The following is a 144,179-nucleotide window of genomic DNA, read 5'->3' on the forward strand; positions in this document are numbered from 1 at the left end:
CTCAGAAACCACCTGGCCGAATCATACCAATTCCACGAGCCGAAACGCCTTTCCAGCGTGTTGGACTTGACCCCCCGGACGATTTCCAATGTCTGCTAGTGGCAATAGATGGACTATTGTCTGCACTGATTTTCTCACACACTATGCCATTACAAAAGCAGTGAAAAAAGCTGAAGTATCTGAGGTAGCCAAATTCATCGTGAAAGACATTGTATTAAAACACGATCACCCAAGGTCGTTAATTACGAATCGAGGCAAAGTTTTTCAGTCGAATCTTGCGACATAGATAAACCGTCGGTGCAACATTACTCATCACATGACGACTGCCTACCATTCACAAACTAACGGGCTTCCCGAACGCCTCAATAAGATCTTGGCCGACATGCTATCAATGTATGTAAATGTTGAACAGAGCAATTTGGATGAGGTGTTGCCTTCCGTGACGATTGCCTACAATACCGCCAAACAACACACCATCGGATTTACGGCAATTTTTCTGGTGCATGGGCGTGAGGCGACTACGACGATGGACACTGTGTTTCCGTTACATGCTGATGACGTGGACGACGACCACATCGGTCAGGTGTCAACCAGAGCTGAGGAAGCTCGGCAGTTAGCTTAACATCGCATGCTGCAGGCTCAAAAAAACGATCGCCGAAGGTATGATGCGAGCCACCGCCATGTTGTCTATAAGCCTGCTGACCTCGTCTAGATCTGCACTCCTGTTCGGAAGGTTGGTCCCTCTGAGAAGCTCCTCAGGCGCTACTTTGGACCTTATAAGGAATGAAAGAGGAGAAAGACTAATTGAGTTCTGTAACAAGTTTCAGCTAGTAATAGCGAATACCCTGTTCAAGACTCACAAGAGGAGGAGGTATGCTCGGAAAAGGCCGGGAGATACGGGAAGATTTCAATTAGATTACATCATGGTTAGACAGAGATTCCGAAATCAGATACTGGATTGTAAGGCGTCCCCAGGAGCGGATATAGACTCAGATCACAATATAGTAGTGATGAAGAGTAGGCTGAAGTTCAAGACATTAGTCAGGAAGAATCAATACGCAAAGAAGTGGGATACGGAAGTACTAACGAATGACGAGATACGTTTGAAGTTCTCTAACGCTATAGATACAGCAATAAGGAATAGCGCAGTAGGCAGTACAGTTGAGGAGGAATGGACATCTCTAAAAAGGGCCATCACAGAAGTTGGGAAGGAAAACATAAGTACAAAGAAGGTAGCTGCGAAGAAACCATGGGTAACAGAAGAAATACTTCAGTTGACTGATGAAAGGAGGAAGTACAAACATGTTCCGGGAAAATCAGGAATACAGAAATACAAGTCGCTAAAGAATGAAATAAATAGGAAGTGCAGGGAAGCTAAGACGAAATGGCTGCTGGAAAAAAGTGAAGACATCGAAAAAGATATGATTGTCGGAAGGACAGACTCAGCATACAGGAAAGTCAAAACAACCTTTGGTGACATTAAAAGCAACGGTGGTAACATTAAGAGTGCAACGGGAATTCCACTGTTAAATGCAGAGGAGAGAGCAGATAGATGGACAGAATACATTGAAAGCCTCTATGTGGGTGAAGATTTGTCTGATGTGATAGAAGAAGAAACAGGAGTCGATTTAGAAGAGATAGGGGATCCAGTATTAGAAGCGGAATTTAAAAGAGCTTTGGAGGACTTACGGTCAAATAAGGCAGAAGGGATAGATAACATTCCATCAGAATTTCTAAAATCATTAGGGGAAGTGGCAACAAAACGACTATTCCCATTGGTGTGTAGAATATATGAGTCTGGCGACATACCATCTGACTTTCGGAAAAGCATCATCCACACAATTCCGAAGACGGCAAGAGCTGACAAGTGCGAGAATTATCGCACAATCAGCTTAACAGCTCATGCATCGAAGCTGCTTACAAGAATAATATACAGAAGAATGGAAAAGAAAATTGAGAATGCGCTAGGTGACGATCAGTTTGGCTTTAGGAAAAGTAAAGGGACGAGAGAGGCAATTCTGACGTTACGGCTAATAATGGAAGCAAGGCTAAAGAAAAATCAAGACACTTTCATAGGATTTGTCGACCTGGAAAAAGCGTTCGACAATATAAAATGGTGCAAGCTGTTCGACATTCTGAAAAAAGTAGGGGTAAGCTATAGGGAGAGACGGGTCATATACAATATGTACAACAACCAAGAGGGGATAATAAGAGTGGACGATCAAGAACGAAGTGCTCGTATTAAGAAGGGTGTAAGACAAGGCTGTAGCCTTTCGCCCCTACTCTTCAATCTGTACATCGAGGAAGCAATGATGGAAATATAAGAAATGTTCAGGAGTGGAATTAAAATACAAGGTGAAAGGATATCAATGATACGATTCGCTGATGACATTCCTATCCTGAGTGAAAGTGAAGAAGAATTAAATCATCTGCTGAACGGAATGAACAGTCTAATGAGTACACAGTATGGTTTGAGAGTAAATCGGAGAAAGAGGAAGGTAATGAGAAGTAGTAGATATGAGAACAGCGAGAAACTTAACATCAGGATTGATGGTCACGAAGTCAATGAAGTTAAGGAATTCTGCTACCTAGGCGGTAAAATAACCAATGACGGACGGAGCAAGGAGGACATCAAAAGCAGACTCGCTATGACAAAAAAGGCATTTCTGGCCAAGAGAAGTCTACTAATTCAAATACCGACCTTAATTTGAGGAAGAAATTTCTGAGGATGTACGTCTGGAGTACAGCATTGTATGGTAGTGAAACATGGACTGTGGGAAAACCGGAACAGAAGAGAATCGAAGCATTTGAGATGTGGTGCTATAGACAAATGTTGAAAATTAGGTGGACTGATAAGGTAAGGAATGAGGAGGTTCTACGCAGATTCGGAGAGGAAAGGAATATGTGGAAAACACTGATAAGGAGAAGGGACAGGATGATAGGACATCTGCTAAGACATGAGGGAATGACTTCCATGGTACTAGAGGGAGATCTAGAGGGCAAAAACTATAGAAGAAGACAGAGATTGGAATACGTCAAGCAAATAATTGAGGACGTAGGTTGCAAGTGCTACTCTAAGATGAAGAGGTTAGCACAGGAAAGGAATTCGTGGCGGGCCGCATCAAACCAGTCAGTAGACTGATGACCAAAAAAAAAAGGCTGTAAGATAGTTGTCCGATGTTACTTATGAAGTTGAAGATTTCGACCCCGACACAATACAACGAAAGATCTGAGATACGGTCCACGTCCTTCGAATGAAGCCTTATTAGGATCCTGCGACCCAGAGTAAATTCGAAGCTCCACCGACAGGCAACAAGCAAAAAGGTGACGAAGACCATAACGGCAAAAGAAGATCTAAGGTCAGCGCCAGGGTGAAAATCAGTCAGCGGGAGTCGGAGTATGCAGGACCGATGACTCGTTCCCGGGCTAGGACGACGAAACACAGAGACGCTGTTGTCTTAAGGAGGGAGCAATGTCGCAGAAGGAGCTGAGTAGCACATCAGTGTCGCCTTGCGCGTCGAACGAGCAGGTCGTAATTGACTTCTGCCTGTGCCACGGCGCCGCTTGTTGTCGAAGCTACTCAGTCTTGTTGGTGTATCGGCCGGAGTCATCTCGTAGTTGCGTAGCGGAGTTTGTTGTCGTTTCCCTCTTGGAGGCGGTGTTTTATGCCCGCGCCATGGTGTCTGTCGAGTCTCCTAAGTCTGTTCCTAGTCGAGCTACTGTTCGTTTCAGTTTTTACAAGAGTACTCGTCGTGTTCAACTTGGCTCCTTCGAAATTCACGAATGGTTGGCTGATGTTATCCGTGTTACACCTGATCAGGTAGATACTGCTTACTTTGATTCTGATTTGTATGCATTCTTTGTGAAGTTTTATGATCCCGTTCACGTAGAGTGGCTTCTCTCCCGAATTGGTTCTAAAGTCTTGTTTACACATCGAGATGGTTCCGTTACTCAGTCCTCCTTGAAAATGCGGCACTCAAGTATACTCCGGTTGGAATTTATAGCCTTCCTCCTGACGTGGAAGATTCAATTCTTAAAACAGCGTTGCTTCCGTTTGGAGTAATACGGCATATCCGATGGGAACGCTGGTCAGCACAATATGGCTTCCCGTGTTATAATGGTATCCAGACTATGGACATGTGCGATAAAAAGAATATTCCTTCCCACTTAATTGTTTGTGGTTACCGAATCCATATTAACGTACGCAGGGCAAGAAGAAACATGTTTTCTCTGTAACGAAAGCGGTCATGACAGATCTGATTGTCCGCGCCGTACTACTGTTCTGACGTCGTCCTATCAAAAACGTCTTCCTTCATAGTTAGCAGACTTAGTGTCATCGCAGTCAGCTGCCAGTCAATCTCCGGCCTTAAGCGATGTAGGGGCAACGCCTCCTCGCGAACTTCCACCGTTACCGGCGCGTCCCAGTGCGGCCTCTGTCAGCATCTCCTAAATAAAGAAAGCCTGCTCACGTTGTTAGTGACGTCACAACATGGCGGCATCAGTAGTCTGTGAAGCTTGTAAACATCGCGCTGCACGTTATTGTATCTTAATTTAGCTCGTTCGTGAGTGGAGTTACCGTGTGTTAAACCTGAATTTTTTTTGTTTCCTTGGTGTGCACTAGACTGGACAATTTGTGTGTGTTCTGTGATGCCTCACTATTAATATAATGCCGTTTCGTTTTGTGTGTCGAACTGAAGAGGCAACTACGATGGAGGCCCTTTAAGTTTCTGTATTTAAATTTCCGGAGGCTGAAGCAACGAGGAAGAAATGGTTATCAAGGAATAACTCTTCTCCTTCTGCAAGTTCAAGGGTGAGTGTTTGTTTTTAAAAGAATTCAGTTCTAACGAGGAAGGGTACTGTTTATTGTGATTCACTTTCTTGAAATGACGGCCCTCTCCGATACTAGGTTCCTTACATTGTGCAAGTTCTTTATTCAGTAAGTGTAAGCAGTAGAAATTTGTATAAATCTGATAACTGAGTCCTGCAGAGGCTTCTTCAAGAACATTAGATTTCTTGTACTGCATATACATGGCACTATATCCTCGTTAGTAATGTTGCTAGTGAAACAAATCTGTTTATTCAAATGGTTCAAATGGCTCTGAGCACTATGGGACTTAACATCTGAAGTCATCAGTCCACTAGAACTTAGAACTACTTAAACCCAACTAACCTAAGGACATCACACATATCCATGCCCAAGGCAGGATTCGAACCTACGACAGTAGCAGTCGCGCGATTCCGGACTGAAGCGCCTAGAACTGCTCGGCAACCGCGGCCGACAATTGGTTTATTATGAAGTTTGATATACATACATGTAAGTAACTTCTACATGGGCTAACAGTAGTATGCAGCTGTTTCCTGCTGTAAAAGCTTTCAGTAAGCTGCCAGTTAACAGAAAAAAATCGTAAAGATCGACACAGTAAATCAAAGCAAAATTAAATTAGGTCTAGCAACCTCATTTTCAAAATCCCTTTTAGTAATTTTGGGCGTAACACTGACTGAGAAATGTTTCTGATCTTACAGTGTACAAAAACTATTTTTCTTTAGAAATGTATATAGTGTTTGATAAAAGGGATAAATGCATGTGTAGTTTATAGCAAATGGAAAGACAGGAACTATTTTTGTGTTCAAGGTTTTATAGGCTCAGCAGAAAATCATTGAACACGAGCGTCGCTCCCTCCCACTTCTTCATAAGTTCCGGGTCATGGAAACGCATGTGTTAAGTAAAGCTTATTTTATTGTACAAATCTTTCCACTTCCTGCGATTATGTACCGCAAGTTGCAAAGTTTAATGGCAGGTTTATCTGGCGCAACTCTACAGGGTGGTCCACTGATCGTGACCGGGCCAAATCTTTCACGAAATAAGCGTCAAACGAAAAAAAACTACAAAGAACGAAACTTGTCTAGCTTGAAGGGGGAAACCAGATGGCGCTATGGTTGGCCCGCTAGATGGCGCTACCATAGGTCAAACGGATATCAACTGCGTTTTTTTTAAATAGGAACCCCCATTTTTATTACATATTCGTGTAGTACGTAAAGAAATATGAATGTTTTAGTTGGTCCACTTTTTTCGCTTTGTGACAGATGGCGCTGTAATAGTCACAAACATATGGGTCACAATTTTAGACGAACAGTTGGTAAGAGGTAAAATACAGAACGTAGGTACATTTGAACATTTTATTTCGGTTGTTCCAATGTGGTACATGTATCTTTGTGAACTTATCATTTCTGAGAACGCATGCTGTTACAGCGTGATTACCTGTAAATACCACATTAATGCAATAAATGCTCAAAATGATGTCCGTCAACCTCAATGCATTTGGCAAAACGTGCAACGACATTCCTCTCAACAGCGAGTAGTTCCCCTTCCGTAATGTTCGCACATGTATTGACAATGCGCTGACGCATGTTGTCAGGCGTTGTCGGTGGATCACGATAGCAAATATCCTTCAACTTTCCCCACAGAAAGAAATCCGGGGACGTCAGATCCGGTGAACGTGCGGGCCATGGTATGGTGCTTCGACGACCAATCCACCTGTCATGAAATATGCTATTCAATACCGCTTCAACCGCACGCGAGCTATGTGCCGGACATCCATCATGTTGGAAGTACATCGCCATTCTGTCATGAAACATCTTGTAGTAACGTAGGTAGAACATTATGTAGGAAATCAGCATACATTGCACCATTTAGATTGCCATCGATAAAATGTGCCTTCCTCCCATAATGCCGCACCATACATTAACCCGCCAAGGTTGCTAATTTTCCACTTGTCGCTACCATCGTAGATTTTCCGTTGCACAATAGTGCATATTATGCCGATTTACGTTGCCTTTGTTGGTGAATGACGCTTCGTTGCTAAATAGAACACGTGAAGAAAATCTGTCATCGTCCCGTAATTTCTCTTGTGCCCAGTGGCAGAACTGTACACGACGTTCAAAGTTGTCGCCATGCAATTCCTGGTGCATAGAAATATGGTACGGGTGCAATCGATGTTGATGTAGCATTCTCAACACCGACGTTTTTGAGATTCCCGATTCTCGCGCAATTTGCCTGCTACTGATGTGCGGATTAGCCGCGACAGCAGCTAAAACATCTACTTGGGCATCATCATTTGTTGCAGGTCGTGGTTGACGTTTCACATGTGGCTGAACACTTTCTGTTTCCTTAAATAACATGACTATCCGGCCAACGGTCCGGACACTTGGATGATGTCGTCCAGGATACCGCGCAGCATACATAGCACACGCCCGTTGGGCATTTTGATCACAATATCCATACATCAACACGATATCGACCTTTTCCGCAATTGGTAAACGGTCCGTTGTAACACGGGTAATGTATCACGAAGCAAATACCGTCCGCACTGGTGGAATGTTACGTGATACCACGTACTTAAACGTTTGTGACTATTACAGCGCCATTTATCACTAAGCGAAAAATGTGGTCCAACTAAAACATTCATATTTCATTACGTACTACACGAATATGTAATTAAAATTGGGGTTCCTATTTTAAAAAACGCAGTTGATATCCGTTTGACCTATTGCAGTGCCATCTAGCGGGCCAACCATAGCGCCATCTGGTTTCCCCCTTCGTTCTTTGTAGTTTTTTCTTTTGGTGCTTATTCCATGAGCTATTTGGCCCGGTCACTATCAATGAACCACCCTGTATATTTCACGTGCGTTATGGGGTCATAGTGCGCCCCCGTCTGCTGGGAGGTTTGGGCCTGCTTGACTTTCGGGTTAAGGCTTCTGCCTTATCCATCCGTCGCACCGTTTTAACATGTCAACGCGCCCCCCAGTCGCTTAGAGCTCGCCTTCATGAATGTATCCGACCGGCGAGTTTAACACTTCCAGCAGATATTAGTGGGATTCGTTACAAATTACGGCACGTTAAGGAATTTTTTCTTGCCTCTCGATTTTCCCTATGGAAGTGGCGTCCTCGTGGTACCAAGTAGTTCATGATATTTTACCTACCAAAGTGCGAATTTTTCATATTGGTCTCAATGTGACGGAACGTTGCCATGAAACTGATGCATTATATCATTGGGTGATCTCCTGCGGTCACGGCCATTGAAGATGGCTTCGCTGACAACTGGCTTTTCTCCTCAGGACGTCGGAGGCCGCTGCCTCGGGGGAGATTCTCGTGCGTCCCGATTCAACCCTCTTTCCCTGATCGAAGAACAGTGCCATCATATGGTTTGTTGGACATTACGTCCACTATATGATGGTGAGTGGACATGACGCATAACCGTGTGTCTTTTCGAAATATATAGCCACTGCCCATTGGACGTGGCTCAGGATGCCCCGTTATCATGAGCTTTTTTCTAACTGCTGCATCTTGTTTTTCATCGACAAGGTGTTGGATGAGTTGACATCACCAGTTTTTTTTTGTGGGTCTTGTTTGGATTTAGATGTTCCTCTATGTAGAAATGAAGGTGGAGCGAAGTTGTGGGCACGTTAAAATTAACGCCATATTCCTTCACATACGTTATTCTGAAGTAATCCTTTTGTTTTTGTCGAAATGACTTCTTTTGTTTTATTTAAACTGATTGCCTTAAATTAGTGCTTAGGAGGGGAAAAAAATTGTCGTAAATTTGTCGCTGTTTCAAGTCTCGCCCGAGTCAATTTTTTTCTCGTTCAATTTGAAATTTAAAAAAATAATAAAAAACGGGTTAGAGCGCCTGCCTAGTAATCACGAAATAAAACAAAAGTAGCACCGTGGTGTAATGGTTATGATACTAGTTGCATTGAGGTCGTGAGTTCAAAACTCACCTCGACTGCACAATTTAAATTTCTATATTCGGTTCGAGTACATTCTAGAAATATCCACAAATGTCAAGAATCATTGTATTGGAATTTTCTGTAGCTGTATATATACTGCATGTGTTCTGGCCGGAGACAGTTCGCTCCGTGCTCTTGTATGTGCAAGTGCTGAATAAACTTTCGTTAAGTGAAGTTAGTGTTCGTCATTCATCTAATTACACCTTCTTCTACGTTACAATATTACAGCTTTTGTAATATAATGCTAATTCTTCAGATACAGGATATTTGGCGAATAGACTGCTATATGTTTCTCGAACTATTTGTATGTCATGTGGACAGTTAAGCCGTACTTCGTCGGTCGTGGAGCCTCATGCATCTTGAAACAGAAGACGGTCTTTTAACATGGAACATGTGATAGTTACATTTGAACTGAGTTTCTTTAATGTGTTAACAGTTTTACCTGTCTTGAAAATTTAAATTTGTTTTGCTGTCCAACAGCTTCAGTTTCAGATTGTATTTAACTTTTAACTTGTTGTCGATAATACTTCTGCTTAATTTCATCAGTTGCTGCTTATTGATTTATAGTGGAGTAATAATGTAACAAATAGGCTATTAAATACTCCACTGACAAGATTTTCTCGTCTACCACACTTTTAAGTTTCAATCGAATATTTGTACTTTATGACATGTTTTCACATTTGGTAAAGCCCTATGATTCCGGAGTAATTTTTATAATTTTAGAAAAACACTGTATCACATAAAAATAGAAACTGAGTAAGATAATATATTAAACTTACATTTGCAGTGGTGGGTAGAAGCAGAAGTGTCAAAAGTGTACCTAGGTACAGTACCATACCCCACTGCAACATCAGGCACTTACGTATGAAATCAGAAAGAAATGCAAGAGAGCTGAAGCACAATTGAAGCAGGAAAAATTTAAGTTTGTGAAAAAAGAAACTATGAAAAAAAGGTAGCGTTAACGTACAAAAAATCTTCGTAATAAAAATTGTACACCCTATTCCATTTTTTTTTTTTTCATCTGACATTCGCAAGAAGGAGTATTGTAGAACCTCCGACAACCTTGGCCGAACTGGAGGATTGATACAGTTTAAATTAATTCAGAGACAATGTCACCAACTGTGCCACACAAACATTTAGATTATAGCAGATGCATGTATATTTGTATAATCCTAACCATTAATTGCATGGTATGTGATTAGAGTAAATTTCATAACACTTTTCAGCTGATCCTTCTACTAATTGGTTTTCTTCCTCTCCCATAGCCCAGATGTGCAATGTAAATTATTATCAATGCCGGTCTTCCTTAATAAGGGTGAACGCCCTGCTAAATCCCCAGGACAGGACAGGTAGTTTAAGTTGTGGAAAGGGGCCAAAGAAGCGGCTGTCAGTTACATTCGAACATACAACCTTTCATTTGATCAAACCTTACAAGAGCCAAGAAATTAAAAAAAAGACACAGCTTTAGTTTCGGAACTTAATTAGCGGCTGAATGCGCCGTACAATCTCATGCCTTAAGGGCAAGACCACTTTATTATAAAAACGGCTGAAAGCCATTAACTGAAAGCTCAACCAAAATCAAAAACTTAAAAGGCAAAACCTTATCTTAAAACAGTTCCTTAATTAGGCTGAAGGCCCAAAGAATCTTAAGGCCCAAGAATTAAGACTCAATTACATTAATTTTAAAAATGCCAAAGGCTTTACGTAAAACAGTTCTTAAGTTTGGCTGAAGGCCCAAACCATCTGATGCCTTAAGGGCAAAACAACCTTAATCAAAAAATCGGCTAGAAACCATACAAGAACAAACAAGAAAAGGCAGTACATCCAAGGGCGCTCAGAAGTTCCTAGCATCGGCCTGGAATTCAAACACTAACGCTCACTTAGCTGAGACAAGCAGTTGGCCCACCCATTGTCGATCCGACGACAACCCATCCGACAGATAGCCAATGGACCCACCGACAAGATAACCTCCGCTTAACCGGACCACCACACAACAGGGAGTTCAATGGAACAACGTAGAAGGTATTGGCTCCCACAACCAATCATACATTGAGCTATCAAACTATACACATCATGATGAACAGCGACAACAGATGAGGAAATTACACTACCTGAATTTACGTCAACGTCCAGAGCAGGTAACCGGAACGTTAACGGCCACAAGGCAGAAGATTCCGCTGGTGCACTTCAATTCAAAGTAACCAAGTACAGTTAAACTCCATCGGAGGGTGGCTAAAATTTGCCACCTTGAAAACACACGTAGCTGCTCGCAGGAATATCGCAACAACCGACAACTAACTCCAAACGACACAATGTGAACAGTCGTGATTTGCTGGTAGATTAAGTCAAAACTCAACTTTCATGTCCAGGATCGGTGAGCCACGAACCTTGTGGCAATGGGAACAGCACCATGCACTCAGACACCGCATAGAGGCCGCCAGCGGGTCCAGTCAAACTTCGTGCTGCGGAGATTTCCTCGCTGCTCCACGCCAACCGATCAACTTCCCAGGCCCAGAAACAGTGAAAGGACCAAATATACGTCAGCGATGGGATGACCAACCGAACGACCAACCAAAGGTCATCCCGCTCCAATCTCTCTCTGCCGAACAGTTCATGTGTGTCGCCAGCAGTCGGCGAACACTGGCTGTCGGCGCTTCAAGCGGCGCTCCGTCCCCGACTTCACTGCTGCTGCGTCCTGACTGCACTGCTGGTCCGACCCGAACTGAGTGCCAGACACACGACGACCCGGAAATACTATCGGTCGCTCCAGCGATGGTACGACAGTACACTTATCGATACGCGCTGCTGCTGCCGTTCATGGACAAGTAAGGCAGGAAGTTAGTGACGCCAGTAAATGGAATAAGAAAACGAGGCGGCAGTACCGCAATAGCAGATGACAAACAATAAATGGGATAAACGCGAGCCATGCATGGCTCAAAGGGAACAGTCTGCCATTTGCCTTAACGATGTATCACACTGAATCGTGTTTCCACTGTCACCAAATTGACTCTGTTCAGGAAAATATTTCAAAACCCGTCTCTTCCATGACTCTAAATTCCAGTAAATCCAGATTAATGTTTACGCAATTAACAAGCACCAATTAACCCCCACGTGCGTACACCAGCACGGCTACTCACAGTGTCTTGTTTTAACAAAGTAATCTCCCGCTTTAGATAAATCCTACAGATGATATTAATGTACCTAACTGGGTCGTCGTATGCCACTGCATGCAGAATAGATCTTTTTAGAGTGTACTCTACACACAATTCTATCAGAATTCACAAGAAATGTGTAATGTAAATAATAAATGTTGACATCTGAGATCAACTGCAGTTCGACATGTAAAATATCTAACATAATAATATAAGAACAAATTTTATAACATTAATATGAATTTAATACATTGTGTAGATAGCGCATTAATAAAAAACCTATATACCACAAAATTTTTCGTTATCAGTTCATACCCCTGGTTTCATGTTACTGTACATAGCTCCATCTTCTCAACAACAATATTTCCCTACTTCGCAGTGTAAATCGCTGCAGCATTCAGGCACTAAGTCCCCGTCGCGTACGTTCTACCAATGTCAGTAATTCCGCTTTTGACGTCATTCCTTGAAATTAAGCTCGGATATTACATCTACATCTACATCTATCCTCCGCGAGCCACCTTACGGTGTGTGGCGGAGGGTACTTATTGTACCACTATCTGATCCCCCCTTCCCTGTTCCATTCACGAATTGTGCGTGGGAAGAACGACTGCTTGTAAGTCTCCGTATTTGCTCTAATTTCTCGGATCTTTTCGTTGTGATCATTACGCGAGATATATGTGGGCGGTAGTAATATGTTGCCCATCTCTTCCCGGAATGTGCTCTCTCGTAATTTCGATAATAAACCTCTCCGTATTGCGTAACGCCTTTCTTGAAGTGTCCGCCACTGGAGCTTGTTCAGCATCTCCGTAACGCTCTCGCGCTGACTAAATGTCCCCATGACGAATCGCGCTGCTTTTCGCTGGATCATGTCTATCTCTTCTATTAATCCAACCTGGTATGGGTCCCATACTGATGAGCAATACTCAAGAATCGGACGAACAAGCGTTTTGTAAGCTACTTCTTTCGTCGATGAGTCACATTTTCTTAGAATTCTTCCTATGAATCTCAACCTGGCGCCTGCTTTTCCCACTATTTGTTTTATGTGATCATTCCACTTCAGATCGCTCCGGATAGTAACTCCTAAGTATTTTACGGTCGTTACCGCTTCCAATGATTTACCACCTATGGCATAATCGTACTGGAATGGATTTCTGCCCCTATGTATGCGCATTATATTACATTTATCTACGTTTAGGGAAAGCTGCCAGCTGTCGCACCATGCATTAATCCTCTGCAGGTCCTCCTGGAGTACGTACGAGTCTTCTGATGTTGCTACTTTCTTGTAGACAACCGTGTCATCTGCAAATAGCCTCACGGAGCTACCGATGTTGTCAACTAAGTCATTTATGTATATTGTAAACAATAAAGGTCCTATCACGCTTCCCTGCGGTACTCCCGAAATTACCTCTACATCTGCAGATTTTGAACCGCTAAGAATGACATGTTGTGTTCTTTCTTCTAGGAAATCCTGAATCCAATCACAAACCTGGTCCGATATTCCGTAAGCTCGTATTTTTTTCACTAAACGTAAGTGCGGAACCGTATCAAATGCCTTCCTGAAGTCCAGGAATACGGCATCAATCTGCTCGCCAGTGTCTACGGCACTGTGAATTTCTTGGGCAAATAGGGCGAGCTGAGTTTCACATGATCTCTGTTTGCGGAATCCATGTTGGTTATGATGAAGGAGATTTGTATTATCTAAGAACGTCATAATACGAGAACACAAAACATGTTCCATTATTCTACAACAGATTGACGTAAGCGAAATAGGCCTATAATTATTCGCATCTGATTTATGACCCTTCTTGAAAATGGGAACGACCTGCGCTTTCTTCCAGTCGCTAGGTACTTTACGTTCTTCCAGCGATCTACGATAAATTGCTGATAGAAAGGGGGCAAGTTCTTTAGCATAATCACTGTAGAATCTTAAGGGTATCTCGTCTGGTCCGGATGCTTTTCCGCTACTAAGTGATAGCAGTTGTTTTTCAATTCCGATATCGTTTATTTCAATATTTTCCATTTTGGCGTCCGTGCGACGGCTGAAGTCAGTTTGTGACAACAAATTTCTTCGTACCACTGCGTCTCGTTTGCTACAATGAAGAGTCCCATAGAGTAGTACCTGCATCTAAGCTTCTTATCGCGGAAGGCTTGCCGCCGTCCTAATTCACACATTAATCTGTCATGTATCCCAAGCGTTAAAGGTTTACAGGGTTATCGTTATCGTCATTAAAGAATCATCAGCGACTACTTAGAGCCTGATACTGTTATCGACATAGTAGAATTGGTCCTATTTCTTCTACGGCAAATTTAAATGCTTTTACTTTTTTAATGACTTTCTAACCAACAGTTTTTCATAGAAGTAATAAACGTACACTGTATAATGCTGGCTCCCTGTCTAGGGTAACTAAATTCGATAGTACTGTGTTTGATAATATGTTGTGTAGATAGGGCATTAATAAAAAACCTATGTACCACAAAATTTTTCGTTATCAGTTCATACCCCTGGCTTCATGTTACTCTACATAGCTCCATCTTCTCAACAACAATATTCCCCTACTTCGCAGTGTAAATCGCTGCAGCATTCTGGCACTAAGTCCCCGTCGCGTACGTTCTACCAATGTCAGTAATTCCGCTTTTGACGTCATTCCTTGAAATTAAGCTCGGATATTAATTGTGACAACAAATTTCTTCGTACCACTGCGTCTCGTTTGCTACAATGAAGAGTCCCATAGAGTAGTACCTGCATCTAAGCTTCTTATCGCAAAAGGCTTGCCGCCGTCCTAATTCACACATTAATCTGCCATGTATCCCAAGCGTTAAAGGTTTACGGGGTTATCGTTATCGTCATTAAAGAATCATCAGCGACTACTTAGAGCCTGATACTGTTATCGACATAGTAGAACTGGTCCTATTTCTTCTGCAGCAAATTTAAATGCTTTTACTTTTTTAATGGCTTTCTAACCAACAGTTTTTCATAGAAGTAATTAACGTACACTGTATAATGCTGGCTCCCTGTCTAGGGTAACTAAATTCGATAGTACTGTGTTTGATAATACTGTAGTCAGCAATAAAGAGTTGACTGCAAGGGGATAATTAATGCCCGTGTGGTTAAATAATTTCGAATGATCTACTTTACCCATAAGAGCCGTATTTCTCTAGTCCAGGATAGAATTAATTGCATGGGACGCATTCATTGTCACGCACCTGCGTAGTTCAGTGTCATATATTATCGTTGGTAAGCGGGAAGCGTGGTGAAACAAAACTGCATTAGTGTCACGTTCCAATGCTATGAAGTGATTTGCACAATGATAGTAGTAATCGAACTTAGGAGAGACATTACATTGCAGGCTCGACTTTTAAATGTTTATGCGTATACACGATAGCACACTGATGGCACGGTATCGTTGCGTCACCTAAAGGAACACTTCTAACGTCTGTAACAGGCTGAAAAAATACATTAAAAACTTTTGGTTAGTGGAATCCATTAGTAATGATCTACGGTACCTACTAAATAAAACACAAATCATTTTGAACATATAATTATTATTTCAGTTTAACGTTACAACAAATTATGCAGTACCTTTTATTGTGACGGTCAGAGTAAGAAGGAGACCACGCACCGTACTTCACCTTGTACAAAAACAACGAGAATCAGAATTTACAATCACATATTAATCAAAATTTAAATGTAAGTATTGTATTCCCCAAAAAATTTCAGCCGCGCCGGGTAGCCTTGAGGTCTCAGGTGTCTTGTCACGGTTTGTCTTTTCACGGATCGCGCGACTCACCCCGTCGGAGGTTCGAGTCCTCCCTAGCTCATGGGTGTGTGTGTGTGTGTGTTGTCCTTAGCGTAAGTTAGTTAGATTAAGCAGCGAGTAAGCCTAGGGACCGATGACCTCAGTAGTTTGGTCCTAAAGTCCTTACCACAAAATTTCAAAAAAATTTACATCATCAACGTCAGCGAAATCTAATGATTCGCTAGAATACAGCCCATAGTACTGTACATGTCATCCGTCTTAAATCAATGTAAAGGTCATTTGATACACATCATTCGAGATTAGACATGAAGCAGACTGATCGTTGCTCAGAAAGAGAGTGTAACTTATTTTTGCTACTAACAGTTGTCATTGTCCTCCCATTTTCAATCAGTCAAAACTGAATTCAAAACACACGCATTCAATTCATAAAGATACACAACATCGGCGCCTGTAAAATTTTCATGATACGAAGCAGTGTCTGCTAATGAAATCGTGATATTACACACTGTTATTGAGAGAATTGTTGATTCCAAACATTTTATCTTTACCATATTGTCAGCTACAACGCTACAGGCAGTTTATAAATTACTAATTGTCACCATTCAACGCAACTACTTCAGTAGTAAATCTAATTGTGTGCCGGACAGAGGCTCGAACGTGCAACCTCTACGAAGCGCGGGCAACTGCTCCACCGATTGCGCTGTCCATCCATGACTTGTAAAGCGATGGATCCCCACGCACAGCTTGACTTCCCTTAATTCATTTCGCGCTACGTTTCAAACTTCAGAGACGTTGTACTGCACGCCTTGTGGAACTAGCATTTGCTGGTTGATTTTGGGGTTGGGACCAAACAGCGAGGTCATCGGTCCCATTGGATTAGGGAAGGATGGGGGAGGAAGTCGGCCGTGTGCTTTCAAAGGAACTATCCCGGCATTTGCCTGAAGCGATTTAGGGAAATCACGGAGAACCTAAATGAGGATGGCCGGACGCGGGTTTGAACCGTCGTAGTCCCGAATGCGAGTCCAGTGCGCTAACCACTGAGCCACCTCGCTCGGTGGGACTAGCATTACTGGCAGATAGGATACTGCTGAGAAACGGCTTAGTCAAAGCTTACGGGATTGTTTTCAGAGTGAATTTGCACATTCCAGCTATGTGTGCGCTGATTTGAAACTTCTGTGAAGTTTGGAATTTGTTCGATCTGTATCCTTATGCCACCTGGACAATGACTCAAACCCCTGGAACAATATGCCAGAATTAGAAGCACTAGCACTGTGTACGCGTTTTTCTTTACCAGAACCCTCCAGTAAACTAATCTTTCATTCGCTGTGTGTAATACTGCTTTGTAGTGTTCATCCCGTTTCATGTCGCTTCTTGATATTGTTCCTGAATTCTTACACGATGTGACGAGCGCAAGATAGTCACCACTAATCCTTTTTGTGATAAGTACTACCTTGCATTTATCCGCATTCAAAGTGAGCTTCCATTCATTGCATCAATCGTAAATGTTGTCCAAGTCTTTTCTGGATGCGACTATAGTTATATCTTCCTGATGAATACATAACTTTAAAACGTTAGAATACAACTCTGACAAACAAAATCGCGAAAAAATGAAATATTTCACTGTGAATTCCATTGCAAGGTAACTCTAGTGGGAATATTTAATTGACTGAGAATGTTGGCAAAATTTAGTGTACCAACAACATTTATTTTTTCAGACCAGACGTGAATTATGCTAAACAAGTTACAGATTGAATACCCTAAACAAGTAACAGGTGATTTAATTCTTCACTGGGTGGATCCTGGTTGGCAAAGACAGATTAACTAGGTGATCAGTCAATCAAGTACTCTGGCCCTAAAAATGTGAGCAGACTTTGATTGATAAAATCTACAGAAGTTTCTCTACATAGGTGCAGCTGAGAGCAAGTGGCGATTGAGATGTGTATGCCCTGACAATGCCAGAGTGGCAGTACATTACCCTGTTTGCTTCGTGCGGCGATGTAACTTGCAGCTGGCCAGATGTGTGCGGAGGAGGTGAGACGTGGAGGCGGCACCTGTGATTCGATCGCGGCCACCAAAGAAATGCAAAAATCTCACGGCCTAGCGATCAGGCAGACGGATCGCAATTTACTCTCTACCAGAGCACTGAAATCATTGTAGATTTCAGTGTGTGACACACCTGTTCACTGGTCGACACTTATGTGACAGAGCGCACAAGGATACCAAACGTCAAGACTAGTAAACCAAAAACCAATAAGTATGCCCTCGACAGATAAGTAGTCCGAGATGTTTGAAGTCACACTATCGATAGAGTAAGAACTTCACCACAGACTGCCCAGTCTAAACTACTCGCTAGTGAAGTCAGTCTCAGGACAGGTTCCAAGTACCAACCACACACGCCACAGCCTCAACCAGCAGAGCTTACCAGACCAAAGTCCCGCACCCAAGTGTTTCGCACCATTCCAGAAAAAATTCCCTTTTCCCGCAAAGTGCATGAATGACACCACTTCCACACCATCTTGAGCCAATCACATGGCTCTAGAGGCGCTAAATCTCTCCTCCCACACGTCAGCACAAACTCATGTCGAACCAGCGCAAGAGTTAAGAAACCTGCGTCTCTAAAAAAAAAAAAAAAAAAAAAAAAAAAAAAAAAAAAAAAAAAATGCCAATTACTGGCTTTCGTAAGTATTCGCAGAGGGGAGGGGGGGGGGAGGGATGATTATTCCGAATTCGTGTCTCTTCCCACAGAAACAAGCGAACAGATACAAAGATCTTTATCTAAATCGTCTGTGCCTTGGAGCTTGTTAATCCTTGCTACGAGGTTAATAAAGATTCTATCTCTAAACATTTCTCAGACACTACAGTTTCCTCATACAACTGAGGCGGCCAGGGGAAGTGGTTCACTGGCCTACTTGCATTATCGCCGAACATAAAAATTTGTGAATTTTTATTGTGCATGGCTTTGCACACAATGCCCAGTTTATGACTCCACTGTGTAAACACGTTCCTTTAGACCGTCACCACCAGCCCAGGCTTCTGCTGGAAGGTATCGCGACATTGTTCTGCTGGAGACCTGTCTCAACAAGGTGCTCCCCTGTCTGCCCTGTATGGCTGTGGGCCTGTCCAGTAATATTTACTGAGGGATGGGCTCGCCGTCAATTGCTTTCAATTCCAAACAAGTCGTTTCTACGAGATAAGAATCATAAAAAATACCTCATCCTTTTAGCGCGTTATCAGGCCCCCTCAATGTCTGCTCAGGCCATTAACTTTCTGGAGTGTCGCTCAAGGTGCGTCAGGTTGTAATGAAAACTTTAATAATTTTCCGCATGCGAAAAATATGTGAGAGAGTAACTTGACCTCCCTCAAAATAAACGAGAAATCACCGAGTACTGTTTTAGCTCTATTCTTAATTAATTTAAAATGGTATATGCATATATTATATTTTCAGTTTTTATCATTTTTGCATGTATGCAGAATGTATTACTCAACAGTCATGCACTCATGAATTCAGTCAATTTACACACTTCATTTTATGCTCTTATGTGAAGACCAATTTCAGGAATTACTCAAGGGCTCTTTATAGGGTTTTAACCTATAGGCAGACTGATGCATGGGGAAGGTTTGCGTATCTATTTTGTATCACTTGAAAAAAATGATATATGTGTAACATACACGCTGTTATCTGTTCCATATTTATTATTTTATTTACGTCTGTTCTTTTTTCAGCAATTGTAGACACATCAAAAAATGTTTTGCTTCAACTCGGTTCCGAGAGTTCCGGAACCTGTACAGAAAATTGGAATAGAGATCAACATAAACTTCACTTCCACCCTTTTCATTGCTCAGGAAAACCACACATTGCATGTTGTACCACCATACACCGAGAACTTCAGTGTTGGCGGTCCTGATTACTGTACACACCGGTATCTCTAATACCCAGTAGCACGTCCTCTTGCATTGATGCTTGCCTGTATTCATCATGGTATACTATCCACAAGTTCGTCAAGGCACAGTTGGTCCAGATTGTCCCTCTCCTCTACGGCGATGCTGCGTAGATCCCTCAGAGTGGTTGGTGGGTCACGTCGACCATAAACAGCCTTTTCAATCTATCCCAGGCATGTCTGATAGTGTTCATGTCTGGAGAACATGCTGGCTACTCTAGTCGAGCTATGTCGTTATGCTGAAGGAAGTCATTCACAAGATGTGCACAATGGGGGGCGCGAATTGTCGTCCATGGAGACGAATGTCTCGCCAATATGCTGCCGATAAGGTTACACTAGCGGTCTGAGGATGGCATTCATGTATCGCACAGCCGTTATGGCTCCTCCCATGACCACCAGCGGCGTACGTCGGCCCCTCGTAATGCCACCGCAAAAGTGCAGGGAACCTCCACCTTGCTGCACTCGCTGGACAGTGTATGTAAAGCGTTCAGCCTGACCGGGTTGCCTCCAAACACGTTTACGATGATTTCTGGTTGAAGGCATGTGTGGCACTCATCGGTGAATGCCGCAGTCCATTCGGCATGTTGTTGGGCCCATCTGTACCACGCTGCATGGTGTCGTGGTTTCAAAGATGGACTTCGCCATGGATGTCGCGAGTGAAGCTGTGCACCATGCAACCTATTGCGCACAGTTTGAGTCGTAACACGACGTCCTGTGGCTGCATGAAAAGCTTTATTGAACATGGTGGCGTTGCTGTCAGGCTTTCCCTGAGCTATAATCCGTAGGTAGCGGTCTACCACTGCAGTAGTAGCCCTTGCGCGGCCTGAGAGAGAGACATGTTATCGACAGTTGCTGTATCTTCTCCATGTCCGAACAACATCGCTTTTGTTCACTCCGAGACGCCTGGACACTTCCCTTGTTGAGAGCCCTTCCTGGCCCAAAGTAATAATGCGGACGCGATCGAACCCGATGTATTGACCGTATAGGCATAGTTGAACTACAGACAACACGAGCCGTGTACCTCATTCCTGGTGGAATGACTTGAACTGATCGGCTGTCGGACCCCCTCCGTCTAATAGGCGCTGCTCATGCACGGTTGTTTACATCTTTGGGCGGATTTAGTGATATCTCTGAACAGTAAAAGGGACTGTGTCTGTGATACCACAGTCAACGTCTATATTCAGGAGTTCTGGGAACAGGGGTGATGCAAAACTTTTTTGATATGTGTAGTATATACGGGTGTGTTGCGTGTAAGTGCAGTTACTTCTTTTGGTGACTAAGTACGGTGTACTGTACAACATTGCATCAGTATTTACGGTATTTCCAGACAAATGATTATAGATATCATAAGTCATGTGTTTTTAGGCTGGGTATTATCTCCGAGTACATGTGGCAAGAGCAAGCCATTAATGCTTATTTCTTCCTGGGCAGCACGTCAGCTGTTGAAGTCTGGACGCAAAATGGGTAATCTAAACTGGCAGGCTTAGTCCACTTAGTGGTGCAGTTACGACTGTGCAGGAAACATCAGGTTGTAAAGTTTGTGACACGTTTGAGGGAAGACTGTTAGACGCAAAGAAAAAGCAACCAACACACTGATGCGTGCACATCTTAAGGTAAGACTTATAAAAATATCTGCAGCTGTACCCGTTACACCTATTTCAGAATAAAATTCAGTCGTCAGCTGCACAAATATTTTTTTCGCTTGAATATTTGTCCCGCTGAAGATGGAATATTTTCCTCAATGTTCCGTATTGAATTGGTATTTGGGCTGACATATCGTAGAAATGATGGGAGCTACGAAGATGGGAGCCACGGAGGAGGCGGTATCTGATGGGGAAAGCAGTACTGTAAAAAAGCAGCCATAGCTCCATAGATTAGCGGACGTGACTAGAATCTATACGTACAAATCACTAAATGTCTCTACATACAGATTAAAGTGTCCCACTGCCTTTCTCTGTCCTTATGTGGAAGCTAGTATCAGAATATACCGTAGGGTTATTGATACCGGTTTCACCTAAAAATAGACTGATTCACAAGGATGGTTTGAGAGTATACGAGAGTTGCCCAGAGAGTGATGCACCGCATTTTTTTCTCAGCCGAAAAAAATGCTAAGAATGCGAAACGTTACTTATGTATTATTTGAAGTGTGCTGAGTAAGCGTGCCAAGTTTCCGTCACTTCCGACTGATAGAGTAGCTGCAGGACAGTTTCAAAATGGCGTCTGTAGGTGACGTATGTTACAAGCAACATGCGGTCCTTGAATTTCTCACTGCATGGAGAGAAACTGTGGGGAATATTCACTAACGCTTGTGCAAAGTCTTTGGAGCATCTGAAGTCGACAGAAGTACAGTTAGTAACTGTCATTTGAAGGCGGTTCGGCGGAGCTCCATGATTTGTAGCGGTCGGGGAGACTATCCACGTTTGTTACACCTGATAGCCCTGACCTGGCCCCCTCCAGACTTCCACTTGCTTTCACCACTAAGGGATGCCATTTGTGGAAGAAATTTTGAGGGCGATGAGGAGGTGATTCACGCAGTGAAGAACTGGCTCCACCACCAGGACAATGATTTGTACCGACAGGGAATAAACGTCCTAGTTTCACGCTGGAAGATGGAAATAGAATCGTATAGAGATTACGTGGAAAAATCGGGTGTGTAGAAAAAACACTGTTTGTCGTGTTTATAATTCTCATTATGTTCAATAAAGAATTACTGAAGAAAAAAATGTGGTGCAATGCTTTCTGGGCAGCCCTCGTAGTTTACTATCGTTACTCCAAACACCCGTCCGGCGGTAGATACTTAGCGCTACCCTTGTGGAGATAGAGCGGGGGGTAAAATAGAAGTGCGGTACTTATTAAATGCTTTAGATTTGGAAGAAAGCCTAACACCCAAACATAAGAAAAAGAGACGAACGGCGCTGGCAGGCATCTTTAGTACAAATCCATGAAGCCAAATGTGATTGGCGTAGTTGTATGATATGCTCGTGTTATAACAACGGTAATGGCACAACTTTTTTTCAATAAACCAGTTGTTCTGTGTATTTGTCCATTTTTTACAACCTACAGGTAGGTAACTATTAGTAGCTATTTACACAAGCGCTTTTACAACACGAAATTCTTGTGCCACCTGCTGACGTATCGCTACGTACTGGAAGCGCCGGTGCAGGTGTTACGGTGTGAAGGAGAGGCAACTTTTCCCCAATACGTCGTTCTGCGAAGGAACGTCCGGACGTCTTCCGAGTAGCAGGCGGAGAGGGGAATGAAAATCGGAAGGAAGCCAGAAAAGTCCTTCGTTATCCGAGCGGTGTTGCGCAGCTCGTATCCTTTTATTGTTTCCGCGACCCACGCTGGGAAGGGCAATTTTCGGCTACTGCCGCCCCCGTATCTGGCCGGCCGGCCGGCTCCCCAGCCACTCGCCTGGAACTGTTGGGCCCAACCACGTCTCCTCACCCCAGAGCCGTCATCTCCAAAGCGCACTGACCAGAGTTATTGGCTTACTGCACTACGGTAAGGCTGCACGTATCCCGCTGAAACCATTTTCGCTGTGACACTGAAAGTTAACCCAGTATCGGTATTGACACTGCTGAGGTGATACAAATCATGCCATAGTGCTTTGTACATATACATTTGACGGTAGTATCACGTACACGAGGTATAAAAGCGCAGTGCGTTGGCGGAGCTGTCATCTCAGATGATTCATGTGAAAAGATTTACGACGTGATTTATGGTCGGACGACGGGAATTGACAGAGTATGAACGCGGAATGGTAGTTCGAGCTAGACGCATGAGACATTTCATTTCGGAAATCGTAGAAAGTGCAACAGTGGCAACAGTGTCCCAACAATACCAACCTCTCACCACGGACGACGTAGTGGCTGACGGCCTTGACTTAGCTACTGGGAGCAGTGGCATTTACGTAGAGTCGTCAGTGGTAACAGATGAGCAACACTGCTGGAACTAACCACAGAAATCAGTATCTGACGAACGACAAACATATCCGCTAGGCCAGTGCGGCAAATTTTGAAGTTTGTGTGCTATGGCAGCAGACGATCGAGGGAGTTCCTTTGCTGACATCTTGACATCGCCTGCAGAGTCTCTCTTGGGCTCCTGACCATACCGATTGAATTATTCGACGACGGGAAAACCTGGTCTCGTCAGATGAGTATCCATTTCAGTTGGTAACAGCTGATGGCAGGATTCGAGTGTGACGCAGACCCCACGAAGCCATGCAAACAGGTTGATAACAAGGCACAGTACAAGTTTTTGTTGGCTTAATAATGGTGTGGGCTGTGTAGGAGCGGACTTGGTCTTATCATTCAACTGAACCGATCATTGTCCGTAAATGGTTATGTTCGGCTACTTGGGGAGCATTTGCAGCTGTTCATTGACTTCTCAAAACAATTATGGAATTTTTATGGTTGAAAAAGTGCCATGTCGCCGGGCCACAGTAGTTTGCGATTGATTTGAAGAACATTCTGAAGAGTTTGTGCTAATGATTTGGCTACCCAAATAGCCCGACGTGTCTCCCGTCTGACATTTATGGGACGTAAAAGAGAGATGAGTTCATGAACAAAACCTGCACCGGCATGACTTCCGCATTTATGGGCGCAATAGAAGCAACATGGCTCAGTATTTCTGCAGGAGACTTCCAACGAGTCCATACTACGTCGGGTTGCTGTACTACGCCGCACAAAATGAGGTCCAATACAATATTGGGAGATATCTCATGACCTTTGCCGCCTCATTGTACGTTAGGTACCTGTCTTCTTCCCACCATTTACATAAACCTATAAAAAGCTAACTGAGTTATTACGCGCTACTTAAGTCACATGTTCTTGTTGCAGTCTTCAGGCCAAAGACTGGTTTGTCACTGCTCTCCATGCTAGTCTATTCTCTACAAGCTTCTTCGTGTTTGCATAGCTACTGCTGCCTACATCCTCATGAACCTGCTTACAGTATTTATCACTTGATATCCCTATGAAATTTTTACGTCTGAGGACTTCCCTCCGTTCACAATGACATGCTGTGTTCTGTTAGCCACGAACTCTTCGATTTAGTCACACAGTTGGTACGGTATTCCATTCGCTCAAATCTTGTTCATAAGGCAGCAGTACGAAACTATATCGAATGCTTTCCGACGTCTACTTGGGCCTGTGTATCTGCTGCTTTCTGTTTGTAGTGGACGAACACAGCGAGCTAGGTTTCACAATACCGTGTTTTTCGGAATCCATGTTGGTTCCCACAGTGGATGGTTTCGTCCTCCAGACATACTATAATGCGCGAGCATAAAACATGTTCCAAAATTCTACAAATGACCGACGTAGGAGATACAGGTCTTGAAACGGGAATTAATCGTGCATTCCTCTAGTCACCAGGAACACTTCTAGGAGAAGAGGACAAGTATTACAGCATACTCTATGTAAAATCGTAATGATAACCCGTCAGGTCCAGTCTGTTGAATCATTTCAGTTGCTTTTCTATCCCGTGGTCATTTAGATCGATATCGGCTGTTTTGTCGTTGGTGCGACGATTTAAAGGAGACAAAACACCGCGATATTTCTCTGTAAAACAGTTTTGGAAAAAGGTGTTTAGTATCCCGGCCTTCTCTTTCTCGCCCACGTTTCAGTGTCATTATGGTCACAGACTCTACGGACTGGTAAGTTCGATCTTTTTACTGATTTGACATAAGACTAAAACTTCTTAGGATCATATGACAAGTCGGTAATCAATTTGTGCCGCGAATTTCTTTTCTCCCCAATTTGTTCACATTAGTTACTCAGTCTACCCATCTAATACTTAGCATCTTCTGCAGCAGCACATTTCAAATGATTCTCTTCTCTTTCGTTTCAGGCAAATGCCGGGATGGTTCCTTTGAAAGGGCACGGCCGATTTCCTTCCCAATCCTTCCCTAACCCGAGCTTGCGCTCCGTCTCTAATGACCTCGTTGTCGACGGGACGTTAAACACTAACCACCACCACCACCACCATCTTCTCTTCTTGTCTGAGCTGCTTATAGTCCACGTTTCACTTTCGTATAAGGCTACACTCCAGATCAATGTCTTCGGAAAAGACTTCCTAAAATTTAAATTTATATCTCATGTTAGCAAATTTCTCTTCTTCAGAAACGCCTTTCTTGACATTGACATTCTATGTTTTGTATCCTCTCTATTTCGGCCGTCATAAATTATTTCACTGTCTCAATAGCAAAACTCATCTACTAGATTTAGTGTTTCCTTTCCTAACCTAATTCCCTCAGCACCACCTGATTTATTTCGACTGCATTTCATTGCCCTTGGTTTATACCAAGGAAATGGTGTGTATGTGCCAGTCGGATGCATCGAATCATAGAAATGAGGTATCGTATTTGGACGTGCCCATGACGGTGAATGAAATTTCCTAATTCGTTGGTGTACCAGTGCGGACTTTCCAACATGTCTACAAAGAATGATCTATCACTCGGGCCTTGTAACGCAGCGCGAGAACAGAACTCGTAAAAAGATACTAATAGACATTTACAGGGAGAACACTGTGCACGCAATGTCAATACAATCATTTTCAAATCCGTCGGAAACTGTCATCATTAAATACAAGTCTACCTCAATCAGTTTCCGAGCGACTATTGGGATGGAAAGTGCACGTAGTCAATATTTCAAATAGGAAAAACACTATTGGCCTCGGCGGCCCAGCAAGTTGCACATATTCGGTGGGTAAATCAACACAGTAAGTGGAAAGTAGCTGACTCGGTGCGTGCATTCTGGGTATAATTCTGACATGAGATGCTTCTTCGAGGAACGGCTATAAAATAACGGGACTCATGCTCTCACAGAGTAAGTACGTTGGCGTCGAAGGTGAACGACCAATAGCCGTGAAGTATGAAGCCCTCTCAGTCGAATGCGGCACCTCTGGTATCTGTAGATAAATCAGTGTGGCCGTCGCCTTCGTTTGTGTAAGAACCGTTATTCTGTTTTGCCGGAAAAATAAGTGTAATAATAGATCGACGAATTGTCTTGAAGTTCCACATCGAATTTGAAAAACCTGCAATAAGCGTATGGCGAGATTGTTTACCACTTACGCGAGTTTTTGAGTAGTAGAAGAATTTCCAAGGTTGCACAGAAGTCGTTGAAGATAACTCACGCATGTACGCTCTTCAAGATCAAAACCGATGAAAATATCGAGAAAATAGGTAATATGTTTCGATATGACCGTCGGTTGAGTATTCGATCGATTGCGGAAGCTGTAGGAATTGAGAAAGAATGCGTAAGGTAAACTTCACATAACCAATTTAACATGAGAAAAGTGTGTACAAAACTGGTGCCGAAAATTCTCACAATCGAACAAAAGGAAGCTCCAGAAAACGTTCTTACTGACATTTTAATATCATTGAAAATGACTCTAATTAGCTGAAAACAGTGATAGCATGTGACGAATTTTGCTCTTTGACTTGTGATGAAGAAATTAAGCACCAATCTATGCACTGGAAAGACCTAACTTCAGCGTGAGAGAAAAAAAACCTCGAATGAGCAAATCAAGTTTCAAAGCGATGATGATTTTTTCCCATGGAATTGTGGATCTGGGTTCTTGAAGACCAAACTATAATCAGCACTACTGCCTTGAGGTTCTTCCTGAACTCTGTGAGAAAATAAAAATAAACTACCTGAATAGTGGAAGAATAAGTAATTGGATTTACATCAAGACAACGCACCGGCACATACCTGTGTGTCTGTTAAGAAGTTTCTAGCGAGGTATAGCATCTGTTGTTACACCACCCGCCTTACTCGCCTGATCTGCCATCATGTGTCTCTTATCTATTAGCCAAGGTCAAATCTTCGTTAAAAGGAGCAAGATTTCAGTTCGTTGAACCAGCGAAAAAAATAAGCGGCACGCGTCATCAAGGAACTCACAGAGAAGACTTCCATGAACGGGAAACTCACACGCAGTGTTCTAGGGATAGAGGACGGAAGTATGTTGAGCGTGACAATAAATATGTATATTTTTTAAATAAAATATTTTACAGCAATAGTCCAGTTATTTTATAGCCACACGACGTATATTCTTTTGGGGGCGTTTCTCGTGCCATTGCCTTGGCCCACCCAGTCAGTTTACCTTCAACATGAATCAAGGTGTTTATTTCAATATTCTCGATTAATAACCGTATCCTTTTCTTGTAAATCTTTATTATGAGTAAGCTGTGTCGTTCTGGTCTACCAAGATGCAGACTGCCTTCATAACAGTGCTGCACGCATAATTCCTCACTTTTACGAACACTACGACTGTCCCGCTAAATGCCCCGCTCGCAATCTCCTAGGAAATGTCTCGGATTAAATGGGACAGCTTGTGAAATGTAATGATCAACATCTCGGCGATATGGTATCTCTATAGGATCTAATAATCAACGAGTGGTATCATTTTGATATTGCGTCCATGAAGAAACTTTTGACTGTCTTCCCCGCAACATTGAGCCCAATACCAAGGCTACTTGACGTTACTAAATGGCACTAGTAGTAGTAGTAGTAGTAGCAGTAGCAGTAGTAGTAGTGGTAGTCTCATTTATCCAGAGATGACTTTTACAAGGATATTCGGCATGTGATCTTATTACAGTAGTTTAAGAATAACGAAATATCCTAATTCATGGAGACATACATTTACATACTTAAATCTCCAGTTTAACATGGATGGGACAGGAACCATTTCTGGATTTTTCTGAAGTTGGTAACCAAACCACGAAAACCTAAATCATGATGGAACCTGCAGCTTCCTGATTACAAAGCCAGTAGGTTTAAAATAGCGCTATCTCATTCAGCTTATCCCTAGTGTACAATACTGTTGTTTTCAGAGGTTATTTAATCACGTAAAAGGCTAGTGCTATACTGTTCATTCATTTCTCGCTCCCAGTCAGTGTGCACACAACATACACCACACACACTACACACATTATTCCACAATTTTCCACCACACACTCCATCTCCTGACATCAGGACCCTAGCGACAACGTTTCATTTCTATTTGCTAGTCTGAAAAACTGAGTCAGCATCCCTCTACAATCATTGAAATCTTGAGTTCATAAAGAGAATAAGTTTTAGTATTAAGCATTGTATACATTTGAGTGTTTTATTCCTTGTTTCTGGGTTGTATGTTTATTCCTTCTCGGTAAACTTTAGTTCAGTCAAGGTCTTGGACAGATGTTGTACAGTAAGTATCTAGCACATCTGACTGGCAAATGTGCTCAAATTGTGTATTGAAAATCCCCATTGTTTTGAATGTCTTCAAACTGAAACTCATAACATTTGTTTCCTTTACGTCCCGTGTCACTTTATTGCATAAACTTTCTTGAGGGTTTCATTTCCCTTCCTTGCAAGGTGTTCTCTTCTTTGTTCAGTGGCTATAATATTGCTGTCATCAGCAAAGATAATTCCCTCCCCCCATGACTAATACCACTGGAAAAGTCACTGGTGTATATGGAGAACGGTATTATTCCTGATATGATACCCTGAGGAACTCCTATATCAATGTATTTTTGTTGCGATATATGTTTCACAAAAAGTTTAACATTATTCAAGATTTGTGTTTTCCCTACTCTTTCTACACCATTGTTAGGTGTGAATGGAATACAGGTCTCACATTCCAAATGATTCTGGTTTATTTGATGGAATCTTGTGGTTAACAGTATCAAAAGCCATAGAAAGATCTAAGAATTGTCCTTTAATACAGCCAACCTTGTCAGGACCATTAAGTACCTCTTTTTTTTAAAAAGTTCTAAATGGCGGATTCTGTATTTCTACCACTTCATAACCCTAAGTGTGATTCATGTAGAAGGTTGTATGTGTCAAAGTGAATGATTAATTCGTCTTTCACTATTTGTTGTACTATTTCATTTTTGAGAATGATGACAGCAGTAAATGGTCTAGCATTAGCACTTTTCTGTAGCAGAAGAACGATTCATGCCTGTTTTAAATGCTGTGGAACTTTACTTGATGTGAATGAGTTGTTTATTATATTTAAGAGACTCTGTATATTCTGAAACATATTGGTACTTCATCCAAGTCTACTAACATTTTAGGTTTTACATTTGTTACACTTTTACTGACTTATACTCTAAGATTGGTAGCAACATCATTGTATTTAGTGCATAAATATCAACAGCAGTAAATTTCTTTTTGTGAATTTTTCTTGTAATTTCTCTGCAATACTTGGAAAAATGCTTATTCACATAAATTGCTACGCGATATGAATCATTTACTACTTCGTCCCCTCTCCCTAATTTGTACATTATTTTGCTTTTCTTTGACTCTCCCTGTTTCACTTAATGGCATCCCAAACTGCTTTAATGTTTTTTCTCTGCAATGTATATTATTTTATCGGTAAATGACGTTTTGTTGATCCTGCACCATCCCATAATTTATTTTTGTAACTGTGATAGAAATTTAAGAACTCTGGCTCATTATGACGCTTTTACATGACCCTGAGGTCCTAAGGAGTTTGGGAAGATTTTCTAAAACCTGTTTTTATCCATTTTTTATATATTGCTTCTGATATGCTTAATTTTGGAAATGTTTTCGAAAGTTCAGTTTAAACAACTTTGAGAATTTATTGAATTTCGCATTTATATTTGTATCTCTATACTCTTGCTTCCAACTTTGGTTTACTAGTTCTTTTGCAAAATTTTGTGTTATGAATACTGATAAATTTCTTTTTAAGGCTGCTATTTAGGAATTTTATTGATACCTGATTTTACTATTATTGTTTGTTAGAAACAGACTGAGAGTCCAAAATCTTTTATAGCTACATCAAACTTTTCCCTCTCCATATTTGTGACATGGTAGATTACTGATACAGCTATTGTAGCTACCCATTTGCACTTTTCAATGACTGGGAATGTCAAAACTGAAAATTCTGTAAGAGTGTGCTGCTAGTTTCGTTTGCGATATTTGTGCTTATGTCTCCACACAAAATTATATTGACTTTTGTAACTGAGACTTTATCTAGAACTTCTGTTAATTCATTCGAAAAAGTGTTCACAATATGAATGAATTATAAATACACATGCAAAATGATTAATTTCTTGTTTATATCAAGCCATATTAGTTCAGTGGCTGACATTCCAAAGGCTTCTCTTCACTTACTGCACTAAGATCATATCTTGATTTAAAATGTGATCTGTTAGTATTATAAATGATCCTCCACCCTTGAAAGTAGTCTTACACTAAGAGTTCGCCCTCTCAGACCACGATAACCGATAACATTTCATTTTTGGCTTCTATGTTTCGATACCAATGCACAGTGACACAAACTACTGTGCAATTCAAATACTGGAACTCAAAATTCCAATCGCTGCATTTCATTTTCTTATTGTTTGCTTGTTTTATGTCTGGTTTTTAAGTCTGAAAGTCCCATGTTAGTTTTTACAATGGCTCATTTTTTTTATATACCACTTCTGTTTTGTAGCGGCATCACCATTCAGGACAGGGAAAGTTAGTTTTGTGTGATATTCGGAGCACAAGTTACTTACAGGTGCGTGCTGGATTGCAGTAAGTTACGCATACCAGCAGTTGTGAAGGCAAATAGAGGCCATAAGTGCGTAGAACTGCCGGAGAAGGCGCAACAGCAGTTTCCATGGTGCAAGTCACAGGTAGGAGGGAGCTACTGGCCAACCTAAGTGTTATGCGTACATGACATGAACCGTCGTGCTCGGCAAAACAGAGCCGCGCAGCCGAGTGTAAATAGGTGTTGTTTTCTAATGAGAGTCATTCAACTGCGACAGCTCTCCTGGATGGCGAGGCATGTCACACCACCAGGCTACTCGCAGTAACAGATGGGGCGACAGCATCCCAGGTCACACTGGGTCATTGGTTCTACCCTCTGAGGCTGACGCGGGGTCCCAGCCAGCCAGCAGTGGACCACTCTTCAGCTTGCTACGGCGGGCAGTCCTCTCAGCTCCCGACACATACCGGAGATTTCTGAGGCGAGGGCCGCAGATTCGGATGCCAGATCGTGAGCGCTTGCTCGTCACCGCATACAGCCACGCTGGTGAGAAGGAAGACAGAGCTAGCCGCCTGCAGCACACACTGAGCGGCGCTGAGTCGGCAGAGATGCATACCACCGGGTCAACTGTGGCATCCTGATGACGATGCACTCCGCTGGTGTACACAGTCCGCTTCACACAGTGTTGCATTCCACAGGCCGCTGGGATGCTACCTCAGCATTGCGGGGCCTGTGACGCAGACCAAGGTGAACAGAGCATTGTAGTGGAAACAAATAAATCATTTGGAAAGTTCTCACTGAGTTTTAATACAGCACCTCCTGGCACCCATCCACTACATTTGGTGTCAATACGCCACATTTGGCGTCTGATACTAAAACAGTTTCAAAATCTGTCTTTTTGCTGCTAATTGCAGGTGACTATACTCTTCAAGCAGAGGAACCTGTTGTCTGGTTTTATCCTAAAATAGACCTACCTTTCTAGTCCATGCAAAAGGTATCTCACCATGCAGGGCCTGACATCCATACCCTATACGTTAATGAGTCATCTGAACCAATCTTCCCTTCCTAGTCCTATTTAAGTGCAGGCCACTCCTGGTGAAACCCCATTTATCGACTGTCCCAACTGATGCCAGAGCAACATAAACAAAGACACGTGCCATTGGTGCCATTTCTAACGTCACATTAATGCTCCCCACAGTTCCATTAACGCGTGACCCACCCTGACATCCTTCTTCGAACTGTATCTACCCCCCCCCCCCCCAACCCACTGTAACTATATGGTCTTCTTTGGAAAACTCGAACTTCCCTACCATTTGTCTTGGCCTTACATTTGGTTGGAAACAGCTGGTGGCATGGCACAATCCCCTATCTTTCCTGAAACTACCTGCACCGCCTGCTGGCCACTACCCTGCCACAGCACTTTCGTCTTTGTAACATTTTAAACATTCTTTGGCTTCTTGGTCCCGGTTGTGGTGTGCTGTCCAGGTCCTGCTTCTAGTTCTACTTCAAAATTCTCTCTATTTTTGTAGCGCTGGTTGTTCCTTGTTTTTGTGTTTGTAGTGAAACAATCGGATTGCATTCTCTTTCTCCCTGTCTACTTAACAATTGCCAGTTCGGAACCATCCTCCTCTTCTCTGTTACCCTTGATTCTGAGGAATTCCTTCCTTGTTTCCTCAAACTGTGTTCGATGAACACAGATTTTCACTTCCTGCTTCTCAATGAAAACGTTCTTGCTGCATACTCTACGGTTTTAGTACAGAGCTTCTTCTCTTTTCCCCCCTCCTCTCTTTCTCTCCTCCCCCCTCGCCTCCCATGAAAATATATCCCTTAAGACTGGATATAAATCACTGCTCACTGCGCTGTAAGAGCTCCCACATTTCTCACTCATGGACAAAATAGTTTGGAAGTTTAACTCGAAAAACTGTATTAAGTTCGTCAAGGACGCAGTAATATGTGGCCAAAAACAAAATTGACATGCATTGTATTGTTACTGCTGTCTTCTTTTTACTATTTTAAGTATATAATGATGAATTAGTAGTCACCTTTTTAGAGTATTCGCATTACCAAAGCTGTTCGGTTAAGCTTTTAAGCATTTATAACTCAGAAAATTTAGGCCCACGTCTCGTCTGTCCAGCTAGTGACTAAAACGAAAAGTTTCCGGAAATACAGTTTACAAACGCTCAGTTGCACCTTGCATGGCGATGGAGGACATTATTGAAACACTGTTGCCTTGTTTCTAATAAATTTACATCCTCAAGAAAATTTTAATAGAATTTTCGATGTTTATGACACGTAAAACTTAGTCTACATCGTGGCTATTGGGATTTCAAACACAGTAACGCCAGATGTTTTAAGAACAACAACAGTGTCTCTGAGTTAAAAGAGGGACAGATTGTGGAAGTGACTATCATTTGGTGGAATGTAAAATTTATATTCCCTATACTCTCTACAATAGTGGCGAACAGAAAAGCACACAACATGCTAACTAGTCTGAGATCATGAAACGCCCCCTTTGAAAAATTTATACATGACTGTCCTTAAACTGACATACAATATTTTTAGCGCAACGCAATCTGACTTTCAAAAATCCCTACAAAAGAATGGCCCTGAGTAACATTAAACTATACCTTTCAGAAATCACTTACCTCACAAAAATCTTCATTACTCGAACTACTGCAGTACAGCGAGCGCCACTACTGCCAGCTAAATAAAAGATTCAAACTACAGAAGGCACTAACTACTGATAGGGATAGTTAGCAAATGAAAGATATTAATAGAGAACAAACAATGTATTTACCTTGATAGTCATAATATATATAGCAGTTCATGACAAATTACAAAACTCCGCCATCTCTCTCCCCACATCCACCACTGCTGGCGGCTCACCTCCAACTGCGCAACGCTACGCTCTGTTCGCAGCCAGCTGCCTAACACTACAATGGCAGACAACAATGCAAACTAGACACAGACTGCACACAGCACAGCCAGTGATTTTTATACAGAGGTGGCGTTACCAATAAGAAAACCTAAACAGCCTACTTACAATCATAAGGTATAACTTTGAGAGTTTATTAGAAGATAGTACTACTAAGTATTTGTACCAACAGCGACAAAGGAATAGGAGCATATAAAGAAAGCCATTTACGAAGCCGCGAAAGAAGGCCTTGGAGAACACGGGAAGAAGATGAAACCAGTTTGGTGGGATGCAGAGATGATCGAAAGGACAAAAGAAGCTTATTTGACGTTCCTGAAAATGAATGACAGAAAAATAGTAGGGAGGGATATAGGACACTAAATTGGGAAGTAACAAGAGAATTATTAAAAAGGAAAAGCAAGGCGTGGGAAGAAAGATGTGAATATGTAGAGAGGATGATGGGTGGAGCTCGTAGTGCTGAGGCATGGAGAGCAATCAGATCAATGCGAATTTCAACTAGTGACAAGCTACATCATGATAATATTAGTCACACTCATTAGACAATGCATTTTAAAGATTTATTCCAGGAAAATCGGTCTGAATTATCACGTAGTTGAGAGATGAGGATGCAATAGGAAGAGTTATAATATTTGGATATAAAAGTTCTTCAGCAGGCTGTGAGGAGCTATAGGATGAAAATCACCAGGATATGCATCAAGTTGATCCTTCGAGATGGTTGGAGATGCTAAGGAGACTGTTTGAAAGAGTCTTAAATGGAGAAGATCTTCCATCGGAATGGGAAGCGTGTTACATAAGAACGATGTGTAAGAAAAGGTCACGTAATGACTCAAATAATTATAGACTATTGGCAGTGCTCCCTTTCCTTGTTAGAGTACTCGAATGTAATGAAAGATCTAACTTTGGCTCAGAAGGGGGTAATTTATGCTGCAACGAAAGTCTTTGGTCACTTACCTAATAGCATCAAAAGTCTGACCGATAGCCATATAGCATTTAAAAGGAAATTAAAAGAATTTCTTAATGGCAACTGCTCCTACTAATTGGATGAATTTTTGGATATGGTGAGTAATTTCCCCAACACCCACAAAAAAATATTGAGTGTCATGTAATATTTTGTGTAATGTAATATCTTGTATAGACACCTTTTATTAACCTGACACATTCCACATCATTACGGTCGTATTCGTGGCCTATGGAACAAGTACTAATCTAATCGAATCTAATCTGGTAGAGAGAGAAACAACTCACAAGTGGCAAGAAAAGCAATCAGGATTCTGAGCAGGAAAATCGGTAATGGACAATATTTTCACAATGAAACTAATACATAAAAAACATACAAAGGTTGGACTGGAGACGCTTGTTGCATTGACTGATCTCGAGAAAGAATATGATAATGTACCCGCCAACAGAGTGTGGGAGAAGCTGAAAGATATAGAGCTGGATCAAAGATTCCTAAAGACGGTTATGAAATTATATGAAAATAACATAGCGAGAGTAAGGATTGAGAATAGTTGAACAGAAGAATTCGAGATGAATAAGGGTCTGTGGCAAGTATGTGGAGTGTGACCGACCCTCTTTAAGCTGTATCTAGAGACAATCCTGCAGACTTGGCACAGAAAATACCAGGTTATGTGGGTGGTAGTAGAGGACAGAAAGATATTTAGCCTGTATTTTGAAGATTATCAGATCGTACTAGCAGAAGATGAAGATGATCAGAGCCATATCATAAGAAAACTTGAAGAGGAATACATTACGGCTGGCCTGAAGACGATCATGAAGATGTGTAAGTATTTGAATTTTACAATGGAAAAAGTAATAATTTGGAGGTGGATGGAGAAGTAATTTTAGATGTGGAAAAGGTAAAGTTTGCTGTGGTATTACTTCATGAACAGGAAACAAGCAATGATGAAATCATTAGGAGGATTAATAAAAGGAAGAATTGTAACAATGGCATTCTACTCTGTTCTGTGGCACAAAGAGATGAGACGAACAACGTAGAAAAGAATGTGTTATATTATAATCCAGAGTGTAATTTTGTACGGAGCAGAAGCCTGGGACGTTAGCAAAATAAATAAGAATGAACCGCTTGCCACTGAGATGGATTACTTAAGACGAAGCCCAAGCTGTACTAAAGTGGACAGGATAAGAAATGACATAATCCGACAAAGGATAAAAATGGATAGGGATATCGGTTTCGATATCCAATAAACACAGCTGACATGGTTCGGTCATGTGAGTAGGATGAATGAAGACAGGATACCAAATAGAATATTATCATTGATATCATCCCAGCAGTAGAAAAGAGGTTGCCAACGACGCAGATGGTAAAATGATGCGGAGGAAGAAACGGTAGCAAGGAATATGTACGTCGAGGAAGCAAACACAGAAGATGATGGCGACCGGTGCAGAGAAGCGAATCCAGCCGTAGATGATCCGCAAGAAGACGAAGAAGGCTATTTAAACACTCAATATTCATTTATGTAACAAGAAGCGAAGGTATAACGAGTTTATAGAATAAAATAAATTGTAACTAAATACTTCTACTTTTAGCTTTTATGGACTAGATACAGGGTGTTTCAAAAATGACTGGTATATTTGAAACGGCAATAAAAACTAAACGAGCAGCGATAGAAATACACCGTTTGTTGCAATATGCTTGGGACAACAGTACATTTTCAGGCGGACAAACTTTCGAAATTACAGTAGTTACAATTTTCAACAACAGATGGCGCTGCAAGTGATGTGAAAGATATAGAAGACAACGCAGTCTGTGGGTGCGCCATTCTGCACGTCGTCTTTCTGCTGTAAGCGTGTGCTGTTCACAACGTGCAAGTGTGCTGTAGACAACATGGTTTATTCCTTAGAACAGAGGATTTTTCTGGTGTTGGAATTCCACCGCCTAGAACACAGTGTTGTTGCAACAAGACGAAGTTTTCAACAGAGGTTTAATATAACCAAAGGACCGAAAAGCGATACAATAAAGGATCTGTTTGAAAAATTTCAACGGACTGGGAACGTGACGGATGAACGTGCTGGAAAGGTAGGGCGACCGTGTACGGCAACCACAGAGGGCAACGCGCAGCTAGTGCAGCAGGTGATCCAACAGCGGCCTCGGGTTTCCGTTCGCCGTGTTGCAGCTGCGGTCCAAATGACGCCAACGTCCACGTATCGTCTCATGCGCCAGAGTTTACACCTCTATCCATACAAAATTCAAACGCGGCAACCCCTCAGCGCCGCTACCATTGCTGCACGAGAGACATTCGCTAACGATATAGTGCACAGGATTGATGACGGCGATATGCATGTGGGCAGCATTTGGTTTACTGACGAAGCTTATTTTTACCTGGACGGCATCATCAATAAACAGAACTGGCGCATATGGGGAACTGAAAAGCCCCATGTTGCAGTCCCATCGTCCCTGCATCCTCAAAAAGTACTGGTCTGGGCCGCCATTTCTTCCAAAGGAATCATTGGCCCATTTTTCAGATCCGAAACGATTACTGCATCACGCTATCTGGACATTCTTCGTGAATTTGTGGTGGTACAAACTGCCTTAGACGACACTGCGAACACCTCGTGGTTTATGCAAGATGGTTCCCGGCCACATCGCACGGCCGACGTCTTTAATTTCCTGAATGAATATTTCGATGATCGTGTGATTGCTTTGGGCTATCCGAAATATACAGGAGGCGGCGTGGATTGGCCTCCCTATTCGCCAGACATGAACCCCTGTGACTTCTTTCTGTGGGGACACTTGAAAGACCAGGTGTACTGCCATAATCCAGAAACAATTGAACAGCTGAAGCAGTACATCTCATCTGCATGTGAAGCCATTCCGCCAGACACGTTGTCAAAGGTTTCGGGTAATTTCATTCAGAGACTACGCCATATATTTTCTACGCATGGTGGATATGTGGAAAATATCGTACTATAGAGTTTCCCAGACCGCAGCGCCATCTGTTGTTGAAAATTGTAACTACTGTAATTTCGAAAGTTTGTCTGCCTGAAAATGTACTGTTGTCCCAAGCATATTGCAACAAACGGTGTATTTCTATCGCTGCTCGTTTAGTTTTTATTGCCGTTTCAAATATACCGGTCATTTTTGAAACACCCTGTGCATGTCACTTATCAACCATCTTCAACTCTTTAGTGTGACGTCCCATGAAAGCGGCTGAGAGTCTCTCTGGTGGGCTTAAATTTTCTGTGAATCGCATAAATGAGTGGTAAGGGATAGTCATTATTTATGTCACACATCTGTGGCAGATGAAGTATGTCAAAGTGGGCAGATCTCCAAATGAGCTCTGTGTGAAGAGGATATCTGTTACACTCTGAGACGGACGTGGAGGATAGTGACTGGCAGCTAGCTGTGCTCACTGATTTGAATATACGATAAGAATAGACCGATCGAACCTGCGAGAACTAAACGAGCGAGAGAAGTTCGTTTCCATTGACGCAGAACACAATGGCTGACGTTGTCGACGATATGAGGTTACAGCGGTGCATTTTAGCCTCAGTTAAAACTAAGAACTGTTTGAAATAATTGTAATCCACAGAAGGAGTGACAGAAGGAGAGCAAATTTTCGGTTGTGCCAGAGCTATGGGTCTCTTGGACTTTGGAGTAGTTTTAGCTGACTATATGTTGAACGTCCACCGCTCGTGGTCTCGCGGTAGAGTTCTCGCTTCCAGAACACGGGGTCCCGGGTTCAATTCCCGGCGGAATCAGGGATTTTCCACCTTCTCCGAAATAACTGGGTGTTACTTTGTCATCATCATCATTCATCCCCATTACGGTCAAAGGAAGGCAACGGCAAACCAGCTCCTCTAAGAGCTGGCCTAGTACGGCGGTGCGGGTCTCCCGCATCGTTCCCCTACGCTCTATCAAGAAGCATGGGACTTCATTTCCATATGTTGAAGTAATACACTGATATGAAATTAAAGGTATTCGATACATAGACTCTTAATAATATAAAGATACGTGTAAAACAGACTGATGTGAAGTGCTGTCGGTTTTTTGGTGGATCTATCGAGTTGTGCGAGTTAGACAAGTAAAACGTTCATTTAGAAAATATCAAAGAAACATTCAGGTAACTAAATAATTGATGATAAATATGAAGGTCTAGCACGCAAGTGCATTGTAAATTGCATAATGTGGGGTGGTGTTCAGAACAGAGATGACATTGTTGTAAATATGTCATTTATGTCCTTTAGGATGGGCTCAGTCATTTTTATTTGGTGTTTGTGTATTTGAAGTGTTTCGAGGATGCGTAGTTTTTGCCTTTGGGTTTGATGCGTAGTATTCCAATACTTACGGTGTTAGCATGGTGTTTTGTTCCCTGCAGGTGGGTGGCTGCTTCTGACGAGTGATATATTTTGGTTTTTAGTTGTGCCAAGTGTTCTCTCAGTCTAATTTCAAACCATCTACTTGATGCTCAGCTGTGAACTTTACATTTTCATGGGAGCCTGCTGAACAGTTGATGTAGCTCATTGGCATCCTCTAAGGTGCCACTGATGAAAATAATGGAACTATCTACGAATGCACAGCAGTAAACACCAGGTTTGAGGATGTGATGGTTGGAATTAAGATTTTTTATCCTACATTGTTAACAATCGTTTCAGCTAACAATGCAGAAAGATTTGATCCCATTGCTAGGCCATCGATTTGTATCTATAGCTTATTACTAACTCTGAAATACACTGACTGGAAAAAAATTGGAACACCAAGCAGGTAGCGCGACGTAAATGGAAGTCGATTGGCGTGATTCTGCATCTGAAAGATGATGTCTATTAAAACTTGGCGCCAGTTGCATAAGAGTGGCGCTAGTAACGCCACTATAAGGATGTAAATCAGATTCGCTTTAAATACACGCTATAATGGTGGTAAATGTTAGTTACCCTTGAGACTGGACATGGTGAACTGATGATTACCAAGAATACATTTAAGGTGACAAAGACGCCATTATCAGCACCTCACTGAGTTTGAACGACGTCGTGTAACAGGGCTATGAGAACCTAGATTTTCCTTCTGTATTAATGCAGAAAAACTTGGCAAGAATGTAACCACTGTACATGATTGCCGGTAGCGGTGGTCATGAGAATGTGCTGTCGCAAGAAGACATCGTGTTCGGCGTATGGATGTGGCGCATCACACTGGATGTGGCATATCACACTGCATTTGCAGCAACAATTTAGGCAGCAGTTGGCACTACAGTGACACAACGAACTCCTACAAATCGGTTACTTCAAATACGGCTCCGAGCCAGACGCCCTGTAACGTGCATTCCACTGACACGAAACCACTTCTATTTTTGAGTCCAGTGGTGTCAAGCGAGAACTGACTGGAGGGCAGGGTGAAGGGCTGTTGTGTTTTCTGATGAAAGCTGGTTGGGCCTCGGTGCCAGTGACGGTCGTGTGTTGGTGAGAAGGACGCCAGTTGAGGGCCTGAAACCGACCTGTCTTCTTGGTTGACACACTTGACCTATATTTGGAGTTACAGTCTGAGGTGCGATTTCGTACGACGCGAGGATCACCGTATGCTGACTGCAAATTTATACGTCAGTCTGGTGATTCGACTTGCCGAGCTGCCATTCATAAACTGCATTCCAGGTAATGTCTGCCAATAGGATAACACAAATCGCTGTTGTAACTCAACATGCTGTACAGAGTGTCGACATGTTGTCTTGGCCTGCTCGATCACCAGATCTGTCTCCAATCGAGCGCATATGGCACATCATCGGAAGACAACGACAACTCTAACATTATCCACAAACAACATTAACCGTCCCTGTATTGGGCAACCAAGTGCAAAATGCGTGGAACTCCATCCCACAGACTGACGTTCGGTACCAGCACAACAAAATGTATGAACTTTTCCACGCTTACGTTGAACGTTCTGGCGGTTACACCAGTTATTAATGTACCATCATTTCACTTTTTCAGTGGCTTATCTCGTGTTCACATTAATCTGTGACCCTGCAACGTTAATCACTTAGATATGTTACCTAGGCAAATGAATTCCCGAAATTTAATTACCCTACATTAACTATTTTTTTGTGCTGCGTTTTGTTACCAGTCAGTGTAGTTGTGTGAGAGTGTGAATTCTACCAGGTCCATTAGTTCAGTAACTTGAGTGGAGAGGACTTTTTGTGTGTTTTTGTAGACTGGTATTAATTATCTGAAGTATGGGATCTATTAGTACAGAGGAAATAGTTCAAATGACTCTGAGCACTATGGGACTTAACTTCTGAGGTCATCAGTCCCCTAGAACTTAGAACTACTTAAACCTAACTAACCTAAGGACATCACACATATCCATGCCCGAGGCAGGATTCGAACCTGCGACCGTAGCGGTCGCGCGGTTCCACACAGTAGCGCCTAGAACCGCTCGGCCACCCTGGTCGGCAGTACAGAGGAATAAAGGTTTTATGTCACATGAGGCAAGTGTGGTTTCATCAGGAACTTTTGTTGTTTTTGGCATGTGTAAATTCTGCTGTATTTCTAAGTGTTCTGATATTATTGACTGTGTGTGCTTACTACATCAGGTCCGCGCCAGGAGCCGGTTGGCTGGAGATTATCGACTAAGGAGAGGTCATATAGCATAAATGCTTCGCCGAGCATCATCAGGAACGCCTGACGATGGCAATAAGTCTGCTTGCCGAAATATCGCGCCTCCTGGCCGACGCCACCAGGGTGAAATTCGAGAAGCATTCGTAATTCTCGTATGCCGCGGAGACCTAAAATCCAATACGACACACATTAACCACTACCACCCCACCCACCCCCCACCCCCCGCTTATTGACCCGCACTTAGTAAGTAGCTTGTGGGCGTCCACGTGTGACGATACTCGGGAAAGGCCGGCGCGGAGAGAACTCGAGCCCCACCTGCCGTAGAGTGCGCCAGGTGCCGTGTCGCCGCGCGTCCCAAGGGCAATTAGGGGCCGCTAGCATGAGCGCAGGCCGTGTTTTCTGCCGCAAATGCCGCCGGGATTTCAGGTACGGACCGGGCCACGAGCTGCGTGTTCTCCGTAATTTTGCGGTTCTCTCCCTAAAATATTCACCTAGTGACATTTCCCAGCAGGATTTTCCTCTGCAACAACTGTAGAGCCTGCTGCACCCAGTTGTGATATTTTCACGGAGTACTCTTGAAACGTCCCCTTTGAACACTTTATACAGGACTGTGCTTAACCTGACACACAATATTTTGTTAGCGCAACGCAATCTGACTTTCAAAATTTCCTACTAAAGAATGGCCCTGACAAACATTAAACTATACCTTTCACAAATCACTTACCTCACAAAAATCTTCGCTGCTCAAGCTACTGCAATACAGCGAGTGCCACTACTGCCAGCTAAATAAAAGATTCAAACTACTGAAGGCACTAACTACTGATAGGGATAGTTAGCAAATGAAAGATATTAATAGAGAACAAACAATGTATTTACCTTGATATCATCATATGTAAATATATCAGTTCATGAAAAATTACAAAACTCCGCCATCTCTCTCCCCACATCCACCACTGCTGGCGGCTCACCTCCAACTGCGCAACGCTACGCGCTGTTCACACTACAATGGCAGACAACAATGCAAACTAGCCACAGACTGCACACAGCACAGCCAGTGATTTTCATATTGAGCGCTACGTAACGTTGCCAATAAGAAAACATAAACAGCCTACTTACACTCTTAGTAGGGAAGGACTTCTGCATTTATATTTCCAGGTTCCTACACATTGTTGTATTTCAGACTAAGTATTTCTGACGTTTGCAGGAACGAGGATAGAATCAGCATTTCATATTCACTATACGAGTACTGAGACTTTTTCACGACACCATTCGACCAAGAAGAAAATTTATCCTAAATAACAGTGTGCTGTAACCATCATTGATGTCTCCTGCATTATTTGAAAAGTATGCGTACTGGCTGAACTGGTGTTTCAACACATAAAAAATGCACGTACATCATCCAGAAAACAACTTTTTCACCCCATCAAAAACTGCCACGCTATACACTAGTGTGTAATCGGATCCTGTCATAGTGTCACAACTCAACCAGCTTCAGAATATGACAAGCACTGCATCGCACACGTAGATGTTAGTAGTATCTCCCAAAACAACGGCTAATTTAGAGGAAAACAGTAGGGAAATTTTTCAAACAGCAGTTGGTGCGTAGAAACTAAATTAACGACAACAGCATAAAAACAGATTCTGTGCTTCCAAAAGGAACATTATGACGTTCGAGAAACCCCAGTATCAGAATAAATGACTGAAAAGTGCCTGCTGTTTCAGTCACCTTTCCATTTAGTAGAACGACATCTAATTTTTGGCGTTGACCGGTAATCCTTGCTCCATGGTGATTAATATCGAATTTTCTCGTTTGTTAGGTTTGTCTTTATATGGCAGACGACGTCTTTGGCCTTTTTCCTCCAGCCAATTACCGCGAAGGGTAAGGGGTACCCATATGAGGGAAGGGTGTATGTCAACATTCTTATTCTTTCTTCCAAAACTTCTTTATATCTATGTAACAGATCCAATTAAAAAGCACAGTAATGCTGTAATTGATTCACTTTATTTCTGAGTGGAGTTTTTCTCCAGTGAAAAATCAGTCTGTTCAGTTCAAAGTGACTTTTTACATTAGGGTACCCCAACAATTCCTGTCACTTATCAGTGCTGTAACGCTTGTGGGTCTTGGCAGTTTATGTTGCAGTATTCTTAAGAAAAGGGGGTGGGTGGCGGGGAGGGGGGTTGGGGGGGGGGGGGGGGGATCACAACTAACTACACCCAGAATATTGTGACCGGCAGATGCGCCGACGACGGCAGGACATGCGTGGGGAAAGCAATAGTAGTGGGGGTTATGGGCAGGCACTGTAGGGGAAATGCCTAGTCCTGGAGGGGCAGTGCCATTCTAAACTGAATCCTCTGCTCACATTTCCTGTAAATAGAAAGTGAAGCCCCTCCACCCCCACTCTTGCATAGTGACCATTCAAAAAGATGGCACCTCTCCTTTGGTTAGTAACCAAAAAAAATCGCCAAAAATGCAGCGATTTATTTTCACCTGCATTATTAACCATTCGTAACTTTCAGAGAAGCGTTTTCAGTGGCGAATTTTGAGTAAATTTATATGGTTGCCATGTTAAAATCTGGTTATTTCGACAAAACACAGCGGAGTTTACAGTCTCAACTCACTAACGTGTTCAGCAGGGGTAGATGCAAAATAATTCTGAAAATGTCCTTTATTAAGTTTATTAAGTGAGGAACTGGGGAAAAGTAAGGTTAGTAGCATACAAAAAAACACATGCTTGGCACAAAATGAAGGTATAACGTCCTCACTTGTGTTGTTCCAAAACCCATAGCATTTCTCATTTCACCAGCTATGAATGGCCCTTAAAAATTGCATTCGTTCATCGAAAAAGTCTGTAGTTAGTGGAATAACCTACAGATAATGGAGTTTTGCACAATAACCATATGAAAAAATATTCTCCTCTTTGTGAGCTGTCATTTGCCACAATCTCATTTTGATTCATCTAACAGTTAATGAAATATGAGGAATGTTGTGGATATTTCACTCTGGCAATACCGCTGGTGCAGCGCAATCACAAATGAGTGTGCTGCATCAGGCCAATTTTCTCGAGATTGTTGATGGACAGAGACCTGCACCCAAGCCTAAAGGAAAATTCAATATGTTAGCTAAATTTCATACATTGCCACCTATTATGTGACATGCACCAAACACAAAATCATAGGGACCTATATTTTTCATTGCAAACGTTTTCGCAATTTAGCTCGTTTCTTACTTCCACGTAGATATCACAATAACAATAATCATTAAGGAAATGATGGACACGTCATTATGAGCCACACATATAAAGCTATAAGTAAAGAAAAAATGTGTTTTTTTTATCGAATAGTTTCTGTAAACTTGTATGAGAAAGATTTCAGGGCGTGTGCCTCGATTTTATCGTAGCAGCGCGTCGCTGACTGGCCGATAACGGCAATATCGGCCTACCCTTTCGTACAAACGAATGAACTCGCCGAGCGCTTTGGACGAAAATTGGTCACTGCACATTGGCCACCGTATCCTTCGCGAGCTGTACTCACATACCAGATAGTAGTCCACCTCACTCCTCTGCAAGAAAGTTTTCTGTCGTGCAGCGTGCACTATTTGAAACTGCCTACTTGATACCGAGGCACCCAGCGTAAGAGTGGTGTCAACTCAAGAAGGCAGGTGGTGAGGCGATGCTTAATAACAGTGACAGTGAGCTCCATGATACACAGCCAATTGCGTCGCTCTGCCACCCCTGTAATTAGGGTGTGCTTCAGATCCCACGTAACACATTTTCATATACTTACGTGGATATGGTGTCTGTTCTTTCGGACATGTCCGAAAGAACAGACACCATTGATGACCTGCAGCCGTCTAGAACGAAATTAGAATTATATTAATAACTTCAGCCGCTAACAGGCGTTGATGTATATCAACGGGGACAGGTGAAAATGTGTGCCCCGACCGGGAATCCAACCCGGGATCTCCTGCTTACGTGGCAGATGCTCTATCCATCGGAGCCACCGAGGGCACAGAAGGCAGCGCGCCTGCATGGGGTATCTCGCGCACGCCTCCCGCGAGACCCACATTCTCACCTTGTATGTCCACACACTACATTCGTAGTGTCCCACCCCAACACACTCATTACTCGTGGAAGACTTTCTTAGCAAGTCCCGTAAGAGTTCGGGGAATATGTGTGCATCCGCACAGAAGAAGAAGGTCATGGCCGGTATTGCCTTCTTCTTCTGTGCGGATGAACACCTACTCCCTGAACTCTTACGGGACTTGGTAAGAATGTCTTCCACGTAAGCGGGAGATCCCGGGTTCGATTCCAGGTCGGGGCACACATTTTCACCTGTCCCCGTTGATATATATCAACGCACTTTAGCAGCTGAAGGTATTCATATAATTCTAATAACACATTTTCATGTCAGTACAGGGAAGTTGAAAGTATTTTGCCGCACTGTGGGTAATGCAACACTAACACAGTAAACATCACCGTCAGAAATGACTTTGTGGTTTGCCGAGCAATAAATTTTTCGAAGGACAGTGAGAAGCAAAAATAGTGATCCAATAAGGTGCTTTCCCAAATAGTTAGTTAACTGGTCATTGAAAAGTTCTATTGATAATCTGAGTGATCTTTTAAGCGAAATGATTTGGAACAATTCACTTTATGCTATATGTATCCATGATTAGTTCGAACATTAACGGTCATATTATTTTTCAGTCCTTCTCTTGTAGCTACACTTAAAACTAAGCTTTTAGCAGGCTACCAGTTATTAAATAAAAACTCGTTTATAGACTAAAAGGAATTCCCCGAAAGAAAAGACTTTAGGTTAAATCTAAGGCTTGCTTTGCTACGGGTCAAACATTTTGTGTTATTGAGCAAATGACCAAACATTTTTGTCGATCCATATTGAACCACTGCCTGAGTCAATGGCAGTTTTAATAATCTATAATAAATGGTATATTTCTTCTAGTGTTGTAAGTATGATCATTATTCTTCTGAAATTTCAACGAATTTCAAATGTACTGTGAAGCCACAGTTAAGTTGCCTAAGAGGCACACGCAAGATGACTGCGGCTCAACACCATATAGTGTTCTTACTGTCTTCTTTTGTCCAATCAACCCTTTGTTTCTAAGTGATGAGGTACACTGGGAAATCTTTACCGAAGATATTATCGAGTTTAAATATGCAAAATATGTCTGAAAGCAGATTAATTTGTTTCCAAGACGGTCAGTTATACAAATAGCAAAAATAGTTTAACTTAATTTGTTTGAGTATCTCAGAATATGCTTCTTCCAGTTCAACTTCTCATTAGTGTCTAAAACGAAAAATGTGGAGCATTCCATTCTGTTTCCTGACCCCTGTTCACGTTCTACGTCAGTTGGTACTACGACGGTTTCGGTTGCCAAGTGGAAAACGTCTAGGAGCTTGTCACGTGCAACAGAGAAATATGTCTCAGTATGATATTTCTCTCTCTGCGTAGAATGCTTCATGAACCAGCCGTCCCACTTGTTCGCCACTCTGTTCGGAGCTGTGCAGTGAGTGAGGCTCGAAATGAGAGCAATGTACAAAGCACTGCACAGCCCTGGACTGTATATGGTCCTAATATGAAGGGCAAAAAATAAGAGTGTAGATATAGGTAGCACAAGACTACAGCATGCGACAGCTGGCATTTCCGTTTGTTCTGCGTGTCCCAGTTGTAGTGTTTCAATACAGCAGCTTTCATTCACCACGTGTAGGAGAAGAGTGAATAGTTCTATTGTAGCTTTTGAGTATACGTAGTTTAGCGGCCATCGGTAATAATCGTCAGCTCTGTATACGCTTTGAGCCAAACTTCACTAGGAAGCAAATGCTGTGTAGGCAGTTTAATGAAATATTTGAAATGAACATGATGAAGAGCGAAGGGTGAGCGAGAGGGGGAATCATCTCTTTAAAATGTCAATGGGCAAACACGCTGAGGAAAACCCGTCGCTTTACAGAACTCAGCAATGTAGTGCAGATATGTCAGTCTTGTGAATTACAGCGGACCGATGCATACAAGAACGAGAGAAGCTCAGTGCTCATCTTACGCTGATCTATGACACTGATCACCCACATACCGCTCAGCGGACCACCAATTTAATGTGGATCTTAGCTCGGAACTATTTGTCCGTTCACCCCACAGTAATTAAAATGTTAGAAAATGTCGCATTCATAAAGTAACAAGAGATGTCGATGAATACCGGCTGATCAGTACCTGGTGTTCATCGGCTGCCCGAAACCCGTAGTGAATAAAGCTTTATAAATATGACATCCTTCAAACATTTGCGAGCTTTGGAGCACCACCTGCACAAAGGAAACTGTAGTACTTACTTACCCCGTCAGTCCGAAATATTTCGCTATCGGATTAATAAAAAAAAGAGAGAAAAGTTAAAATTATGGTTTTGTTACCTCAGGTGTTCTATGTAGGCTCCGCCCTCTACAGTACAACCCGCAGGACGACCCTACAACTATGTAGAACTGTCAGAAAATTCCTCATTCTGGATGTTGTTGAACTCACGCGTCACATTGGCTTAAATAAAGGCTATGCCGTCAAAGCGTTGTCCCTTCATGTGAAGTCCTGCACGTTGTCTTTTTGTCGTAGGTTCGTATTGCAACACCATGTCTCGTCACCTGTCACGATTTTTTTCCAGAAAGAACTGTCCGATCTTTTCAGTCAATCAAGTAGCGGCAGCTTTCCTCCCGTTATTGTTCTTGTTCGGGAGCCAAGGTGTGCGGGACAAAGCTTGCACACAGATTCTTCTTCTTCAAAACATACTGATGGAAATGTTGCACACCTCATTTAGAGATGTTGCCCCATTACGAATTGTGACACAATAAAGTTGACACAGTATGGTCACACATCCGCTACTTAATAAAACTTGCTCATAACTGACTGCTCGAATGCACATCGGCTGTCGTTTACTGTTGTTAGTTCAAGCAACAACCGTAGTTAGTCATCTGACGCCGCTAGTACACCAGGAATAAAATCAGTCTCGCAACATTTTGGACGAATGATGTAGGTCCCAATGATTTCCACGTATTAATCGATTTTAGGAAACGTTCCTGGTCAACATTGTCACACTGACGGAAAGATTCAAAGGGTGCTGCATACGAAACGTCGGTAAGGGACAGACGTCTGTGACATAAGAAAGCGTAATTTGATGCCGTGATAATGACAAGCATCACTATTCCGATGGAGTCAACGTTGAAATACAGCTTGTAAGAGGTCCATGATTAAGGAACTTGTTGCTTGCGCACTCGAGCAGATGTAATTTCGATGGATTGCTCACACGCTGCCTGCGATATGTAAGCTATAAGAGAGTCTCAGACCAGAGAGCAGTGTTGTATGCAGTACGAACTGTAGCAGTAGGAGTCAGTAGTAGCGAGCGGTCGTCTGCATCGAGTTGCAGGGCCGGTCGTGGGGAGCGATGGCGGAGCCTGAGCGTTGTAGTATAAGGTAAAAGCAGCCTCGCGCATATATACTATTGTTATATCAAGTCCAACGTGAATTTAAAAAAAAATCTCTTAATAATAATCTTTCTTATAAAAATTAGCTTATGACAATCATTCATATCAATTTAAAGAATTTACTAATTTCTCCAATCCCTGGTCATCCCGATTATTTTAAAGAAAAATCAGTTGTTTCTTTTTATACATGACACATCTATCGGCCAGCATTGCACAGGGCTGTGCCAGAAAAATTTCTTATAGGAGCAGATATATACGCGGTATCCGGCGACCTTATTGAGGTAACAATTTTCAATTTATTCAGAATGCATTTTCAGGGCCATGACGCAGCGGTGCTGACGTTCAAAATTCACCAGTTTAAATTCACAGTCAATTATTTAAGGTTTATAAGTGAGCGACAATTTTATTGAGAAGTTAGTCACATTGTATTAATGGTAGGTTACGCTGAATGTGAATTATATACTTATTTTCTTTACTGTTGGGAGGTTATTATATAATTTATCTGTGGGGAGGTTACACTTGTCGACAACCGGCTAGGATCGTATTTTTGTGAATTTCTGAGATGTAGTCAATTATATATCTGCTCTTATTTACTTAATGTTAAATGTAGTTTGCATATGGCGCAACGCATTTACTAATTTGTCACTCTTTCTTTCACTGATCATCGGCAATTTATTGCTCTTTGTTGTTATTGTATTTGTTCCATTTTTGCTATGTCTTTGTTTGAGTTTGTGCTTAACCTTGACTTGTGAAAATGCCCGGAAAAACTGCTAACAGTACATCGCGATGTGCAATGAGTGAAAAGCCGACTCGAATAATTGGACCGATAATACCAGCGACACTCATTGTAATAGTGATAATCCTCTTATTACAGTGCGTACCGACTACTAGTAATGATTTTAATCCTAATGATGAGCAAACAAATTCAAATACATCCACAGTAAATTTAACAATAGGTGTCGTGGCACGTTCCGATTCAATGAACGCTGCCCAGTTTGACATACCTGACTTGCAAAATTTACACAGTGAACAGATAAATGTTTGTAACGAAAATGAACAATGTAGTCAAAATACGTCAGATTTATTTAATTCCGATGTCGTGACCAACAGTGCACATCCAATTAGCAAACCTTTTCGTGAATCAGACAATGACCTAATGATTACACAAAACGTGACACATGCAGATACACCATCACACAGCACAGAAAACAGGGTCGCTGATTTTGGCATGGATCAAGTTATGGCAGTATTACTACAACTTCATGAAAGTTTGAAACAGTCGAAGAAAGAAGAAGACAACAATTTCAAACAGTTGAATGAAAAACACGACAACCTTAATGAAAAACACGTCAACAATTATAAACAACTTAATGAATCGAACAAACAACTTAATGAAAATCTCAAACAGTTGAATGAAAAACACGACAACCTTAATGAACAGAACAAACAACTTAGTGAACAGATTACAGCCGTTGCCGTGCTATGTCATGAAACTAAAGAACAGTTACGAGAGGAAATTAAGGCTTGTGCTAGGAACAGTAGTGTAGAAATTAGATCTGTTGCACATGAATTAAGTAATACACATGTAGCGTCAACGAAATTACTTAGAGATGAAATTAGTGCAGTTGCTAAACAATGTTCTGAAAACGCAACACAGTTGCAACACAGTCATGGAAACTATTACTGCACAGAGACAGGAAGATAAGCGTAAGCTGTTTACGAAAGCAAAAACATACGTAGAAAACAACATTGCTACAGTATCAAACGAAATCAATACTATCAAACAGTTGAACGCCGAATTGCAAGATGAAATCTCTGATCTTAAAACAAAAACAGACACACACACATTAGACTTTCAGACAGTGACCAGCAGACTTGAACAATTGGAATTAATACAGGATCCCGATGCCGTTAAAGCAGACGTTAAGAAATTGAACACAACCACACGTAAAATCCAAAAACAAATTAATGTTTGTGACACTAAAAATAACGATCAGATAAAAGCACTGACTGAAAAATTTGATGAATTGGCCAGTCGTATTGACGTTATGGAAAATAACAATGAGACTAAATCAGACGATACGTCACCAGTTTCGTTCAATCAAACACCCAAATTCGAAAATTTACAGCAGACAATCAGTGGGATAGGTTCGTCTAACAATAAATTGCGTAGAAAATTGTCATCTTTACAGCAACAAGTGACAGAAATGAAAAATGTTTCAGCCTTTAAAACGACACAATAAACGCCACATTCCGAACATTTCTCACAGTCACACAGCCAGTATAATTTAGAGAGAGTACGTGACTTAGATTCCGAACAGTCACAGACAAGCATATTATCATACAATTATGAGCCTACTCAGACATTCAGAGACGATAATTTTAATTATAAGCACTTTCTATCCGTGAGAAAATTTAAGGCATTTAAGAATTACAGAACACAGATACACTCTTTGGACTGGATACAACAATTTGCTTTTGAATTTTCACCGGCATTGCCTGTAACGCAGAAACTCAAATTTATTTGCAGCACGTAAGAGACCTCAGGGGATTCAGTACACCTTAGCGTGCACAGGGCCCTGAGCTGTAGTAGTGCTATTTCATCTTTAGTTTTCTGCACTGCTGCCTACTCTTTTACTATCCTTTATATCTATCAAAACAGATCTTAAACTATCGATCTATCTAGAATTAAGAATGAGTAAAGAAAACCTGATATGACAAGTTTTATTTGAAAGTGACAGTTTTCATTAGACACTCCCGAAGTGACAAGAACCACGAGAACTTTTAATAACAGGCAAAATTTTAATTATCAGTTTCATCAAAATTATCAGCAACAGGAAACACATTTTGGAAACAATAGAGGTTTTTCCCCACAACAACAACAAAACCAGCCGGTTACCATACGTAACCAACAATGTAATGTGCAAGGTCAACCAAGCTTTAATGTTTCGCCGCCTACACGAATAGCGTCGGCTCCACAAAATAGTAACGCACCGCAACAAGGAAATCAGTACGTGCACAAAAAACATCATTCAACTCCTATCGCAACGCGTCGTATAGCAATGACTATCATGACAGACATAAAGGTAATGATCACAGATTTCAGGGTACATTTAATAACAGTAGGTCTTACCAGCAGCAGAATCATGCGCAACAACAGATTATCATGGATGAACCAGACAGTCTGTATCATCCCGAACCTAATACGTCAGGAAGAAGTAACAGAACAGTACAAATAGTTGAAATGCCACAGCATCCTCCCGCAAATAACAGCACGTCAGAAAGAATTTGACTAGATACAGTACAAATTGAATCTTCCAGCAACGTAAGCAATACTTTTGACACACACACTCTTGTTCACGAAAATGTTATTACTTTTGACGACATCCGAGACACTCTTTTGCATGAAAAAACAGTTATTCAAAAAACCATTTCCCACACTGTCATCGAAGTAAAGATTGGATCATCCAAATTTTCAGCACTAATCGATTCTGGATCACCTATGTCAGTTATAAATGAAGAAACCTTCAACTAATCTAACAAAGAGAATATTTATCCTACGTTACCATTAGGCAAAACTAAAGTAAAAGGAGCAGTATATATTAAAGAAGTAGATGTAAAATTACAGACACACTTATCATTTTGTATTGCAGGTCATACGTTCCACTCAAGTTTTTGGATTGTTCCCTTATTGACGTTATTTTAGGTACGAATTTTCTGGTACAACATGACGCAATTATTGACTTTCAAAATTCCTATTTAATGTTAAAGGATGAGAATGTACAACTGGCATTAGAATTTCACCACGCTTTATCTGCAGATGAACAGGCAATTAATCGAACAGAGGTCATTTCTACATCGCGTAATACGGACTGTCATTCCACGTTGTTCACAGATACGTACAGTCTCAGTCAATAAAGCTGACCGCCGGCCGGCCGCCACATAAGTCCGAGTCATTCACTTAAGGTGCCCAATAAAACTGACCGCCCCTGACAACTCTAAGTCCGGCCATATGCACAATCTGGCAACGCTGTAAGATGTGGAAGTGTTAGGAGGAAGTGTTGTCTACTTCCGAGACGTTGTCGGACGACGTGAGCCCGTGGTCTAGTGGCAAGCGTCGTGCGTTCTAAGCTTATAGTCGCATGTTCGCGTCTAACTGTAATTTTTTTTTTTTTTACCACGGTCGGTCTAAAGTTATGAGTCTGACTGAACATCGAAGATAATTCGCTTAACATTCTACCCACCAGCAATAACAAGTATTCCAGAAACAATTCCGCAGAACAGCTCGTGGCTGCGTCGCAACAGCTTACGCTCGAGCGTTTCCTCGCGCTGAAGCGGCTACCGGCCACCGGCCAGACGCCACCCGCCGCCTGAAATCCGGCGCCGCCAAGGTGAACGCGGCGCGACGCTGTCAGTGTGTGTATCAACTGTCATTTTCGAATTTGAAGTTCTAGTTATCATCTTGCAGTTAAGCATTGGATTTTGCATACTTGAAAATCATAAACTACAGTTAAGCATTGTAAAATTGAGTCGCAAGTGGAAATAGGTGTAACATCTGCAACACAACGTTTACTTTTGGTATAACAGAGGGGTGAATGCAGAGGAGGCAGCTAGGAAGATTTGAATTGTGTATGGAGCGAGTGCTTTTGGGAAAAATACGCCAGAAAAAGATATTCTTGTTTCAACAAAGATTGTTCTGGCATGAATGATTTTCCACATTAAGGAAGTCTCGACTACTGATATATGTGATAGATTACCATTTTACCATCATGCGACATTTGCATTCAACAGGCAAAGTTCAGAAGTCTGGTGTAGGAGTACTGCATGCTCTAATTCGAAACAACAAAAATCAACGGAGTGACTATTATTGAACGTCATCAGGTCGCTCATTGAGCATTCGTATGCAGTACTGTTACTGGTGACGTGTTATGATGCCTTTATCGTTAACTTCCTAAGAAGAAATGAAAGGCTGAGCCCCTCCAAAAGACATAAACTCGAGCAAAGAGTAGTGTGAACATAACATTTTATCGGGAGGACGACGGTTCAATCTCGTCTCCAACCATCCTGATTTAGGTTTTCCGTGGTTTCCCTAAATCGTTTCTGGCAAATGCCGGGATGGTTCCTTCGAAAGGGCACAGCCTCTTTCCTTCCCAATCCTTCCGTAACCCGGGCTTGCGCTCCGTCTCTAATGGCCTCGTTGCCGACGGGACGTTAAACATTAACCACCACCACCACCATAATATTTTACATCTGATAGCTCAAAAAGTGTGTTTTGGGCTACGAATTCTGCCCCAAGGGCAGTATGCAACACAGCTGGAAATTGTTGCCATCAACTGAGACACCTTTCGGTCTCAGCGTAAGAAAATCGAGCAACACAACTACATCACATGTGCTACTGCATGATAACGCACTTCTTGATTTGAGAAACAAAACTATCCAGGAGATTGTAATTAAAGTCGTCTCTCAGGCACTTGTAATGATAGAGAAGTCCTCTCTCAAGCACTTGTCCCACTCGTCATATATTCGTAAAGATTTACCTTTCCCGCTCTTGATAGATCATTTCTAGACGAAAATACTCTTAAAACTACTCTGGTATAATGATATCGTTGGAACCAGTAGGTGTCTACTGGCGTAGAATTTGTAAACAACTTTAGCATTGTCAGATCGTTTTAGATATCGTGAAAGAAAATTCTTTTGCTGATTAATTTCTCTTTGATGATTACTGTTGCGTTTAATAAACTAATGGAAAATTCAATTAAAATATTCACTGTACTAATACAAATTAAATTCAGCTTACTACAGAAACATCACGACGGCAGACTATCTTAATAAAGCATTAAGTATCTGTAAGACGATTGAGACTATTTTAATACGAATTAGTAGGACATTACCGACTTTTGACTTCGAAAAGATCCGTATTTACTTCAGTTCCTGTATCATCCGCAATTATTATGAAAAGTGGCATTTCATAGATATAATTATGTATTCACAACAACAAAAAATATGTCGTCATTATGAATTTGGCAGTACCGTAAGGTTTTCGCTCTGACACTAAGGGTTACTGAAAGTATCAAGGCGCGTTGTCTTACGATTCCCTTATTGCGTTTGTATCTGCCTGCTTGTAGCTCTGCTGCAAAAGAATTAAAAATCTGGCTTTCAGTGAGTCTCGAAAGGCGAACGAAAGCAGCTTGCTCCTGGTAGCCAACCATGTTTCTTGGGAACAGGCTACTTCCTAAAGTGTGAAGACATTCTTTTGTGATTGAATTGTTGGCAAATGTCAGTCAGACGTGTGCCGTTGGCCTAAACGTTTCGGTGTGTTGAATTTGTACCAATGATTTTTCTACAGGTTTTTTTCTGTCCCAAATAGAGAGTTGAAGTCTGCCATTAGTATTTTCACGTCATCTCGGTGAATTTTGCTCATAGTATTTTCGAGTGTGTTCCACAATTTTTCGACATTTTCGGTGTTTTCCTTATTTCCGATGTTGGTGGGGGCATGTGCATTTATGAGTGTATATTTTTTATAGGGGCTCTGAATGAGCATAGTCATAACTCGATTGTTGATGGGTGTGATTTCTTCGACAGAGTTGTTGATAGATCTGTGTTCGAGAAATGCAATGCCGAAGATTGGTACGAGTTTCGCTACCTTTTGTTGTATTTTGAAGATGCCGTGGTTTCGGTAATGTAAGTTTTAATTGCCATAAATCGTGGTTCTTGAAGAGCAAGGATGAGAATCTTTTGGCGGACGATTTCTTTTGTGAGATTATTTAGGTTTCTTGTTTGGATCAATGTATCGATGTTTAGTTTTCGAATGAATGTTTTCTGCTTGTAGCGAAATTTGCCAGAGATCTTCGATATTCTCTGCCGTGCTAACCTGGACTGCCCAGAGTGCGAAAATCCAACTGCCGCCTATCGGTGGCCAAGTTGTGTACCACCTGGGGTAAAGTTAGCTTTGCTTGCATAGTTCATGTTTTCTTGTGTTTCATTAGTTTGGCCTGGGTGATACCAGGACCGGACAGGACCAGAGCGTGTTGAAGCCTTTGGAAGCAAATATTTTCAGCCAAGCTCATTGAGCTAACAGACGGTGACCAGAGTAGCGGTGATTTTCACTCAGATGTGTCTGGATTATGGGTTCAACGGATTGAGTAGCCGTTCAGGACTGTGTTAGTATTTGGTTCACCACAAGTATTTGATTTCCTCAGTACCACCCATATGGGGGAGGGTTTCCCCTATCGGCCAAACGGGATTTTTATTATTATTATTATTGTCATTATGTCATCAGCAAATCCGATATGGTGTATCTTCCCTCCACTGAAATAGATGTGTATTGTTCGATTCAGTATTTCCATCACATAAATATGGGTTATAATCACGTTACATTGCCGCTAGTAGACATATATCTCAATTTTTTCTTAGACAGTTGCTAGCTGTTACTCCATCATAGGAATTTATGTGCGTAGCATTGTTGCAATACAGACGTTCAAATTATCCGATTCCTGTAATTTCATTTCGACACAAGATCGTCCTAATCGGATTCAGCCAGTCAGTCTTAATGTGGCTATCCGACTACGACTCTCATCATATGATAGACTGGGTGAAGCACATTCTTAATCGAACTGTTGAATCCAGATCACTTATCAATGACAGGGAATGAATTCTTAAACACTGTGGAAAATAATAATCCAATGTGCTTATTACTAATACGTTATTTAAATATAAATATATGAACTAACGACATAAAAATGTATTTACAGGAGCGGAGACCCATCCATCATAGTAGAGCAGTGCGAGATTGGTTTCAGGGCCAAGAGAGGATAAAGCTGTTGCCGTTTGTTCCACGATCACCGAACATCAACCAGATAGAGAATATGTGGGCAGAGGTAACAAGGTCATTGCCATGTGTCCCTACAAATGCAAACGACCTTTGGACGAACATAGAAAACGTATGGTGGGAAGTAAACCATCACGCTACACTGTCGACGACTTAATGAAATCAATTCCCCTACGCCCTCGAGAAATCTTACGTAATAATCGTGGGTGGGTTGGTTACTGAAAGTATACTCGTCCACAAAGCCCCTGTGGACAATTATCTGATAATCGGTCAAGCTTTGCTTTGTCGCAGCTCTTTAGCATACATCGAGTCCATTTACTTTCAGTCCCCTTGTTACAATTCTTGCAGTGCAAGGTAATTGAAAAATCTCATCCACTCGACGCCAACTGAAGAACTGACTGGTGCATATGTTGTTCAACACACAGTAGGTGTCACCCTCACTGGAATCAATGACTGTTTGTGTGGTGTGTGAGTGTGTGTGTTTTCGTGTTAACGCACGATGTGAATCAATACTATTAACATTAGAGAGACAACCAACAATAAATATTGCATCAAATATGACTGTAAAGTATTTTAATGCGATGGGAAGCTACAAACTGAATTTTTACCCATCCCACGTCCTGCGTATCACGTTAAGTAAGATGTATTAACTCCATATTATCGTTAGCAGAGACAGTGCGCTCTTGTTGTCGAGGCTCGCGACAAGTGCAGCGATTAGCAGTGCCCAATGCCGCCGCGATTTGTTTATGTTGGCTGAGCGTGGACACTGCAGCAGACGCTTCGCCCTGAACAGAAAGAAATCACCTTGGCTCTGACTGCAGTGAGCGGATATCACTGCCTGCGTGTTCATATAGTAACCAACGTGAGACTCTACTCACAGGTGCCATGGAGCAATTGCAACGCGTATCATGTCATTAGTCATCAGAATATTAACCAGTGATGAAACGTCTACTCTATTTGAATCCCAAGACAATAGGAACCTTCTCACAAAGGAATGTGAGGTGATATCAAAATTTATCCAACATACAAAAATTAACTGCAGGGCTTTCATGTATGCAGTAATAGCACACAAGGAAATATTATGTCTTGGAAGCGTATAATTCATTTCCTCTTCTCATATTATCGCCCTTGTTTTAATATGAAGTGAGAAAATAAACACGAAAAACTAAAGTTCCTGAGAAGCATATCAGTCATTTCCTCTTCTCATATCACAACTTTTGTTTTAGTATGAAGTAAAAAAAATAAACAGTTTAGAGTTCTGAAGCATAATATGACACCAGATTCTTATCGTAGGCGCTATCGGAAACGCCAAAAGCAGGGAGCTGTCCATTCTTTTGTCCAACAGTCTGTTTCCTTTCATGTATTTATTACTCCCGCTAGGAGATTCTTATTTAAGGACTTGTGGGCATCAAGTTCTTCAGCAGAACAAGCCTTATGTTATTGTGCTAATTACGGTATGGAAAAAATGCAACAAAGAAGAGTTCCGCTAGAGCAGTGAGGATATTTGCTCATGTGTGTATTCAGCAATGACTGCCAGCTGCCACAACACTTCACAGAATCCTTGCGGCAGGCAACACAACTGTGCGTGCACTTCAGACTTCATTCAGTGAGACGTCAGGAGATGGATGAAAACGTCAAATTAACGTCGCTTTCCGAGTCGTATTCAATCCAGAATGAGGTGTTATTAAGGTAGTTGAGCGTTCTAGCAATTCCACTTTTATGATTCCCATATGAGTATTTCGATAGCCAAAAGAACCCGTTAGTGTGAAACTATCGGGAACTGCATTATATCAAACTGCAAGAACTTGAGACAATACGTGGACTCTTCTCTTCGCTGGGTGACCTATTACTGTTATTTAGCATTCTCTCTGTCCTAGTGTGAATCGCGTCTGGTGAATACGCTTTCGAGGTTTCGATCCGATTAAGACAATAAAACACAAATAATTGTCGCAGTTATTAATATATGACATTTAGTTTGGATTCAGTGCATCGATGTATTACAGGTAATTGCACTCTAGCCTCTAAACCTGGTTACAGAAATGCGAGTAAGACTCATGGGCATATAATGAGGATCTTGCGGCCATTGCCACCCGCAACTTTGAGATGAAGCTATAGTCACTTCCGAAGTCACTCATAGAACATATCAGCTGGTATCCTTCCTGGCACTATAATTGAAACTTGGCAACAGCGCAGAATATGTTTGGCAACTCTGTGACCGACGAGTTACTACCATGATGGCACAGAACTATCCTGCTAAATTCACATGATATTATCGTGTCATTTCAATTGAATACCGTAAGTGATTTTCTCTTGAGACGTGACGTAAGGATATCAGTTAATGCTTTTGAGTCAACGAAAGTGGTTCCTCACGGGAAATACAACTACTCTCGTCTCTTATGTTGCGATTTATTTGCCATAGCATCTACTGAGCCAGTAAGTACGTCGAAGACCCCCACCTGTTTGCTAGCTCGTAGGTAACGTGCTTGCCTGTCAGGTGCACGCTGCCTTTGTTCGCCTTTCGAGACTCGCTGAATGCAAGATTTTTAATTCTTTTGTAGCAGTACTACAAGCAGGCAGATACAAATTCAATGAGCGAATGGTAAGACAACGCTCTAGCAAAATTCGTCTTGCTACTTTTAGTAACCCTTAGGGTCAAAGCGAAAAACCTTACGGTACTGCCAAATCCATAATGCCACTTTTATTTTCTGCCGACTTACTTTTTTGTTGTTGTGGATACGTAATTTTATCTATGAACTGCCACATTTTCATAATACTTACGAAGCAAATCATGTGAGGTAATACTTCACCAACTTGGGAAGGTGGAAAAAGCACTACCCTTTCTGGATGCTGTCTGTATCTTCCTGGATGTCGAGGGGGTTCTAGTAATACGACCTTCGAGTAAATGGTTAGAGATGAAGAACCTAGTGGTGAATGAACTCATAGATGAGCTGAATGCGAGAGACTACTCTTGAAAAGAATAAGTAGACGATTTATTCACAGTAAGACTTAGAAAATTTGATAGTATTGTTAAACCTATGTGCACTGAACATTGTGAAAAAGTATTTAAAGACAAGCCGCACGAAAATTGGTGTAGTATTATTTATGGGGAAGCATGTCCAGCACATATACTGAAAAATTATGTTTCTCGATGAAACTTTAGAGATGGCTGTAGTGTATCTAGAGGTAGCACTGGATGGAAAACTATTATGAACACCTCACATAAAGAATATATTCCACTGCGAAAGATAATCTTATAAGCACTAGAAGCTGCTGTAGGGTAAACTGGGGTCTAAACCCAGTACGTACTGGATATACACCTCTGCAAAAATACCAATGATAATTTATTGTCATATAATATGAACAAAGTCGAACAGAAGGTGGCTGCTAGGAAGTCTGGCAAAGTGCAGAGACTGGCCTGCTTTCACAAACAGACGGAATTATCAGGACATCCACTCTTGGGATGGATATTAGGCTAGACATGTCCGCCTTACACCTGTGGCTTAAAATGGATGCCGCAGCAGGAACATAAAGGCTAAAAATTGTAAATAACTGTATATAGTTAGAATATACGGAATCCCAAATCAGTATGGCGATGGCTGGGGAAACGCCGACTAACTATACAATAACCTCTAGCTGTTTCAATAAACCTTGCCATGTAACAGTTGGAAGCAGGGAGCAGTGAAAGAACGAAACACTACACCGTTCAGGAGACATAATATAGTGGTTTACTGACAGGTCGAAAACAGATGAAAGTACCGGGTCTGGTGTACTACCTAGAATCTCTTTAGGGAAGATGGCCACAGTATTACATGACATCTTTTATCAGCATGTGCACGGAGGAGAATTAGAGTAGACCCTACAAAAATCGTAGCATCTACTTTTATTCAGACAGCCAAGCAGCTCTGAAATCTCTATCAGCCCCTGCGGCCGAAGGTCGTTGCAGAATGCCATGAAGCATTTTCTTTCGGACATGGCCGAAAGAACAGACACCACACATATATCCATATACAGAGTGTTTCAGGAGGAATATTAGATATTTTAGCAGGTGGGAGTACAGACGAATTGCATAAAAAAATTCCATATAAATGCGTCCACTTTTTATTGTGTACAGAGATACAGCTGTTAGTACGTAACCCTAACAGACTCAAAGCAAAGGCAACGAGGACATTCAAAGTTGATTTTCAAAAATTCCCTCACCAACTTTAATGCACATTTACTTCTCTTGATAACACCACGTGTAGGTCGTCTTTGCGTTCTTTTATCAGGGCTGCACTATTCATAATCCGAAAGATCAGATTGGTTCTTGGGTTTACTTTGTATTTGTATACTTCGCCTTTAACCATCCCCGCAGGCAAAAATTGAAAGAGAGAAGGTCTGGGGACCATGAAGGACAAGAAAAGTGCCCATATCTAATGATCCATCTTCCAGGAAATGTTAGGTTTGGATAATGTGTCACCTGACGACTGGAATGTGCAGGAGCCCCGTCATGCTGGAGGAACATACGCATTCTTGTAGCCAAATGAACCTCTTCCAGTGACGCTGGAAGCTCATTTTCAAGGAAGTGTAGACAACTGGGTCCTGTAAGGACCAACATACGAAACGAAAATGCATTGAACCCAGCTATCTGTATGTTCAATAAAAATTGGACGCATGTTATATGTTATTATTTCAACAATTTGTCTACACTACCGTCTCCTAGAATATTTACTACTCCTCCTGCAACATCCTGTATCATTATTTGGGTCTCCACGGGTCATCGAAAATTTTCAGTGCTAGACGTACGACATCGTCCGACCTTCGCGGGAATACAGTGTGGACGCAAGCTAGTGGAACAATGACCGGGGGGTACCGCGAATGTGGTATGCGTCAAAAATGGAAATTCGCGTCTGACGAGGAGCGTGTGTAGATAGGTGCTGCAGAGACGTTGACTGCTGTCTCATCATAGTGTCCACCGTCGGAGGTTCGAATCCTTCCTAAGGCATGGGTGTGTGTGTTGTCCATAGTGTAAGTTAGTTTAAGTTAGATTAAGTAATGTGTAAGCTTAGGGACCGATGACTTAAGCAGCTTGGTCTCATAGGTTCTTACCACAAATTTACAAAATTTTAATACCAAAATACTGCATCTCGGTTCTTACAATAGTGCAATAGATGCGCACTAGTTAGATGTAACTGAAGAGAGTCTCCAACTCCGACTGAGGTTAAGGGCGAATCCCAAGCGCATGGCCACTAACAACTGGGAGCGGAATGTCATACGAACCTTGTTGAAGGACCATGACAGGACCGGATCTTCGACCCCTGCCCTCTTTGCCTCCGCCTACCTGGTGCTGAAAGTCTTCTCAAACATTAAAAAAAAAAAAAATAGTCCAGTGATCAGAACGTCTGTCTAGAAAGCAGGAGGTCTGGGTTCGAAGCCCAGTCGATCACAAATTTTCATCTGCCGTCGTTGCTGTATTTCAACGCGCTGTGACAGTGTGGTCGTCGGTCCTTCGATATTTAAGATGCAATTGTTTTTTGAGGCAATTGTCTTGCCATTAATGTAACAGGACTTCAACGGCATCCAACCCTTAGTCATACCTTTGTGCCAGCGTTAACCCATGACATATACATGCGAATTAGATTGTAGTTCATATTTAGTCAAATAACGAATGATCAGTATACAAGTATGCAGGCCGGGGTGACCGAGCGGTTCCAGGCGCTACAGTCTGGAACCGCGGGACCGCTACGGTCGCAGGTTCGAATCCTGTCTCGGGCATGGATGTGTCTGCTGTCCTTAGGTTAGTTAGGTTTAAGAAGTTCTAAGTTCTAGCGGACTGATAACCTCAGAAGTTAAGTCCCATAGCGCTCAGAGCCATTTGAACCATTTCTGAAGTATACGAGTATTTACGCACAGTACAAGCAGGATTGCAGCGAACTGATCACTTAACCAGCGCAACATGGAGTACCTGTGTAATGAGTCATTCCAGTTGCATAGCTGAGGGTAAGATTTGTTAAGCATTTCATTGCAGAATTAGTGTAATACCCGGACGATAATCTCTGCAGTCATACTGTATTAGAAGCATGCGATTGGAGTACTATGTTCGTTGAATGGGATTACTCAAGCTGAGGCCAAATAAAGACAACCGATGACGCCACAACACTATCTTTACTTAAGTAGGTAGTCAGTGCTAAATTATGTGCGCCACCATTAACGTTACTGTAAGCAGTTTGACAGCATAACACAACCACAACTACTGACAACCTGAACCATTATCATCACGCGGTTGTGACTCTCAGTGATTGCAGGTTACTGATGTTTGTCAAGAATAGCGGAAAGCGCCTCTGAAGTTCCATTTGCATTACGACTAGGACGGAGAGAATGATAAACAACAGTAATAGGTCACCCAGCGAAGAGAAGAGTCCACGTATTGTCTCAAGTTCAAGAACGCTCACTACCTTAATAACACATCATTCTGGATTGAATACGACTGGGAAAGCGACGTTAATTTGACGTTTTCATACATTTCCTGACGTCTCACTGAATGAAGTCTGAAGTGCACGCACAGTTGTGTTGCCTGCCGCAAGGATTCTGTGAAGTGTTGTGGCAGCTGGCAGTCATTGCTGAATACACACATGAGCAAATATCCTCACTGCTCTAGCGGAACTCGTCTTTGTTGCATTTTTTCCATACCATAATTAGCACAATAACATAAGGCTTGTTCTGCTGAAGAACTTGATGCCCACAAGTCCTTAAATAAGAATCTCCTAGCGGGAGTAATAAATACATGAAAGGAAACAGACCGTTGGACAAAAGAATGGACAGCACCCTGCTTTTGGCGTTTCCGATAGCGCCTACGATAAGAATCTGGTGTCATATTATGCTTCAGAACTCTAAACTGTTTATTTTTTTTACTTCATACTAAAACAAAAGTTGTGATATGAGAAGAGGAAATGACTTATATGCTTCTCAGGAACTTTAGTTTTTCGTGTTTATTTTCTCACTTCATATTAAAACAAGGGCGTTAATATGAGAAGAGGAAATGAATTATACGCTTCCAAGACATAATATTTCCTTGTGTGCTATTACTGCATACATGAAAGCTCTGCAGTTAATTTTTGTATGTTGGATAAATTTTGATATCACCTCACATTCCTTTGTGAGAAGGTTCCTATTGTCTTGGGATTCAAATAGAGTAGACGTTTCATCACTGGTTAATATTCTGATGACTAATGACATGATACGCGTTGCAATTGCTCCATGGCACCTGTGAGTAGAGTCTCACGTTGGTTACTATATGAACACGCAGGCAGTGATATCCGCTCACTGCAGTCAGAGCCAAGGTGATTTCTTTCTGTTTAGGGCGAAGCGTCTGCTGCAGTGTCCACGCTCAGCCAACATAAACAAATCGCGGCGGCATTGGGCACTGCTAATCGCTGCACTTGTCGCGAGCCTCGACAACAAGAGCGCACTGTCTCTGCTAACGATACTATGGAGTTAATACATCTTACTTAACGTAATACGCAGGACGTGGGATAGGTAAAAATTCAGTTTGTAGCTTCCCATCGCATTAAAATACTTTACAGTCATATTTGATGCAATATTTATTGTTGGTTGTCTCTCTAATGTTAATAGTATTGATTCACATCGTGCGTTAACACGAAAACACACACACTCACACACCACACAAACAGTCATTGATTCCAGTGAGGGTGACACCTACTGTGTGTTGAACAACATATGCACCAGTCAGTTCTTCAGTTGGCGTCGAGTGGATGAGATTTTTCAATTACCTTGCACTGCAAGAATTGTAACAAGGGGACTGAAAGTAAATGGACTCGATGTATGCTAAAGAGCTGCGACAAAGCAAAGCTTGACCGATTATCAGATAATTGTCCACAGGGGCTTTGTGGACGAGTATACTTTCAGTAACCAACCCACCCACCATTATTACGTAAGATTTCTCGGGGGCGTAGGGGAATTGATTTCATTAAGTCGTCGACAGTGTAGCGTGATGGTTTACTTCCCACCATACGTTTTCTATATTCGTCCAAAGGTCGTTTGCATTTGTAGGGACACATGGCAATGACCTTGTTACCTCTGCCCACATATTCTCTATCTGGTTGATGTTCGGTGATCGTGGAACAAACAGCAACAGCTTTATCCTCTCTTGGTCCTGAAACCAATCTCGCACTGCTCTACTATGATGGATGGGTCTCCGCTCCTGTAAATACATTTTTATGTCGTTAGTTCATATATTTATATTTAAATAACGTATTTGTAATAAGCACATTGGATTATTATTTTCCACAGTGTTTAAGAATTCATTCCCTGTCATAGATAAGTGATGCGGATTCAACAGTCCGATTAAGAATGTGCTTCACCCAGTCTATCATATGATGAGAGTCGTAGTCGGATAGCCACATTAAGACTGACTGGCTGAATCCGATTAGGACGATCTTGTGTCGAAATGAAATTACAGAAGTCGGATAATTTGAACGTCTGTATTGCAACAATGCTACGCACATAAATTCCTATGATGGAGTAACAGCTAGCAACTGTCTAAGAAAAAGTGAGAAATATGTCTACTAGCAGCAATGTAACGTGATTATAACCCATATTTATGTGATGGAAATACTGAATCGAACAATACATATATATTTCAGTGGAGGGAAGATACACCATATCGGATTTGCTGATGACATAATGACAATAATAATAATAATAAAAATCCCGTTTGGCCGATAGGGGAAACCCTCCCCCATATGGGTGGTACTGAGGAAATCAAATACTTGTGGTGAACCAAATACTAACACAGTCCTGAACGGCTACTCAGTCCGTTGAAACCAAAATCCAGACACATCTGAGTGAAAATCACCGCTACTCTGGTCACCGTCTGTTAGCTCAATGAGCTTGGCTGAAAATATTTGCTTCCAAAGGCTTCAACACCCTCTGGTCCTGTCCGGTCCTGGTATCACCCAGGCCAAACCAATGAAACACAAGAAAACATGAACTATGCAAGCAAAGCTAACTTTACCCCAGGTGGTACACAACTTGGCCACCGATAGGAGGCAGTTGGATTTTCGCACTCTGGGCAGTCCAGGTTAGCACGGCAGAGAATATCGAAGAACTCTGGCAAATTTCCCTAGAAGCATAAAACATTCATTCGAAAACTAAACATCGATACATTCATCCAAACAAGAAACCTAAATAATCTAACAAAAGAAATCGTCCGCCAAAAGATTCTCATCCTTGCTCTTCAAGAACCACGATTAATTGGCCATTAAAACTTTCATTACGGAAACCACGGCATCTTCAAAATACAACAAAAGGTAGCGAAACTCGCACCAATCTTCGGCATTGCATTTCTCGAACACAGATCTATCAACAACTCCGTCGAAGAAAACACACCCATCAACAATCGAGTAATGACTATGCTCATTCAGAGCCCCTATAAAAAATATACACTCATAAATGCACATGCCCCCACCAACATCGAAAATAAGGAAAGCACCGAAAATGTCGAAAAATTGTGGAACACACTCGACAATACTATGAGCAAAATTCTCCGAGATGACGTGAAAATACTAATGGGAGACTTCAACTCTCTATTTGGGACAGAAAAAACCTGTAGAAAAATCATTGGTACAAATTCAACACACCGAAACGCTTAGACCAACGGCACACGTCTGACTGACATTTGCCAACAATTCAACCACAAAAGAATGTCTTCACACTTTAGGAAGTAGCCTGTTCCCAAGAAACATGGTTGGCTACCAGGAGCAAGTTGCTTTCGTTCGCCTTTCGAGAATCGCTGAAAGCCAGATTTTTAATTCTTTTGTAGCAGAGCTACAAGCAGGCAGATGCAAACGCAATAAGGGAGTCGTAAGACAACGCGCCTTGATACTTTCAGTAACCCTTAGTGTCAGAGCGAAAACCTTACGGTACTGCCAAATTCATAATGACGACATATTTTTTGTTGTTGTGAATACATAATTATATCTATGAAATGCCACTTTTCATAATTATTGCGGATGATACAGGAAATGAAGTAAATATGGACCTTTTCGAAGTCAAAAGTCGGTAATGTCCTACTAATTCGTATTAAAATAGTCTCAATCGTCTTACAGATACTTAATGCTTTATTAAGATAGTCTGCCGTCGTGATGTTTCTGTAGTAAGCTGAATTTAATTTGTATTAGTACAGTGAATATCTTAATTGAATTTTCCATTAGTTTATTAAACGCAACAGTAATCATCAAAGAGAAATTAATCAGCAAAAGAATTTTCTTTCACGATATCTAAAACGATCTGACAGTGCTAAAGTTGTTTACAAATTCTACGCCAGTAGACACCTACTGGTTCCAACGATATCATTATACCAGAGTAGTTTTAAGAGTATTTTCGTCTAGAAATGATCGATCACGAGCGGGAAAGGTAAATCTTTACGAATATATGACGAGAGGGACAAGTGCTTGAGAGAGGACTTCTCTATCATTACAAGTGCCTGAGAGACGACTTTAATCACAATCTCCCGGATAGTTTTGTTTCTCAAATCAAGAAGTGCGTTATCATGCAGTAGCACATGTGATGTAGTTGTGTTGCTCGATTTTCTTACGCTGAGACCGAAAGGTGTCTCAGTTGATGGCAACAATTTCCAGCTGTGTTGCATACTGCCCTTGGGGCAGAATTCGTAGCCCAAAACACACTTTTTGAGCTATCAGATGTAAAATATTATGGTGGTGGTGGTGGTGGTTAATGTTTAACGTCCCGTCGACAACGAGGCCATTAGAGACGGAGCGCAAGCCCGGGTTACGGAAGGATTGGGAAGGAAAGAGGCTGTGCCCTTTCGAAGGAACCATCCCGGCATTTGCCTGAAACGATTTAGGGAAACCACGGAAAACCTAAATCAGGATGGTTGGAGACGGGATTGAACCGTCGTCCTCCAGATAAAATATTATGTTCACACTACTCTTTGCTCGAGTTTATGTCTTTTGGAGGGGCTCAGCCTTTCATTTCTTCTTAGGAAGTTAACGATAAAGGCATCATAACACGTCACCAGTAACAGTACTGCGTACGAATGCTCAATGAGCGACCTGATGACGTTCAATAATAGTCACTCCGTTGATTTTTGTTGTTTCGAATTAGAGCATGCAGTACTCCTACACCAGACTTCTGAACTTTGCTTGTTGAATGCAAATGTCGCATGATGGTAAAATGGTAATCTATCACATATATCAGTAGTCGAGACTTCCTTAATGTGGAAAATCATTCATTCCAGAACAATCTTTGTTGAAACAAGAATATCTTTTTCTGGCGTATTTTCCCCAAAAGCACTCGCTCCATACCAATTCAAATCTTCCTAGCTGCCTCCTCTGCATTCACCCCTCTGTTATACCAAAAGTAAACGTTGTGTTGCAGATGTTACACCTATTTCCACTTGCGACTCAATTTTACAATGCTTAACTGTAGATCATGATTTTCAAGTATGCAAAATCCAATGCTTAACTGCAAGATGATGACTAGAACTTCAAATTCGAAAATGACAGTTGATACACACACTGACAGCGTCGCGCCGCGTTCACCTGGGCGGCGCCGGATTTCAGGCGGCGGGTGGCGTCTGGCCGGTGGCCGGTAGCCGCTTCAGCGCGAGGAAACGCTCGAGCGTAAGCTGTTGCGACGCAGCCACGAGCTGTCCTGCGGAATTGTTTCTGGAATACTTGTTATTGCTGGTGGGTAGAATGTTAAGCGAATTATCTTCGATGTTCAGACTCATAACTTTAGACCGACTGTGGTAAAAAAAAAATTACAGTTGGACGCGAACATGCGACAATAAGCTTAGAACGCACGACGCTTGCCACTAGACCACGGGCTCACGTACTCCGACAACGTCTCGGAAGTAGACAACACTTCCTCCTAACACTTCCACATCTTACAGTGTTGCCAGATTTTGCATATGGCCGGACTTAGAGTTGTCAGGGGCGGTCAGTTTTATTGGGCACCTTAAGTGAATGACTCGGACTTAGTCTCTGTGCCGTCGGCCGGCGGTCAGTTTTATTGTCTAAGACTGTACGTACACAACTATAATACACCAGACGAAGCAGACTATGACGTTATGCAAATGATTTCTGATAAAGTAAAACAAAGCAGCGCAAATATAGACGAAGAACGTACGCAACTACGCAAAATTCTTCTACAGCAAGTTCCAGTTTTTGACAACATCCCTGGTAGTATGTCTGGTTTTATGTACGAATTTCAAGTTAAACAGCATGACACATTTAAAGCCAAACATTATCCTATTCCGTATATCTACAGAGAACAAGTTAAGAAAGAATTACAAGGTAAGCTAGACCAAGGAATTATTGAACCGGCAGTTAGTCCGTACATAAACCCGCTCCATATTGTTAAGAAAAAGGATGGCTCACTTCGCCTCGTACTTGATTCGCGTCATGTCAACGACATTATTATTAATGAAACAGATCGCCCACAGACACTAGAAGAACTTCTACAGAAATTTCGTGGTACTGCTGTTTAATCCACATTAGATCTGAAATCGGGATTTTGGCAAATTCAGCTCCATCCGAACTGCAGAAAGTACACAGCATTTCTCTGTTTTGGTGATTGTTATCAATTTTGCAAATTATCGTTCGGTTTAACAATTTCTTCAGCAGAATTTATTTGCGGTTTAAATACTATACTTCCGACAGAACTCAAAGTCAGAATCACAACGTATGTAGACGACATCCTTATCGCAGAAGTTAACTGGTCTGAACACAGACTGATTCTTGAACAACTGTTGCAAACTTTTCGTGCACAAGGACTCACAGTTAATCTTAGCAAACCGCACTTTGGCAAAACTTCCATAAAATTTCTTGGACATGTAATTTCAGCGGAAGGCAAGTGCCCGGCAAGGTAAGGTTAGCACGTCGCTTTTCTTGTCGTTATATATCAGACCGTGCACATTTTCCATTTTTTGTGTATGTATGATTGTTTTCCTATTGAAAGTACAATTTTTGTCTGTATGTACTATAAAATCTATAAGATATAAAAAACACCAGTTGACTTTGACATTTTGCCTTACGATATCCCAATATCTTGACTAGTCCACATTTTTTGCCACTACATTATGATATTGTGTGTGCATTTTCGCACTTAAAAACTGTTTATGTTTTTGGCATAATACGTTTTCTATCATGTTATGCTGTATCCTTTGTTATCTCACTAGAAACAAGTTTTCATTTAATGGGTATATGATTGAAATGCAAGATATTAATCCTTATTCAACATTTTCAGAAAGCAAAACCATGTAAAAGAAATAAATTATACAACCACAGTGGTATACTATGAAATGGATATTTTACCATCAGAATGAAAGAAAGAAAATGCAGCCCCTTGTCATGAAGAGTAAATGGATCAGAATTAACAAGCATTAACAAGGATTACTATACACGCTGTATAATAGCAGTCTTAACTAATTATTTTTCTTTCAGAATACGAGGCAATTGATGCAAGCTGTCAGACAGAACTAAACATTTTAATTTTAGTGATAAAATATGCTAGAAGTAAGAAACTCTATACTATGAATAGCTGTATGAAGTAAATGGTAATACAAATAATGAATAATGAAGTGTCTATTTTTTGCAGATGATATTAAATGATGATGAATAGTTGTATGAAGAATATGGTAATATAAATAACGAAGTTTTTCTTTGCAGATGATGATAATCATGAAGTTTATATACTTTCTGTTAGTTAAGAAATGCTATGTAGTTATTTAAGTACTTGTTGCAGTTCCTTTTGACAGTATGTCTTATGTCACATAGTATAATGACTGAATGTTTTTGAGAAAGACAGCTAGAGTACGTACCTATTAAGTCCACGTTTCTTTACCTGTTAATTCGAAGTTAACTACTTTTCAGCATAATATGAATACATTTCTTCTTTCAGCTCAATAACCCATTTTGTATTTTTTCCAGGAGAAGCTTTTCAAGAGATTAATATGCTATCATCAGTTAGTTATTAAAACTGTTCTAATACTTGCATTTTTTTACCCAGTTGTGGCTACCATTCATGAATATGATCACATATACCCTACTTGTTTCATAACCTTGCTACAGCTGACTCATAACGAATGACGTTATTAATCCTCATTTCCAGCAATAAGTCAAAAGCAAATATTTTTATGCCACAGCAATTAATTATCGATCCCAACGCAATGCAATGCTAGCACAAAAAAAATTATTACCAGACCCAACTATTACCGGTATACAACTAAATAATGCTACCATTTAAGATATTTTTCTAGTCCCAAATATATGCAAATTTCTCTGATGTATTGAATCCATTATATCTATGTATTATTGGACTGCAGACTTTGACTAATAGTTACAATGTGTTACACTTTAAATATGTCTTATGCCACTTACATGATATCATATATAAACACTAACAGCTTGATGCCACATGGAGTAACTCTTGTTTTGAATGATGACTTCTGAGTAATACTGAATAATGTTTTGTAATAATGCATAAATGCTATGCCAATAATTACTGCAATGAGATGACCTATGAATAATGTTCTGTAATACTCCATACATACTACTTAAATGCTGTGTAAATAGCCAATGAATGCCAATAATTATTCAGATCGGTTGATACATTAGTGTAATCCTATGATGACTAGCATGAGACTTAATGTATCTTTCACCTTCTGACCTAATTACCAGCAATTACTGCAATATCCGTACGTCTTGTCCATCCTCATTATCATGGAGCACTATTTGGTTTTTGCACTAATTCTGCGTTGATGTAAGAGTATGGATTTTACAAGAATGTTGTGTTGACATATCAAGCTGTCCACCACCTTGAGCGATGGAGATGTTATTATGCTCCTACTGTTTGGTGTTCCTAATGTACTACCAAAATGATAAAATTGAAGATTAATACATTTCAGTGTCTGATAAATTCTTCAGGGAAGAGAACTTCAGATTGTCTCACTTGGTGTTGTGCTTCTATAGAAAGATATGGACTTTCAGCACAGCTACGTGCAACCCACTGTGCTATCCTTCCCATTCCTTTCCTAGTTCTTGTAAAATGCTAAAGACTTATACAGTGCGTTTAAATTCTTGTAAATTGATAAAGACATATACAGTGCGTGTGCACTTTATTTCACTCCTTCATCTGTCTAATTCATGTAAATATGCTAAGGACTTATAAGTGCATGTGCACTCTATTTCATTTCTCAATATGTTTAAATTCTTGTAAAATTTGAAAGAATTTTACAGTGCGTGTGTACTTCATTTCATTTCTTAAAAGATGCTAATGACTTACACAGTGCATGTGCACTTTATTTCACTCCTTAATATGTTTAATTCATGTAAAAATGCTAAAGACTTTAACAGTGCGTGTGCACTTTATGTCATTTGTGAATATATTTTGTACTCATTGCGTATACACTTTGTCATTTCTGAATATGTTATGTAGTCAGTGCGTGTTTCATTTCTTAATTTGTTCTGCACCTATCAATAATGTATATACTCTGTGACTGTAGACTTAGTAACCAAACAGATTATAAAAAAATTTGTTGCTCATGGCAAGTCCAATTGACTCACCATCGCTGCCAAATTTTTGCCCTCGCCCCCAGTGGAGGGTTATGTAAGAGAGCCATGATTAAGGAATTTGTTGCTTGCGCACTCGAGCATATGTAATAGCGATGGATTGCTCACCTGCTACCTGCGATATGTAAGCTATAAGAGAGTCTCACACCAGAGAGCAGTGTTGTATGCAGTACGAACTGTAGCAGTAGGAGTAAGTAGTAGTGGGCGGTCGTGTGCATCGAGTTGGCTGGGCCGGTCGTGGGGAGCGATGGCGGAGCCTGAGCGTTGTAGTATAAGGTAAAAGCAGCCTCGCGCATATATACTATTGTTATATCAAGTCCCATGTAAATTTAAAAAAAATCTCTTAATAATAATCTTTCTTATAAAAATTAGCTTTTGACAATCATTCATATCAATTTAAAGAATTTACTAATTTCTCCAATCCCTGGTCATCCCAATTACTGTAAAGAAAAATCAGTTGTTTCTTTTTATACATGACAAATCTATCGGGCAGCATTGCACTGGGCTCTGCCAGATAAATTTCTTATAGGAGCAGATATATATGCGTTATCCGGCGACCTTATTGAGGTAAGAAGTTTCAATTTATTCAGTATGATCTTTCAGGGCCATGACGCAGCACTGCTGTCATCCAAAATTTACCAGTTTAAATTCAGTTATTGAAAGGTTACAAGTGTAATATTGCTACATGAATTTGCTATGCTGAAATCGGGAGCTAATAGTAGAATAAAAGCGGGTTAAAAGCTGTGAGCTGTCTGGGGAGAAGTTAACCGTGCATTACTGCGCAACTGTTTCACCAGGTAACTAGTCTAGGTTTACCACATTACCAATCAGACTAACATTGATTATAATCTTTTACAGTCATACAACAACCAGTAATATATCTATATATAAAAAGGAGAATTTAAATAAAAAGAAAGAAATCAGTTTATATTTGGAAATTTATTTTAAGATTGTTCATTGAAATTTCAGCATATTATACATGAGTTATAACTGAGCTCGTGCCTTGTTTAAGGATTGTAAAAATGTGAGATTTTAATCTTACGGAACACATCAAATATGGAGCCAAGATTGGGAGACTGCGTACAACACTGCATTCACAAAACAACACCCAAAGAACGTTGAAACATAAGCAAGAAGAAATTAACCACAACCAACAGATTCAGTTTTCACCCAAAGAAATTACGTTCGTAACACAATCCTGTCCGTCATGTAATTACCACACACTGGTATACTAAATTCATATTAACTCTTTGTGAAATCTTCCCAAAAAGAATAGCTGAAGGCTACTTTGATGATTACACCACATGCTCCACGTGGTCAACTTGGTTTACAGAAAGCATATAACTCCACAGTAATTTTGATAATTAAAATAAATTCGATCGAAAAGCAATTGACAAAAGAAAAACCTTGAACTGGTTACTAACGTCTTACTATTAACCTAATGGGTCAAACAGTTATATAAGCACGTGGTACTGGTCTCGCAAAGTACACTCCACGTGGGTTGAACATAAAGAAAAGCATAAAGAAAAGTTGCTATATTGAAAATATTGTCAAGACGAGACGTTAAAATCACACAAGCATTCGCATTTAAGATTGATCTTAGTTAAAGTTACTGATCAACACGTGGTTCCACTTTACTCACAAAGTCGTAACAAAGCAACAACCGGAAAATAATATGAACTTCACACAAGAATTACACTACGCTGCAATTTAAGATAACCTTAGATATTTTAGAGCTAAACCCGAAATAAAGATGATTAAATTTTCAGTTAGGCTGAACTTAACAAATCCATTGTCCTATGGACTTAGCAGACACGCGCTTAGCCAGAGATCTTACCACTTCAGACGCTCGCCACCGCCTAACTGCAACTGCCTACTGCCCAGCGTGCTTCCTGAGGGTGGCTCACAAAGACAAACGGAAGTGGCCAGAGGGGCAGCTTCCTATACCAACATGACAACGGACGGACAGAACCATACTAAGGATAGAAACCTCTCTGCTTTAAGAAAGCGTAGCTACCTGTTCCGACGTTGGTCCTACTGTTCTCTAACAGACAGCCTTGTCTGCTACCCTCAAGCATGCAACTACAAACACATTTGATCATTCATCCTCTCACACAGAAGGGAAGGGGGATGACAGTATCTTATCATATACAGTATATAACAGAAAGCGGATGTAGGTTCCGTATGAGACTGTGTGACATGAATTACATATAAACTGTGTTTTAAAGTGTAGTAGTGTGACAGATCGTTCTTGTTTACGTGTAAAGGTAACACATTCCACTACTCAGTCCCCTCCCAGATAGTCAGAAACGCCACAGTAAATTTAGAAGAGGAATTTATTCCATAAATGACAACAGATTTAAGAAATCAAACATGAAAGGAATCCAACAGAGACCTTTCATAACCCCAAAGCTCCGGGAAAAGACTGTGCAGGGAATTTTCTGGCCATGCTAGGACATTCCCAAGCAGGATTCTCAGACCCTACTTAAACCAAAAGTGTAAAGAAAAGGCAAAAGGTCACCAGCTATTTGCTAAAACACAATAATTTCAACAAATCTTTAAAATCTACTAATTTCAAACAAAAAAAAAACACAATCTGTGACACCTATTTAAAAGATATTGTAGACCTAATTCGGTCAGCAAGTAAAAACAATGGTTCCTGTGTCATTAATATGAAAACAATTTCTGGTTGTTACCCTTATGGAGTTCACCAGTATTTGCTCATTGCAAGAGCCAACTGATCACAGGCAAATTTATGACTGTTTATTAACAAGCAAAATTTATGAAAATAGCAAAGGTGCCACAGCAATTAAAAAAGAACATGAAATAACATCAGTATTATAAAGCAGAACATTACAATGCACAATCCGCAAAAGCAAAAATTGATAAGAAAAAAACATGTTTTACAAAGTGGTTATCGCAAAAAAAATTCTATATCTTATAAAACTAATAATTTGTAGAATTAACATAACTATGTGGCATTAATTTAATCACTCTACTATATTTCAGTTAGTTAGCAAACAATGAGCACTGTGTCATTATACTGAAAATACAATTAATTATGTGATTGTTACCCTTAAGGGGTTCTTCACTATAAATATGCCCCATGCAAAGGCTAATCGATCACAGTCCAATGAGAATGAATAACAATCTGACTGATAAACGAAACAATGCCACATGAATGAATTTACGAAACAAAATGACACAAATCTAATACATCACACAAGAACAAACATTGATCAATAAAACAGTACAATAGTCAATATCTAATAAAAAAACACCAATAAATAGAACACCTGCAAAATACATGAGTCAAAGTCTAAAATAAACAATAAATAGAACACCTGCAAAATACGAGAGTCAAAGTCTAAAAAAAAATTAATAAATAGAACACCTGCAAAATACAAGAGTCAGTCTAATAAACACCAATAAATCGAATCCCTGCAAAACACACGAGTCAAAGTTTCTGTGACAGAAACACACGTATATGCATTGAACTAAGAACCGTATAATCACTGTTCACTGATACACTCACTAGTTCCACTGTTCCGAGGCACAATATAAGGGGAGGGGAAGGGGGTGCGTCGCCGCAGCTGTCAGTAGGGATTTTTGTCCATCTGTTGCGTGCAATCCCGCCGTCTCTGTCCTCTCATGAAGTTTCTCTTGGTGGTCTGTGTCACGTACATCTCGATTTGGTTCCATGTTTGTGTTGTCAAATTCGTGCGGTATCCTCGATTGACACGCCAGGTTGATATTCCTGGGCAAGGATGGCACTTAGTGGCTCTTCTTTTGTGCCACCCTTAGCGACCAGAGAACATCGAACCATGATTTACTGTCGCTTGACAGTAGGCATCGATCAGGAAATGTTGATAGGCGTCGTTGAAGTCTGCCAGTTTCTCTTGACAGTACCTGTCAAAAGGCTCCACGCCCCTTGTGTTGTTTCTCCGCGGCCGTCTCGTCACGGTCGCGTGCGTGTGGTGCGTTGCCAGCAGATGGATTTCCGTGCGGTGGACCGCTCGCCCATCTCAGGTCATCGCCTCGAGGAAGGGTCGCCCGGGGCGGCCGCCCATTAGCTCCAGGTGCAAGGGAAAGTGTTTGCCGCGTACCTTCTTTTGTTGTCGGCCGCGCACCCGAAGTGGCCTGGCTGACAGCGTGTCCTGCTGGGAAACCCGCCAGTTTACAACTAGTCCGGCTGCTCCCGCTGTCTCGAAAGAGTTTAGCCGGTTAGCTTTCACGTTCTCAACTGCATTCACAGAAAATTTGTTTTTATCATAGTTATGTGATTACACAATGTCATACATAATACCGCTTAGTATTGTCTTTCACAATTTTTAAGAACAAACGTGAGACTTAATTTTTTTTTTTAAATTAGATGAATCGACAATATAAAATAAAATTTAAATGACTTGACAATGTAAAAGAATAAAAATGAAATGACTTTACAATGTAAAAAAAATAAAAAATTAAATGAACTGACAATATAATATTTAAATCCACATCACTAATGTGGTTCACTTACGTTTTAATAAATCCAATGCTACTTATTAATTCACTAAAATGAATAGGATTATCCCTTGTGCAAGTAGAGGTCAGGACAGCATAGGGTTTACATGTTATTTACACACACATACATGCACACCTGTTGTCTATTCTACAAACTAACTACCCATAAACATGCATTACTCAATATTCTACTTCTATCCACTACTAGTTAACCCAATAAGCTACTTCAATGCTATTTCAACACCGTGTATATACCACTACAACATTGTTCTAATTCGTCCTCTTCTTGACGCTCGCGGCATACGTCTTGTCACATGATAAATATGGAGAAACTTTCCTTAAACATACACAGTAAAAAGAACAATGGTTATTTACACACCAAAACATTTATACCAGTTCGCACACCTGAAAAGAGACCCGCAATTATACATTTATCATACTCATGTATTCACACATAAAACAGTAAGAAAATTTCATCTAAAATTACGTTATCACAAGAATTAATCACACAGATGGCTCTGAGAACGGTAAAATGTCTGCACTATACAGGTTATACTACATTTTCTTACCCATTTTGCTGCGATTTCGTTCCTTCTTTAAGTTACCTCTCGCTTCCAAATCAGTCATTTCGCCTGTGGTGGTTATTCTGGATTCATTTCTCATGAATGGCAAAATTGTGGTCACCTCTATTCTGTAAAACAGTATCATCTTAACATATTGAACTTACAACAGACACAAAAGATCCGAATACTCCTGCAGTTTAAATGACAAATGTTTTGCTTCATCCTTATTACCTTAAACCAAGCTTTCCTTCGTTCCCATAATCAAAATTATTTAATCATCCTCTACCTTCAAGAGGGAAATTTCCTCAGTACAAATCATATAGGCTGCAGTGCATCCCGCACCAGCGAAAACGGTAAGCTGTAATGCTCACAGCATCAGCAAAAATACATAAACGTCGCTTTTCTAGGACAAGTATTAACGCAGAATAATTTTTTAGGCTCTGGCTCAACATCAGTGAAGACTACAAAAAGGATCCACATTTCCGTTCCCTTCTCCATTTGCTGGAAAACTGCTCGTATTTGACTGCCACAATAATATTTCAGGGCGACGTAAATTACACAAACCACAATTCTTCTTTCACCTTGAAGGGAATCAATCTACTTACGAAATCCACAGACAGCACTTTCCGTACTCAGCTATAAAGAACAAAAAAGACATATATCATCAATATTAACATATCATCGCATATTGGGAAGCCAGTGGTTAAACAATCGTATTATCGCGTCCTGTTTTCATGATTCCAGATTTACTCATTCCTTTCTCAGAGTTCTCCTGTCTTAAAATATTCATACAGCACGCATACTATAGCAAGAGATCCTCATTTATACTGACAGATATAGAATAGTAATAGATAGATAGTAGCACTGAAAGCAGAAAATCGGAAACAAGGCTACTAACAGCTGGGGACCTGGGTTTGCCAGACCCATAATACCCACAGATCGGATATTCCCCTGAGTTTTGCATTAATTCAACACAGATCTTGGTTCTCTCAGGAGCGACTCTTTTCAATTTACACAAAAAAAACATAAACAGCATTTCACTCGTTCACAAAGAAACCTTTTATCTTTACATTTGAACCAACCTAAATCCTAATTGCACAAGGAAAGAAAAAAAATTAAATACATCACTTCAATCAATCACATAGAAACATCTTTATCATTATTTTTACCAACATATTATTCAAAATTCATACGTCACAAATTTAAACTAATCAATTCTTTCTCCTCACCGTCCTCTCTACTTCTCACTGTCCTTTCTACTTATTTGCCATGTCGCTCATTTGTTCTGATTGGGCGCCTTCTGCGCTGATCATTTGTCATTGCCGGTTTTGTTCATTTCCATTTGCTGGATTATGTCTAGGATTGGCCGGCCGAATTTCAACATCATGAGGTGCTCCCCCTACAGTCCTATTCCCACCGTATTCATCGTAGTATCGATTCTGGTTGCCGTACCTGTAGCGTTCACGATCTTGTCCACGTCCTCGATCATTTCCGTTGTTCCACCTGTGTTCGCGACTGTTACCCCAGTTTCTATACGGCCGGTCCCGATTATTGTTTCGTTCGCGTCGCGACGACCAGTCACGCCGTTGATTAGTAATACGGCCACGACTGCGGTCGCGCTGCTGTGCCCCGTAATAACTTCGTGCCTTATTAGGCGAGCATTCTGCTGTATTATATTCCAACTCTTGGAGAAGTGTTTTAAACGTTTCCACGTCCTCTTTGCATCGTCCCGCAAGAATGACGTGCCGCAAGTGCATCGGCAATTTGGTGATGCATATCCTAATTGGTTCCGCAGGCCCGTATGGATCGTATAAAAATTGATTTGCCTGCAGCATGTGGTCGAATAGGCGTGCAGGGCTGTCGAAACCAGACTGGTTCAAATTTGGCAGCATAATTATGCCATGTTTGACCCTATCTTGTGCCGCTTCCGACCAATAGGCGGAGAGAAAGGCTTGTCGAAACTCCCGAGTGGAGTTGCAGTGACGCGCTGCCGACCTCATGCGAATCGCCGGTTCGCCTTCCAAATAGCCACACATATATTCTATCTTATGTGAACTTGCCCAGTCGGGAGGAAGACAGAACTCAAATTGCTCGAGCCATGCTCGTGGATGTATTCCTTTTTGCGAATTTCGGAATATCTCAAACTTTCTTACCGTAAGGAAATGTTTGAAATCAAATCCCCGCATTTCCTCCTGTCGAGGCCCTTGAATGTTTCTATTTTTCTCATGTCTGCCCCTCAAATTACATTCTTCCCTGTCGTCAAAATCTCCCTCATGGCCGGAGTCCCTCTCTGCACTGTTCGTACGGCTATTTTTAGTGCTATTGGCGAGTTCGGAATCACACGCCATGCGGTTTTCCAGATGCGCCACGCGTTCTTGTAATTCGCCTGTTACAGCCTTGTGTTGCCTGTTCACTTCGAATTGTCCCTTCTGAAATCTCAGAAGCGAACGCACTTCTTCGGTCTCTGCGGCCGCTACCGGTGTAGTATTGTTCTCGCTTTCCGTCAGCTTCATCGTGCCTACAATGTCCGCTAATGCCGCAATCTTATCATCTATTTGTCTCTTGTCCTCCGCCTCAGTCTGCTTCAATTGTTCTACTTGCTGTTCCAACGCGTGGATCGCTAAACTGTTGTCCGCTATTGTGTTGCTAACGGACGTGGGACAATGCGTTTCTGCCTCTTGGACCCTCGAGAGTACCTGCTGATGTTCCCTTTGGCATTCTTCCCTCAGCTCTTGGAAATTCCTAACTAGCCGTTTTTCGCTTTCTTTAGATTCGGCATCGCGACTCCGCTTGCTCTGTTCTAAGGCTTGCAGACGAACATCGATTTGTTCAAATGTACGGCCTAATTCTTTCATAATATCACTTTTTATTTCACTTGCCAGATTGTTTATTCTTTGTGAGATATCATCGGACACTCTCTGCATCGACTTGTCGACTTTATTTGTCTGCTGGATTAGTTTTTCGTCTATTTGTTCGCCTAGCTCGCGGATCGATTTTTCGGATGATTCTTTTTGTTCTCGGAACGATTTTTCTGATTTCTGCATCATTTGATCGCCTAGCTCTCGGATCGATTTTTCAGATTTCTGCGTCATTTGTTCGCCTAGCTCTCGGATCGATTTTTCAGATTTCTGCGTCATTTGTTCCCCTAGCTCGCGGATCGATTTTTCAGATTTCTGTCCGTTTTCTTTATTTTGTTGCAATAAGGCTTTCATGAGTTCTGCCAAATCATTTTGGTTAGTAGGAGGCAAATTAATTTGTGGCTCTGATGTGAGCCCGTTCGTGCTGTTCTGCATTTCGTCTGAAGTATTTCCCATTGCATTTTCGGAACCGCCCGACGCGTTAACATTCGAAATCCAATTATCCCCTTGGTCCATGTTGCTTAAGTTGTCGGACCGCTTACTTTTAGTTTGGTTACGTGTCTGCATTAGTTCAATTTATACCCAGTACGCAACACACTAATCACAGTAAATGTATCCCCCAAAAATTTCGACAGTTACACAAAAGGTACCCAACCTAGTACTCACTTTTTCACACGCAAAACAAATTTTTATCTTTGATCGAAACAGTGGAATTTACAAGCGAGAAAAAAAAAAACCACACACACATATAAAACACACAAATATAGAAAACAAAACAACAACACAAACAACACAACGCCGCTCAACAACGCAGAAGTTGTTTGAGCGCTGTAGGGAAAAAAAATTAAGATTATACAACACTTGCAATCTAACGTCTCAGAGTTGGTTCAAATGGCTCTGAGCTCTATGGGACTCAACTGCTGAGGTTATTAGTCCCCTAGAACTTAGAACTAGTTAAACCTAACTAACCTAAGGACATCACAAACATCCATGCCCGAGGCAGGATTCGAACCTGCGACCGTAGCGGTCTTGCGATTCCAGACTGCAGCGCCTTTAACCGCACGGCCACTTCGGCCGGCTAACGTCTCAGAGATTCCAGAGTCTAGCGGAATCACAGAACAGGGTCGCCATGTGTAATATTGCTACATGAATTTGCTATGCTGAAATCGGGAGCTAATAGTAGAATAAAAGCGGGTTAAAAGCTGTGAGCTGTCTGGGGAGAAGTTAACCGTGCATTACTGCGCAACTGTTTCACCAGGTAACTAGTCTAGGTTTACCACATTACCAATCAGACTAACATTGATTATAATCTTTTACAGTCATACAACAACCGGTAATATATCTATATATAAAAAGGAGAATTTAAATAAAAAGAAAGAAATCAGTTTATATTTGGAAATTTATTTTAAGATTGTTCATTGCAATTTCAGCATATTATACGTGAGTTATAACTGAGCTCGTGCCTTGTTTAAGGATTGTGAAAATGTGAGATTTTAATCTTACGGAACACATCAAATATGGAGCCAAGATTGGGAGACTGCATACAACACTGCATTCACAAAACAACACCCAAAGAACGTTGAAACATAAGCAAGAAGAAATTAACCACAACCAACAGATTCAGTTTTCACCCAAAGAAATTACGTTCGTAACACAATCCTGTCCGTCATGTAATTACCACACACTGGTATACTAAATTCATATTAACTCTTTGTGAAATCTTCCCAAAAAGAATAGCTGAAGGCTACTTTGATGATTACACCACATGCTCCACGTGGTCAACTTGGTTTACAGAAAGCATATAACTCCACAGTAATTTTGATAATTAAAATAAATTCGATCGAAAAGCAATTGACAAAAGAAAAACCTTGAACTGGTTACTAACGTCTTACTATTAACCTGATGGGTCAAACAGTTATATAAGCACGTGGTTCTGGTCTCGCAAAGTACACTCCACGTGGGTTGAACATAAAGAAAAGCATAAAGAAAAGTTGCTATATTGAAAATATTGTCAAGACGAGACGTTATAATCACACAAGCATTCGCATTTAAGATTGATCTTAGTTAGAGTTACTGATCAACACGTGGTTCCACTTTACTCACAAAGTCGTAACAAAGCAACAACCGGAAAATAATATGAACTTCACACGAGAATTACACTACGCTGCAATTTAAGATAACCTTAGATATTTTAGAGCTAAACCCGAAATAAAGATGATTAAATTTTCAGTTAGGCTGAACTTAACAAATCCATTGTCCTATGGACTTAGCAGACACGCGCTTAGCCGGAGATCTTACCACTTCAGACGCTCGCCACCGCCAGACAGCAACTGCCTACTGCCGAGCGTGCTTCCTGAGGGTGGCTCACAAAGACAAACGGAAGTGGCCAGAGGGGCAGCTTCCTATACCAACATGACAACGGACGGACAGAACCATACTAAGGATAGAAACCTCTCTGCTTTAAGAAAGCGTAGCTACCTGTTCCGACGTTGGTCCTACTGTTCTCTAACAGACAGCCTTGTCTGCTACCCTCAAGCATGCAACTACAAACACATTTGATCATTCATCCTCTCACAGAAGGGAAGGGGGATGACAGTATCTTATCATATACAGTATATAACAGAAAGCAGATGTAGGTTCCGTATGAGACTGTGTGATATGAATTACATATAAACTGTGTTTTAAAGTGTAGTAGTGTGACAGATCGTTCTTGTTTACGTGTAAAGGTAACACGTTCCACTACTCAGTCTCCTCCCAGATAGTCAGAAACGCCACAGTAAATTTAGAAGAGGAATTTATTCCATAAATGACAACAGATTTAAGAAATCAAACATGAAAGGAATCCAACAGAGACCTTTCACAAGTGAGTCACAATTCTATTGAGAGATTAGTCACATTTTTATTATTGGTAGGTTACGGAATTTATCTGTTGGCAGGTTACGCTAAATGTCAATGCTATACATAATTATATTTTATCTGTGGGGAGGTTACAAGCTCAGCGAGATTTACATCTTCTCCAGTAACCGATTACAGCCATCTGTGTTTTCTTACTGTTTGCAGAACTAAGAAAGTGTAAGTTCTAGATGACCTAGTTACTCTACATCTACGTCAATATTACCATGCATAGGAAGTGTGTGACATAATGTACGCTTTCAATTTTTTTGAACTGTTTCATGAAGCGGTAAGACTTTAGTATCTGAGAACTTTTCTATGTGGTTACTGCTCGTAACTTTTTTTATCCATCTTTACGTTGATACATCATCATTTTTAAAAACAGGAGTACACACGTTGCCAATGTTATTCTATTCCTCATAAAAATAATAATGTAGTAATATGCGTCTGTCATTGTTGAAAGAGGTCAAGGTAGCGTGGTGAAACTAAGCTGCCGGTTTTATAAAAACATGTATCAGAATGTTACCCTGATGTATACCATCCCCAGCTTTCACTACATCTGCTACGTAGTGGAAATCTAATGCAAAAAGAATCTATTTGGCCCTTAGTGAACAGTCCTTGAGTTGACGCCTTCGTATAATTAATGAATTAGTTGATTAATGTGATTGAAGAGAGGATCGTAAATGTTAATCCTTTGTTACTGAAATGATAGTTGGTTTCAGTATAACCATGAAATTTATTAATTAAAAATAAAGAAATCAAATTATATAAAAACAAGGCAGAGAAATGCACAAATAACATGATCAGTTGGTCATGTTTTAGTGGAAGCCTAACAGGTTACTATGATTCCCGACCATCTGTTGCGTGAGGGTGATAATTACTAACTGACCATTACTGTAGAATAGTGATTGAGTACTAAAGCAAGTAAACAGAGTCCACATTCTAATAACGTCTGCTGCGGCCACAGTGCGGACGTGCACTCTGGTGAAAGCGTCAAGTAACTCGTGGCTATTGCACTGCAGTTGAGAACATATTAGCAGTCACCGATCTCGATGCGTGTACAAGCACCTATCGGCATCCAATTAGTCTGCTGATTGCTGTCGATGTATCCGCACAAGTAACGTCTCCGTAGTCTATGTTATTCCTACTGGCCGTTCGGATCGAAATGCACAAAACTCTGCCCTGGTTACCGAGACAGTAATGACACTCTTAACTCGACTAGGACACCTGCCCTTATTCCATATCTCACCTCTCCGAAGGTCCAGACGAGATTTCCATTGGAAATTCTTCTGTGCAGGAGAACTCCGAAAAATTAGAGCAAGACTGCCAATAGTGGCTGCCCGTGGATCTTAATGGCAATCACATCCATACAAGTCGATGGGCTTACCGCCAAAAACGTACCGGCGCCTTGTTACGTCATCATGCGTCAATGACTGTCCTCCAATCGGTTTACTCGGTTTTTTCGCGCGCGGAAAGCCCCTGGCATCTGTACATGCAACAGAACAAGCAAACGGAGAGTCGAACTCTGCAGCCAGAATGCCAATGTGCAGCACGGAGAGGGGTGCCCTGCAATAAATCAATTAATGCTTTTAGCACGCTCTGAAAGCCACGCATTCCTTAGACAAAAGCGGTCGATTGGCCCTTGCTGGATCCTCCCGGCTGCCTTACCCTACTCCAGCTCATTATCAACAGCCGGCATCCTTCTGGGATCCCACCTGGCACGCGAAAACTACTTCTTCGGCTGCGCAGAGAGGTTTTGAAACTGACTCCAGAAGACTATATGGAAACGAAGCTATGACCATCACCCAATTTTACAATAGCAATAAGATGTTAAAGCTCTCGGTACTCGATAACTTTTTATGTCATCTCTTTAACTGACCCGCTCGCACTGAAGACAGCTCGTGTAGCCAATAAAACATGAAAGGGGATAAGCCTAGAAAGCTCGCGTCTTTCGTCTTCGCAGCCAAACCATTCTCAAAAATAATCAGGTAATAGGGTAAATGTTACTGCCATTTGCGCTTGCGTAGCGCAATTTCTACCGCATTATCCAGTCCTTCTGTGTCTACATCTGCTAATCCAGCACACATGCGTGAATGCAGTGAATATGTGGCGGAGGAAGTTGCATAATGTTGTGCATCTACAGAAGGCTCAAAAAATATCTATAATGACGACATTGTTGTAAAGAGAAATGTCCACAGATGCGTGAAGAATCTCACAAAAACGGAAATAATTTTTTATTCCATTACCACTATGGGAGAATAATTATTCATGTTCCACCGATAATGATGAACAAAAGTTTATAAATTGAGTGTACATGGAATAAGATAAATGGGAAATAAAGTCACTGATTGATGGTAACAACAAAATAATGAGTCACTTCTAGACAACAAGAAATAAAGGTACACTGTATCCACCAGTAAGAAGGTTCAGTCAGAGACTAGGTTTAATCACTGTAGTAGGATTACCTCATAGCGTTATTAACTGTCAAGTCCCATGAGGCAGGGGTCTGTGATGAGCGATGGCAGCACTGGGTGACAGTTTAGCAGATCGACGACGTAAGGCGAGCGGCGTCCAGCGTCGACATGTAAGTGGAGGCCGCAATGTGGAGCGTCAGGTGGTATATTCAAGAGGCTGTAGTCGGTAGCAGGTGACAACAGCTCGGCGTGACGGAGAAGCGACTATGAAACGTGCAGCTGACGATGTTCTTCCTGACTGCGAATAACAGTGCTGCTGGTTTGGCTGCCCGTAGAGACGGACGACTCGTTTTGAAACTCGCGTCAAGATAAGTTGGTTTTGGCCCAGGCAGCTGGCATACAAGGACAGTAGTTGAAAGGTGGCACGTGACCAGCGTAGGAAATAGGTCCGTGGTTCTAGCACCGCCTCAAGTGATACCGGAGCCGCTGTGTTCTGCGGTGCTTTCCATAAGTCGGTCAGTAAATATGCCTGTGTTTACCAGCCACTGGCGTGAAATTTCATGCTATGTTTCCCAGCGGCCAAGTTGTGGCGGGACAGCCTTCAGAAGGCTGTATTTGTATGTCCATCTCGGTAGCTAAGTGATCGGCACATCAGATTGCTAAGCGAATAGGCCCAACATTTCGATTCCTGGCTGGGGACTGGATGCTGTGCTGTCCTTCCGTTGGTACAATTGACATTCCACTTTTCAGATGGCTGTAAAGGCATGTACCCAAGGCCAATTAAAAAAAAAAAGAAAAGAAAAAACATCCATAAATTTCTTTGTTGCCGCTTAAATTTTCTTACTTTTTTATTTCTTTTTATTTTTTATTTTTTATTTTTTTTTACACTAGTTCACCAATTTTAAAGCTAGCGGGGGCAGATTTTGCGTCATGCCGTCTTTTTCTGCCCAGAGTATGTATGTTTGTCCTAGCCTGTACTTTCTTTTCATCTGTAGAGCTCTGAGATAGAACTGGAAAATCAACCCTGTTTTAAACGATGTTAGGGGGTTCCTGGCTAAACTTTAGTTCACAAGGAGCAAAGCCTGTTGCCTCACGTTTATGGTTGTTGATGATTTCTTCAAAGTTTTTGATATGACTGACCCGAGTTGAATGTGTAGCGGCACCACAGTTTAAGATAGGAAAGTTAGATTCGGTGCAACATATCTGAGTGCACAAGTTACAGCCAGGCGCAGGCCTGTTGACAGTAACTTACGCTAACCACCAGATGCGAAGTCGAAAGGAGGCCACAGGGCCGTCGAACTGCTGAAAAGAGTAAACGCAGCGGTATGCATGGTGCAAGTTACAGGCAGAAGGGGCCTACTGGTGCAACTTAGGTGTTGTGAGTACGTGACTCGGAGTGGCATTTTAGCAAAACAGAGGCGCACAGCCGAGCATAAATAGGTGCTGTTTTCTAACGACATTCATTCAAGTGTGGCAGCTCTCCTGGACGGCAGGGCGTGTCTCACCACCGGCTACACACAGAACCAGATTTGGCGCCAGCGTTCCAGTCCACGGCGGGTCGTTGGCTAGACCCCCTTAGGCTGACACGGGGTCCATAGTAAGCCAGCCAGTGGTGGGCCACTCCACGGCTCGCTACCGCAGCCAGTCATCCTGACATCCAACACACATCCCGGGGCGAGGGCCGCAGATTCGGACGCTGGATTGTGGTCACTCGTTGACACCGTGATCTCAGCTACGCCAGTGAGGATGGAATCAGTGGGCTGCTCTGTGGCTTCCAGTGGAGCAGCGGAGTCAACAGGGAAGAAGACTGCTGAGCTGGCTGAGGCGCAGCCCTGATGAAGCGGTCCTACAAGGCTGACACACAGCAGCGCGTTGCACTGGGTCGCTGGGGCGGTGGCCTCAGCATTGCTGGCCCCTGCGACATGGACCGAGGTGAATGGGGCACTGTAGTTGGAAACAATAAATCACTTGGAAAGCCCAGACGAGTCTTAATATGGCGCCTTCTTCCTCTTCCCGCTACATCTGGTCATCCTGATGCATTCGGGGGCAGAAGCCACCGCTACAAATGCTTTCTGGCACAATAAGTTCTACACAATCTGTTTAATTCCCACCCTATCGCTCAAATTTCACTACAGAACATACGTCGAGATCCTCATATGGCAAATCCTGGCGTTTACTAGACATGCTTCAAAGTTTTCAGATACAAATTGTGGACTAATTTCTGACAAGAGCCTCAGGCTTGCCAGTCATTAAAAAATAGTCCTTTTCCAGCTTATCTACCAGCGTTTTGGTATTAGCTATCTTTATCGATATGGTTTGACATGCTAAAACCGTCAGTTACCACAAAAAACGCAAGTACATCCTCCTTTAGATGTCGGGAGGCGACCTTGCTACTCTACGATGCATATTATCTAGAATCACCTTCTCACGTAATTTAACAATGCATTTCTTTGTTCCATAACAGCTGTATGATAGTGCACGTAATCTATCAACAGATCCATGTATTGGGATGGAAAACTTACTTTCCATTGATTCTGCCCTTTGTTTATCATAAATTTTACCTACTGACTGTACCTTAGCCTCTATTTATTCCAGGATGTAGTTCTCTTCCGCATTAGCATCTTGCACATTACTCCCGAATTCACTATCTTCCTCCAAGTACCCCTTATTCCTCATTACACTAACAGGCAGTTTCCATGTTTCGTCATTACTGCCCACAAAATTTATAATGAAAGGCTCCGTAATCACTCCAGGATCTGGTAAAATTAAGCCCAAGCGCCTCTGATCAAAGTCAATCTTTCCTTTACATTTAGTTGAAAGATCTGTACCAGTCAACATTTCGACACTTAATCCGAACACGATTAAATATGGATGATCTATTATTCTGTTACCTATACCCATTGGTATCAAGGCTTCGTGCTGTATTGGTGTAAAAACTTTTCCAGTTAACTCATTCTTATTAGGAATAGAATTAAAGAATGCTTCGGACAAAGCACTTGTTTTGCTCCCACTATAAAGAAGACAACGCGTTTGTTTTTATAATAAGGTGAGTTATTCTAGTCTGAACAGGTGCCTCATCAAAGTCTTCTAATAAGTCTTTATCAATCTGTCTCCAGCTTAAGTAATTTTGTTAGGTTACAAGTACATTTACCACGGGGCCATCAACCTCTACATCCACAGGTGCCTTTTCCAACCTGTCCGCCAATTTTATATCAAAGCACTTGACGACTTCCACTACCTTTATTTGGCTCAACATTAGCTAAATTACTGCAATTTGAGTAACTGCGTCCCTGTGCAACTTTGCTACGTATAATACAAGCAAGCGAATACAGCTATTAGGTTCCCAAACCTCATTATTATTGCTACCAGTATCTCGGTCCGTAGCTCGTGGTCTAGTGGCTACCGTCACTGCCTCTAGATCATAGGGTCCCGGGTTCAATTCCCTCCTTGGCTGGGGATTTTCCCTGCTCGAGCATTGGGTCTTTGTGCTGCCCTCTTCATTTCATCATCATTCGTGTACGTGGCGAGATTGGACTGTGTAAAGATTGTGACTTGGTAAGGGCACTGATAACAGCGCAGCTGAGCGCTCCACAAACCAAACATCATCATCACCATCAGAACCTTGCAAAACTGACTGTAATTCCTGTACCGAAACTTTTGCCTTCAGACTGCCTTCATTATTGACGATGGAAGCCTTTATTTCATTTCCTTCCTGATCTGATTCAAACCAGTTAATTTGCTCTCTTTATTATCTGCAGCTTTTTCTGTTTCCTTCTAGTTCCATTTTTCTAATGTGTCCAAAATGCTGTGAACTATGTAATGACAGTGGTTTAGCATTTTACTGATACTGTCTGTTCTTACTTGGTCATGCCTGTTATCGATTTGCGTGTGGTGACTGGTTGTGGTTTATGTTTTTGTTACTGGCTGTGTCACTGTTTCCACCTGGTGAGTGCGTTTCCTCTTAGAAGGGACTTCCCACACACGCATATTGTGTTCATTAGATACAGAATCAAATTGAATAGCATTTTGTTCTCCGTTTGGTCTCTGTGGTACGTTATTTAATTATATCATGGTCTATTGCTCTACTTTGCCTTGCGAATCATGATGGTTAGACACAATTATATAATCTAAGCTATTCAGTATTGAGTTAATTTCATCCCTTAGTTCTTTATAACTAGATTCAATTTTACTTAGTGTTTATTACTGGATTCCATTTTATTGTTCAATTCTTTATGATATGATTCAAATTTGAAAAACAGTAATCGTATGCAGTTTGGTGCCTTTACCTAGTCACTTGGCATTTTTACTGGTTGTAAACAAATTTCTAGCAGTCCCTAACTTGGCTGAATTTTAGAAATATTGAAATCAGTTTCATTTTCCGATAACTCTATTAAATCTACATTTTCTCTTTTGACTTCAACGTTAATGACATCATCATCAGAAACAGGTTCCAACTTCACAGTAATATTGAAATTTACCTCCCATTCTACTTTTGACGAAGTGCCTTCAGATTTCGGATTTATTATTTTGACAAAACCGTCGTCGTTAATTTCAGTTTCCAATTCTGAGCAATCATAGAGACATGTTCATCTTATGGTTGAAATGGCTCTGAGCACTATGGGACTTAACTTCTGAGGTCATCAGTCCCCTAGAACTTAAAACTACTTAAACCTAACTAACCTAAGGACATCACACACATCCATGACCGAGGTAGGTTTCGAACCTGCAACCGTAGCGGTCGCGCGGTTCCAGACTGTAGCGCCTCGAACCGCTCGGCCACCCCGGCCGACGTAAACTTGTTTCTACTTGCTGTTTACTCAGGATCAGGAACTATAGCTATAAATAAGATTTTTCTCTTAGCTAATTAATATATTCTGTAAAAGTTCACACATACAAAATATAAGTTTTGGTATTGCAAATAATATCCATATCGGAAACAGCACTATTAACAGTTCAGAGGCGATCTCTACGGGAAGTTGCAAGTAAAATGGTCTATCGCCATGACTTCTAATCATGAAAAGTTAATAGCTTGCCTTAAATGTGGAAAATAATCTCGTCACTTGCCGCTCTGTTTTGTCAGCACTTCGGGTGGCATACATACATTTACTTCCGTGAAACCTAAGCGAGCCAGGACGGTGTACAGTCCTCGCGAGTTGACTTCCTCCTTTTACCGAAACCGGATTCAAACCTTCTCAGCTTTGACGTCAACCTAGGCGCAACGCGCGCGGGCGTCTGACTGGCGCGGACAGTTTGATATCTCTGTGCGAAGTGTCTCCCCCCAGTGCCTCTCTGGCTGTATTTACACGGGGGCACAGCGGACCGCCAAACGGAAGGACTGCTGTCAGCCACACTAGGCGTTGGCAGCAGTATGAAAATGTCCCCCTGCTCTGCCGTTTAACAATTTGCAATCTTTTTAATTTTTATATAAATAGAAGTATGTTTGATTTAGTTACTGAAAGTTTAAGCTCGACTGCATTTAAACTTCGCCAACTAGAATTTTTCGAACGGAACCGATATAGAACATAACCTCTGAACTGCCTCTTTAAGATTTCGTGTAAGCACCGTTATTTGCAATACAGTATTGAAACTTGGTACAGCTGAATTATTGTATGAATTTAATGGACTGCTGTAACTAGAATTTTCTATTACTAATGCAAATGATACTTCATCTACCATGTATAAGGATGCTTTCTTTCCAAATTTAGTTTTTAGTAAATATCTTGAGAACTAATAATGGTAGCTTATTGGTGTAACATATTTAATATTTTTATATGAAACTGAGGCTTTCTGAGTTTAATATTTAGCGGCTTCAATTTTTCCTAAAAACGCAGATTTTAACCAAAATATTGCTGTGATCAAATTGAGACTTGTAACTCTTAATTGTGACATACATTTGCACATTCTGCAGGGTTTTTAGTTTTGTAGTTTATTATTCAACGCCACTTACTTTTTTCTTAAGATCATACATTTTTGCCTAACATATTCATTTGATCGTTCTCATACTTTACAATATTAACATTACTATACTAAAACATTCGCCGACGAAGTTATGAAAAGTTAGTTTAATTTTTAATTTCACTCTTGGATTATGGTGCAGTCCTCTCCGTGTTAAGCACCGGCGCGTTATGGTGACGTGGCGCCGGTAGTAGTGAACCAGGGTAAACCCCTGCACAATCGCTCGGCTCTGTACCTCTGGAATGAAACAGCGCTTGTTTCGTCTCAACACGTGGCACAATCAGTGAACTTTAAGACAATTTAACTGTGTCACAACGCCGTGCAGCAGATTGTGGCGGCTCGACGTTTCGCAAGAAGTGTGCCAAGTGGATGGCTCAGCGGCTGGCACACGACCTTTCGACGAAATCTGTGAAAGTCTGCTCTGACCTACTAGAAACCTTAAAAGCCAATAAATAAATATTTATTTGCGATCTGGTGACAGGAACCGAACCAGTGTTTGTAACTGTAAGACACAGAAAAAGGAATTATGTGGTACGTACGATATTTCAGTACCTGTGTTGTTCAAAAGCACGATGCCATGTTCCTTCGGATATGCATTGCCAAAGGAACATTGCATGGTACTTCTCAACAACACATGTATTGCCATATCGCATGTATCCGACGATACCATGTAAATGCCTCTGAATTAGGGCGCCTCCCCTGTGCGGAAACATACATATTGGAGTACGAGTGCAGATACTAGGCACATGCTTGACGACATATGGAAGTTTAGGTCTGGCAGTAAGGGGTGCTCGGATAGCCTATTACAGTCTGCCTTTGGCAGGGCAACAGAGCGGATGCGTCCGTGTTTTACGTGTACGGAGCGCGAACTCGCCTTCTGACGGCAGTGCTTAAGTGCCAGGTTACCGTCTACGATACATGGTGAACCGTTATCGTAAATCTACACTCCGATTTACTTTCTGCAACGATAATGCCCGACCCAAAGCACAAGAGGTGGAGCGTTTTCTGCGAGAGGAAGTGAAGATCCCGGGAACCGATATTATCGGAATGCATTAGTAGATCGTGAGAAGCATGGTCTACGTTAAAATCATCGACGACGCGGCTTGCGAACGCATCCTACATGAGACCAAACCGGGGCTCCGCTTATGGCTGGCAATGTGAGGCCGGCAGCCGTTGACCACGCGGGTTTCGGTAAGCGTACGTATGCCTTTTCGAACTGCCACTCGAACTTTCTGCAGAGAAAGTCGTCCCGGCACTCCGACTGTAGGGCACAGTCCATGGCCACACTGCGGCGAAGTGGACAGTTTCGGACATATCCTGTCCTAAACGGAGTCCGACGGGTCACCATTGATCTTCGAAGCCCCGTCCCGTCCTACGTACAGATCGGCGGATGCCGTGCAATAATTATATATTTGTATGACGCCCAGCCTCGGACCTGTTCCGGGTGCGGCAAAGAAGGCCACTTTAAATCCGAATGCCTACAACGGCGCATTACGCAACTTCCAGCTAACGAAGGACCAGCCTCGTCGCAACCTACGGTGCTACCGGTGCTGCCGCCGCTCTTGCTTCTCCTACCGCTTCGCAACGCCGCCCGGACGCCACAAACGAGCCCTACCATACTCCGACGGAGAGCGCCTCGAACGGCCCGCCGCATCGGCCGGCCATCGAGCCCGCTCCGACGGTGCCGACGCGACCGGCCGCTGAACCAGCCCTCGGCAACAAGATGGAGGTCGACCCGCTCATCGTCTCTACGGCGGCCTTCCTGCCAGAGAGACGCGACCCCCTTCCGTCGCCAGACACGGAAGGTCGCGTAAGGATACAACGTTCTCCGAAATGTCTTAAGAGGAGGCGCTGCACCGTTTCCGGCCAAGAGGAGACGTTTCACGACGAGGACGACGCCGCCGTCGATCCGCACGACGCCCCCGAATCTGCTACTGCCGACGAAGACGTTATGAGCGCGGAGACACCCACGCCTGAGCCCGTCTCCCCGACGCCCCATACGGATGTTGAACTATAGCACATAGCACAGCCGAAATTACACCACGAACTATTACATCATCTTCTGAAGAGAAAATGGACGATACACCGGTGCCCGCTTCCACGGCGTGGCACGAGGAGGAGGTCGAGGAGCAGGACCTGTTACGGGACCCTTCGCCGTCGGGGCCGATCCGCTAATCATACTCTCCACAGAATCCCCTGCGGACGAGCGGGATAACGTTCCACTGCGACGCCCACTCCCTCGCGCTGACGCCAGAGTGGACCAGCCTCCAGCAGTCTGTCACCAGGCCTACCGGATAGCAACCATCAGCACCAACAACATCCGTTCCAGGGTGAAAATCCACCTTATGCAGGAGATGCTCTAGGCTTCTGATATTGGTTTCCCCCTTCTGCAGGAGGTTCACTAGGCCAGTCTCCCGGATATCAATGGCTATACCGCGCACGTCTCCGAGAGTGATTCTATGGGCCGTGGAGTGGCCATCTACGTCCGCCACGGGATTTCTGTCACAGACGTCGCCTTCCTTTCATCAGCTCAGGGCATGGCACTCACTGCAATGGGGATATGCTTCATTTATGTCTACGGTCCTTCATGCACCAACCAACGACTTGAATGAGCCCAGTTTTATTCAGAGGAAATCGCCTCCCTGTTTTTAGACCGATACGACCACTGCTTACTAAAAGGGTGATTTTAATGCGTTCTGCACGCCAAAGATCAGGTTCCACACTATACTACATGCCAGGAATTACGCATAGTGGTGCGGGATATCCTGCTTCAAGATACCTGTGAAGTCCAACAAGGCGACTGTTCTGGCCATACCTTTCTTCACCAGTCATTCCGCAAGCTGTCTAGACAGGATGTATGCCTCACAAACTCTTAGATCTTCGATACGGTGCCCCGAACGCTGGCAGGTGGTCTTTTCCGACAATTTCTCTTACACCTCGACGGTTCTGCTTCCACCACAATCTACATGGCGCCTCCGTACTCCATAGAAACTAAATACCTTTCGACACTCCACTCCTTTTCACATTCGTAATACATCAGCAAAAACACCCTAGCGTCTATAGAATAAATGACTGGGGTTAGGAGTGGACCCTTATTCTATCATAGAGCACATGGGTGTTTAGCTTCACACAATTTGTTTCATTTCAGAATTATTGTCAAAGAAACACACGAATTTACATAGATTGTGATATGACACATACAGGACAGTTGTCGATATAACGCATTACGTACTGTTTAGTAGGTGGACTGTGCCAAACCAGCGACCCAGAAGACACTGATGAGATAGGGGAAGAACTTGGCCGACTGACATCGCAGCACAACTTCGACTATGCGATTCTCCGATATCTGGACACTCAGCCGCCAACCCCAGACACCAGATGGAACAGCAAAGAACTAATGTAAGGATAATTGCGCTGGCACGCCGAATATTGCAAGGATGTGGAGATACGAACATGGTGCACCGATCATGTATCATAGTGTCTGACGAACGACAGAGTCATCCGCAGATCGTCAACATTCTGACCATGCCTCATGGCCCGCAGGTGACCAATCAGAATGACATCGTTCACGCATTCATCGAACATTACTGTCTTACTTCTAAGGAAGAATATGCTGATACTGAAGCAAATAGTTCTATTTTTCATTACGTCACCTGCACCCTTCTCCACATGGAGGAAGAGAGTGACGGACACACGAGACGAAGTCGACAACGCAATTGACAATGGTGCAGTCAACAGATTGGCAGGCAGTGACGGCTTTCCGATTGAGATTTACCGTGTCTTCCGGGACCTCGTGGGACCGCGGTGGACTACTGTGTATCAAGAACAGATGACATCTGACCAAGAAATCCCATCCACCTCTGTTGAGGGCATCATCATTCCGGTCCACGAACCAGCGCATCTTTTGACAGTCAGAAGTTACAGATCGATCACCCTACTCAATGCCGATTACAATATTTCCGTTCGCTTACTGGCAATATCCTCTCTACAGACCAAACGACGCCTGGGGGACAGGTTAACATAGAGACTGCCACAGGGGAATGCCGTGACTTAGTTTCGATGGCAGTAGCCTGAAGATTCCGAGCGGCAGTCGTTGCTACAGATTTCGATAGAACCTTTGATAAAGTGCGCCATCGTTTCCTGTTTACTGTGGCACCCCGAATGAGCATCCCCTCTCCATTCATCAGCATCCTCCAGCAACTTTACGACGATGCCAGTTCACGAGTCCAAGTCAATGGATGTTTGCAGGGTGGGTACCCATCTGCCATTCCATACAGCAATCCTCCTGTGTGCCATTGCCCTAGAGCCACTCGTTGGGGGCTTGACAACCAGGCTCTCTGGCCTCAGCCTTCGCCAACAAACTTTTCACTGTGGAGCATATGCTGATGACCTCCTACTCCTCTTTCACTCCAGCTCTGAGATTGGAACAGTCCTAGAATTGATGACAAGTAATGGAGCTGCCGCTGGTAGTGCCATTAATATCGCCAAACCTCTGTGGTGTACATTTGACGAGGGCTCCAGGAAGGTGAAGTGGCACTTTCGCCACTTTTATGGACGTTCCGGTACCTGGACATTACATTTACCCCCACAGTCTCACACACAGCGGCAACGAATTTCCATCGCCTGTTACACATCCGCAACAACGTCTGCCAGAGCCTCCTGCGCCGCCAGGACGCACTTCAACGCATTTTCTTAATTATTACGTGGCATCAAAATTGGTCCACATTGCACAAGTTCTCCTTCTGCCGACGCCAATTGGGCGCAACCTTCAGGTGGCCTTTGGCTATGATCTCACTGCTGGTTCCACGTTTAGAGTCCATTATGAGACACTTACCCTGCCCCCATGGGATGGTGGCCTTGGGCCTGTCAGTGTCCATATGTGAGCTACGGCATTGTATATGAGTACCATGACAAGACATGAACCAGACAGGGCACATCTCAAACACGCAGCTAGGTTGAGGTCCTCCTGTCTGCTTCTACCTCACCACCAGAGTCTGTCGACCACATCGTGCCTCATTTGTCTAACATTTCGACTACAGTTACACACTTAACAGTCTCCCAGATACGCGCCTGCCCAGGACTAAGAATGTTTAAAGCCTACTATTGTGCAGTGTTCCCCGAAATGTGATGGAGATCAAACATCAACATAGTGTGGACTATCATCCACCAGCCCTTCCTCCATATCGATGTCCGCGCAGTGTGGTATCACATAGTCAACAGGAAATTTGCCACGAAACAGCGACAGCACAACATTGGTTTGTCAGATTCCCCTCTTTGTCTCCTTTGCCAGCAACTCGACACTGATGATCACCGTCTGAAACGCACCTCTTTGCAAGATGTCTGGCGCTTCATGCAGCAAATCATTGCCTGCTATCTCCGACTGCCACCACACGCAATCGAACCGCGAATGTTTCTATACCCGGAAGACAAACATTTTCCCGCCGCCAAATGTCATGCAATTGATTGGGTCAAGGGGCTGGCAGTCGCTTATCTCTTTTATGAGGGACCTAAATCTCGCCTTGACTTCTGGACCTATTTACGAACAGCCCATGCAGCTGTCGAAAACACACCACGTTACCGAATGTCCTGTATTGGTGCAACGTGCCACAAGGGTTCAGCAGCGACTGAATTTTTACTGCCCGCCCGTCCACACAAAGCAGGGCCGAACTGGCCGAGACAGGGGAGACGGGCAGTGACCGCTAAGCAGTGTGCATGCATCTGTAACTGTGTCTCGCAGTGTAATGTTCAAATACAGTCCACTATTATCAATCACGTACTTTCATTTTCAACTGCCTTTCCTTTGTAACGAGTGATATGCATACCTTTGGTCTGTGGAAAGAGCGAGGCAGGGCAGAATTTACCGCGTGTTTTTGGCTGCCTACATTTTGGTCCTCCGGTCGCAGACATAACTAGTCCAATATGCTCCAGCACAAATGTTATGTGCTTTTATTTGTACGTAACGCGAACTACGAGTATCCGGTTATCGTGTCTTTCTGTGTGATCCTCCTAGATTACCGTATGCTCTGCATGTCCCTCAAGCATCAGCAGTGATAGACGTCCGCATTAGAGATCTCCACGGTACAAACGCTGCGAGAATCGTGTTGTGAGGGGCACCTCAAGCCAGCAGACGTCGTAACACAGCCAAGCATTTCCAACAACACGACTCCAGTGCATCAGTGAGTGCCGTCCGTCGCCGTCTGCGCCAGCGGCTGCAGCCCAGTCAGCGTTCTTCAGGTACCGTTGTCCTGCCCTGTGAGCAGCCTGGCTCTATTTCCTTAATCTGTTATCCTTTGTGCTAATCTCCTGAGGCATCGATGCTGTCCAGAAACGAAATTTAGTTAAGAAAAGAGCAGTAATCAAGTCACGAGTGACTAGACACACCACATTTGTTAACAGCTTTCAAGAAGGATCCAATCTCAACGATATCGGAGTAAGGCAGTCACTGCTAATACAAGCAAAGATGAATACAGCGACATCCAAACTCAGTTAGAGATTAACGATGTAGAAGAATCTCATGATGAAGAGACTGAGTCGTTTGAAGACTTGTGCTTAGATTTAGAATCAAAGATAGCGACATTGCTCCCGTCAAATGTTGTGTTACCACCTAAGTCTGCAAGTTCATGTAGCGCACGTGAAATAAAGCTCACAGCAGTTTCATTACCAAAATTCAGTGGTTACATAGCAGAACTCATGCACTTCTTCGATACCTTTAAGGCGTTAGTTATTAGCCATGAAGCCTTAACTGATGTCCAGCGATATTATTATTTATTGTCATGTGTGTCATGTGAACCTCGTAAGCCGGTTGAAAACGTACCGGTTACAGAAAGTAACTTTAAGATTGCATGAGATTTAGTCGTTCAAAGCTATAACAATCCCAAGTTAATTGTTGATTTCCATGCAAAAGAACTTCTGAATCTGCCCAACGTCAAAGTTGAATCTGTTAAGGACTTAAGGATGTTAATTAATCAGCTAATGTGAAATCTGAACGCTACTGAGGTAATGAAGATAGGCATTCCATTGCATGAAATATTGCTTTCGCACATTTTGTTGGATCATATTAGTGTGACTCTGAGGAAAGAGGGGGAATGTAAAACAGCTGACACCACATTTCCGCATCTGAAAGATCTGGTGGCATTTCTAGAAACCAGCTGTCAGGCTCATTCATCCAGACAAAATGCTGCACCAGTCCCAGTAGCCGATCGCGAAGCATACTAAGGCAGAAGGGAACAGTTCTCGACGTACATTTCTCGTGACTGCTCCCGACTCTGCGTTCTGCAACTCAAAGCATAAGTAGGTGTTCTAGGTTCAAAAAGAGCGACACTGCTAGCGGAATAGACTTCATGAACAGACAAAAACTTTGTTTCAACTGTCTGTGCTCGAATCTGAGGCAGAGGGAATGCAGTGCTGGCAGCTGTCGTATTTGTAACAAGCACCACAACACATTATTGCACAAGGAACAAGCCAGTAACAGTGACAGTAGAAACTAAGAAATGGATGTACAACTACAGCAAACATACTGCTTAGTGGAAGGATGAAAGGTCTCTGGTGGATTCCTTTCATGTTTGATTTCTTAAATGTGTTGTCATTTACGGCATAAATTCCTCTTCTAAATTTACTGTGGCGTTTCTGACTATCTGGGAGGAGACTGAATAGTGGAACGTGTTACTTTTACACATAAACGAGAACGATCTGTCACACTACTACACTTTAAAACACAGTATATATGTAATTCATGTCACACAGTCTCATACGGAACCTACATCAGCTTTCTTTTATATACTGTATATTAGATACTGTGATCCCCCTTCCCTTCTGTGTGAGAAGATGAATGAGCAAATGTATTTCTAGTTGCATGCTTGAGGGTAGCAGACAAGCCTGTTTGCTAGAGAACAGTAAGACCAACGTCGGAACAGGCAGCTACGCTTTCTAAAAGCAGAGAGGTTTCTATCCTTAGTATGATCCTGTCCGTCTCTTGTCATGTTGGTATAGGAAGCTGCCCCTCTGGCCACTTCCGTTTGTATTTGTGAGCCACCCTCAGAAAGGGACCAGGTCAGTCTGTCGGTGGCGAGCGTCTGAAGTGGTAAGATCTCCGGCTAAGCGCGTGTCTGCTAAGTCCGTAGGACAATAGATTTCTTAAGTTCAGCCTAACTGAAAATTTAATCACCTTTATTTCAGGTTTAGCTCTAAAATATCTAATGTTATCTTAAATTGCAGCGCAGTGTAATTCTCGTGTCAAGTTCAGAATATGTTCCGGTAGTTGCTTTGTCACTACTTTGTGAGTAAAGTGGAACCACGTGTTGATCAGTAACTCTAACTAAGTTCATCAATCTTAAATGCCAATGTGCGTGAGATTATAACGTCTCGTCTTGACAGTATTTTTCAATATAGCAACTTTTCTTTATGTTCAACCCACGTGGGGTGTACTTTGTGAGACCGCTATCACGTGCTTATATAATTGTTTGACCCATCAGGTTAATAGTAAGACGATAGTAACCAGTTCGAGGTTTTTCTTTTGTAAACTGCTTTTCGATCTAATTTATTTTAATTATCAAAATTATTGTGGAGTTACACTCTTTGTGTAAACCAAGTTGACCATGTGGTGTATTCATCAACGTAGCCCTCAGCTATTCTTTTCGGGAAGATTTCACACAGAGTTATTATGAATTTAGTATACCAGTGTGTGGTAATTACATGACGGACAGGATTGTGCTACGAACGTAACTTCTTTGGGTGAAAATTGAATCGGTTGGTAGTGGTTAACTTTCTCTTGCATATGTTTCAACGTTCTTTGTGTGTTGTTTTATGAATGCAGTGTTGTATGCAGTCTCCCAATCTTGGCTCCATATTTGATGTGATCCGTAAGATTTAAATTATCTTTTATATATATATCACCGGTTGTCGTATGACTATTAAAAGATTATAATTAATGTTAGTCTGGTGAAACAGTTGGTCAGTAATGCAAGGTTAACTTCCCCAGACAGCTCACAGCTTTTAAACCGCTTTTATTGTCTATCAGTACCGCTTTCATAGCAAATTAAAGTAACAACGTTACAAGGAGACCACCAACGTGTGTAAGTATTATTATCTACTGCACTTGTGAACATCGCCGACAAAAATGGGAACTTGTACAAATGCAGAGCACTTCTTGATAGTGCTTCACAAATGAACTTCATGTCTAGGAGCTTAGCAGGTAGGATGGGACTACAGCTCAGTCGGCATCCGATACCAATAAGTAGCATCAGCAATGTTCAAACGGTAGAATCGTCGCACGTTTACAGTGTGCGCATTTCCTCAAGAGTTGTTGACTACGGCACACATGCTGTCTGTGCATTACTACCACGTATAACAGGACCACTCCCAATAGCAGCCCTTGTAACCTCCACCTAGCAACTTCCTGAGCACGTAAGGCTAGCAGATCCATCATTTAGCAAACCTGGTGAGACTGATCTTCTGCTTAGAGCATTGATCTTTTTTTATGTATTGCAGCCTGGGCTACTGAAAAGGGATAACCACCCAACCTTACAGGAAACATCATTTGGTTCGATTGTGTCAGGAAAGATACCTCCTTGTTCCGTTAAGTCTAATGATCCAAGAGTACTGTCATGCCTTGCACGCAATACCAACCTCAACATTCAGGTCGAAAGGTTCTGGCAGCAAGAAGAAGTGAAGTCTGTTTCTGTGCACATGAAAGAAGAACGATTATGTGAGGAGCATTTTGCGAAATCATTCAGAGGAAAGCAAATTGGAAATTCGTGTTGATACTACCAATGAAAGACAATCATGCAGGACTAGAAGAGTCCGTAAACAATGCTACATGCTGCTTACAACGCTTAGAGAGAAGGCTACAAAAAATGGTTCAAATCGCTCTGAGCACTATGGGACTTAACTTCAGAGGTCATCAGTCCCCTAGAACTACTTAAACCTAACTAACCTAAGGACATCACACACATCCATGGCCGAGGCAGGATTCGTACCTGCGACCTTAGTGGTCGCGCGGTTCCAGACTCTGGCGCCTAGAACTGCTCGGCCGGCCCGGCCGACAGAGAAGGCTACAGCGAAAGCCAGAATTAAGGGCACAGTATGTCAGTTTCATGAGAGAATATGCAGACTTGGAACTGGTGACCAAAGATACGGAGAACTGCATATATTACATGCCACATCACGCAGTGTTTAAAGAATCAAGCAGACTACTAAACTTCGAGTAGTGTTTTATGCCTTAGCAAAGACATCATCGAACACTCCCCTCGTTGTAATCTTGATGGTTGGACCAACAGTAAAAGATGACTTATATTCAATTGTCCTGGGGTTCGGAACACACAAATATGCTTTCACTGCTGACATTACAAAAATGTATAGACAGATTGAAGTCGGAAAGGCAAATCAAGACCTACAAAGAATTCTACGGGATGAGTCTCCCAACGAACCAATCAAGGCTTATCGTATAACTACAGTCACTTATCGTACAGCAGCAGAGCCCTTTCTAGCAACAAGATGTCTGTTACAACTAGCAGAAGATGAGAGAACAACATATCCAAGAGATGCAAACACGTTGAATTTCTATGTGGACGATGTTGTGAACGGAGCTGACACCATAGAGGAGGCTCTCAGTCTACAAGGAAGAGCTTATTAGATTAATTCACAGTAGAGAGTTTCCTCTTCGTAAATGGTGTGCAAATGATTCAAGATTTCTGGAAAACACCCCATCTGAACATCTTGAAGTGCAGAAACCACGGAGTTTTGGCAACGAGCAGCAAGAAAAAGTGAAGACTTTGCGTCTGTTGTGCCATCCTCATAGCGATAGCTTCCAGTAACGTAAGATGGACTAAACGACGTATACTTTCTCGCGTTGCCTCTATATTCGGTCCATTGGGACTTCTGGGACAAGAGGTAATGACTTGCAAGATGTTTCTGCAACATCTCTGACAAAGACAAATAGAATGGGACACGCCGTTGCCAGATGACCTGAAGACACAGTGGGAACGGGTGAATAATCATCTACCATCGCTGAATAGCATTCGTATCGAACGAAGGGTGATCAGCAACGGAGGTAAGAGGTTGGAGCTACATGGATTCCCAGATGCCTCCGAGCAAGCATATGGAGCCTGCATTTACCTTAGAAGTGTCTCTGAAGAAAATAAATTCTCCATCAAGCTCTTAACTTCGAAATCCAGAGTAGCACCAATCAAGCAAATATCACTACCAAGACTTGAATTGTGTGCCGCCCTACTACTGGCTAGATTAATGGAAGAGGTCAAACCTGGGTTACATTTAAACATCGCCAAAACTTACTTTTGGACAGATTCTACTGTTGTCTTAGCATGGTTGGTGAAGGAACCAACGTCATGGAAAACGGTTGTTGGAAATCATGTCTCTGATATCCAGAAACTCTCTGCAGTAGAAGCCTGAAACCACGTATCCTCTAAGAGTAATCCTGCTGACATCATTTCGAGAGGAATTACACCACAACAGCTAGATGACAGCAAGCTCTGGTGGACAGGTCCTTGCTGGCTCCATCAGCCACCATCAGCATGGTCTGTTAACACCATGAAGTATGCAGACGAATCAGCTGACGTACCAGAGTAACGTGTTCAACATGTTTGCTTATTCGCAAAAAAATGGTTCAAATGGCTCTGAGCACTAAGGGACTTAACATCTGAGGTCATCAGTCCCCTAGAACTTAGAACTACTTAAACCTAACTAACCTAAGGACATCACACACATCCATGCCCGAGGCAGGATTCGAACCTGCGACCGTAGCAGTCGTGCGTTCCAACCTGAAGCGCCTAGAACCGCTCGGCCACTCCGGCCGGCCGCTTACTCACAACTACTTGCATTGTTAATAAAACATTATTCTTCATGGTCAAAACTGCAAAGAATTATTGCGTATGTGCTGAGATGTATAAACAATCTTAGGCGGCAACCCACTGAGAGTGGAAACCTAACAGCAGGAGAACTTCACACAGCATCGAAGGCAGTCATTCGCATGGCGCAACACCACGAATTACAAGGAAACTGAAGAACAACAACATGGCCGACCAATCCCCAAGAAAAGCAAACTGAACTCACTTCACCCTTTTCTGGATGAGGAACAGTTGTTAAGAGTGGGTGGCAGATTGGAACAATCAAAAGTTTCTTACAGTCAGAAGCACCCCGTGATTCCTTCTTCCTAAGCATCTTGTCACTAAATTAATAGTCATGAGCGAGCATCTTCGTTTGTTGCACGCAGGATCTTAGCTGCTGTTAGCAAGCCTCAGAAAAGGAACTGGACACCGCTTGAAGGCAACCACTGCAACACAGCTCGTGGGACAACTTCCGTCAGTGCGTGTAGAGCAAGGCAGACCTTTCCTTAATTTAGGGGTTGACTATGGAGGGCCACTACACTTAAGGAATGGAGGAAAGAGGAGAAAAATTAGGACAAAGGTCTACATTGCCTCCAAGCTTTCATTGCTGCTTTTCGAAGATTCATTTTACGACGAGGCGTTTGCGCAAACGTGTACAGTGACAATGGGAAAACGCTTGTGGGTGCAAGGAATGAGCTGACTGAACTGCGTAGACTGTTCAGTGGATCGCCGGCACGATAGCTCAGCGTGTTCGGTCAGAGGGTCTGCTGCCCTCTGTAATAAAAAAACTGAGTTAATCGATCAACAAAGAACTGAAATGGGTGTCTTTCGACGTCCGACCCGAGCAGATAAAACGAACAAAAACGAACAAAATGAGATAAAAGAAAGTGGTCTAGGGGTAGCGTCTTCGGTCCAGGGTTCGATACCCGCCCCTGCCTAAATTTTGATAAATAATCAGCATTGGCGGCCGAAGACTTCCGGCATAAGAAGTCAGCCTCATTCTGCCAACGCCCTTGTCAAATAGGGCGGAGGAGCGGATAGAGTTTCAGGGCACTCTCCTGTCCTAGGAGTGGGAAATTGTCCCTAAAGGCAGAAGAATCAGCAATGAACAACGACATGAGGATGCAGAAGGCAATGGAAACCACTGCATTAAAGACACGTAAAGTGTATCCACAGGACATGTGGCCTGTAATCGAAGAACAAAATGAGATAAAAGAAAGTGGTCTAGGGGTAGCGTCTTCGGTCCAGGGTTCGATACCCGCCCCTGCCTAAATTTTGATAAATAATCAGCATTGGCGGCCGAAGACTTCCGGCATAAGAAGTCAGCCTCATTCTGCCAACGCCCTTGTCAAATAGGGCGGAGGAGCGGATAGAGTTTCAGGGCACTCTCCTGTCCTAGGAGTGGGAAATTGTCCCTAAAGGCAGAAGAATCAGCAATGAACAACGACATGAGGATGCAGAAGGCAATGGAAACCACTGCATTAAAGACACGTAAAGTGTATCCACAGGACATGTGGCCTGTAATCGAAGAACTGTCATGATGATCTCTCCATTGGCAAATGATTCCGGAATAGTCCCCCATTCGGATCTCCGGGAGAGGACTGCCAAGGGGGAGGTTACCATGAGAAAAAGATTGAGTAATCAACGAAAGGATAACGTTCTACGAGTCGGGGCGTGGAATCTCAGAAGCTTAAACGTGGTAGGGAAACTAGAAAATCTGAATAGGGAAATGCAAAGGCTAAATCTAGATATAGTAGGGGACAGTGAAGTGAAGTGGAAGCAAGACAAGGATTTCTGGTCAGATGAGTATCGGGTAATATCAACAGCAGCAGAAAATGGTATAACAGGTGTAGGATTCGTTATGAATAGGAAGGTAGGGCAGAGGGTGTGTTACTGTGAACAGTTCAGTGACTGGGTTGTTCTAATCAGAATCGACAGCAGACCAACACCGACAACGGTAGTTCGGGTATACATGCCGACGTCGCAAGCTGAAGATGAACAGATAGAGAAAGTGTATGAGGATATTGAAAGGGTAATGCAGTATGTAAAAGGGGACGAAAATCTAATAGTCATGGGCGACTGGAATGCAGTTGTAGGGGAAGGAGTAGAAGAAAAGGTTACAGGAGGATATGGGCTTGGGACAAGCAATGAAAGAGGAGAAAGACTAATTGAGTTCGGTAACAAGTTTCAGCTAGTAATAGCGAATACCCTGTTCAAGAATCACAAGAGGAGGAGGTATACTTGGAAAAGGCCGGGAGATACGGGAAGATTTCAATTAGATTACATCATGGTCAGACAGAGATTCCGAAATCAGATACTGGATTGTAAGGCGGACCCAGGAGCAGATATAGACTCAGATCACAATACAGTAGTGACGAAGAGTAGGCTGAAGTTCAAGACATTAGTCAGGAAGAATCAATACGCAAAGAAGTGGGATACGGAAGTACTACGGAATGACGAGATACGTTTGAAGTTCTCTAACGCTATAGATACAGCAATAAGGAATAGCGCAGTAGGCAGTACAGTTGAAGAGGAATGGACATCCCTAAAAAGGGCCATCACAGAAGTTGGGAAGGAAATCATAGGTACAAATAAGGTAGCTGCGAAGAAACCATGGGTAACAGAAGAAATACTTCAGTTGATTGATGAAAGGAGGAAGTACAAACATATTCCGGAAAAATCAGGAATACAGAAATACAAGCCGCTGAGGAATGAAATAAATAGAAGTGTAGGGAAGCTAAGACGAAATGGCTGCAGGAAAAATGTGAAGACATCGAAAAAGATATGATTGTCGAAAGGACAGACTCAGCATACAGGAAAGTCAAAACAACCTTTGGTGACATTAAAAGCAACGGTGGTAACATTAAGAGTGCAGCGGGAATTCCACTGTTAAATGCAGAGGAGAGAGCAGATAGGTGGAAAGAATACATTGAAAGCCTCTATGAGGATGAAGATTTGTCTGATGTGATAGAAGAAGAAACAGGAGTCGATTTAGAAGAAATAGGGGATCCAGTATTAGAATCGGAATTTAAAGGAGCTTTGGAGGACTTACGGTCAAATAAGGCAGAAGGGATAGATAACATTCCATCAGAATTTCTAAAATCATTGGGGGGAGTGACAACAAAACGACTATTCACGTTGGTGTGTAGAATATATGAGTCTGGCGTTATACCATCTGACTTTCGGAAAAGCATCATCCACACAATTCCGAAGACGGCAAGAGCTGACAAGTGCGAGAATTATCGCACAATCAGCTTAATAGCTCATGCATCGAAGCTGCTTACAAGAATAATATACAGAAGAATGGAAAAGAAAATTGAGAATGCGCTAGGTGACGATCAGTTTGGCTTTAGGAAAGGTAAAGGGACGAGAGAGGCAATTCTGACGTTACGGCTAATAATGGAAGCAAGGCTAAAGAAAAATCAGGACACTTTCATAGGATTTTTCGACCTGGAAAAAGCGTTCGACAATATAAAATGGTGCAAGCTGTTCGAGATTCTGAAAAAAGTAGGGGTAAGATATAGGGAGAGACGGGTCATATACTTTATGTACAACAACCAAGAGGGAATAATAAGAATGGACGATCAAGAACGAAGTGCTCGTATTAAGAAGGGTGTAAGACAAGGCTGCATCCTTTCACCCCTACTCTTCAATCTGTACATCGAGGAAGCAATGATGGAAATAAAAGAAAGGTTCAGGAGTGGAATTAAAATACAGGGTGAAAGGATATCAATGATACGATTCGCTGATGACATTGCTATCCTGAGTGAAAGTGAAGAAGAATTAAATGATCTGCTCAACGGAATGAACAGTCTAATGAGTACACAGTATGGTTTGAGAGTAAATCGGAGAAAGACGAAGGTAATGAGAAGTAGTAGAAATGAGAACAGCGAGAAACTTAACATCAGGATTGATAGTCACGAAGGCAATGAAGTTAAGGAATTCTGCTACCTAGGCAGTAAAATAACCAATGACGGACGGAGCAAGGAGGACATCAAAAGCAGACTCGCTATGGCAAAAAAGGCATTTCTGGCCAAGAGAAGTCTACTAATATCAAATACCGGCCTTAATTTGAGGAAGAAATTTCTGAGGATGTACGTCTGGAGTACAGCATTGTATGGTAGTGAAACATGGACTGTGGGAAAAACGGAACAGAAGAGAATCGAGGCATTTGAGATGTAGTGCTATAGACGAATGTTGAAAATTAGGTGGACTGATAAGGTAAGGAATGAGGAGGTTCTACGCAGAATTGGAGAGGAAAGGAAAATGTGGAAAACACTGATAAGGAGAAGGGACAGGATGATAGGACATCTGCTAAGACATGAGGGAATGACTTCCATGGTACCAGAGGGAGCTGTAGAGGGCAAAAACTGTAGAGGAAGACAGAGATTGGAATACGTCAAGCAAATAATTGAGGACGTAGGTTGCAAGTGCTACTCTGAGATGAAGAGGTTAGCACAGGAAAGGAATTCGTGGCGGGCCGCATCAAACCAGTCAGTAGACTGATGACAAAAAAAAAAAAAAAACTGTTCAGCTGTCAGTTTCACACAACAACAATCCAGAACTATGCATCCTAGAATGGTATCCACTGGCATTTTATCCCACCTCATTCCCCGCATTTTTTGTGGGCTGTGGGAAGCAGGCTTAAAATCCATCAAGACACATTTTAAGAGAGTCGTGGGAAACCGAGTGCTGACGTTTGAAGAATTATACACACTTCTAACACAAACTGAAGCATGTTTGAATTTCTGACGCATTACACAACTTCCTGAGAACCCAGATGAATTCTCAGACCTTACTCCAGGCCATCTACTTATGGGTGCGCCGCGCGGAGTAGCCGCGCGGTCTGGGTCGCATTGTCACATTCCATGCGGCTCCCCCCCGTCAGAGGTTCGAGTCTTCCTTTGGGCATGGGTGTGCGTGTTCTCCATAGCTAAGTTAGTTTAAGTTAGAATAGGTAGTGTGTAGGCTTAGGGACCGATGACTTGAGCTGTTTGGTCCCATAATACCATACCACAATTTTTTTTCTCTTATTGGTGAACCCTTAATAACTAACCCAGTATCGGTGGTTAACTACAGTAGAGAACCAAGTGGTCATCATCAAAGGACAATCTACAGCCAGGTAGATTGGTTCTACTGAAGGAAGACAATTTGCCACCTCTCGTGTGGCGGTCTGCAGTCATTGTTGGTACACACCCTGGTCCTGATGGTATGGTACGAGTTGTTTCAGTGCGCACAGTAATGTAAACTTATAAATGACCACTGTTTAAAATCTATGTTTTTCCACAGGAAACATACACTCCAGTACACATAACTATCAAATTACTAACTGAAGTGTTCCTTTTGTTTACAGTGGACGCAGTTACTTCAGTCATTTTATTTCCTCGTTTGTTTGATGTAACTTGTGCTGCATGTTATTATTTGTGTTTATGTTATTCTCGCTGCAGGTAAGAATTTTTTCTGCACGCACGTCCACCACACATTGCACGGCCGAACTGGCCGGGACAGGGCAGATGGGCCGTGACCGCCAAGCAGCACGCACGCATCTGTAACTGTGTCTCGCAATGTAGCGTCCAAATACAGTCCACCTCTACCGGTCATGTACTTTCATTTTCAGCTGCCTTTCCTTTGCAACGAGTGATATGCATTCGTTTTGACTGTGGAACGAGCGAGGCAGCGAAAAACTTACCGCGCGTTTTGCGGCGGCCTACACCGAACGACATTTGCTAACTATCTTCGAGGGGTCTTTGTCAGACCGCCACTAAGTTCGTGGGTGACTGTAGCTGAGGGCACCTACCCCTCCCTTCTCTCCCCCTCCCACCCCGCCACCAGTCGGTGTCTGAGTTTAAGCCGCCTATGATCGATTCTACATCCGACCTCCGCGGATGGGAGAGCACGTCGTAGAATGCGCGGATTTTATTTCTGTTTTCTTTTTATTTTCTTTTTCTTTGTTCAGCTTTTATATTTTTTTCCGTGTCGCTGATGTATGTTCCACATAATTTCATAATATTAGTGAATATTACAAAAACAAAATGCAAATAAATAAACAACAACAACGACTCCCACTTCTGTTGTGTCATGTGTCTCCCACTTTTCTGTGCTCCACAGGCTCGGTGGTGGTGTGAGGGCAGTGTGGTCAGACCCCGGGTTTCACCCCTGCCCGCTTTGCCCCCCGAGCCCCCACCATTCCACTATCCCTTAAAAAAAACAGTAATGCTCTCGTTCATGATAAACGGGAAATCTCTGTTCAAGTCCAGCATAGATTTTCACTTCCGTCAATCTACTATACAGCTGATGGTTGTTTAGCTTCGCAACTGTGAATACAGTTATGAAAAACTAATTAGTCTAGGGAACGATACTGCCCCTCTTCTTTATGTCCTAAGAATTTCAAGAGTTAGTTATTGGCACTGAAATTCATGGCTGCTGTTTCACGAAGATACACTCAATTCATACTCTTTGAATTTCTGGGACGCTGTCACACCTAGAAGAGTGAGCGATACATCGTGGTACTCCTGTGCCGTAGCAAATCAGTTAAGAAAAAAAGAGAGCCAGTAGGAGACTGAAAGAGATCCAAACTTACAATGACAGTGAGCAACGACTCGCCTCTTTCGCTATAGATCAGGTTATTGTCAAATTAGGTTGTTTAGTGCTCCATCAACCGCACTACAGTCCAGATCTGAAGATAACTGGCCTTCATATGTCAGGTCCTTTGGAGGACAGTGTTGAAGACATAGACAAATTGAAAATAGCTCTGAAAAAGTGTGCATATTCTCTACCTTGTTTTGCTCTTTGCTTTAGAAGTTCCACAAATTGGCTTACAAGCATGACTACTGATGAATGTTATGTTGCGTAGTGTTACAGGGCTCCGGCCGGGTTGGCCGAGCGGTTCTAGTCGCTACAGTCTGGAACCGCGCGACCGCTACAGTCGCAGGTTCGAATCCTGCCTCGGGCATGGATGTGTGTGATGTCCTTAGGTTAGTTAGATTTAAGTAGTTCTAAGTTCTAGGGGACTGAGGACCTCAGAAGTTAAGTCCCATAGTGCTCACAGCCATTTTGTTATAGGGCAGTTTCTCCCAAAACTGCTAAGTTACGCAACTATCAAAATTACACTACCTATATTAATTCAAATTATTAGCAACAGATGAAATTGCAGATATAACTGACTCAGACAATAAAGAGAGCAAAATTTAATACATTCTTCTCAATTTCATTTCTTCGGAGAAGGATATGTCTTTTGTTTTTCTGTAAGTTGGCTCCACTGATTGGCTGTGGGAAAGTGAAGGACGCAGGTGTACACTGGAAAATGCGTCGTAAAATTCTTCCTAGCCAAAGGCTGACGTCCGAGCCAAGTACAATGAACAGATGGGTGCTGTCAGAGACAGTGTTCCAGGTTCCAATAACATTCTCGCACAGGGTTGAAGAAGGCACACTATTGGCCATTCAAATTGCTACACCAAGAAGAAATGCAGATGATAAACGGGTATTCATTGGACAAATATATTGTACTAGAACTGACGTGTGATTACATTTTCACGCAATTTGGGTGCATATAATAATTCCAGTCCCAAAGAAAGCAGGTGTTGACAGATGTGAAAATTACCGAAGTATCAGTTTAATAAGTCACAGCTGCAAAATACTAAAGCGAATTCTTTACAGATGAATGGAAAAACTGGTAGAAGCCGACCTCGGCGACGATCAGTTTGGATTCCGCAGAAATGTTGGAACACGTGAGGCAATACTGACCCTACGACTTATCTTAGAAAATATATTAAAGAAAGGCAAACCTACATCTCTAGCATTTGTAGACTTAGATAAAGCTTTTGACAATGTTGACTGGAATACTCTCTTTCAAATTCTAAAGGTGGCAGGGGTAAAATACAGGGAGCGAAATGGTATTTAAAATTTGTACAGAAACCAGATGGCAGTTATAAGAGTCGAGGGGATGAAAAGGAAGCAGCTGTTGGGAAGGGAGTGAGACGGGGTTGTAGCCTGTTCCAGATGTTATTCAATAGGTATATTGAGCAAGCAGTAAAGGAAACAAAAGAAAAATTCGGAGTAGGTATTAAAGTCCATGGAGAAGAAATAAAAACGTTGAGGTTCGCCGATGACATTTTATTTCTGTCAGATACAGCAAAGGACTTGGAAGAGCAGTTGAACGGAATGGACAGTGTCTTGAAAGGAGGATATACGATGAACATCAACAAAAGCAAAACGAAGATAATGGAATGTAGTCTAGTTAAGTCGGGTGATGCTGAGGGAATTAGATTAGGAAATGAGACACTCAAAGTAGTAAAGGAATTTTGCTATTTGGGGAGCAAAATAACTGATGATGGTCGAAGTAGAGAGGATATAAAATGTAGACTGGCAATGGGAAGAAAAGCGTTTCTGAAGAAGAGAAATTTGTTAACATCGAGTATAGATTTAAGTGACAGGAAGTTGTTTCTGAAAGTATTTGTATGGAGTGTAGCCATGTATGGAAGTGAAACATGGACGATAAATAGTTTGGACAAGAAGAGAATAGAAGTTTTTGAAATGTGGTGCTATTGAAGAATGCTGAAGATTAGATGCGTAGATCACATAACTAATGAGGAGGTATTGAATAGGTTTGGGTAGAAGAGGAGTTTGTGGCACAACTTGACAAGAAGAAGGGACCGGTTGGTAGAACATGTTCTGAGGCATCAAAGGATCACCAATTTAGCATTGGAGGGCAGCGTGGAGGGTAAAAATCGTATAGGGAGACCAAGAGATGAATACACTAAGCAGATTCAGAAGTATGTAGGTTGCAGTAAGTACTGGGAGATGAAAAAGTTTGCAGAGGATAGAGTAGCATGGAGAGCTGCATGAAACCAGTCTCGGGACTGAAGACAACAACAACAACAACAACAGATCCTGAGAAATCAGTACCCAGAACAACCACTTCTGGCCATAATAATGGCCTTGATACGCCTGGGCATTGAGTCAAACAGAGTTTGCATGGCGTGTACAGGTACAGCTGCCCATGCAGCTTCAACACGATACCACAGTTCACCATTGACCAGATGTTTTCTATTGGTGAAAGATCTGGAGAATGTGCTGGCAAGGGCAACAGTCGAACATTTCCTGTATCCAGAAATGCCCGTACAGGACTTGCGACATGCGGTTGTGCATTATACTGCTGAAATGTAGGGTTTCGCAGGGATCGAATGAAGGGTAGAGGCCGGCCGGAGTGGCCGAGCGGTTAAAGGCGCTACAGTCTGGAACCGCACTACCGCTACGGTCGCAGGTTCGAATCCTGCCTCGGGCATGGATGTGTGTGATGTCCTTAGGTTAGTTAGGTTTAAGTAGTTCTAGGTTCTAGGGGACTTATGACCACAGCAGGTGAGTCCCATAGTGCTCAGAGCCATTTGAACCATTTTTGAAGGGTAGAGCCACGGGTCGTAACACATCTGAAACGTAACGTCCACTTTTCAAAGTGCTGTCAATGCGAACAAGAGCTGTCCGAGACGTGTAACCAATGGCACCCCATACCATCACGCCGGTTGATACGACAGTATGGCGATGACGAATACACGATTCCAATGTGCGTTCATCGCGATATCGCCTAACACGGATGCGACCATCATGATGCTGTAAACAGAACCTGGATTCATCCGAAAAAATGATGTTTTGCCATTCGTGCATCCAGGTTCGTCGTTGAGTACACCATCGCAGGCGCTCCTGTCTGTGATGCAGTGTCAAGGGTAACCGCAGCCATGGTCTCCGAGCTGATGGTACATGCTGCTGCAAAGTCGTCGAACTGTGCGTGCAGATGGTTGTTGTCTTGCAAACGTCCCCATCTGTTGACTCAGGGATCGAGACGTGGCTGCACGATCCGTTACAGCCATGCGGATAAGATGCCTGTCATCTCGACTGCTAGTGATACGAGGACGTTGGGATCCAGCACGGCGTTCCGTATTACCCTCCTAACCCACCGATTCCATATTCTGCTAACAGTCATTGGATCTCGACCAACGCTAGCAGCAATGTCGCGATACGATAAACCGCAATCGCGATAGGCTACAATCCGACTTTTTTTCAAAGTCGGAAACGTGATGGAACGCATTTCTCCTCCTTACACGAGGCATCACATCAACGTTTCATCAAGCAACGTCGGTCAAGTGCTTTTTGTGTATGAGAAATCGGTTGGAAACTTTCCTTATGTCGGCACGTAGTAGGTGTCGCCACCGGCGGCAACCTTGTGTGAATGCTCCGAATAGCTAATCATTTGCATATCACAGCATCTTCTTCCAGTCGGTTTAATTTCTCGTCTGTAGCACGTCATCTTCGTGGTGTAGCAATTTTAATGGCCAGTAGTGTAAGTGGATAGCTGTAACTTCCATTGTGCTCAACAGTGTAAAGAATGCTTTCAAGACACATACAGAGGATGAGAAACACGATGCATTCATAGCGAGAATGATCTATGGCCTGAAAGGATTTAGGCAGTAACTCCTGCCTTGAAAGGATTTAAGCAGTAACTCCTGCTTAAATTTTGTAAGGGAGTCCGTGTTGTTTCATCAGATTTATTTTTATAGCTGAGAGGAAACTCACGAGTTTATATGCGCAGCACCTCTCACTGGCCAAAACGTGAAACCACTCGTATAGGTGGGAAGAAATTCTGTTTCCTGCCCCACTCTAAATGATACATGTGTATTAACCCCTTAGGTGAAGGGAGGTTGTTGCTGATATTACCAACTTTTCATTTGTTGGAACTCAGAAGGTCTGCTGCAACTGGCTATCGAGAATCCATTGCTGGCAAAACCAGCAAGCTTTTGAGAAGGAGAGCAGATACACATTCTGCCTAAAATCTTCAGTGTAGGAAATCTTCACCTCAGATCTCCACAGGAGCAAAACTTGGTCTTAAACGTCCTGAGATGGAGCTTCTTCGTCTTGGACGATGCAGGGGCTGAACCTACAACTCTCAGCTGTCACTGGAACCATCCTCCGCACCCGAAATTTCAAACGATGGTAAGTATGACCTGCACCTGCGTGCGTTGTGATAAGGGCAGCGCAAAGTCGTTTGTTTCAAGTTAGAGTCTTGCTTCTCTAAATTAATTCATGCAGTCAGCTAGTTAAACTCAGCTTAGGCTTAGGCACTGGTGCTTCTATGTATTTTTCTGGGCCTTTGCTTCAATGTGTAGTCTAACTCAGCAATCACTGGCAATTTATGTGGACGTAGATAAATACTTCATTCTCAGTTCCATCCACTTGTCATAAGTTCTGTGGGTATCTTTTACAGTCGATTTGAACTTCGTGAGTTTTATAATCATTTGCTTTATCTATGAAATGACTGGAATCTGATTAATGTATCTTAGAATTTTGTTGTGACCTTTGGTTTCATTTCGTATTTCGATGAAACCTCTTTCTCGTTATACCGAAGTGAGCTGTGGTGCCCATATTTCAAGTTTAATTTGGCAACGCCTATTTAAATTCAGATGCTTACTGATTTCTGTTGCACGACTTTGTTATAACATTTCACAAGGTTTAATGGGGAGCGATCTGCTCACTGCATAGCTTACCGGGTACAGACATTGCTAGCATATCAGAGGTATGCTAAATGCTCAACCGTAGTCTCGCAGTAACAATGATGTATACACGAACAATCACTCCACGTCATCTATAGTTAGAGCTATGTAGATAAGTTACTACTGAAGCTATGCGAATTATTGCTTTATTTCCTGTGGAGTCATCGTAAATAAGTTTCCCTTTTTGAATCTGGAGTTGTCTCAGTATCTCAACAGATTAAAAAAATCCATCAAGTGAAATAACTGTCTTTTTTGCCCAACTTTTGTTTCAGTATCTTGGTTCCATCATTATTCACATTGCTTGCGACAAGGTGAATAATGACGCCTTTGTCTCCAAATTCACGTTTAGTGAATTTTTTTTGTCCTACCCAAGGATGTTTCGGCAAGTTTCAGACATCGCCTATGGCTGTTCATACTCTAAAGTTAGGAACTGGTGATACAATTGTCACCAAGGAATACTTACGAGGCGTGTTTTTTAAGTAAGTACCGTTTTGAAATTAAAAAAAGACGTGCTAAGATATCTCAGTGATTTTATGTTTGCATGAAAGCCTGTTCAAAATGGTTCAGATGGCTCTGAGCACTATGGGACTTAACTGCTGAGGTCATATGTCCCCTAGAACTTAGAACTACTTAAACCTACCTAACGTAAGGACAACATACATATCCATGCTCGAGGCAGGATTCAAACCCGCGACCGTAGCGGTAGCGCGGTTCCAGACTCGGCCGGCTGAAAGCCTGTACCTTAATCTACTTTTCTACATAATTTCCGTCAATATTGAGGCACTTGTCATAACGTTGTACCGGTTTTTGAATACCCTACTCATAGAAGTCTGCCGCCTGACTTGTTAACCACTGCATCACCACTGTTTTGACTTCGTCATCATCTAGAAGACGCTGACCGCCCAGGTGTTTCTTCAAGTGCGGGAACAGAAGGTAGTCACTTGGCACTTGTCATAACGTTGTACCAGTTTCTGAATACCCTCATCATAGAAGTCTGCCGCCTGACTTGTTAACCACTGCATCACCACTGTTTTGACTTTGTCATCGTCTTGAAGATTCTGACCGCCAAGATGTTTCTTCAAGTGCAGGAAAAGATGGTAGTCACTGGACGCAAAATCGGGGCTGTAAGGAGGATGATCTAGAGTTTACCATCGAAAAGATGTGATGAGATCTTTGGTCTTATTCGCCCCACTCGGACAGGCATTGTCTTGCAGCAAAACGATGCCCTTGCTCAACTTCCATGGACTGTTGCTGTGATTCTGGTGTGACGTAGGCCACCCATGTTTCATCGCCCGTAACAATTTAGCTTAATAAATCATCACCGTCGTTGTGGTACAGCTCAAGGAAAGTCAATGCACTGTCTAAACTTTTGGTTTTGTGCACATCCGTCAACATTTTCGGTACTCAAAGTGCGCAAAATTTTCAGTAATTCAAATGCTCAGTCACAATGCCATACAAAACACTACGAGAAACATTAGGAAAGTCATACCGCAAGGAGGAAATCGTAAAGCGTCTGTTGTCTCTCACCTTATTGTCCATTTCCTGCACCAAACTTTCATTAACGACGGAAGGACGCCCACTCTGTTGTTCATCATGCACATTTGCGCAGCCATCTTTAAATGCTCTCACCCACTTTCTTACCATTCCATCACTCATAAAGTTTTCTCCGTAAACTGCACAGATCACACGATGAATATCGATTGCTTTTAGGCCTTTAGCACTAATAAATCTTATAACATCACGTACTTCACAGTCGGAGGGACTCACGATTATCGGAGGCATCTTAAACACTCAGTACACAACTTAAAAAAGGACGAATCAGACTGTAACGGCATCAGTGCGTAGATTAAGGTACAGGCTTTCATGTAAAAATAAAATTATTGAGATATCTTAGCACGTCTTTTTTAATATCAAAAGGGTACTTACTTAAAAAACACGCCTCATATATTGAGATGTAGGTCACAACTGACTTATCTTAGTAAACAAACTCTATAAGGAAATGAAACTGATATGCAAATGGCTCCACGCTGTGTGCCCAGGATTTGATTAAACAAATTAATTGAGTACCTGAACTGATAATTGGTTCCACACTGGGTTCTAACATGTGATAAAGTATATTATGTGAGCATCTGAAATGGTAATGGCCCCACACTGGTGCCACACAAGAATAATTTGAAGCCGAGAAGTGACAAATAAGGTTACCTGACTGTAGGTGCTGAAGTGTTTTGAACTGGAACTGATACATGGATTAGGTCTCAGTGAAAACAGATAGATTGAAAGACTAAAACACGGAAACATTGACGTTTATTTTTATCTCATCCATCCATCCTCAGGGCCGATTTGACTGGGCATAGACGTACTTCATGTAGATGTAGATGTGAATTTACTCGGATGTGGGAAACCGCCTAAGAACCAAATACAGGCTGACCGCCACACCGGCAGGTGGATCTGGTCCGAGGCCGGTGCGCCTCTTCGAATCCCGGAAGTGACTGCCTAATGGACGTGGCTGTCCACATGGGTCCTAAGAAAATGTCGTTAAATTTCGGTCACACGAAAAATCACACCATTTTCAAGATTGGCGCTTCAACTAAATAGCTGGTATTTACAACTACCTTTTCTTCTTCTCCTTTCTAAGTTAAGGCCTGTTTCCTGTAGTACCCTTCAGTCTACCCTGAGTTTGTCCCTCCATCGTTTCCTAGAGCGCCCAATATTTTTTTAACAGCTGGCGATTTATTTGTTACGATTTTCACAATCTTCCTTTCATCCCTTCTGTCTGTGTGTTCGTTCCATTCACGCTTTCTCTTATGTATCCACTCATTAATGGAGTCCACTAATCACCCTTTCATAATGCTTTCACTTCTCTCTATATCTCTCAGTATCTTCCCTCTAATCATTTTTCGGAATTTTCGTTTCCCTGGTTTCCAAAAGCTCTTTGTTTTTGACGTTTCCCATCTTGTCTCAGCTGTGGGTGCGCCATACGTGGTTCCACTATTGTTTTGCATATTCTTGCCTTTGCGTCTTTTCCTATATGCCTGTTTTACAAAATAGTATCATTTAAACATCCTGCCCATTTGCTTGCTTTTGTTGCTTGTTCTCTAACTTCCTTTTCGACATTTGGACTCCTGGACACTGCAATACCAAGAAATTTGAATGCCATTACCTGTTGAATAATTTTTCCATCCACTTCCAGTTTTCATCTAATTGGTTCCAGATATGATGTCATACATTTGCTTCTTTGTGTGGATATTACCATGTGTAGCTTTTTCGCTGCTACGTTAAATATGTGTAAAAGTTTCTGCAGGTTATCCAGATTGTTTCCCAGCAGAACAGCATCGTCAGCATAACAAATGAGTTTTATTTCTTGATCCCCATCCCTATAATCACTACCAGCCAATAATTTCCTAATCACGTCGTTCACGACTAATTACTGTATTAAAAAGCAGTGCGCTGAAAGAGTCATCCTGTCTAATGCCACTGTTAACTGCTATGCTGGTAGTTAAACTGGAGCCCATTTTCACCTTAATGTAACTGTTCAAATAACTGTCTTAATTGTTTGTATTAAGTTGGAAGGAATCCCCCGATTGTAGAGCAGGTTTACTACATCTGTTAACAGAATCCTATCGAGGAGCCTTCTGAAAATCAATAAAATAAAGACAAGGTAGTCTGCTGTATTCAAAGGCCTTTATTATAACCTGTCTAAGAATGAATACGAATGAATACAGCATCTTCACATGACATACCTGATCTAAAAATGTCCCTCTGCAACGGTTGTAACGTTTTTTATTTTATTTCCTATTATTTTTGTTCTGAGTTTAAGAACACAGCTCAGTAGATTTATCCCATGGTAACTGGATGGGTCTTTCTTATCTCCTTGTTTGTACATGAGAATTGGAATACTAGTTCTCCATTCATATGGAATTTTGTTATCAATTATAACATTTTAATCAACTTGGTTAATTTTTCAGTTAGTGGGTATCCTCCATACTTCAGTAATACATTGAGTATCCTTTCTTCACCTGGAGACTTCCTATTTTTGATCGGACTCATTACTTCTTCTACCTCTGCAAATGAAACAGTTACAATATTTACTTGTATACTGATCTCTGATCTCTCTTTGTTTTCTCGTAATTTTTTCCTTTTTACAGCTTTTTAAAAATTTAACCTACGGTTCCTCATTCATCTCGTGCAGTTACAAAATTTCGTTTAATTCTTTCCTCTATTGTTGTATCGTTCTTCTTTTCTCTTTTTTTTTTTTTTTTTTTTTTTTTTTTTTTTTTTTTTTTTTTCAATGCACAGAAGTCATGTCCTAAATTTACAGTTACAAATGACTTACAGTGGAACCATCGCAGAGAAAACCGCAGTGAGGAAGGAGAATGAGAGACTGGATTTTACTGTCTCAAAACTTAGAGGATTATGCAAAACTAATAAAGAGACTGCCTACACTATGTTTGCCCGTCTTCTTTTAGAGTACTGGTGATCAGTATGGGATTTTTATCAGGTTGGTTTGACGAGAAACATCCAAAAAATTCAAAAAAGAGCAGCTAGTTCTGTGTTACTGCGAAACACTTGATCGAATATCGTGGATATGATTGGCGAGTGCTGTGGTACTGGCCGCGACGTCTCAGGTGCCATGTCACGGTTTGCGCGGACCCTCCCGCCGGAGGTCCGAGTCCTCCTTCGGGCATTGGTGTCTGTATTGCTCTTAGCATAAGTTAGTTTAAGTAGTGTGTAAGTCTAGGGACCGATGATCTCAACAGTTTGAGCCCTTAAGAATTTACACACATTTTAACATTTTGTTGTGGTTGTGATTAGCAAGTTGGGGCGGCAACCATAAAAATAAAGCCGTTTTTCCCCGCGGCGAGATCTTTTCACGAAATTTCAATCACCAGTTTTCTCCTCCGATTGCCAAAAAAGTTTGTTGACTCTCACCAACATCTGGAGAAGAGACCGTCGCAATAAAATAAGAGATATCAGAGCTTGCACGGAAATGTTGCATTGTGCATCTTTCTCACATGCTCTTCGTGATTGGAACAGTCGAGAAATAGTCTGAAAATGGTTGTACAGAGTATGTGGGGTGAAGCTCCACGGTGGTAAAAAACGCAGCGAGTTTTTGAAATGGCCGCCATAGTTTCAGGAGTTGATCACGTCGTGGGAGGTTTGTCTTATTGTAAGATATCGTTACGTGAAAGTTCGTCCCAGCAGGTCTCTAGAGATAAGTATATGAGGAAAGCATGTTTTTATTACTTACATGTGACTTTTATGATGTTTCACTTAAATATTGTTAAGTGTAAGTGTTGAAAAGAGGAATCAACATTGACAATATTGCATTTGTTCTTCACTTTCGAGTGACAATAATCATTTCTGTTGGTCCCCAAAATCAGAATGGCGCATTGGTGAGAAGAAGGGAAAAATGGAGCAAATCCCCGCAGATGTTTTGAGATAATCCCCACAGCTCCAACAATGTGTCGAGAATTCCAAGAGCCTACAAATTTCTTGAAACACAGGAAGCGTCATTTATGGGCACTGTCGGTGTGATAATAAAACCGGCGATACTCACAGGGATGAACACAGCATGATTCCATAACGCAATAACTTTTTCAGAGGACCTAACAAAGTACACATCTAGACAGTTTAGCCTCAGTCTTTGAAATCTTTCAGGTTATCCTACTAATTCTCCTTTCGTGGAGAAGAAAGTACTATTTTTGTGCAACAGTGGTAGGTTCAAATTTACGAGATATTTAAATTCAATATTGTGTTGGAGAACTGAGTTACAATACAATAATGTTACACAGGGTTATTTCAAGTGTTTTCATTCTGCAATCATCCGTTTTTATCATTATCAGCGTCAAATGGGGCAAGACCCACACTGCGGGGCTTTACCCAGTTTCTTTTGTGGGTAAAACTCGGCAGGTTTTTTATTTGCTACTCTGTGAGTTATAACAATCAGATCGAGCTGGAATTTGGATGGTGTAACACCTACAACGCCTCTCGGTGTTAATAAACCAAACTAGCTCCCAAATTAGCTCCCATGCCCTCGAAATATAAATTCAGAAAATGTCCCAAGCCCCTCCACAAGTAGCAATTTACGAAATAGAAATAAGAGACAAATAGAGGAAAATCTACAGTAGAAAAATAACAGAAAAAGAAAATAATTTTAATCATAAATTTTGGAAGCATGAGAGGGGGGGAAAACGATTGGAATGGTTAAATTATTAGTTATTCTTATATATGAGAAAACCAATATTATAGTCATAGAACGTAGGTATTGAATACCAAATATAGCGTTTACTAAAGTATAAATAGACATACAATGCAATCATGATACTCCAGTCTCTATCTTCTAGTCTGTTCGAAGTCAATTACGACGTACAGCTTTAGGAAGCAACAATAGGAGCTTTATTAAACCAGAGCGCAAGAATAAATCGCGACGAGATTGTTTTTTTGGGAAGCATTAATTTCAGATCAGAATTAGAACTTTTGTCATATTAGAGGAACGAGGAGGTGATCAATAATCTCTCTGACTTTAACGTCACTTCGTGTGAAGATTTACATATGTTAAGCAATTAACGATTTTTGGACAGGTTCGGACGTTGTATTGTGATAGTGGAAAAGCTTTACTTCACGCGACTAGTAATGATAGTTCGTGACAGTTTATGAATATTAAACGGTAACAATCTTTTTATCGAAAGTGACAGAACATTGTTTAGTATCTCTGATATTGACGGGATTCCAGATTAGATCCCTATTCAAAAAAAAAAAAAAAAAACCTTTGAATGCGATCGTGTGAATGAACTGATTTATTAATAATTATTGTTAAATAAAATAACGTGTTAATTTGAAGCTGACTATTCGTCTTGAACTTTACTTCGATCTCGGTTCATAAATAATTGGTTGGTTCAAATGGCTCTGAGCACTATGGGACTTAACTTCTGAGGTCATCAGTCCCCTAGAACTTAGAACTACTTAAACCTAACTAACCTAAGGACATCACACACATCCATGCCCGAGGCAGGATTCGAACCTGCGACCTTAGCGGTCGCGCGGTTGCAGACTGCAGCGCCTAGAACCCCTCGGCCACTCCGCCGGCAATAATTAGGTTACGTGATTTTCACCAAGAATAAACTGCAGACTAGTAACTGAAACAAGTGAACGAGAATCTATTGAAAACACTATTATTAATTTACTTATGGTTTTTTCCTTCAAAACTGGGAAGACAATTCGTGTAGTGACTCACTGGGGTTAATTTAAGAACTAGCCGGGATAAAACAAAACCCCTCAATACCATTCAATGTATAGATAAATTAACATTTCTACTTTCATGCAAGATTCGGAAGTCGGGATAGAAAAAAGGGTCGCTACAATTGGTAGTGGGTAACAACCCGGTATATGACTTCAATTTGAATAGCATGAAAACTTACCCCTCAATTGACCACAGTATTAGAGAAACTGAAAACTGTGGGGTATTACCCCCACCCAACCTACTGTGCATTGCAGAGGAGTCATGTACTTGTAGGTGTAGATGTAAGATTAACCATAGTGCGCCGCTAAAACGAGTAGCTGTAGTACGTCGTGTTGCAGCACCATTTTGGAGATTCTGTCGCGGACATTAACTACCTGCAGAGCGGTGTCCTTGACCTTCACCCGGCAGCCAGCTAACTCGACCCTGGGGATCTTACCGCTAACTGTGGAACACATTTGCAGCTCGCATTTCTCGGAGTCTTTTTTTTTCCCTCCATTTTCCCTATCCTAAGATTTCCGCTGTGTAATGAGACAGTAGAAGCGGAGCGCCGAAAGCAGTTCACGCCTGTGGTCCCATCTCGGGCTCTGCTAAAATGGCCGGAGGATGGGAACCTAAACCTCCAAAGACATTGTCAAGGAAAGAATTAAGCATCGTGCTGCTTAACCGGCGTCCGCAGCGTCTTGGCAGTTAAGATAATGACGGCGAGGCGTGGTGCGGCCCGCATCAACTGCGGCCACGCAAAAATTTCCGAGCGGAGTTTGCCAGTCGTTCTGCGGCCCGAGGCGCGATGCCAGCTAATGGCGCACTGAGGCGACGGCCACGGCCAATGAGATTAGCCCTGCCTGCGGCGTGGCGGCCCTGCTACCAAAAGGGTTGGCAGCCCCTCTCGTCACGTGTCGCTCCTCTGCGCGTGTTTTTATCGCCGTCGTCGTCGGCGTCGCCGTTAATACCGCTGGTAATTAGCACTGGTTCGCTGCTAATTCTCGTGTAACGGCACACAGTCGGTTGGCTTCTTTCTTTTATGCATAAAAGTACCCACAAGAGCGTGACGGCGCACAAAATCTTCCAGCTCTCTGTTCAGGAGCTACAGGCGACGTGATTTCCCTCGCGCACAGCAAAGCCTAGCGAGTGCCGCCGCTGCAACGCTGGTAAAAACCCACCTGCCGCCCTGCGAAGGCGTTGCTGCTTTTATCGTTCCTTTCTTTGTTGTATTACGGTGGCACTGCCTAAGAGAAAAACTGTGTAAAAACACTGAGGTCCCTAACGACATTTTTAAAAGAAAAAAATTCGAGGAACTGTACTGAATGATTACTATCGTACACTACTCATCTCATACAGGTGGACATCTCTGCACTGACTGGACAAACAACTGAAGGCTACTGGTGTGACGTCATGATATGCGTCTCAGGCTACTATAGTCGCGGTCCGAGATACCTAATGTCAGAATGGCAAGGGGTACAGTAAGCGACATGTGTGGACGACCAGCACGACTAGCAAATTCCTACACAAAGAAGCTCGTTTATCCGGCACTCATTAACGTGGATCTCTGTTTCCTTTGAATCTTTTTCTTTTAGAGACAGTAGCTGTACATATTTTGGTACTCAGGAAGCAATAGCGTCAACAACCGATAACGACAATTAGTACATTTATATTCAACCAACCAGCAAAACAATAGTTGACCGTGAACTGGACAGATATGTATCCAGCACGACTGTGCATGGTGGGAGGGACCCTCCATGGCATAAAGTTACTGTAAGGAAACTTCTAAAAAAACATAATAAAAGCAACTTTTTCAATTTTTTTTATTTGATGTCATTTTGTTTCTAAGACATATCGTATTTTCACAATATGAAATTATATAAACACATAATGTTAAACTTTTTTGATTTCTTATTATTTTTGAAAATGTTTGGCAGTATTGAAGCTTTTAATACCTATAGACTCAAAAGTAATTAAAAACGGAAATACTTATAATGAACAAATTATGTATAGAAGATAGGATTTTAGGAAGGTAGAATAGAGGCTAGGACATATTATAACTACATTATAAATTCGAAAAATATTTACAATATAACAAGATTCTTGCATTTAAGAAGGATAAATAAAGACGATAGCAAAGTACACAGTTTTGTATTAGAGATCCTACCACCTAACTATCTCTGGTGCGAGGGCTCAACAAATTATCAAGCCTGTCACATTCGAGGTAACGTACTGTTGTCACCAGGCAAAACGTCTTTCGTCTGGCCACAACTGTGGGATTTTTCATTACAGTGGGAGAAATGTTTTCAAACTAGAAGACATAAAATATTAGTTCACTTTATTACATAAATGAATAAAAAATTTACTTTGACACAGATCTTTGCCAGGAGTACTGAATAATTTATAACTGTTATTTACTATTAAAACATCATTTGGTGCACAGGTTAACAAACTGTTCTCTTTCATTATACTGTCCCACATTTCAATGAACAAGTCCACTAGAAACTATCACATTGGTCCTATACTGTGGTGTTGACTCCTTTAGATGAGGTCACGAACTGGCTGAGTTCTTGCATGCTGAACACCATGTTGACCTCAGTGTGAGGTTGTTGCTGCTGCTGAGATAGAGGTGTGGTCTTCTGGAGCGCCTCCCATACCTCACTGCGAATTTCAGCAAGCCTTTACTAACGTCTGTGGTATCGATTACCGCTGCCGACTTTGCTGTGGCACCACATTCTCTGGACAATGTCACATGTACAAAATATGTATTTAACATTCATTTGATAAATTTATGCGTACAGATGTGTATTTGGATTATGAGTGTAAAACAGAGCATAGGACTACTGATGAAGAGATGATTAAAGAAAAGCGTTTGACTGCCAAGAGAGCAATGTGCAAAGTTTTCAGTTACTCTGAAAGCGCAATGTCTGTCGGAAAATACTGGGTCCAGACTAAGCGCCTGCAAATCTCGCTTAACGCGTAGCAGACCGGTACAGCGGGCCCCGGACCGAGTAGGGGTCAGCCTGGCCGGTCGTCCCGGAAACACAGACGCTTCCCAGAGACCACCAGGAGGCGTCCATGGCGCCGCAAGAGGTCGCTACAGCCGCGGACCTCTTTCCTTCCGCTCTACACGAGACGGCAAATAGAGTCAGCCATATCCATGCGCCAAGCAGTATTTGGCCTGGCGCAGGAGCCTGGAGAGGTTCCCCCCTTATGAGTCCTCTCCCTCCTTGGTTTCCTCCCCCCCCCCCTTTTCGTTTTTTTTTCCTGTCCTCCCTCCTTGTTTCTTCCCCTCCTCCAGGTCCCCCCCCCCCCCCCATCTGCACTTGGCTCGGGAGAGTCATCTTTGTGCCGCCATTTTCGTGCAGTGTTTTGCAGTGAGTGTTTCGTGTTGTGTGTCTTTTGAGAAGTGTTGCGAACGGCCATCATACTGTCGCTGGGTGTGCTTTTTATCTGTTGGGAACAGAAACCAGGCCGTCGCCATGTTTTTTTAATTGTGTGTGTACTATGTTACTTGTCTGATTCCTGTGTATTTTATTAACATTGCCGACCTCTTTGCTTTCTGTTTTAAGTTTCCGCATTTTTCCGCCATTTTACACTTTAAGTCGCAGTTTTATCGCCTGTTTTTCTTGTTTCTTTTCTTCTTCCGTTTCTAAAAAAGTCTGTAGGCTGTAGAGCAGCGTACTAAGCTGCTGCCAGCCCGCCCCCTTCGGGGGGAATTGAAAATCAATAAAGGAAAAAAAAACCTGGAGAGGCAGTTCACGCCGAGCGAGCCCACTGGTGTCATCGTAACCGCTGCGTCATCGTCCACCGCCAGCGTACCGGAGCCATCCTCGCAGGGCCTCTATTCGTCCCAGGTGACGGCAACGTTGACTCCGCGCCGCTCTTCACGAGACGCCCGGGGCTTGGTTTGGTGAAGTTGTATGGTTACTACAGACAGTTTATTTTTGGAAGAATCTCTGATTTAGTTATTGGTAGACTTGGAGGATCAGCCCTACCTCACGAATATTGTTTTGTAAATTTTGAAGAAAGAGTTTAGCTTAAATAAAAACGCTATAACTCACACTCTGAGATATTCCTATCCGCGGACGGCGGATATATTAGAAGACATTTTACAAAAGCCAAATAAATTCTGGTCATATGTAACATCAGTGACACCAAAGTCAGTGTCCGGTTATTAATGCCGCAGGAACTGAAATATGTGGTAGAAAGGGAAAAACAGAAATTCTTACCACTGTTTTGAAATACCCGTTTACAAAAGAAAATCCAGAATTATCCCCAATGTTTAATTCCCTTACCACTGAAACTATGATATACATTAATGTCAGAGGCGTTGAAAAACAGCTGAAATTGTTAAAACTGAACGATGTTCCAGAGCCCAATGGATTTCTTATCACATTCTATACTTAATTCGGGGCTGAGTCAGCCCCTCTCCGTACAACCCTCTAACAAAAAACCGATCTCAGTAGTTGGAAAAATGCACAAATCACATCTGTCAACAAGAGTGGTAGCAGAAGTGATTCACAGAACTACCGTCCACTGTACTTTACGTACATTTGTTGTAGGATATTAGAACAATTTCGCAGCTCAAACGTAATGAGGTATCTCGAACAGAATGACTTCCTCTATGCTAATCAGGATGGATTTCGAAAACATCGGTCATGTGAAATCCAACTCTCACTTTTCTCACATGACATATAGAAAGCCATTCATTACGGCAGTCAGGTAGATAGAGTATTTCCGATGCAATTTGACCCAATCTAGGCTGTTTATCAATATTAAGATTGTATGGACTACCAAGCGAAATTTCGACTGAAGATTTTCTGGTAGGAAGGGCACATGAAGTTATCTTGGGCGGGGAGTCATCGACAGATATAGAAAAAACTTCGGCTGTACCACTACCTTTGCTGTTGTGACAAAATAAAACACCTTCAGCCGTTCTTATGATTTTATTTTATTTTATTTTGTTGCCAACAGTTTCAGCAGTGTCTTCAGGCTGTTGTTGATATGATCCCTATATATATCACATCAGCTGCCAGCATTACTGCATACGCAGATAATCTGAAACTTTTCGTGTTAGCCGTCGTCCCAGAGACCTCCTGCCAAAAGGAACACAAAAACGTTTCAGTGTAGATTTATATATCAGAGTAGAGAACCGCTCATAGTTGCTCTGGTATTGGAGGAATACAGTTCACTGTTCTCTCTGCGAAGGTCCGAAATGACTCCCAGACAGTCTGTTTTAGATTCAATCATGGGATTGGAGGGCTCTGTATGACAGGAATTGACAGTCCCACTTCAACGATCATAGGTCGGCGTTGGCTTCTAGGGAACTTCGGTAATACCCTTCTTTCCGCTTGTAGCACGTCTCCTGTTGTTCCCCCTGTAAGTAAAGTCAAGTCAGGTGTTGTTTGTGATCCCCATGCTCCCGATGAAAAGGTCGTTCAGTCTTTTAGATCGTGCAGGAGGTGGAGGTCTCTCCGCTCAGCCCAGTTACTCAGTCTTTCACCTTCTGTGTTGCATTCTTAATAACTCCATTTAGTGTGACGCGAATTGAAATCTCCAGCGCACACAGCTGGGTGATCGGCTTTGGGCAGTATCTCCAGTGGCCAAAGTTCAGACGGAGGTTTGGACACATTCTAACGAGCGATTTCTTTCACTTTGATTCCTTTGGCATGTTCCAGTTGTTCTAGGTCTGTATTCACATTTCCTGTAGGATTTTGTTGGACCAGGGTTGCTAGGCCATGTTTGTTATGTCCCTTCTGTTCAACCAAAGTAAAGCCACGGAATTTAAGTTTTGAAATCGTTTCCTTCGTCAGATGGGTTTCTTGTAAAAACACTATATTTACTCCTTCCCTTTCTATGATTTTTCCAGGATTTCTCCTTTCGTCTTCGTATATCCTTCTATATTGAGATGGCATTTACATAATCTCTTAATGTCCCGCTTGTTCCCGCCGGGCCGGTGTCTCGTACGATGTTGTCGATATAAATATTAAACAGTGAAGCCGACACGCTGCAGCCCTAACGTAGGCCCTTGTTGACATTTATTGCTTCACTCAGTGTTTCATTCGTTTCTGTGACTATCTTTGTATGATTATACTAACTTTTAAGAACATTAGCTAATTGTTTGGAACAGCGCCTGTTATCCTGAATCTCTTACAAATCCCTCCTTACACGATCGATGGCCTTTTCATAGTCTATGAACTCTTGATACGTTTTTATGATGAATTCTCTATATTTCTGAGTAATTTGGTTCACAAATGCATTATCAATGCATGAGTAGCCTGACCAAAAGCGACATTGTTCCTCAAGCAGTAAAACGTCGTAATTAATTTTGCGTAGATTTTGTAGCTGGCTGTCATAATACTGATTCCCCTGTAATCATTACAAACTGTTCTGTCTCCTTCTTCAAAATTAATATCACTTTCATTATTGTCCAATTTTGTGGTATTTGTTGTATCGAACACAAACTGTGTCAGTGAAGCACCCTTGTTTCAAGGGATGTTCCACCATACTTCACAAATTCTATGTTAATCTTATTGCAGCTTTCCTGGTTTTCACAACTTATTTTAATTCTTGTCTTGATAGTGACTCAACATTTAAATGTTCGGGTGCAAAATCTCCCTCTTTTTCTGTTTCTTCGTACCATGCCTCTAAATACTACTTCAGCCATTCTTCCTCTTTTATAAGGTTCAGTTTTGCAACATCCAGTTTCTTCTTGTTTAGGTGTTCATTCAGCTTGTATGCAAGCTGATAATGTCCATGTAAATCATTTTCAGTATTGTTGATAAACTTATCCCACATATGGGTTTCTCTAGTCATTTCCTTTACTGTTTATCGTTTGTTCTATACAGATTTCCATTTGTATGACCGGTATTTTCTAGACTGTTACTATAAGCATGGTTCTTTTCTTTTAATGCTTGTTTCATTTCTTCCGTTCATCCTGGCAGGCTATATTTTTTTCGTTTTTTAAAAGCTTACGCTAGGTTTTCTCTTGCTACTTTAAGGTTGGAGTTCCGTATTGTGTTCCATTCCTCCTCTGTATCCTCCACCTTCTCCGATTATAATAGATACTGTGACAGTCTGTTCTCGTAAAGTCTCCTTACAGTGGCCTTTTGCAATAAATGGTTTTTATAGATTGTCTTTTGTGCTAACATTTTCTTTCGTTTCTTTATTTGCCCCACACATTAATTCTTGAAACAACAATGAAATGGTCTGAGAAGATATTACATCCACGGTACACATGCATCTCAATAATGAGACGTGATATTTTCTGGTTTACAACGATTTAGTCTACTAACGATCTTAATCCTTCTGAACTCGATGTGTGCTTATTGATTTCATTTCCCCTGTAAAGGTGTTAGTTATTTTTAGCTGATTAAAATTTGCAAAATATGTGACGTCTCTTCCGCCATCATTCTCAGAATTTTCCCTAAAGGTCCCATCAACGTTTGTTATTAGTATCTTTCCAGCTCTGGAATTTAAATTTTCACTTATAAGGAGGTATTCATTCTTGTTCAGTTTATCCATTTGCCTTCAGTGCAAAGACTGACATACTGTATAGCCTCCCTCCAGTTTAGATCTTGTTGGTATTATCCTTTCATTAATAGACTTATCAGAAACTAATTTTTCCTTCCATTTAGTATCTAGCTGCAGTGCCACACCTGCGTTTGCTCTAGTCTCGAAGTCCACTCCAGTGTATATTACAGGATAGTTTCCCACATTTTTAGCTCCTCTCAGCTCCTGTAACGGACAGAACTATAGGGGAACATGAAATGGAAGTTACAGCCTAGATCTGGAACGAGCACCGAAATCAGGCCACACGCCACAGACATCGGCCGCAGTTGGTCGTCGTCCATGCTTAATCAACTCCCTTGAGCAGATTTCCATGACACCTTTTCCAACGTCACTGCTTTGAGCAGCCTTCCAAAACCCACTCTGGCTCGACTGACTTCCGTGTCGTCGACTCGCGCTGCCTATTACGCCAGACACCGGCCACTGCCCTGTTCTAGATAGTTCACAGTGGTCCACAAACGCAGGGCATCGGGACTTGACCACGCTTGGCACCTGCTGTGTGACAGTCGTACCTACGAGTCTACTGACGCAGCCTTGAAGTCTTCGTTTTTACACTGCCGCCTGCCGCCGCCGGGCTGCGACCGGCGGACCTCCATCTGACTGCCCAGCCCGCTCAGCGTGGAATATTACGTGAAGAAGGTAATATACTTGACCGACTGTACAGGTCGGATGCAAAGATTAAAGACTAGTTCATCTTCATTGAGAAAAGAAGTTAAATGACTGAAGAAAGGAAGTTAAAATCTTCTGGTTTGTTAGCGCCGCGTCACATTTCTTATAAACCATCGACCTTTCGACTCCTCTGCAGATCGTCAGATACCAGTTCGCGTTCTCTTATGAAGGGGAGTTTTCCCGCTCTAGTGGCGGAGAAATGGGATTATTGGGTAAAATTCTTGTGTCTACCATTGGTGGGTAAGTGAAGCATTCCCGCGCTAATGCTGAAGAAAGAGGTTATTGGCTAAATTAGTGACGTCTTCAGCTAATGTGCGTCGGTAACACTGAGTTCCGCCCAACAGTCGGGGGGGGGGGGGGGGGGGGGAGGGAGGATGGCGTAGAGGGCCCCTCTGCTGTTTCATTCACGAACATGTTAATGTTGCGCTCCCCAGTAATGCCCCTAGAGGAGGGCGCGAAACAGCAGAGCTGGAAAAAGCTTAAGTACCCTTTCCTACTTTCTATCACGTTCAAATTTCGTTGCATGCTTTTAAACGGTCCCAAATTGTTCCACCTCTGCAGGCGAGCAAAAATTGTGGTTACGCTGCACTCCATAGAGGTGCGATCGCGTTTAACAGGGATATAGCCCCACAATGAGTTGTTCACCATGCTTAAAGTAGTACCAGAAAGTTGGCCCATCATTTTATTACGAGAAAAGAATTCCTGACTGCAATGTAGCTCTGTCGCTTCTCATGAAACGCATTCATCTCCACGTGTTACTGACTTCTCCTGCATAAGATTTTTGGAAGGGAGACTATCAACACAAAACAAAGATCTTCTGAAACGTTTTCTTTGTCAGTGGCGCTTCTTGGAAAATCTTAGATTCTGCCTGAGAGCAGGTGTTCATCATGCTCCATTATATGACTTTCGTGAATGTAGGCCTAGACCCCATATTGTGTGTGGTGCATTATGCGAAAAACCGCCAGAAAATGTTGCCCAGACACCCAGCCTAAACAAAACGAGTGTTGCTGTGTGTACAGGCTGGCAATTATTGAACTATACGAAAAGAACGCAAATTAGTTATAAACTACAGTGTGGACGCACTTCATTCAACATCTAAACGTCACAACAGATAATCATATTTAGGTTACGACATGCTCAATATGTCTACCATCCTTGGCGATGATGTGGCACAAACAGCGAAATTCTGCATGACCCTCTAAAGTCTCGGAACGTCGATGCTGTCGACGACCTCCTGAATGGTTGATTTCAGCTCAGTAATGATTTGGTGTTATTGCTGTCCACCTTGTCTTTAATATAGCCCCACAAAAAGGGTTCGAATGTATTCATGTCCGGAGAATATAGCGACCAATCGAAGCTTATATGAGTTGCCTCTGGGTACCCCAGAGCCCGAATGCGGCCCCGAAAGTGCTCCTCCATGACATAAAACTCTCTCCTGCTTCGCTGGGATCGAGCTCCATCTTGCATGAACCACATCTTGTCGAAATCAGGGTCACTTTGATAATGAGGATGAAATCATGTTCCAAAACCTTCACGTACCGTTCGGTAGTCACCGTACCATCAAGGAATATCTCACCGATTATTCCGTGATTGGACACTGCACACCACACAGTCACCTGATGAAGCTGAAGAGACTTCTCGATCACAAAACTCGGTTTCTCAGTCCCCCAAATGCGCCAGTTCTGCTTATTCAGAAACCATCCAAATGTAAGAGGACTTCGTCGCTAAATCAAAACATATTTACATGAATATTCATAAATTCTGTGGACAATTGTGTTGGAAAAACTCAACAATTGTTCAATGACCCTTAGACGTAATGGCTAATGGGTTTGAATTTCGTATGAGAAGAGGTCTTTGACAACAGTTTGTCGCAGTATCTGCCGGTTGATTGCCACCTGTTGTAAAGCTCATCTGATCGAACTCCTGGAGCTTCTTACAGGCGTTTTCATCCTTACTGGAAGAGTGACGTTGCCAACACTGTCATCACGAACACTACCTGTCATCTCAAACTTGCGATTCAATTACTTGATTGGTAGCACACCTGGGTCAGTTGCCTTCAGCTTGAACTCCGTCGAAAACTTCCTCTCAGCCGGAAGTGGACTGTTATTGCTCGCATAGTAGGCCTTCACAAGCACTATGCTCTCAGGCACGCTGTACCGTGAAATTTTCACGTGCAAATGACCAACAATAACTAGGGGTCTGCGCATACGCATACTTATTCCCGTGCAGTTTGAACGTCCTAATGCTTACCGTTCAGATGTTATGACGATTTTACTTCACATAGTTCAATAATTGTCACCCTGTATTTGCCACTAGCGCACGCTCCTCTCATCCCACTCTCTTCCTCCTTTGAAAACCTAGCCGAAACTTCCAGGGCAGCCCGGCAGGACAACAAGTCACTGCCCTGGGCCTCTCTCTCCTAGCCCTGGCACACAATGAACCCAGCTAAACAACAGAAAATATCACATGTAATACGACCACTAGGAAACAGATGGAATTAATATAAATGTAGGCAGCTTAATCCTGGAAGTTAGTGAAGTTTCTTTTTAGAAGCATTAAATGTTTTGTTAATTGGTGGGAACAGAATTCAAATTGTAATGACTTTAAATCACTTATGAATGGTACATGAGGTGAGCTAGCCCAGAAGTGCAATGACACAGACCACAGTTGTCTATAAGGAAGGACTATCTGAAAGTAGCTGCAATAATATTCAGTAAGATATTGATATGACTTCAAAAGGGCGCAAAGATTGGCAACTTGCTTTAAATCTTCACAAATGGAAAACTGTACACTTCACAAAACCTAAAAATGTATTTCCCTTTGACTTCAATGTCAGTAACTCAAAAGTTGGTATCGGCCAACTCATACCGACACTTGGTCGTAACAGTTTGTGCAGGGTGCACCCATCTGCAGGTGGTCGCTCATGTCGGCACCAATGATGTGTGTCGCTATGGATCCGAGGAAAAAACTCTTTCTGGCTTCCGGTGGTTATCTGATTAGGTGAAGACTGCCAGTCTCGCTAGCGGGATGAAAGCAGAGCTCACCATCTGCAGCATCGTCGACAGGACTGACTGCGGATCTTTGGTACAGAGCCGAGTGGAGGGTCTGAATCAGAGGCTGAGACAGTTCTGCGACCGTGTGGGCTGTAGATTCCTCGACTTGCGCCATAGGGTGGTGGGGTTTCGGGTTCCGCTGGATAGGTCAGGAGTCCACTACACGCAACAAGCGGCTACACGGGTAGCAGGGGTTGTGTGGCGTGGGCTGGGCGGTTTTTAGGTTAGATGGCCTTGGGCAAGTACAGAAAGGGCAACAGCCTCAACGGGTGCGCGGCAAAGTCAGGACATGCGGGGACCAAGCAGCAATCGGTATTGTAATTGTAAACTGTCGAAGCTGCGTTGGTAAAGTACCGGAACATCAAACGCTAATAGAAAGCACCGAAGCTGAAATCGTTATAGGTACCTGTAGCTGGCTGAAGCCAGAGATAAATTCTGCCGAAATTTTTACAAAGGTACAGACGGTGTTTAGAAAGGATAGAGTGCATGCAACCGGTGGTGGAGTGTTCGTCGTTGTTAGTAGTAGTTTAACCTGTAGTGAAGTAGAAGTGGATAGTTCCTGTGAATTATTATGGGTGGAGGTTACACTCAACAACCGAGCTAGGTTAATAATTGGCTCCTTTACCGACCTCCCGACTCAGTAGCATTAGTGGCAGAACAACTGAGAGAAAATTTGGAATACATTTCACATAAATTTTCTCAGCATGTTATAGTCTTAGGTGGAGATTTCAATTTACCAGATATAGACTGGGACACTCAGATGTTTAGGACGGGTGGTAGGGACAGAGCATCGAGTGACATTATACTGAGTGCACTATCCGAAAATTACCTCGATCAATTAAACAGAGAACCGACTCGTGGAGATAACATCTTGGACCTACTGATAACAAACAGACCCGAACTTTTCGACTCTTTAAGTGCAGAACAGGGAATCAGTGATCATAAGGCCGTTGCAGCATCCCTGAATATGGAAGTTAATAGGAATATAAAAAAAGGGAGGAAGGTTTATCTGTTTAGCAAGAGTAAGAAGGCAGATTTCAGACTACCTAACAGATCAAAACGAAAATTTCTGTTCCGAGACTGACAATGTTGAGTGTTTGTGGAAAAAGTTCAAGGCAATCGTAAAATGCGTTTTAGACAGGTACGTGCCGAGTAAAACTGTGAGGGACGGGAAAAACCCACCGTGGTACAACAACAAAGTTAGGAAACTACTGCGAAAGCAAAGAGAGCTTCACTCCAAGTTTAAACGCAGCCAAAACCTCTCAGACAAACAGAAGTCAAACGATGTCAAAGTTAGCGTAAGGAGGGCTATGCGTGAAGCGTTCAGTGAATTCGAAAGTAAAATTCTATGTACCGACTTGACAGAAAATCCTAGGAAGTTCTGGTCTTACGTTAAATCAGTAAGTGGCTCGAAACAGCATATCCAGACACTCCGGGAAGCTGAAATACTAAACACCTTTTTCCAAAGCTGTTTCACAAAGGAAGACCGCACTGCAGTTCCTTCTCTAAATCCTCGCACAAACGAAAAAATGGCTGACATCGAAATAAGTATCCAAGGAATAGGAAAGCAACTGGAATCACTCAACAGTGGAAAGTCCGCTGGACCTGACGAGATACCAATTCGATTCTACACAGAGTACGCGAAAGAACTTGCCCCCCTTCTAACAGCCGTGTACCGCAAGTCTCTAGAGGAACGGAAGGTTCCAAATGATTGGAAAAGAGCACAGGTAGTCCCAGTCTTCAAGAAGGATCGTCGAGCAGATGCGCAAAACTATAGACCTATATCCCTGACGTCGATCTGTTGTAGAATTTTAGAACATGTTTTTTGCTCGAATATCATGTCGTTTTTGGAAACCCAGAATCTACTATGTAGGAATCAACATGGATTCCGGAAACAGCGATCGTGTGAGACCCAACTCGCCTTATTTGTTCATGAGACCCATAAAATATTAGATACAGGCTCCCAGGTAGATGCTATTTTTCTTGACTTCCGGAAGGCGTTCGATACAGTTCCGCACTGTCGCCTGATAAACAAAGTAAGAGTCTACGGAATATCAGACCAGCTGTGTGGCTGGATTGAAGAGTTTTTAGCAAACAGAACACAGCATGTTGTTGTCAATGGAGAGACGTCTACAGACGTTAAAGTAACCTCTGGCGTGCCACAGGGGAATGTTATGGGACCATTGCTTTTCACAATATATATAAATGACCTAGTAGATAGTGTTGGAAGTCCCATGCGGCTTTTCGCGGCTGATGCTGTACTATACAGAGAAGTTGCAGCATTAGAAAATTGTAGCGAAATGCAGGAAGATCTGCAGCGGATAGGCACTTGATGCAGGGAGTGGCAACTGACCCTTAACATAGACAAATGTAATGTATTGCGAATACATAGAAAGAATGATCCTTTATTGTATGAGTATATGATAGCGGAACAAACACTGGTAGCAGTAACTTTTGTATAATATCTGGGAGTATGCGTGCGGAACGATTTGAAGTGGAATGATCATATAAAATTTGTTGTTGGTAAGGCGGGTACCAGGTTGAGATTCATTGGGAGAGTCCTTAGAAAATGTAGTCCATCAACAATGGGGTGGCTTACAAAACACTCGTTCGACCTATACTTGAGTATTGCTCATCAGTGTGGGATCCGTACCAGATCGGGTTGACGGAGGAGATAGAGAAGATCCAAAGAAGAGCGGCGCGTTTCGTCACAGGGTTATTTGGTAACCGTGATAGCGTTACGGAGATGTTTAACAAACTCAATTGGCAGACTCTGCAAGAGAGGCGCTCTGCATCGCGGTGTAGCTTGCTCGCCAGGTTTCGAGAGGGTGCGTTTCTGAATGAGGTATCGAATATATTGCTTCCCCCTACTTATACCTCCCGAGGAGATCACGAATGTAAAATTAGAGAGATTCAAGCGAGCACGGAGGCTTTCAGACAGTCGTTCTTCCCGCGAACCATACGCAACTGGAACAGGAAAGGGAGATAATGACAGTGGCACGTAAAGTGCCCTCCGCCACACACCGTTGGGTGGCTTGCGGAGAATAAATGTAGAATGTAGATGTAGAATGAAATGGAAGGATCACACAGTCTCAGTCGTGGGTAGAGCGGGTGGCAGACTGCGGTTCATTGACAGAATACTAAAGAAATGCAGTTAGTCTACAAAGCATATTGCAAACAAAACCGTAGTGTGACCTAACATGTATGGAAGCCATACCAAGTAGTACTAACAGGGGATACTTAACGGATACAAATAAGGGGGTTGCTCGACCCACGAGAGAGCGTCTCGAAAATGCTGAGAGAATTGAAGTGGCAGACGCTTAAAGATAGATGCAGACTATCCCGTGAAAACCAACATAACAAAGTTTCCAGCAACAGCATTAAGTGAATATCGTTAAAATTCATGGCCGGCATTAACATTTAAAATTCGCCATAAATGGCAGAAAAGTTATACCAGCCTTTTGTGCCAGCTGAGCTTGATAATAGTCATTGACCGAGAGCAGTAGCGAATTGTTCAAAATAATTGATAGCTGAATGTTTCACCATGAATTTTAACAATTATTTGGCGGCTGAATATCCCCACCTGCAAATATACATAAATTTAAGTGATGAATTTAGGAATATGCTACAAACCACAAGTGTCGCTTCCACAGGGATCGCGAAGACAAGATTACAATAATTACGCATGCACAAAGGAATGTGAGCAGTCGTTGTCCCTACCCTCCAAACGTGAACTGAACAGTGAAAAGCCTAATAACTAGTGCAATGGGACGTATACTTTGCTTCGTACTTCACAGTGCTTTGCAGAGTACAGATGTATATGGAGCTTTACATGTCGATGCAGAGAAATGGCACGTGGCACAAAGCCGGTTAAAAAGATAACATAGAGTTGTGCAGAATGGATTGTCCCGTTTATTACAAGTGTAAAACGAAAAAAAGATAAATAAGGGTAGAATGGATAAGGCAGAATTGTTGAAAAAGATTATTTCTGAATTTGGTTTTGGAATTACAACGGTGTCAGAAGGGAAGAATAGCAGGCACGACATTGGAGAGTTTTGTCCAGATTCATAACTTCTGATGACGAAATTATCGCTATTTGTTCATCTGCAGACCAGTTATGATAGTGGTGATGGATTATCTGACAAATTTGGTGCTCGTTATGGAGGTATTACAACGCATACAGAGGGAACAACACAGCTGGATGTCATATGTAAATTGAAGGTAGACAGGGGGAGAAAGGAAAAGGATTGCTAATGGCACCTGCTTCGGGGCATTACGCGGAATCAACAGCGATGAGTGAAAATGTACGGCAGACTGGGATTCCAGCCTGGAGTCTCCTCCTTGCTAGGCAAGTGCGTTAACCCTTGCACCATACGGGACGCAATGTTCTGGCAGCTGAGCGGACTATTTCGGCACGCCTCACGGCCGACCCACATTCCCACCGATCGCCACCTATCTGCAGTCCCTGTCCATATCCTCTATGCTCACTACTCTCAGATTCCCGCAGGAGGTTGGACGTACTCGTGCATCTGCACAGAAGTAGGTGGATCCATTGCCCATCTAGGCGAATCGATTATATGAATGCGTGGTGTCTGTTCTTTCTGACATGTCCGAAAGAACAGACACCTCACGGACACGTCCAAAAGAACAGACACCACGCATTCATATAATTGATTCGCCTAGATGGGCAATGGATTCACCTACTTCTGTGCAGATGCACGAGTACGTCCGACCTTCTGCGGGAATCTGAGAGTAGTGAGCATAGAGGATATGGACAGAGACTGCAGATATGTGGCGATCGGTGGGAATATGAGTCGGCAGTAAGGTGTGTCGAGATAGTATGCGCAGCTGCGATAACACTGTGTCACGGGGAGGCACAGTGGTTAATTCATCTGCTTAGTAAGCAAGAGATCCCAGGTTCGGACTCCGGTCTGGTTCACGATTTTACTCGTTGTCTTTGATTCTGCGTAGTGTCCCGATACAGCTGCCCACAGTAAACCCTTCCCTTTCCTTTCCTTTCCTTTCCCACACAGTCTACCTTCAAATGACATACAATTCATCACAGCTGCGGATTTCACTTGGTGTCTGTTCTTTCGGACATGTCCCAAAGAACAGATACCACACATTCATATAACAACTGGATGCTGGCCGCGCAGGCTAGCCGCGCGATCTGGGGCGCCTTATCACAGCCCGCACGACTCCCCTCGTCGGAGGTTCGAGTGAAACGTCCCCTTTGAACAATTTATATATGACTGTGCTTAAACTGACACACAATATTTTGTTAGCGCAACGCAATCTGACTTTCAAAATTCCCTACAAAAGAATGGCCCTGACTAACATTAAACTATACCTTTCACAAATCACTTACCTCACAAAAATCTTCGCTGCTCAAGCTACTGCAATACAGCGAGCGCCACTACTGCCAGATAAATAAAAGATTCAAACTATGGAAGGCACTAACTACTGATAGGGATGGTTAGCAAATGAAAGATATTAATAGAGAACAAACAATGTATTTACCTTGATATCATCATATATAAATATAGCAGTTCATGACAAATTACAAAACTCCGCCATCTCTCTCCCCACATCCACCACTGCTGGCGGCTCACCTCCAACTGCGCAACGCTACGCGCTGTTCACATCCAGCTGCCGTTGCCCAACACTACAATGGCGAGTATTACAACAATGCAAAGCAGCCACAGACTGCACACAGCACAGCCAGTGATTTTCATACAGAGGTGGCGTTACCAATAAAAAAACATAGCAGTTCATGACAAACTTCAAAACTCCGCCATCTCTCTCCCCACATCCACCACTGCTGGCGGCTCACCTCCAACTGCGCAACGCTACGCGCTGTTCACATCCAGCTGCCGCTGCCCAACACTACAAAGGCGAGTATTACAACAATGCAAAGCAGCCACAGACTGCACACAGCACAGCCAGTGATTTTCATACAGAGGTGGCGTTACCAATAAAAAAACCTAAACAGCCTACTTACATAGCCCCCATGCTCCCCACAAAAAATTTTACAAATTGGATTGGGCAGTGGCCAATACAGATTTGAAAAAATTTTTCATAATTACAATAACAAAGAAATCAAATGCACACACTTATTGATACAATGTTGGTCAAAAGCTAAAAATTTCTCACAGTCCATAAAGATAGTCCTGATTCATCACAGTAAAATAGCAGTGTTTTTCTCAAAGTCTGAGCAGTAGAAGAAAATGCACACGGAAGTAGTGGATTTCCATGCAGTCTTGAAGAAGTAGTGGTGTCCTTCCAACGGAAAGACAGTGCTGACTCTTGACATGCTGACAGGTAATGGGCCACAATGGAGCAAACCCACAGCAGAGTCATACGAAGTTCTGACGAATATTGGTAGGTAGGTCATCACAGAGCAGACCCACTGGAGTCCTGGTAGAGATTGTGGTATTGGTGGGCCACCAGAGGTGCAGACCCACTGTAGTCCTTGTAGAGATAATGGTAATGGTGGGCCATCAAAGATGCAGACCCACTGTAGTCCTTGTAGAGATGGCCAGCAGCCATCTGTTGCGATTGTGCAGGTGCACATTCACCATCAAAGAGTCTTGCGGAGAATATAGCAAGTCCATAAACCACCACTTGTGCACTCACAAAGTTTTTGGAATTGTCCTTAGAACCAGCAATGCTGTTATCCAGTCCCTTGCTGAATTATTAACACACGTGCAAACACTAACAGTCCCTACTTCTCACATATTGTCCATATACTATGACCAACAGAAATGTGTGCAGTGAAATGTAACTTACAAGTTAATAATAAGATGAACTGGTGTCAATTACAATTTTATAAATTTACAACATGAAAATACAATTACAAAGGTACAAAATACATCATTAAAGAACATAATAATACAGATAACATTTGTAGTACAGGCTTTACAAAAGAATAGAAATAGACATATACATCAGTGTTACAGGAATTATGACATAAGTAAATACATAAAGATCACAAGAACTTTTGAAACATCACCTTCACATGTGAGCAACAAACCAGAATAAATAATGTCTAAGCATATTTACAAGGTAGATAACATATTATTAATGCAAATTATATTTGAGGATAACAGTATTCCTCATCATAGTGAATGTAGCTTAATATTAAAAGAAGAAAAAATTCTATGAAACTGCACAGAGACAGGAAGAAAACAAATACACAAGGGTACACAAACATATAGTGGGATAACACAAAAGGAAAGGACAGGGTTTGTTGTACTGCAGTATTTTGCAAACAAAACTTTCTTTACTTCTTGGAGATCTCCCTTCATTCATCATTATTCCCAAAAGTCCTATCTAAGCCTGCCTTCTGTATTTTGTCCACATCCTCTGTCAAAAATAGTTTTTCTCTCTGCTTTCTGTATTCTGTTCACATCCTCTGTCGATAATAGTTTTTCTCCACTGTACAGTATCCTTTTTATTTTGCCAGGCCATTTTCTGATAGCTTCTCAATGCATTTCTTATAATTCATCACAACTCGTTCTCTCATATAGCCTACCCCATCTTAAGCTAACTTAAATCTACTGAGCTCAGATGCTAAACTAAGGGACGAGGCAATGCAGCAGCACAAAACAATTAACACAAGCAGCAATGACAAAAAATACAGATTGGCAAAGCTAGCAGCAGCAAATGTAATAACTTATATCAAAACATGACATAGCTCAAGCAGAAAAAAATAGTACACTAAAGATAACAATGCAGATAAGGGAAATGTATAATCACATCTTAATGTCTAACTAATTAAAGTGGTGCACCACAACAACTTATTGTAAAAGAAATATTACCATGTACTTGAAAACAATATTATGTGTTACTGTTACTAGTTCCTTCTTATTGTTCTTTCCTTTCCAAGTGCTCCTTTTTTAAAGAATGTGGATCATAAAATAATTATTTAATAGATCTGTTGACAGAAAGTGTTCACATTAGCAAATGCATTTCATTTTATAAAAACAATGCTGCAACACAGCTGGAAACCAGATATCAAATGAAATAAGCAATTACGCAAACCAAAGCATAAAAACATCATTCAATAGCTATGTGGCATTTCGTAAGTCAGTAGCTCTCAATTCTCGTAGAAAGACACTTGTCATTATCAGGTTTGCAGATGTAAGAATATTTCCGAGGATAATGGCCTCCCCTTTTTTTTTTTTGTTCTACCTGTGCCGCTGAAAAGGGCTCGCAATAATGGCTTTTTCTCCAGGCGTCTGACACAGCTGGGTGCCCGCGACGCATTACGTGCAGGTGGTCACTTAACTTTCGTACGGAAATATTTACGACAGCAGTTTCTGCTACTGTGGCAGTCTCATATAAAAATATTTCACAGGTCAAGAATTAGCGTTGCAAATCTGTAGAAACAAAACCCTGTAAATATAACAGTGTCCAAAAAATTTTCGCCAGCATTGTGATACATTCACTCATATACACACATTTCATAACTCTTAAAGTACGATTCTTGGTTTCCAACAACCTTTTTCACAAATCAGAGTCCCTAATCACTACTCATTATTCCTTACCTTATTCGTCGACACTTCTTCAGTATTTCATCATAAGAAATACGTAGCATAATCAAACTCCTCATATACGGTATCATCATCTTATTAATCATAAACATACCTCAACAGTATAATACACATCGTCGTCGTAATAATATCATAACACCTCAGTCAAATCTCAAAATCGTCGTAGCTTCCTCCAATAATTAAAAAAATTCTCTGCTCATGTCAAAAGTGTCATCTGCCTCAAACGTACTTTAAAAATCATGATCTCATAGCAAATACATCATATAAAGCTCTCATAGTATCACAATGGTTCCGAAAAATATGAGCATTTCACAAAGTACAGACAAAATACAATTTCATAAGTGTGAAGTTATCCAACTGTGTAATTGCGTAAACATGTGTCACTGACGAAGTAAAAAGATGTTTGTTTCTCTGTTACATGATCAGATAGCTGTGTAATTTGTGTGTTAGAGAAATATGGTACCGATGTGTAAAGTTGTATAAGCAAATACCATATTAGCTAGGGTTCCTTGTGGTTGCCACACACATGGTACACAAAGTAAGCGTGTACCCCCCTGAGGATTAATGTAATTATACCCTCAGGTGTTACAGATTACAGCAATGGAATGAAATGTATCACGGAAAACTTTCTTGTAATTCAAAAAATCTTTAAAAATAAATGTTTTAAGTACACAATTAATCACTCTAATACGTGTACTGTAGCGCTAAATGTGCGTCTTGTTGCAACATAATCTGTGTGGAAGTGTCGTAGTTATCGTCCTCCGAAAGCTAAGGTCTGCAGAAGTCAATGTACTTACCTCATGATAAACAAAAGTGAAATGCTTTATGTATAGATATCTTAGTTATTGCGCTTATTGCCATGATGAAGAAAGTACTGTGCTGTAACGTATTGTTGTGCTACAGAAAAGGCAATCTCATTGTAGCTATACCACAAAAGTTACTACTAAAACATGTTTTACTTTGCAGAATAAAACAGAAAAACTGTGCAGAAATAAAACAGAAACACTACAAAAGCAACATTGTAAATTGTCACTCATTAGTAGCGTCGTGATAAAACCGTGTAGTTGTCACTTAAACTAACCACTGTGTCGTCTGGTATCTCACAGAAAGTACATTAAACCCAGAATGTATTTTCAAGTAAACCAAAATGTTGCATTAAAATCTCATTAGCAGTACCAGTATGTGTCCTAAGTATGTAAGCCTGATAGTCGTTACGTAATCGTGCAACTAACAAGCAAGAATGTACAAATACAACACTGTGTCGTCTGTTCACTATAACAATGCATTCGTAATTTCTGTTTAAAAATGTTCCCTAGGTTCTAGACTGGATATTTAACTTCAAACATTGTTGCATGTTAACAGTTTCTTAAGTCTGACAAAGCATACTAGAAATGTGAAGTGAAAAGTTTTATGGCAAAGACAAAGTTAAAAAGCAGATTATCTCTCAGTAAGCGGTTTTACATGTGAAGTGTGGTGCAATCCTTTACTCTTCCTAGTACGCAGACTTTCAACTTCAAAGCAATTATCATGTTGTTTACATCGGTAAAGAATGCTAAATCTTTTCTCAAGGCTAGCGTCTTTGTTATTTTTCCCTGAGCCAGCGGCCGCACGCAGCTGCCTGCTGTGCGAGTCATTGTCTGTCTCTTTGTTGGCGCGCGTCGTTATTGGGATTAGGAGACCTAACTTTTACAAATTCACTCTGACGAGAAGGCCCTGCTCTGTTCGAATCCCGCCAGTTCTGATGCAATTCAGATCTGTCGTTACGATCATATCGTCTGTCGTCATGTCGGTAGTTCCTGTAGTTTCTTTCTTGTCGGTCATGTGGTGGAGAATTTCTCCCGGAATCGTAACTGCGCGCTGAACTGTTGCGTCTGAAGTTATTTTGTCTCCCTTGATAATAATTATTTTGGTTCCCATATTGTCTGTTTCTCTGATTGTCTCTGTGATAGTCACTACCGCGGAGAGGTGATCTTTCCCTGTAATTATTACTACTCTGCCAACGGTTGTCGTACGGGTGGTGTCTATTTTGGTCACGATTTGCGTTGTAAGAA

The sequence above is a fragment of the Schistocerca serialis genome, chromosome 4, assembly GCF_023864345.2.
Source record: "Schistocerca serialis cubense isolate TAMUIC-IGC-003099 chromosome 4, iqSchSeri2.2, whole genome shotgun sequence".
NCBI classification, from domain to species: Eukaryota; Metazoa; Arthropoda; class Insecta; order Orthoptera; family Acrididae; genus Schistocerca; species Schistocerca serialis.